Source organism: Ixodes scapularis, unplaced genomic scaffold (genome assembly GCF_016920785.2).
Source record: "Ixodes scapularis isolate PalLabHiFi unplaced genomic scaffold, ASM1692078v2 PGA_scaffold0__279_contigs__length_252992795, whole genome shotgun sequence".
NCBI classification, from domain to species: Eukaryota; Metazoa; Arthropoda; class Arachnida; order Ixodida; family Ixodidae; genus Ixodes; species Ixodes scapularis.
The window spans coordinates 24,013,531-24,157,709 of NW_024609835.1; the positions used below are offsets into that span (position 1 = coordinate 24,013,531).

Consider the following 144,179-nt stretch of genomic DNA (forward strand, 5'->3'; position numbering starts at 1 on the left):
TCATTGTGCTTCCGGCCGGACTTGTACACAACGGTCATGTCGAATTCCTGCAGTCGTAGCTAGGCTCCACCGGGCGAGGCGTCCGGAGGGGTCTTTCAGATTCGCGAGCCAGCAGAGCGAGTGGTGGTCCGTGACCACGCGAAAAGGACTTCCATACAGATATGGGCGAAACTTTGTTATTGCCCAGACGACAGCAAGGCACTCCTTTTCAGTTGTAGAGTAGTTCCTCTCCACCTTAGACAGCATCCGACTCGCGTATGCGATGACTCGCTCTGCCCCGTCCTGCCTTTGAACTAGCACCGCGCCAAGTCCGGTGTTACTGGCGTCCGTGTGGATCTCTGTATCAGCGAACTGGTCGAAATGGCCAAGAATCGGGGGCGTCTGGAGTCTTCGTTTCAGCTCATCGAATGACCGCTGGTGTTCGTCTGTCCATTCGAACTTTTCGGCGTCCTTCGTGAGGTGCGTCAGCGGTGCGGACAGCTTGGCGAAGTCCCGAACAAATCGTCTGTAGTAGGCACAAAGACCGAGGAATCTTCTCACGGCCTTCTTGTCAGACGGCGGCGTAAATGCAGCTACGGCGCGGGTCTTCTCGGGGTCCGGGAGAACACCTTTGTTGCTCACGACGTGGCCAAGGAACTTAAGTTCACCATAGGCGAATCGACACTTTGTCGGCTTGAGTGACAGGCCGGCGGTCTTGGTGGCTTGAAGCACGGCTCGAAGTCGTTTCAGGTGCTCGTCAAAATCTCGTGAAAATACCACGACGTCGTCGAGGTAGACGAGGCAGCTCTGCCCTTTCAGACCTGCCAGCACGGTGTCCATGACACGCTGGAAGGTGGCTGGCGCTGTACAAAGCCCGAACGGCATCACTTTGAATTCGTACAGTCCGTCGGGAGTGACGAAGGCAGTTTTCTCCCGGTCGCGTTCGTTGACCTCAATCTGTCAGTAGCCACTCTTCAGATCCATTGACGAAAAATATCGGGAGTGGCGCAGTCGGTCTAACGTATCGTCGATGCGGGGGAGCGGATAGACGTCCTTCTTAGTCACAGCGTTCAGTTGACGATAGTCCACGCAGAACCGCAGGGTTCCGTCCTTCTTCTTTACAAGGACGACTGGGGACGCCCATGGACTTCTTGAGGGTTGAATGATGTCGTCGTCGAGCATTTCTTGGACTTGATCCTGAATCACCTTCCTTTCCTTTAAGGAGACTCCATACGGCGACTGGTGGACAGGGAGCGCGTCGTCGTCGGTAATAACGCGATGTTTCGCCATTGGTGTTTGGCGAACTTTCGACGACGTGGCAAAACAGTCACTGTATTCGGCGAGGAGATCAACCAGTTGCCGGCGCTTAGGAGCTGGGAGCTCGGGGTTGATGTCGATAGGCGGCGGCGGCGTGCTGTTTTGTTGTGACGACAAGGTTTCTTCGGAGTCTCCGGTGACCACGGCTGGCGCTTGAAACTCCTCAATGTGGCCCACAGTGGTACCCTTCGTTAGGTGCTGCGGCTCCTCTCGGAAGTTTGTCACAAGAACAGTTGTACGTCCTTCTTGGAGATCCGTTACGCCTCGTGCGACGCCAATTCCTTTCTCAAGGAGCAGTTGGACGCTGCCTTCCAGAAGAGCTTCACGGTGCATGGCTGCGTCGGTTATGACGGTGACGAAAACACTCGACCGCGGCGGTAAGTTCACGTGGTCGGCGATAACTCGGATCGCGGTTGACGTCGTGTTGGTCTCCACCGGCGGTAAAACAGGCTTTCGCAGCGTCAGCTGGTTTGCCCCGAGGTCGATGACGGCGCCATACTCGCGGAGAAAGTCCATTCCGAGGATAACGACCCTCGAACAGTCTTGCAGAACGACGAACTTCACAGGGCACGTCTCACCATGGATCTCGACGCGAGCAGTGCATCTCCCGACTGGTGTGATGAGGTGCCCTCCGACGGTTCGTATTTGTGGTCCATCCCACGGCGTGGTGACTTTTCGAAGGCGGCGGGAGAGTCTCCCACTCAAGACCGAGTAGTCTGCTCCGGTGTCCACGAGTGCTGATGCGTCGTGGCCGTCAATGACGACGTTTAGGTTATTGGACACCGCTGCAGGGGCGTCGTTTCGGTCTCTGGTAGCGTTCGAGTGGGGGCCCTCCGACGTTCGTGGAGGATCTTGGCGTCGGTCGTCTTCGGCAACTCCACCTCCAGGGGTTGCCGCGCCTAGTTTCCCCGACGTGGAGCGAGGGGCGACAGGCTTTCACGTCGGGGTCGGTGCATCGGCGAAGCTGGACGTCGTGGCGAAGGCGACCGGAACTCTCGGCGGGACGCAGGCTCGGGGGACTGAGGTCGTCGCAGGTACTCGTCGATTTCCCGAGGCCGTTCACCATAATGGGGTCGCGGGTCGTTCGGGTGGAACCCGCGCAGCCCGAGTCGACGGTATGGGCATCGGCGGTAGGTGTGGTCTGTTTCCCCGCAGTGGAAGCACAGAGGGCGTCGGTCGGGCGTTCGCCACACATCGGTCTTCCGGGGTACACGGGGCTCTTGACTGGCGTACTGGAGCTGGTCGTCGCGGCGTCGGTCGTGCTGCGGCGCAGGAGAGTGACGTCGGGGCGGCGCAAGATAGGCTCGAGGAGGAGGCGGTGGCCGTCGGGCCACTGCGGCGTAAGTCAGCGTGGGCTCCTCGGTGGCTGCCACGGCGACGGGAGCCTCTGGTTGGGTGGCTCTCTGAACTTCTTCCCGCACAACCTCGGCGATGGAGAGCGTCGCTGGTCGGTTTGCAGCTGGCAGCAACCGGCGGATTTCCTCCCGGACGACCTCCCGGATGATTTTGCGGATGTCCGTACTAGGAGCGTTTTCGCCGCTAAGCAGAGCGGTTGCAGTGACGCTTGAATGCCGCTGGTAGTGGGAAGCGCGCGCTTGGAGGGCGCGCTCGATGTTTGTTGCCTCGGTGACGAAGGCGTCGACGGTTGCCGGCGGGTTGCGGACGAGGCCTCCGGAAATGTCGTCTCTCACCCCGCGCATGAGAATTCGTAGTTTCTTCTCTTCGGTAGCCCGAGGGTCGGCGCGGGCACTCAGGCGCAGAACGTCCTCTACGAAGCCGGTGACGCTCTCGTTGGGGTCCTGGGTTCTGGTTCGTAGTAGGTCCTCGGCTCTCTCTCGGCGGTGGTTGTTGTTGAACGTAGCCTTGAGATCGGTCTTGAAAATGTCCCACGACGTCAAAGAGGACTCATGATTCTCGTACCAGTGCTTGGCGGTACCCCCAAGCAAGCAAAAAATAGACGTTGTGCAGGCGCTGCTCGTCGGTCCAGCAATTGTGGCGGGCAACGCGTTCATAGTGGTCAATCCAGTCTTCGACGTCTTCGTATTGCTCGCCGTGGAATGGAGCAGCCGTCCGTGGTGCGACGGGCAGATAAACGACGGCTGGAGCGGCCGGGGTCTCCGACTGGTTGGCCATCGTCGTCCTCCTGGTTTGCCTGGTCCTGGGTTAGCAAAGGTCCTGATTCCGGGTCTAGGCCAAGGTTCCGGCGACTTAATCGGATCTCGGTCTGGTCTTCGTTGTGTTCTTGGGGGCTTGTGTTCGGACTTGCACTGCGGGAACTCGGAGGGGAGCGCTGCACGGGCATGCGGTTACCCCGCACCTCCACCAGAATGTCACGGGTGGTGACCAGAATAGCAATAAATATACAGGAAGAAATAAACGTTTAATGTGGCGAACTTGTGCCAAAACAAAATGGAATAGAAAATAATAACAAAGCGTCGCGAGCGTCGAAGTCGGCGAGACAGCAGAGTCGAGCGCTGGGGCGAAACTGACTCGACAAGGTCGCGAGCGGCGTCTTATCTAGAGTGAGTCACTATCTCGAAGATTCGGCGGAGAAGGTTCGAGCGTAGCCCGCTCCGGGCAAGAATGAACACGCACTTTCTAGAACAACATAAGCAGGGATAAACGATAGAAGTTATGTCCGGAGCAAGAATAAACGAGAAAGTTCTAAAAGTCCGTGACCCTGCGCGCGGCAATATGCTTGAGTCATGTCCGCAAATACTTCTGTCGACATGTGTGCAGAGAAACTCCGTGTCCTTTGCTCGATGTATGAGCGGACAAGGGTGTTCGCTTATGTATTTATTTCTTACCTTAAGTTACGATTCACCGGAACACCCGTGCCTCGAATGTAGGGTGCAAGACTACCTTTTGGACTGGTTGTCATGCATCGTACGAAGCACAGGCGTCTTCGCGACTCTCGACGTAAGCAGACGTAATTCCTTCCTAACGTGACGCAACGCGTTGTAGTGTGCCGCGTGAACCGGCCTTAAAGGGATGGTAAACCGAAATTTGGATTTCAAAAAAACAATGCAGGAGATGTAGGCAGGACTCTACAATCCCTACAGCACTACTAGTAAGGCGATGTCTCAAATGGGCGGCCGTATTTTTCGAAAATTAGGTCGTGATTGAACCAGGCCGACGAGGCGCGTGACGTCAAGATACCTTGTTTCCTCCCCTCTTCGCTTCGCTCCCTCAAGGCGGCGAGGCGGAGAAGACGCGAGGCCGTTCTATCTCCTTCTCGGAGAAACATGACGTCAATATTTCTGCCAAATGCGCCTCCTTTTCTTAAAAATACGGTCATCCGTTCGAGATATCGCTGTATGAGTGATATTTTGGTGTTTGTAGCATCCCGTTGCACGCTTTTGCCGCCGTGTTTTGGGGAATCCAGATTTCGGTTCAGCATCCCTTTTAAGCTTTCAGCGACTTCACATGTATGATACGCTTTTGTGCAGCCAAGACACGTTCGATGACGTGGGCGACCGGCTGTACCTGACGCCTCTGATCGAGTCGGGTGACCTGCAGGCGGCCAAGCTTTCGAGCCGCGTGGGTGACCTGGGTCCCGTGAATGACGTGCCCAGCTACTCGGGCTTCATCACCGTCGACAAGTACTCGGGCAGCAACCTCTTCTTCTGGTTTTTTCCAGCAATGGTGAACTTCAATGACGTTTTCACTGTGCCTTCGATCAATCTGAAAAGTCTTTAAAGGGGCGACGCAACAATATTCGCATGGAATGTTTTTCACTTTACACAAGTGGGGCCCAAGTATACTCGACCACGATGCCACCGACCAAAAAACTCCTTTGTTGCGGTGTAATCTCATGGACAAAAGTGAGCGTTTTCTTTCGATCTTTCTTCGCCAAATTTGCTGACGTTGCAGGGAGCTCACAGTAATACCCGTGCCACACGGGCAACTCGAATGCCATTTACAACGAATGACATTTGAGCAGACGACCAATCAGCGCGCAACACTCCTGGCGTGGCGCATTCAACGCGCGACAGATTGCGAGCTGATTCGCCGATCACACAAATGTCATTCGTTGCATGTAAATGGCATTCGAGTTGCCCGTGTGGCACGGGTATTATGCAGTATCCCACGATGACGATATCTGAATGAGGCTCATAGATTGAGCCCGAGCACTGCGTGAACACTCAATTTGGGCTCGTGATTATCAATAGAGAGTTTTATAATAGGGGGCGTACTCGAGAACCGAACTTGACGCGACCGCGACGGCGCCATTTCTCTCGCTGAGCCACTCCGGGAACTGCACCTCTGCACGTATCGGTTCAGGTCGAGTCGAGCAAGGGCTGGTGGCGCCCTCTCGCAGTGCCATGTCGCAGTAGCTATCCAAAGCAACTTCCATGCTTTGACTCCTCACTAAATGGCGGCGCTGTTATCGAATCCAGTGTGGTCTCGGTGGACGCGAGCGGTTTGGGTTTTAAGGGTGAGTTTCTCAACTGAGTGCTTTAGTAATGTTGCCTTTGACTTTGCACAGTGCGGACAGACTGACCTTCGTAAAGAGCCCACGAAGACGTTCACCACTTGTTACCGTGCTTTCAGGAGAACCCCGAGACGGCTCCCGTGATGCTGTGGTTGCAAGGCGGTCCGGGCGCCTCTTCTCTGTTCGGGCTCTTCGTCGAGCACGGCCCGTACCTAGTGAGCAGGCGAGGCAGGCCCAAACGGCGTCGAGTCACCTGGGCCCGCCGGTTTTCGATGCTCTACGTCGACAGCCCCGTGGGCACCGGCTTCAGTTTCACCGAACGGGACCAGGGCTACGCCCGAAGTCAGGAGGACGTTGCGCGAGACCTGTTCGAAGCCCTACAGCAGTTCTTTTTACTCTTCGTGGAGTACGCCGCGAACGACTTCTACATCGCCGGCGAGTCCTACGCCGGTTCGTGTTTGTTTTCGTTCTTAAGCATGAAATGCTTTTTAACGCTACCCCCAATCCAAAACTTTAACCCGCCCCTCCGTTCGTCTATCTGTCCGTGCATTTCCCGCCAAATCTAGCGAGGAAAGTGACGTCACGTGACCTACACATCTTGGGGAAATGGAAAGCATGTGACCGACCTATACGTCAAATTAGTTTCCCCGCTAAATTTAACGGGATAATTCACGTCTTATGGCCAATATATCAATTCAGTTTCCTAGCTAAATTTAGCGGTAAATTGACGTCATGTGACTTATACACCAATTTAGTTAGCCGCTAAATTTAGCGGGAAAATATGCGTCACGTGACAAACCAATTACGTCACCAATAGACCATATGCGAAATTGCTCGAGCGTCTGGCAACACTGGGTGAGCTGCCATCTTTGTTGCGGCGAGATTCCTCTGCTGTTTGTCAATTTTGTGTACGTTGTCGGTAATAATCGAGGTCTACTGCTCTCCGTCACCGATCCTCACCCACACCTGTGGGCAAAGGGTGAGTATTGTTTTACCGCCGGTCGATGGTAGATCTCGCCGCAACCAACATGGCGGACGTACACTTCAGCTCGAAATTTGGATTTGAATGCCGGCAAGGGAACGGGCGCGAGCGCCTAGTTTTTCAAAGCGCTTTCTCAGCGCGAGTGCTTGTGCGAGCGAAGGATTCTTCAGAACTACGCTTTCGCGCCCTGGCCTTTTCCACGCCGCAGCCAACTGGTGAGACGGAGCATGTTCTTTGGCACCTTACTAGATGGCACGGTGCATTTCGCATATCGTCTAATCTTCCTTATAATGCATTTTATGCATTATAGGACTTTAAAGGTAAAGATCGCTGCCGATTATGTTTCTTCTGTTGTTTTTTTTTTTTGTTTTTTTTTTCCTTGCTTGCTTGCCCAAGTTGCTTTGGATAGACGGGCACCTACAGTGTGTTTCTAAACGTTATTGAGGCTTAAATCAAAAACGTCTAGATAAACCAACGAACGGAGTGCACTGAAAATTTTCACAAAGGTGTCTTTGGGGGTGCATTTATTTTGCGCGAATTTCAAGAGAAAAAACTGTAAGCCTAAAAAAAGTTTTTTTTTGTTTCATATGCGCAGGGAGGAAAACGTTAAGAACAGTCTGGTTGACGGTGCTATTTAAAGTTCATACCACACATGCTCGAACCTGTTGGTTCTGCTTTCGGCTGTTTATCTTTAAAAAAAAATTTAAAAAATTTACATTTTTGTTTTATGCTGTGACATGCCGAGTAACAGCGTCAGTCAGGGAGTTTTTGCCGTTTTCCTCCGTGGGCATAAAAAAAAAAACAGAAATTTTTCAGGCTTCTTTTTTTTTTTTCTAAGACCTACACTTATGAAATTTGAGCATGAAAAATACGCTACCTAGAGACACATTTGTGAGAAGTTTGACTGTAGTTAGTTCTTTGGTTTATTTAGGCGGATTTTACTACACCCGAGTAGGGCTCGGAAACGGCCTAGCTGTATAGATGGCCTAGACTAGATTGATGCGAGGAATGATCCCCTCTGGAGAAAACAATCCCGTGCCTCTACATTTTTGCGCAAAGGACTCAGAAAGCCAATTAATCGTCGAGATCTACGAATTGGCCAATGACAAACCCGCGGAAAGGTGTTTTCATCGGGAAATTTTTTGGGTCTTCGATGTGAGCATGACGTCAACATGTGAAACGTCAAGGTCAGGGTCGGGAGGATGATATAACTTTTTTTTCCGATGAAAGCTGTTGTTGTTTATGTTTTTGTTTGTTTCGTGTACCAAATTCCCCGAAGTTCTTTTTTTTATATATATATCTCACTGATTGACCCTTTGAGTGCACTCTCAAAAACCTCGACGTGCGAGTATTTTCAGCCACTCACATATCACGCTTTCGAGTTGCACCCCCTACACGGCGAGCAAGTGTTTTATAGTGTGCGTCTTCGGCGCATCGAAACGCAAAGAGCGGCATGCAAATCACAGGGCAACAAAGAGAGCCCGTAGATAGGGCACGATGACGAAGCAGCCAAGCTCGCGCCACCATTGGTTGAGGTCGGGGAGGAAACAAACGCCCGCACTTTAAGAAATGCCTGCGCATCTACTTACCCGCAAAACACTCTAAGAGCCAATCTCTGTGCTCTGAGAAATCAGCTCAGCTCAGCGAATGATGAGGCGGAACATCCGTTTAGACCTAAAAATGAAGTTTGCGCAGTGACATTACGCATTGCAAAGCGTCGTGCTTGCATTGTGCAATTCCAGAGCGGTGACTTAAAGGGGCACTGACACCCCAAAGGTCGTATTTATTTTTATTGTCTAAAACGATGCAAGTTGCAGTCATAGACACGCAAAAAAAACCGCATCGCGAAAAAAAATTTTCCCGCGCGCGCGCGCGCCTTTTTATTTTTGGCGTTTGATTTTCCCGCCTCTCGCCTCTTTTGATCGGTGACGTCAAAAATCAGGAAATTTAGAAGCTTTGTAGGCGACATCTCTATAACATTTAATTACGGCAATCCTAAAACATGTTTTTTAACGCAATTGCGAACGCACTACGGCCCTTCTTTTTGAAATACCAAAAATCGGGAGTTCGTTGTGGTGCCGTCTCCTGGATTTGTATCCTCCAACGGAAAACAGGCGACACCGCTCAAAACCGGTCCGCCTCAACGCGGGCGCTCGCTCCTTTCCTCCTCGCTTTGGGTCGCCATGGCAACAGCCGGGAGTGGTGAAAGGAAGTCGACTCTCAGGTCTCCGCGATTTTTGACGTCAAGGCACCGGCGCCGATCGCGCGGGAACTTCGAATTCGGCATTTGGAAATTGTTTTTTTACTTCACGAATACTGAATTCCCAAATCTCAAATTTCGAGGGTAATGTCCCGGCATCGTTTTCAATCGTTTCGGATAATAAAAAAAAAATATGATTTTGATGTGTCAGTGCCCCTTTAATGTTGTGGTCTATTTAACCTTATCTAACCGTAATAAAGTCTGTCTTTTTTTTTCGTTACTTTAAAAACAGTGACTTCTAAAACCATCACGTTAACAATTCGACCTCCAGAATCACGTATATAGAGATTATTTACTCGAGTTATAGCCGCACTATCTATGAACTAGTCCCTTGCGTCTACTTTCCCGCAGAACACACACACAGCCAATCATCGCGTTGCGCATAAATAACATAGCGAATATCTAGATCGAGAACACGATTCCCCATACAAATACAATCTTCACAGATGGTATCTTCGCGCGAAGACGTTATCTCTGCCCTGTAAACCACTGGAATTATGCTGTCGATTGCGATGATTGGCAATCCGCGTGCTCCGCGGAAAAGCAAACCCTCAGCATTTTTTTATAAACAGTACGGCCATGACTCGAGTAAATACGGTATTTTGTGCACAGAGGCTGCAGAAAATCATTTTGAAGATACCGCTGACGACTGTCCTTTCCGGAGAGTTAAAAAATGAGTTTTCGGAATCTCCGCTCTCGCGCATCCTTAGCGCCTATCAAAGCTACGCACGCGTACTCTTGCTTTTTTTGAGAAGGTCAAAAGTAAACGTCACGACTGATTGTAGTGCGGGGGAATGTACCTGGCAAGCTTGCAATTGCACGCGCTACCCACACGAGCGACACGGGCTTGGCGGTCGAAATATCCTTTTAGTACGTAACAACTGGTCAGAGGTTTTTCGTGTTTTCTCGTGTTTAGTTTACATCGTTAAGGAAACCGAACGTGATATTCGGATTCCCTAAAAAATAATACTCTAAAATTCACTTCTAACTCGTTTTTTTTTTTTTTTTCGAGACCCTTTTTAACTTTCCTTTAAGCTGGAACGAAGTAGAACAAGTCCTGCCTACTCTAAAGTCGTACAATAGGTTCGATATCGGCCATGGCTGTTGATTTGCTCCCTCTCTCACACTTCTTATCGTATTCACGTTGCCTTGTTGGCGCGACCAATAGTCAGCGGTGTCCGGACACACAGTGTTGTGTTAGTTCTGTGGAGAGGAAACAACGCAAAGGCCCTTCCGCATTATGATCAGTCATGGGACGAATTGATCAATATGACTTATAAAATTAAAAGCGCTAACAAACGACAAAAAGGAAGGCGAACAGGACGAGCGCCTTGTCTTTGTTAGCGCTTTTAATTTTATAAGTCATGAACCAACTCGCCTGCTTCGCCACTTTTGATCAATATGCCATGTTGAAAAATACATCAATCGTGTTCACCTCAAAAACTATAGTAAAAATAGTCCAGCTTTGGCGGAACGTTACTAATTTCGCCCTTTCTGTGATGAATTAAGAAATATGTAGATGCATCTAATATTAGCGTTGTCATTTTATCAAGACATCTAATATTAGCGTTGTCATTTTATCGAGACATACACGTTTCAAACGCCATAAGCGTCGTTTCTTTCTTCGACAATCAAATCTTGTAAGAACTACTTTGCAGAGCGCATGATTATTACGCGAAACATGGGGGGATCGGTGGCCGAGTCATTCTTCTCCCGGCTGCGAAAGCGGACGGACGCAGAATCATGTGCTCTGCAGGAGCGGTGATAACGGCCCCCGTCGGCCGCGGTGAATCGATTATCTCCGGAGACGAAGATTACAGGATGATTTTGCCCGCACTGCCATCAGGGGAATCGATGAAGAACGCTGTCGTGCTGCACGGCGACATCGCTTGTCGCCCGTACCGCATAGAGGACTTCAGGCAACCACTGGACGAAGCAGGTGTCCTCGGGGAGGTGGCCAAGATAGGGTCATTTCAGATGTCCCACGTCTGGCTGCTAGACCTGAAGACCTACGCGGCCAAGCAGAAACTTCTGGCGGGGCGGATTGCAGTAAAGGGTCGGAAATGTGTCGTGGTCGACCCGTACAGACAGGAGATCCGTATTAAGCTGCACTGGGTGTCGTTCGGCGTCACGAACGACACCATCCAGCGGGCCTTCTACGACTACGGGGAGGTGAAGGAAGTGGCGTACGAGAAGTGGAAAGTGTCAGGATTCGACGGCGTCGAGTCAACAACCCGCACCGTGCGTCTCGTTTTGCGGGAGGGCGTCAGCCTCGAGCGTCTGCCGCACCAGCTTCGGCTGGGCGGCGGCATGGTGCTCGTGGTTGTGCCTGGACGGGCCCCTGTGTGCCTCAGGTGCCGTGGGACAGGCCACATCCGACGCGAATGCCGGGCCCCTTGGTGCAGCGAGTGCCGTGCCGTCGGCCACGAGCGGGCCGACTGCGTCCGCACATACGCTCGAGCTGCAGGACAAGGTGCGGGTGACGACAACACGGACCACCTCATGGATGAAGAGGAGGCAGAGAAAGTGGCAGCACCCATGGAACCGACGACCGAGCGGGTGAGGGATGGCGAGCCTGGCACCGTCCCTGAGGTGGTAAGCGCTTCGCCTCCTGCGGGGCCGGCGACGGAGGCCCCCCCTTCGCCACTGGCGGACGAGGTCCAGTCGACGACGTCTTCCAGAAACGACGAGGCGGGCAAGGCTCCGGCTCCTGGCGCAGACCCCACTGGGCCAGAGATGGACGTTGTGGAAGGCTCTGCAAAGCGCCCGTTTGTCGACGACACGGAGTCTTCTCAGGACCGACGGCTGCGCCAGCTGGAGCACAAGTGGAGGTTGGTGGAGGGCCGGAGAGGCAAGGACGGTCGGCTGCGGTCCTTGTCACCAAAGGGCCGGGTGAAACTGACTCAGTGAACTGCTGCGTTAATGTACCACCCTGTAAAACGACGACGAAGGTAAGCCCCGTACGCTCGGTCTGGTCCCGATAGCCCATGGTCTCTATTGAACGGCCTGTACGCCTGGCGACCCTCAACGTGCAGGGGCTCGCGGACCGCTGACGGCAGAGACAAGTATACCGCCTCGTCGTTGAACACGACCTCGACGTTGTAGCCTTACAGGAGACCAAAGTCGAGGGGGCGGATCAGACCGAGTGCATGGTGAGGCCTTTCAGGGCACGCTACGACGTGTGCGTTTGCCACGCTGTAGGGACGTCGGCAGGGTGCGTCTTGCTTGTGCGGCGGAGTTTAGGGGCAGTGGTCCAGGCAGTTACGACCTGTGATGCGCGGCGGTTGATTGTCTGCGATCTCTCTTTTTCGTGCCTAGAATGGCGCATAATTTGTGTTTATGCGCATAACAACGCTGAAGAGCGGAAAGTATTTTTCAAGTTTATTCGTTCTTATTTTGACACTGACCGTATGACAATATGCCTTGGTGATTTCAACTGTGTGTGTTCCGCGCGAGATAAGACCAGTGTAACGCCTTTCAGAGACGCGAGTACCAGCATTTTAAATGAAATTGTTAATGAGTATGGGTTGGAGGATGTTGGGGAAGTCTTGGGGGATGCTTTAAACTGTCGCTTTACTCATTTTCAAGGATTTAGTCATGCCTGCTTGGATAGGTTGTATATTTCCTTAGAGCTGATGCCTCTGAGCTCCAGCTACTGTGTAACGCCGGTTTCATTTAGTGATCATTGTCTGGTTTCTGTCATTCTTGGCAAAGCCAAGGGAAAGGGAAAGAAGTTTTCTTGGGAGCTGTGGAAGTTAAATAGTAAACTTTTGGACGATAAAACTTTTGTAAAGGCTGTCAAAGACAGCATCGAAAAGTTAATGAAACAAGATGAAAATATTTATGCTGCAAAATGGGATACTTTCAAACAAGAAGTTAAAATGATAGCCATGGAGCGAGGAAGCGCTATTCAGAATAGTGCAAGAAAACGGGAAGAACTTCTGCACAACACACTTAAGATTTTGATCGGTGAGGAAAGCCGTACGCCCGGCGTATTCAAAGATGATAGGGAGTTTTCGTAGATCGTTTTCGCCGTCCCGCAAGGCCCTCCGCAACCCGCTACGATAGCGGGAACTCCACAGTCAAGGCTATCGGCGCGCAGGCGCAGTAGCAACTTCTTCGTTGCGGAACGCTTAGCGGAGGGGGCAACGCGGTCTACGAAAACCCCCTATTATCTGCACCGTCAAAGCGCAGCTTGAAATCTTGGATAAAGAACGATATCATGGTGCACTAGTACGGGCGCGAGCAGGGCAAATGTTGCTGGGCGAAGCGCCAACAAAGAGAGCACTCGGGATGGAAAAGAAATATGCTTCCCGCAATGAGATAGCAGAAATTGAGAGTAGCGGAGTGGTGACGAGTGAACCCGCGGAAATAGAACGCGCCGTTTGTGATTTTTATAAAAACTTGTTTTCTTATCGTCCTGTAGACTTAGATAACTTCAAAAAAGAATTATTGTGCTTTTTACCGCGTTTAGATGACAATGTAGTGTCAAGGTTAGAAGAATCAATTACTGTGGGTGAGATTGAAAGGACAATAGCCGAATTAAATGCGGGGAAATCGGCTGGTCCAGATGGCCTCAGTGCGTCCTTCTACAAGATGTTTAAGCGTGAGATAAGCCCTTTGATAAGTCAGGTATTTAATGAAGCGCACGACCAAAAAATGCTGCCACCCTCTTTTTCTCGCTCTCACACGGTCCTTATCCCGAAAACTGACGATAGAATTAAATTGAGACAAGTATCGGCCTATCGCCCCATTTGTCTAACAAATGTCGATTACAAAATTTTAATGAAAATCCTCGCCAGGCGATTACAGTCAGTTATCCAGGATGTGGTTGGACCTCACCAGACGTCTGGAATAAAAGGGCGGTCAATGGACCTTTTCCAAATACCGACGGCACCAGGCGGTGGCTGCACGAACTAAAAATCAAGGAAGTGACCTACCTGCGCTACCATCGATAATGGGAGCTACGTTACCAGTTGCTTCGCTCTCTGAGCAGCGTCGCGTGCCCAACGCAACGAGGTAGGCCTAGCGCGACTTTAAAGAAGGAAATCCGTAGCGTCCACCCAAACGTCGTGTTTTTCTTTCCGTCCACTTTCTTTTTTTGTGTAACACAATTATATATATGCTGCAATTACGTGTTCTACTCGTCGATTTACAGCCTCATTCCGAATTTCCTCGATTTTTTCGTGCCGACTTCCACCGCTTGGCATCGGGCGCTCGCGCGTGCGCAGAACGCTTCTCGGAAAAGGTCCATTCTGTCAAATATACATGCCGCTAGGAGCGTGCTGGAATGCTGTGATTGTATGGCTCGTGTGGTCGCAATACTCCAGATCGACCTGGAAAAAGCTTTTGATCAGGTGTCGCACGAGCTTCTTTTTAATGTCCTGGAACATGTAAATGTAGGTTCTGTCATTCTTGAGGGCGTGCGTATGGCGTATAAAAAGTGCACTACTAATCTTATTGTAAACAAAGCTGTTGGTGAACGTATCCCAGTCCATCGTGCTGTGCGCCAGGGGAGCCCTTTGTCCCCCCTTTTCTGCATTTTCATTGAATCTTTGTAGGTATATTCTTAATAGCCAAAGCATTCATGGGTTTCAACTACTGTCGAGTGAAGTGCGCGTATTGTCATATGCTGACGACATTGCCATTTTTTGTGTAGATAGAGGCAGCATAAGCGAGTCAGTGAAAGCTATTAAACTTTTCTGCAAATATAGCGGTAGTTCGGTAAACTGGCAGAAATGTCTTGGCCTCTGGCACGGTGAATGGGACTCGGCGCCCAGTGTATTTGAAAACATGAAGTGGGTAATAACGCCTCCAAAATACCTAGGTGTACCTTTAGAAAATTATCGGGATAGTGAGCTTTACTGGAGAAGTCAGGCTGCAGAGCTGCGCGACAAAGCCGAGGGATGGAAGGGCAGGGACTTGTCAATGTTTGCACGAGCCACGGTGTGCAATTTGTTTTTTGTCAGCAAATTGTGGTATGTACTTCAAGTGTTACACTGCTCGCGCGTCAACGTACAGAAATTACATAGAGTTTTTGCCGTTTTCATTTGGGGATCGACCTGGGAGCGGACTAGCCGAACGAATCTTTTTCGGCGTGTCCGATCCGGGGGCTTGTCATTAGCGCACTTATTCCTGAGGCAAGTGGTAAACCGATTTATTTTTGTTCGTGATGTGAAGGATAGTTTCCTTCGTACTATGTGTCAGCTGCGCTTAGGCAAAGCTTTGCCACACTTCGTTGTTTCTTCTGCGTGTCCCCCCGCCGGAGGAATCCGTGGTTACTGGCGAGAGGTTGCTCAAGCAACAGTTTTTGAGCACTCGTTTTTCTATGGAGTATTTAAGTGAAGTGTCGCGGAAAAGATTGTATAGGGATCTTGTTGATGTTGCTCTCCCTGTTCCCTTATACCGATCACTGTATAGTGCGGGCCCAGGTCAAAACGTGCTTCAGCGCGTGAAGACAATGGCAGTGCCTCCGTGTGTGAAATCTTTTTTCTTTAAACTGCATACCGGAGTGCTGCCGGTTAAGACATGGTTGGAGGAGAAGGGTTTGTTTGTTGCATGGGGGGTAAATTGTTTTTTGTGCAAGAAACCGGAGACGGTAGAGCACGTGTTTCTAGATTGCTGGGACGGTGTTTTCTTTTGGGACATTCTCCAACGTACGTTGAAAAAGCATTTACCTTTGGACCCGCGTGGTATTCGGTACCTAGCCGTTGAAAACGACGATAACGTACCGTTCGATCTCGTTTTTCTTGTGGGGCTTCATAGCATTTGGAAGTCACGCATGGCCGTGCGCCATGCAGAAATTGACGCAAAACAGGTTCACGAGTACTTTTGCGAAATGATGCTGCAAATTGTAGAGGTGTGGAAGTCTCAAAGTTGTGTACCTGACTGGCTACCAGTGCTGGAAAGTGTGACGCATTTGAGTTCATTTTAACCTTGCCATAGTTGCCGCTGTAGGGCCAACATAGTTTTTATCATTTTACAGTGCTTTGTTCTGTTTTTGTCAAAAACCGGCAATAAAGAAAAAAAAAAAAAAAAAGATCGGTGGCCGAGTGGGCTGAAGCGCACACCCAGCTCGACGCGCGTGGAGCGAAAGCTCGCGCTGCAGAACCCAGGGATCCTGGGTTCGAGCCCCACCCCTGCCCGTTTCGATCTGGATGAGCATCGTACCGGCGTGCGGTCGTGTATCACTACTGCGTGGTGCACGTTAAAGACCCCAGGCTAGCGGTTGTACTGCACTGGCTAAATTGCTCATCTAAAGCGTGTGACTCGTCGCAACTTTAAATGGCAGACCAACTACACGCTGTATAAATATCCCCACAACCCCAATTATTACGCAAAACATTTTTTTTATGCATGGCCAAAAGTCAGCGAGCAAAGTAGGAAACTGTCGACGAATACAGGAGAAAGGATAGACGCTGGACTTCACAGCTCAATATTTTATCCAGAAAAGAAGAAGAAAGATTATGACACAAAACCGCATTTATCCTGTCTCCTGTATTGTTCTACAGTTTCCTCACGTTGCTCGCTGACTTTAACTATGTATAATACTTCCCAACTAGCCCAGTTCATTACCATTCTCCAGATCTTTTTTTTTCTTGGTGTGCCTACGAGTTAGCTGTAAAAGTCACTTATTTTCTACCTAGAATGACATAAATCAAATAAATTTGATTCAGATAAAATTAATCTGGTTGAAGCCAAATAAATTTTATTTATTTTTTACCGCGATTTTTTTCACTTAGGTCTTTACGATAGTTGAAAACACGAATAATAGAGCATTTTTAGTGACCTTTTTGTAGCGCGAAAGCGTTCGAACGTTTTTCTGTCCTTAACATTTTCTATTCGCATGCAGGAAAGTACGTGCCTACTCTGGCATATGCCATCGACACCGCTGTCCAGCCGCGGGTCAACATCAACCTCAAGGGAATCGCCATCGGCAACGGCTTTATCGATCCTGTTTCAATGCTGGATTACGGGGACTACCTGTACCAACTAGGCCTAGTCGACAGGAAACAAGCGGCCTACATTCGACAGGAGACCTCCACTGCCGTCGGTTTAATAAACGACGGTCGCTACCTGGAGGCCTTCTTCGTCGTCGACAATCTTATTGGTGGAGAGTTCACAACGTCAACGTACCTCGAAAACGTTACTGGCTTCAACTTCTACTTCAACTTCTTCTATTGTAACGGCCCCGCGGACCACAACTATTATAACGCGTTCGTTCAGACGCCTTCGGTTCGCAGTGCCATTCACGTCGGCGACCAGGCGTTTCACGAGCTCAGCAACGTTGTCTCAGACCATTTGCTCGAAGACGTGATGATGTCCGCAAAACCTTGGTTCCTGGCCATCGTGCAAAAGTACAAGGTTCTCGTTTATAGTGGACAGCTCGACATCATGATCGCGTATCCCTTAACGGTAAACTTCTTGTCTACCGTCGAGTGGCCGGAGACAAGCGCCTTCGCAGATGCCCCGCGACAAATCTGGAGGACCTCTGAGAGGGGAGACGTGGCCGGTTACGTGCGACAGGCGGGGAACTTCACCGAGGTCTTGGTGAGGAACGCTGGACACATTCTTCCGTACGATCAACCTGATGCGGCCATGGACATGATCTCCCGGTTCATAGACGGAACATCCTTTTGACGTTAGCTCGCGAACATTGGGAAGAGCACGGCGGTTCCTGTTCTCGTAGACCGAGTATCGGGTGACCGAAGGCATGATGAGTATACTTGATGCTTCTTGACTATGATTGAACGTGCTCGTGACGCACTACAACAGACAACTTTTTTTTCATTTTTACAATAAACGTTGCGCCCTTTCTTTCGTTCTCTCTCTGTCTCTTTCTTTTTCAAGCACAAACCGCAGAGACAAAAGAAAAGAAAAAAAAAACACATGAACTAGCTTCCTCTAACTGAAAGCAGCAAAAACATATTGCCTTAAACGTTGTGAAAGAGTTTCCCCAAAGCATTTGTGTGAAATAGATCTTTCGTAAAACAAAATTCGAAGTGGATACTGCAGACATCACTTGTTCTGTCATTCTGCCGAGGGCCAAATATAGCGCGAACAAGCTGTTGCAAAAGCTAAACTCTGTGGCACTGTAACGCTCAATAAAGGTTTGTATTTGTTGGCATGTTTGTTTTTCGAAGATATTTAAGGGAAAATTTTACCCCATGGACATTATGCCGCGTGCGTGGCGAAGTTGGCAACGCACGTGGCTTCCACGTGGTGGAAGGCGTTGATTTTCGAACCCCACTCGGCCCGAATCTGTCTTTCGTAATTATGTGCTCTTCTGGAAGGTTCCAGACCATCCTCGGCCGTAATCAAGTGTCCTGGTTCGGAACTTTCCTGAACGTAGCGTGTGCACAAAAGCAGCGCTGACACGCAGCTTCAGAAGAGTCACCCTTCAGACGCCGACGCAAGATGCTGGCACCTTTCTCTTTAATGTTGTAGGCACAAGTTCGCCCCATTAAATGTTTATTTTCAGTTTTACGTTCATCTGCTGCTTTAATTCAGGACAATAAAAGGAACAGACATGTTTTTATATATGTATGGGTGCAGAGCCTTAAAAACATTATAGGGGTAAAAAGGCGATGCAACAATTGTTGTACTTGATGCAAGTACCGCTTAAAACGAATCCCTAACGTTAATGACCTATGAAATACGCGTTCGTTTTTCACCACACGCAATAATCGAAAGTCGCAAAAATATTAAAAAAACAACTAGCAGTCGCCTTCTCAACTCGCAGCCAGAACAAAAGGCCGCGTGATCTGAAGCCGATTATATGCCACCAATTAATATTGAACATAACCACGCGCTGGGGCTGTTATGGTTCGGCTATTGTCGTCATTGCCGCGATTGGACACGGGCCACAACCCGAATGCTAGTCCAGATATCGATTATCGCGAGCCCGAATCAAGTGCTCACGCAATGCTCAGGTTCAATCTATGACCCGCATTCAAATTTCGTCAGTGGGCGGTACTGCGACAGCCCAGCTATGTCATCAAGTTCTGCGAAGGAGAGGTTGAACGAAAACGCTCGCTTTTGTCTCTGAAATTATACCGCAACAAAGAAGTTTCTTGGCCAGTGGCGTTGCGTGCAAGTATACCTGGTCCCACTGGTGTTAGTAAACTATACTGTGAAAAGAAATTCCAAGCGAATATAGTCGCAGGGCCCTTTAAGGCTCTGTTTACCGCTCGACGACCGCGTGCGGCACACAGACGCAGCACGGTACAGGGGAAAGAAAGCACACGCGATCAGCGTGTTAAATAACAAAGGAGAAGTTGCAGCGGCCTCCGTGAGGACTCTGGACACCGACTCGACAGAGGAGACGGCAATTGCTCTGGCTGCGACGACGGGCGAAGAACACATCACGATCATAAGAGACTCACAAGTCGCCTTTAGGAATTATCAACCGGGCCGAATATTGACATCAGCCCTCCTAACTTTAGAAAGAAACAAAGATCCCCCCGAAATATACATAGTCTGGTCCCCGGGACAGAAAAGCCCGGCGGGTAACCTAACGGCGCACGCCGCTGCCCGAGAACACACTCTCCGGGCTACCTCGCTGGGCTATACCGCGCTCTAGGGGATACAAACGAAGGCGTTCCAAGAAGATACGCGGACATCTTAGCGCATTTCGGACTAGGAAGGAGAATCTAACCTTGTTCACACTCCAAGGTATCCAGAAAAGACGTAGCCACACTTAGACAGCTAAAGACAAACATGCACTTTCCCGCACGGCAAATATTTCACGCTATGTATCCAACTAACTTCGAGTACAAATGTAAGAACTGTAAAGCGCCCAACACTCTCTACCTTATGGTATGGGAGAACAAGCACGACACTTCCACACACCCCATCCCCCACCAATCGTGGAGCAGTGGGAGGACCAGCTTACCAGCTCAAGCCCTGAAAGCCAGTCCCGATTGCTGAACAGAGCCAGACTGGCGGCGCGGGACCATGGCATTTTTGATTGAGGACGCCACCTAGCTGGGGACGACCTATACAAGCTTTCGTCTGCTCAGAATTCAATAAAGGTTATTTCTTCCTTCATTCGACGAGAATGGCGTCGCTGCCAGTTTGGGTAAGAGGTGGTTGGGGTTTAAGGGGTTTAGCAGTCTTCACATACGTGGGTGTATTCCGCATGCCTGAGCGAAGTCCCAAGTGGACGTGACGATCGTTTTAGCTTCCGTCGCTGGTGGGTAAATTCACTCGTGCAGTACAGAAATTCTTCCTCTGTGTTTCTGTCCTGCTGTAGTTTCTGGCAGTCCCATATTAGGTGTGGTATATTGGGTCTAGAACCGGTTATACACGTGCGGCAAGTCGTCCACGGGATCAAAGATGGAATAGAGACGCGACCAGCTTGTTGGTCTTGTTAACCGTGGTCTCCCATTCTTGGGGACGCATGCTCTCCACTTTTGAAGAATGCCCTCTGTTAGGGCTGCTTCGGTGCTGGCATTATGAATAAGAGCCTGGACACCCCTGGGCAGTCCTTTAAGTAAAGGGTGGTCGTTTGGGGGCGGGGGTATTATAGTTAGTTGCAAGTCTCTTTTTTGCAGCCATTACGTATACGCTTCTTGTGTTATGTAAAATAAAACAAACACGCTGATTCGGGAAGTAATTAGTGGAGACAACTACTGGGAGCAGTCAAAATAGTTTTCCCGTTTTGTTGTTGTTTCTGTTTTTAATAAAATTTTCATATGGTCCAACAACCCCCCCTCCCTCCCTCCTCTGTTTTCTGTGAACTTTTACATATAAAAATGTTTCCCCTCATTAATTCATAAGTAAAGCTTTTTTTCTTATTGTAACAATTGCACCGCCTGGCCGCTATCATCTTTGAAATGTTAAATAATCTCAGTGTCTACAATACTCACAAATTAGTTCCTATACCTGGAAATTACGATTGCACTAAAAGTAATGAGTTACAATTAAACATTTCTCTAGAAATGTAATGCAATTATTTTTCTCCCTCGGTGGTATTGATTGACATGTTTGTTTTGCAATGAACTCAAGTTGGACATGATTAAAATAGCGCAAACTTGACAAGGACAAAAAAGGCACACGTACTAGAGAACTGGCGCCAAAATATTTTGTAACACGACTTTTGATTGGGCTAGTTGGTTCGTATTAGACAGGATTCAAATAGCGCGAACTTGACCATGACAAAAAAGGCACACGTACGACAGGACTGGCGCTGAGTGCCTTTTTTTTCCTTGTCAAGTTTGTGTTATGTTAATCATCTCTAATACGAACCAACTATCCCAATCAAAAGTCGTGTTATAACGCCAGTTGCCTCGCTGTTTCAGTGTTCATTACATATGAATAACGTTGTCAGTGTTACGCATTGGTCATTTGTTGCACGTTTGTTTCGCAGGTCTTCTGATCGTATACGGTAGGGCGCCGAATCTGTACCATTCACGTTCGTTGTTTTAATATTCGCCACGATTAAATCGATGTTATTTATACCACGTGGCACTTCACTGAAAACTGATCCAATAAACGTACCAGGCACTTAATAACTCGAGTACCTCCCCGCCCCATAACTCGCAGGGCGCCAATCGTTGCGACCTAAGGTGACAGCGAATAACAAGCACAGCAAACAACTTCGAATTAAAAAAAATATAAAATAAACTCCACGCAATGCTGGGTCATGTGACATGGCACAAGAGGCATCGTGGTTGCATCGTGGTCAATTTCGTTCTATGCAAGCGTCGTATCGTTATTTATTTTTTTTTTTTTCTTAATCAGGTCGTTGGTTTTTTTACTCGCCAAGCTTCCTGCGTTGGTAGTATAGCGGTTGGCCCACCCTAGCACCCCCTAACAAAGGTCTGAAACACGCGGCCCGCGGGCCACATGAGGCCCGCGACTCGCCGGGATGCGGCCGCCAGGTATCAAGTAGCTGCGAACCCGGAATCCCGGAAAAAAGCTCACCGGAGAAAAGCTCACCGAAGATAAGCTCACCGGAGAAAAGCTCACCGCAAAACCGGTGGATGCGGAGACAAGCTCACCGGCCATTGAGCGTATGCGGAGAAAAGCTCACCTTTTTTTTTTCTTCTTCTTTTTATACGGAGGCAGTTGGATCATGCGTAACCTATATCAATTTATTGACATTAAAATTTGTCAGCTTTGTAAAAAAGAAAATATCATTTTTTGTAATGTTTGTTAAGCTTATTGGGTGTATTGCTCCGAAATTAATAATTTACGGGCGAGTGTTTTCTATGGCTTAACGTCTACGCAACGAAGCCTAACTGAAAACTTGATGCACTTGAAGAACAGGAAAGAGTTCGAAAACTTAATAATGTCTGCCTAAAACCTAAAAATCAAAACTGTAAATGCCGAAAGTCCGAAAGTGCATGCGCAACAACGCGGTGCATAAAATTGTCTTTGAAGCTTTTGTTCACCTTTGAAAACAGGATAAAACAGTCAGTAGGATATCGAGGCTTCTTTCTTCCACTGACATGCACGTTTTCCAGCCGTTCGCGCTGGTGTTTCCATACGTTGCCTATGTGCGATAGTGCCCTTCTACTGCGAACCACCCATGACCTTCAGAGCTGCACACTCTCAGCGTTGTTACTCGTGACCTATATAATAAGTAGTATTGTGTAATGTAGCGAATAGGGCGAGTTGGTAAACGTTATAGATTATGAAAACCGCTCAAACGACGACGACGGTGTGGAGACAACAAACACGACAGGACGAGGCTGTTCTCACAACTAAAGCTTTGTTAGTGAAATTAACAGAAAGAAAACAGCATAGCCGACACTAATTACATCAACAAACACCTATTTATCTATTAGGCGCTACACAATATTTTGAGCTGAAACGGTTCACACCCTGCTATTCATTATAGCTCGCAAAGAACAAACCTCTTTATCGGATTTATCTGACAGAGCTACGGAAGGGCACCGTCAGCTGTCAGTAAATTGTTGTCTTTTCTTACCAGTGTTCGATATTCTTATTTTATATTTGCGGCTTAAGTGATATACAGAATGGGTGATTACTAATTTCTGAGGAATTAGTAAATATGCCCAATCAACTTTAAGAATATTACAAAGAAAGAGGACATATTTTTAATGAAGTGACGAAAGCGAATTGTGTTAAATTGCCACGTTTGACGCAGAATCCGCTAAGTTAAAAAAAAATTCGGAGAGCTTTTCTCCGTATCCGCTCAAAGGCCGGTGAGCTCTTCTCCGCATCTGCCGGTTTTGCGGTGAGCTTTTCTCCGGTGAGCTTTTCTCCGGTGAGCTTATCTCCGGTGAGCTTTTCTCCGCCACCCACGAACCCGTTCCTATGTTGAAGCGCTAGCTGCCTCATAATCAATGGGGACTTTTGGCAAACCGTTACCATGTTCCGCGTACCGCACTACCGGAGCCTTTGAATCATGCTTTTAAGCTCGCCCCGTGGACACGGCATCACTCGGGCGCGCGCTTCAAAGGCTCCGGTATTGTAGTACGTAAAGCACGGTAACGGTTTGCTAAAAATCCCCGATGGCCTCATGTCATCGGTTCATTTACGCTCTGGAGTCTAAACGAAGCTCTGCTCTTAGAACGGGCTCACATAATTTTCTCTAGTCCGTTTCTTCTTTTTTGACAGTGCATTGTTTTGTTTTAATTTTTTCTTGCACGAACTATTACTCAGAAGGAGCAACTTCCGAAGACAAAGCTATGAACTCGGGTGTCTAGCAATCAAGAAATGCCATTAACACTCAAGAATTGCCTTAAAAGTAAACATTTGACAGAGATCTGTCTGGTTGGGAGTAATTAATATTAAAAAATTCGAACACCAACCAAGCCTTTCTGTAGGGACCCAACGTTTCAAGGTCAATTCGGCCTCTTCTTTAGGGGTGACTACGGCTATGGCCGTTGAGGAGCAGTGTCCTTTTCTTTTTCTTCTACGGCGTGTGTCTGGTCTTCTTCTTCTACGGCTTTTTTTCCTTTATCTCCCGGCTCTACGTCGGTTTTCCACATTTTGGGGGTGGGCTATCTGGCCCTTACACCCGAATAAGTTATAGACACCTGTCTAGAATAATCGAAGCCCCTGCACGATACATTTCGATGTCATGCACAGTGAGGTTGAGACCAGACACAAGTTGTAGATGGGAGCTCCGTCAGCGTTGGGCCGGGTGACGGGTCCCCTGTCCAGAGAATGTGTCGAAGGATAATCTGAGTTCGCTGCATGTGTTGTCGTCAATCCATAACCTGTGCCTGTTAATTTTTTTTTTTTTTTTTTTTTTTTGTGCTTAAGTACGTTGCGAACTAACTATCCGGTTATAACAAAGTCAATGGATACGGGAAATCACTTCGCTATATCTGCTATTTCCTTATAACTAGGGTTGTTCGTTTTCGGGTTTATACTTTTTTAAATTCGGGGAGTAAAAATCGGGTGCTATTTTTCAAGCTGATAATCGGGAAGAAATCGTTTTTTTTTTTTTTTTTTGTGGAAACATTACGAAATTCGATTTTTTTTCGGGTTAAATTTACAAATGTATTCAGTAATACAATCGTTTTTTGTTTTTTTTTTAGGCAAAATGTATTATGACATTTTTTTTTTTTTTTTTTTTTTTATTACTAACGTTAAAATTAGGGGTCTGTTTCAAGCTGGTAATCTGGGGAATATCAGTGTTTTCCAGCTCCGATTGCCGTCGGTCGCTTCAAAGGAAGAACCTCCCACAGAATCCTCCTTTCCCTCAGGTGTCAACAAAGACCCCGACCGTTTGAGAGACGGTCGTCTTCGATCAGATATTTAGCTAAAAAATAAACCTGTTAAACTTTCCCGATCACTTTACGCGACCGACTGGCTCGGACGTTGTTCGTCAGAAGGGTTGGACGTCAGCGAGATGGCCATGCTACTCGAGAGACCCTGCTGGGCGTCGACACCTCGGCTGTAGAAGGGGGATTGATAGTGCATTTCACAAGCTGTGTGCAGCAGGGCCGAAGCTACGTGGCGTGCCGAAGCGCTTCCACCTGCAGAGCAGGGGGACGGAAATGTCCCTCCGAAGCCCCAACGCCTATTGTCGCTTTACCTCAGCCGCCTTCCGTAGAATGTCACGGTGAGTTAGGCGCGCTCGTTGGGCGGTTGGGTGAGAGTCGTGTAACGTCCACAGTGCTGCACGCAGCTTGCGAAATTAACAACCATAGGCCACTGTTGTCCCGAGGTAGGGTAGCTAGCGTGTGCGCACCACAAACTCCGTGCGGCGTAAAAATAAAAGGGTTGGTTATGTGGCTTTGGAATTCGGGGAGAAATCGGGTTTAACCCGATTCTTCTGAAACATGTTCGGGGTGTAAAAATCGGGTAAAATCTGGTTTTACCCGAAAACGAACAACCCGTCGGTTAACGAAGTGCGAAGGGGAATGGGAAATCGTGATCGCTTCTCTCTAGCCGCTATTTCTTTATAACCGACTTCGTTATAACCGGTCTCGACAGTATACTCGTTGTAATATTAGGAAAAATGAAATTTTGCTCGTTATTCAAGCGCTGCGCAAAGTACTTTCTACAACATTTTGGTTGTCGAAGGAAGACACGATATGTTTTTGGCATTTCAAGCGCGTACGTCTTGACAAAACATAAAGCCCATCTAAGATGTGGGTGGCTACATATATCTTAATTCGACACATGAAGATGGGGAATTAGTAACGTTCCGTGATGTGGCCGAGCTTTTTCTCTTTTTTGTACTCAGTTTTTAAGGTGAACACGAGTATAGCCCAACTCACCATTCTGGCGCCGTCCGAGTGTGATGACGTTACGTAACTTTTTACAAGCTTTGATTCACGCAAAAAAAAAAAAAAGAAGAAAGAAAAGAACTTTACTTTTGTGCCTAGTTCACACGCCGCAATCGCGAGGTAGTTAATGCACGGGCAGTGCGTTTTGCTTTGCTCGAACTTCGCGCCAATCCCATTAGTTCATCGCCAACGTACATGTTCACACCACTCACTGCGGCCGCTCCGAGAACTTTCGTTTGCCCCGCCATTAAAAGTCACTCGGCATGCCGTTCTCAACAGAGCGGGACCCAGGATCGAGCGGCCGTGGCACACCACATGCTTCGCGAAAAAAACAAAAATACGGCCTATTTTTTTCGCGAAGCCATGGTTAAAAGTGCATAAGAGCAACCGTACAAATACCCCCCGCTTTATTGATAACAACTTATAACAACTTGCTGGAACAGCTGGACGATCCGGAATTCCGTGTCCGAGGTGTGATGCAAAGGCAGCTACGCGCGACACACTTTGAAAACTTTGGCGCGGCGTGGTTTCTTGATCTGTGTCCAAGCGTGTGAAGGCAAATAGAGGCAGCACTTCAGCGCGCCAGGGGAGCTTTGATCACGCCGCGAGATCGTCGAAAATTGTTTTCGACGAGTTTTATCTTTTTCATCATGCGACACTGCGCTTTCGTAAAAACTTCAGGTGTTTTTAACCAGTGGCGGATCGCAAAGCGGGGGGGGGGGGGGGGGGGGGGGGGGGGGGGGGGGGGGGGGGCGACGGGAGCGAAAGAATGGGAGAATAGTATCCATAAAAGTTTTCCGCCCCCCCAAAAACGGAGTTCTGTAACCGCCCCTTTGGCGCGCCAGGGGAGCTTTGATCACGCAGCGAGATCGTCCAAACTTGTTTTCGACGAGTTTTTTTCTATTTCCTGCGACACTGCGTTTTCGTAAAAACTTCCAGGTGTTTTTAACGGCAAGTCTCACCGCTTACAAAGGGTTTTAAGAAACTTCTTTGGGGGAATGATGACGAACGAGTAGAAAACGTGTATTCAGCAGACTACAGCCAGCCTCTGCAACGCTAGCGAAAACGCAATTTCGCCGCATGCAATATGACCGTCCGGTGGTACTCGCTGAGCGGGGAATCGCAGTGGTTATCTTATTCAAAGTTAAAAGTGATTTTCTTAAATTTTCACTGGTAAGAATGGTAAGCTGTACTAAAGAGCTGAATGGAGAGCGCTACCGAAAACCAGCCTTATCCTCCCATTGAAAGTGTAACTTATAACTTTTGAATGCGATAACAGTTAGTTCCGAAACTTTGTTCACTTTGATATCTGGTTCGGACTAGGGTTCGGACCGTTAGTGCTACATTTTTTTTTTTCATAGAGAAAGCGTTCGGCGATGTGTGCAGTTTATTTTATCGATGAAAAAAAAAAAAAAACGCTAAAATTTGGGGACAGGCTTTAAAATAACTTCTACATAATCACGGTGGATTAAAACTGCAAATATGGGAATTAATTTTAGGAATTTATTAAACTGGGCTAACGCAAGAAAATGTTAAACCGAAACTAAATTACATAAACTTGTGGTTGAGCGTCTAGCTGGTTCAGTTACATTGCTAGCGACATTATCGTCGTCGTTGCCGTCGTGACTCGTGACGCGGTGATTGCCGGCGAACTTCGGTCTATTCGGTCGCCCAGTCAGCGAAGTGCTTCAGGCTGCTATTAACATTTGTCTCTATTCAGTGTTTTATTCGTGTTTTACCTAAGGTGCGACCAGCCAGCGACAGCTATTCGTTTATCATCGTTATCGTGCTTGGTTAATCTGCAGTTTACTCTCATATACAACATCCGAGCGGCTGGAAGTCAAAACAGGTAAGCTGCTTTGCCAGTGTATCCACGCATACCTCAAATTTGATCGTTAATATACATCTTTTCTTTATAACCCACCTACACGGGTCTCGGATTTGTTTAATGTGGCACGTTTACGGCCAGCGCGCGATTTCGCCTGCACAACGCGTCCTGTGGTGGCCTCTTCTCTGTGGGGTTGGATGAGGGCGACGACGTGTCGATGGCTGTTCGGCCCTTGTCTCTACCAAATTCTACCTGCCGTACTAGTAAGTGCGTTCCGGCGGGGGCTCAGCGATGTTGCAGGCTATCAAGTACCGCAATGGCCACCTGGAGATCCTGGATCAGCTGCAGCTGCCGCATGTGTGCAGTTACCTCCCTGTCAAGGATACAGATGCTGGCTGGGAAGTCATCCGGTCCATGAAGGTCAGGAATCCTGTACTTTGCTTCATTGGAAGTTCACGCGGAGTGAAGCACTGGGACAGATACAAACATGAACGCACATACTAAAAGGGAAAAGTCACAGTGCATTCACTGCATTTGATTGGTTCGTTTGATGGTTTTCACCGACGTAATTTCGGCGACCATTTTGTTATAAACCGTCTTGCTTGTGCCAAAGGCGAGCATTCCAAGGGCTTACATGGACCCTCAAAGCCGTAGTGCACACAAGCTTATAAGTCTCACCACGCTGACGTCTCCTCTCGAAGTTGCAATGTAATCCTTCAAATCAATAATTATGTTGGAAAAAGCAAACAAGACGTCATGTGAAAACACTAAAAAGTACATATAAAAAGTACTTGAAATAAAGTACAAAGTAAATGAGAGGTTATGTACTTCAAGTAAAGTACAGGGTGATTCAAGGAGACGCCAGGCTCTTTAAATCAACCGCAAAATTCGGTTTCACCTATCGCGCTACGACTTCGTGCGGCGTTGCCCACAGATGGTGCATTTTTTTGTGAAATTTGCAAAGAGTGAACTTACCTGAGGAAAAAGTAAAGAAAGAAAAAGGCTTAGCTACTATGGAAACGCAGCAATACCACCGGTCCTCAAACAACACGGCACCATTTCGCACGGTAGACAAGTAATGGCGCAAGTGGTCGCGACGCCAACTGCCACCAACGAACGAGCATACGATGCCGAGAGCCGGCGTCTTTAGCAGACAAGGAACTGCAGTTCCTTGTTGTTACCGCGACTGTTTTTGTTTCTGCGACTGTCGCCGCCTGCGGAACGCGCACCGCTTTTGAGTCGAAAAGATTGTCTGCTAAAGACGCCGGCTCTCGGCGCCGTATGCTCGTTCGTTGCGCCATCTCTTGTCTCCCGTGCGAAACGGCGCCGTGTTGTTTGAAGACCGGTGGCAGCCTTTTTCTTTCTTTACTTTCTCCTCAGGTAAGTTCGCTCTTTGCAAATTTTACAAAACAAATGCACCATCCGTAAGAAGAACACGAGGTGCAATGTATTTGGAGTAATTTACTATAAATACAATGTACTTTCAAAGTAAAGTACAAGTACTTTTAGCACAATCTTTCATGGTGCCGTTTCATTCTTCTGTAGTGCTTTTTTTGTTTTGTTTTTTTTGTTTAACTGGTATACGTTGTCTCAGGTGAATATTTCCAGTAGTCCCTCCAACTTCTAAATCTGGCACCACTTGGGCTGGCTTGCACCCAAGGGTGTTCAACATATCAGGAGAGGGCATGACGTCAGCCCTGTATCTTCTGCAAGCAATACTTTCGTGGAGGAGTGTCCTCTCCTGTTTTTATCCTCCTCGCTTGCGCCCTCCTCACTTGCGCTGACTGGGCGACAAGTAGCGAGAGTTCGGAATGCTGAGGGAAAGCCGCCCCCACTACAAACATGCATCGTCTGCTTGCTTTTCTGGTGGGAGCGGAATATCCATCCCAGTATTTCTTCAGAGTTGAAACATCATTTTGTGATACAAATTTTACAAGACCAGATTTGGGAAACATACTGTACTTTCCAACACTGATTTTCAGACAGCTATTTCAGAAGAAGTGAAGGGTGTTCGTGCACAGCTTTGATGGGCACTCAAGGTATGCAAGAGCATTTCTGCCCATAGCTTTGACTGCATGGCCACAGAAAGTTGTCCAAGAGTGTAGTGTGGTAATTTTGGTTAAGCAATACTGCCATTAAGTGTGCCCATGTAACTAGGGTATAACAAACATTATAGGGGGTATTCACTGGACGCCATATTTGAGGTAACTGCGCATGCGCGGGAAAAGTTTCCCGTCAGCTCTCGGGCAACCGCAAAGGAAGAGGGGAAGAGGAAATTTTCTTATCACCGGCCTTCTCCTTTGTAGGTCCCAGGCTTCCCCAAACGTCGCTATTCTCCCTCTAGAAGATTATAGAAGGTTAACTTTCCACTCAAAACTCGTAAAAAAGCATCTTTCCCCTCTCTCTCTTCCTCAGTGGTAAGAAAGCAGCAGCGAGCTCAGCTATGACTGCCGGTGAATAGTCCCCATAGACGCTGTGATGCTCCAATTTTGGTGCTGCTTGATAGGCTGTCTCTGATCATAGCATGTGGTATAGCACCAGCCTCATATTTCTTGGCATCGAGGAGATAAAGTATCAGGAAATAAGGCCTTGCTGATTTTAAACCTTACAAAAGGGGCTAATATTTTCTAAGGTTATTAAACATGGGTAACTTTTGACATCAAGGCTTTTAGAGTAAAGGAAAGATCAATAATTCTTGTTAAATAAGACTGCAGATTAAAATGAATTGTCAGTAATCGGCCAGGCCTAAGTGGTTTGAGAAGTTGAGTTCTCCTTTCTCACTAGTTCTTCTCTTTATTATTTCAGTGGATACTGTAAGACTTCAATGAGAGCTTAAAAAGATACTGAACCAAACTTTCGTGCTCACAAAACAAAACTGAACGGATAGGCTGGATGCTGCAAAACCGAAAAACATCACTCATACAGCGATATCTCTAACAGATCACCATATTTTAGGAAAAAAAGTGTGTGATAGAACACGGCCAACGAGACAAGTCACATCCCGATTCTCATTCCCTCTCCTCTTGCTACGTCCCGTTGAGCTGGTGAGCCGAAGCGAGAAGGAGAGAAGCCAGGCCCCTTCCCCTCATTCTCAAATTCTCCAGGAGGACAATGACGTCATAGATCTCGCTTGATCGCACCTTTCTTTTTTAAGAGTACGGCCATCCGTTTGAGATATTGATGTATGCGTGATGTTATGGAGGGTTCATAGCGTCCCGTTCAATGCTTCTGCGGCCTTATTTTGCGAAATCCCAATTTCAGTTCAGTATCCCTTTAAGCAGTGCTTCCTGTTAAGATGTGCCTCCCCTACACTAACGTGCAAGTGGCAAAAGGCATCCGTAATAGACTACCTCTTTTGTGTTAAGTTGCACCAGCTTTTCTTATTCCCCTGCTGCATAGTGGTTTTCTTTTTGTACCGCCAACCTGTGTGGTACTCCGTCCGAGTGTGCATGTATGAGAGGGAGAACATGTTGCACCACCAATAGCCACATACAGTGTGTCATACAGTATTATGCAGCCTGCATGCGGTGCAGCATAAGCGTTGCTTTGTCATACCATTGGTGGTGCCCGCTCTCCTGCCCTGTAGACTGCTATATAAGCAATGCCAACAAACCTTCAAGTTTCGTTCACCTAGCCGGCTGTGTCGCTCTGACTATCTTATCAACCAAATGCCGTTGGATACATGGTGTCAGAAGTGACTCCCGCAGCCACAATCGTGACAGGCAGTCATGAAACCCCCGATGCCTCCTGACCTTCTGCTCCGGTCTGCAAACGTTACAACTGTGTGATTGTATCCTAGTCTTTTCCGAACGTTGTTACAGTACTCGTCTCTGACACGAGCGGAGGCAAACTCACGCTGAACGCTGACGCAGCCCTCATATTCAACATATGCTCAGACTATGTGCCCAAACAATGGCGGGCTCAGGTAAGTGATGCAAGAGCTACTAGAGGCGCACACTTTTGAAAAAGGTCTATTCCGTCCACAAATGTGCCCGTCCCGCATGTCGGCAGGTGAGGGGTGCCCCAGCCATTGCCATCGTGGGTGCCCTCAGCCTGGCCAGTGAGCTGCACGAGGACAAGGCTCCGTGGACCTCCAAGCAGGAACTGTCCAGCCACGTGGCTGAACGGCTGGCCCACCTGGAGACGTCGCGCCCGACAGCCGTCAACCTGGCCAACATGGCCAACGAGTTACGGGCACTCGCGGCTCGGCTCGAGAAGGACAATTCCGTCTCCCTGCAGGACATGAAGCACAGGTCAGAACAACATTCCCAGAGTCATAATGATCTACGCCCTGAGACTCGGAGAAATAAAATGAAGAAAAAGACGACGCAAAGCCTCGTCCCTTTTTTTGTTTCTCTGTTTCTTAGGATTTAGATTGTGATGGCTCCTGACCAGCTCGCCTGCATACTTTGCTTCTTGCAATTCCCAGAGTGCCTTAACCTCTTAACAGTATCTTGATTTTGGGGTATTTCTGAACTTCAACTGCTTAATTGTAGTCTTCAAAATCAATTTTGTTACCTTCAAGATCAAATATCTAGCAACAAACAGAATGGGACCAAACTCTTAAAATAATTGGTGCTGCCATGTGTTGTAGAGCCGCAAACTAAGTCACGAGTAAACCTGAACTGTCCAAGACGGCTGAGTGTGTGAACCAGGGAAAGCAGACGAGTTATACTTGTTCTAAATGGTTTGAGGACGGCTCTATGTTGACGGACTGGTCTCGTCCAAGACAACTAACGGATTAATAGTCCTTTTTCAAAAATCCCAAAATGCCGCACGTGATGTCTTGTGATGTCCCTTCTTGCCCCTATGTTGGGATGAAGAGAGCAAGAGGGTGGCACAGTTGTTTGCCCACTCGCCCTCACCTCCGAGGTCACCTCTGTCGTCTGATACAACCGGTCGTACCTTGAACTTCCAGCTTTCACCGCGGACATTCCTTCCTGCATGCTTTGAAACAGGTCTTTTGGACCGTTTTTTTTTTGTGGCTGTGCCGTGTTGAATTGTGTGTTGTTTACTGTCCACGAGCAAAATGTGAGCACGCACAGCACATGCTAGAGGGAGCTGCAGTGTGCCCCTTAGCACTCTCTCATCCTAGACCCTGGCATTCCGTGCCCAGCGTCGGTAGAACTAGTCACTGAGTAGGTTTCCAGAGTGCCAAAACTCCCAAGCCCTGCGCAGTGGCGCTCAAATTCATCCATATCTGTGCAGCCATTTTGGAGCCTCTCATAGTACGCTGAGCTGACGCTAACTTTACGTGTAGTGCGCCGTTGGCGTTGTCGAACAACCTTTCAGGTTAGTGTGTGGCACTGTGGATAGTTCCCATTAATCATTTAAGACATTATTTACTTTGCAGTCTAGCTGCACTCGTGTGATTATTACTTCGTTGTTCACATTAAAGACCCCATGTTAGCAGTCGTACCGCACTACCGTAATATCCCGAGTCATCGCCCATCCCCGAGCCATCGCCCACCCCATTTTTTGGGCCAATATCGATTTCCGAAAAAACACCGAGTCATCGCCCACCCCTTCAAATACCCCAGCGCGGACTCTGCGATCCGCGAACACTCATCCTACCCGAATGACGCGGTCGCGGACCTTACAGTTGGAGGACGTCCGTGACAAAGTAAAACGAAGAAGGGAAAGACACTTCTTTTTGTTTACGCATTTCCTCCGTGAGCGACCCCAAAGTGGTCGTGTATCCGTGCGAAAAGAAAACGATGGAGATAACAAAATAAGAGTTTGTTAACGTAACCGCGGAGTGTTAGGTCAAAGTCTGTCTCCGCCGAAGTAAGGTCACCGCGAACCCGCTCCTTCTTCCCGCCCGTCGCGACCGCGGTTGTGCAATATTTTAGGCAAAGCCAAAGCGTAAATAAAGCTTTGCTGGAACGTCCTACACAGACGTTTGCAGAGCGTCCCAACCGTGCCTTGATAGCCCGCCGTGCACGGACGCACGTATGTACGCACCAAACAAGTTGCGCAAGAGCTTGCAATTGACAAGGCGCCCGACTTGGCCCGACGCCAAAGTATTTGCCAACGCGACCGCCGGCTTTCCCGCTTTCCCAGCATTGCTCTTGATCGCTTCTTTGGTCCGCTCGCTTGCTCGTTGTGCCTGGTCGGTTTTTCTATTTTCTTGTAGACTTTTCTTTCTTTTTTTTTTACTAACTAGGAGAACATAATGGTGACATTCTTTCACGGAACAAACGTTCGCGCTATATGCAGATCGGCGGTGTTTCTAGCGCGTATGCAAGCAACGGACAAAATATTCTTTCGTGAGCATTTTTTCTATAAAACAATGAAACTAAATCGAGTTTTGAGTTTGATGTATCTCTTGTGCATCAGGGCTAGATACGCAGAGAAAAATAGGCGGTTTTTTCTTCTTTTTTTCAAGTGTTTGTGCTCACCCACCGAGACATGGCCCACCCCACTTTTTTAACGAATTTCAGGCGGTAGGGGGGTGGGCGATGACTCGGGATATTACGGTAGTCAAATATCTCATTTTGAGATTTTTCACTCTCGCTGTCTAAATGTCTAGACCGACCTATAATTCATTCGATGAGGGTGGTCTGTGCCTTGCTCCCGTTGCAGTGGCAAACTTTATTGCATAGAGCACAGCCGCCTATTTCCGTCATCACATTAAGCCGCTGGCATTTTTTTTCCGTCTTTCGAGCATTCAAAAGATTGTCGTAAAAACGCAGCAGCATTTCATCAATTTATTTACCACTGCATACTTCGCATCAACTGGAAAGCAACAGAATAGAATAAGACAGTCTGAAGCTCTTGTGATAGCTTGACAATTGGTGTGCTGACCAGATGAAGCTTGCTCCAAAGTTCCCAAATGATTCCCCCATGACAATTCTCAAAGCGGTTGGCAGTCGGCACAATCTCTGCAAATGATTAATGCAGACAAATTTAATCAACCATGAGTTATGAGAATGACTTGATATAAAATCAATGACTCTCTAAGCTGGAAACACCAGAGATGTTTGTGTCATCATTCATATATCTGAGCAACGAGATGCATCTTTTTCACTCGGGGCATCAAGTGACATACATATCTAAAATCGTGCTGTCAAGGCTTCATTAATGATTTTGTTTTTTTGTGCCTTAAGGCAGTGGTCGGCAACCTTTCGGCGCGGCGGGCCGAGTCGCCGTGAAGCTAAGGTGGAACGGGCCGAACGGCAAACAGCGGGGGAAAAAAGGGGGGGGGGTTTAAAAAAAAAAGAAAAAAAAAGAACATTTGCACGAAGTTACACTGACGTACATAAATCGAAAATGAAGTTTCTTTATTTCACGACAGACGACATGAGATACAACATTTACACGAAAACCTAGAGATTCTTTTCAGTGAAGTCCCGTTCACACACTTGCGACCGAGTACGACCGAGAGAGACCAGACCGGTTTTTAAGCCTCTTGCGACTTCTTAGGACCAGCTCCGCTGTAGCGCATCCGGTTCTAAGAAGTCGCAAAAGGCTTAAAAGCCGGTCTGGTCTCTCTTGGTCTTACTCGGTCGCAAGAGTGTGAACGGTGCTTTAGACTTCTGGTGAACTGCGCTCAACAAACTAAGGACATCCACATTCAAGCTACTAACTGCGAGTCGCAAAACATTGTGGAGGTTCTCGTCAGTCATTCGTGAAGGCAGGCAACGGGCAGCAAATTAGACAAATTTATATACTTTTTTCTTCTTTTTTAGCTGACCGCGCTGGGGAAGAGGAGGAGGAGGAGGAGGAGAAGGAAGGGGGGGCGGGGCGCTGGGGGTATAGGGGCCGCATGATACTGCCTCGCGGGCCGGATCCGGCCCGCGGGCCGCTGGTTGCCGACCACTGCCTTAAGGCATAAAAACAGCAATGTAACCAACAAAAATTTCTGATGACAACTGTCCAAGTGCCCGTTGATGCAAGAGTGTTTGCTTAAATTGCGTTATGAGTCACCCGGACATTCATGCTTTCAATACATAGAAAGCTACTATTTGTATTGGTTTTTACATGCCATGCAAAGTGAAGCAGTTTGAATAGAAAGCACTGCAATTGAATTCTTATTCAGAAGCAGCCGTTCTTCCAAACATCGTTCGTGCCAAACCAAGCTCGGTCAAAGCAACCTAATCGGCTGCGAGGCGACGAGCGATACGCGGAGATTAGTGAAGTACCCTCACCTCAGAAGGCTTGCTTCCTGCATTATTAGCCTTGGAATTCTTTTGTTTTATAATGACAAGCCAAGTATTCCTCCTCTTCGCAGTGGCTTTCTTGCCTGACGGGAAGCGGAATAGTGTTGCCGTTCTCTGACCTGCTTATGTGCCGAAGGCACAACAAGCAGGCATGTAGGAGCCGCGAAATATGAAACATTAGGATGTGATTCTCTAAAAATATGTGTGCCAGGGGTTCTGTGATTTGCTTCTGCACCAAAAGGCACAGCAAGCAGGCATGTAGGAGCTGCAAAATACGGAACAATAAGATGAGATTCCCTGAGAATATGTGTGTCACGGCACTAAGTGGCTGATAAGCGACCCGGAGTATTGCAGTAAAAGCTGGTTGGCCACAATGTGGTGGCCCATGGCGGCGATTCCAAACAGTGACGATGATCGTGATGGCACAAATCTCACGTGACTGCTGCCTTGCAATGACACCACAGAAAATCAAAACATACTCGGCGAGAGTAAGACCGTTGTCGGCAAAGCATTAAAGAATGGGAATGCGGTACTCTGACACAGTATTCACTGACACTGAGTAGAACTTCTGGCACATCACTGCTAAACTTAACATTTTGTGTCTCGTCTGGCACATAACGCACTGAATTTGCACGTCAAGCTATTTGTGTGATGTCACGTTACGTCAAAGTAGTTGGAGCATGTAATGTTCTAGCATGCAATATACTCCACATATATATCAATGTTGTTGAATTGGTTGGATCGGCGGTGCAAGGATTGGCGGTGCCTATAACTACAGTTGGTTCTCTTGTGTTCAGGTTTTGTTCAGGTTTAGTGCCGTTTCTTTTTGTTCGAGCTTACTTTGCACTATAACATAAAATACCGGTTCAGTTACTAGTTTTTTCATGTTGCAAACTGGACTGGACTAGGCGTGCTGTAGCTGGGACGCTACAAACCTATGGGTTCCGATGTTCGAGGTCTCACTTTATTTAACAGAGTCATTTTTCGTAAAAAGGCTCTTTGTAATAAACCACTGCTCGTCACAAAGAACAACTTCAATCAAACTCGGAAGCAGGTAAGAGGGAGTGTGAGCCAGTCTGTTCATCGTGTACAAAAAATGATGCCGAAACATAGTGCAAGCTCTCTACACTAAAATCACTCTTTCCTAAAAAAACAGTCTTTTTTACAGCCCCATCTTTACTAGGGTACCTCAAATGTCTTTTGTCAGTTTGAAGCGCCTTCTTAACCTCGCTTCACCGTGTTAATGTATTTGCTCCATCAGTCACTACAATAGAGACATTCAAATATATTGCGGAACTTCCAGCTTGCAGGCCAATATTTCGGATGCCTAGGAGTTTCTCCAGACACGAATGTTTGAGGACACTTTCCTGAGAGCTTGAATTCTTGGGAGATGCCGGGGCTATGTGCCTAAAACACATCTCTGACTGGTGCGTTCGTTTTCCCATTCCGCACGTGCATTGAAAGTGGTTCCGAAGTGGCAACAAACGATGTCGCAAGAGCCGGAGTGCTCTTGTTGTGTTGAAAGGGCCGGAGCTGGAAAGCGACCTGCAGCAGAAAAGGCGTCTGCCACATCCACCGCCGTTGCTGCGACACTGCCAGGATCGTGGCTGGCAACAATGTGATACTTCTACGACTTCATCGGGCGGAAATCGTGGGAACACTTTTTAGGACGAGGTTAAGACTCCAGGGGGAGACGTGTTCCGGGCACGATAGAACTGGGAAGTACGGTTGACTGTTTGCAGGTTGGCCAACGAAGCGGAGAAGATGCTGGCGGAAGACCTGTCCGCCAACAAGGCCATGGGACGCCACGGAGCAGAGCACCTGCTGGCTCACTGCAAGCCTCCCCGGGGAGCGACCGGCCTCGGGGTGCTCACCCACTGCAACACGGGAAGCCTGGCCACTGCCGGTCACGGCACTGCCCTGGGTAGGTGCCGGCTCTTGGCAACGTCGTAAACTCGGCAGCTTCTCGGACGTCTGTACCTCGCGTCGGCCTTGTTATTACCGCACGGTACATTTTTATTCGGGTGATACTAACTATGGTACGAATGCCCAACCCAAACATTTGCCCATTTGACTTTTCTGGCTTAAATATCCAGAGGGTGAAAATGCCATAACATCGTACGTCATCGAATTCATGCAGTGTTCGACGGGATCTCCTCCAGCTGCCACGCTCCGGCATAAAAGAGAATGTGCTGGGGTTCAAATGTAAATGCTTGGTCCGTGCCCCCAATGGGATTAAGGACTCTTCACTTTAGTACCACGATTTCAGCATGGCAATAATGCAGCAAATATGTGTTTCTGAAATAAAGAATGGCCATGAGCGAGTCCCTGAAATATTTTATTTATGGTTTCATACAGTGGCCTGTTGGGTTTAAATACAAATGAGCTACCCATAAAGGCGGTATGCATATTGTGTTTCCACCGCATAATTCTGGGTTTGTAATAGACATTACAGCGTTTATTTTATTTGTTTTTGGTTACAGCATGTTATTTTATTTCAAACTCTCTCCTTTTTTATGTGATGGTGGGCACGTCTTAAATTTCTTGTTTCTTCTATAAACTCTTGAAAATCTGGCATTCGGCGTTTGCGTTTGAACACTTCGTAGAGACCAGAGCTTTGCGTGTACCCACTATGTGGTAGAATGTCGAGCTCACTCACAATCGTAGGGTCGGGGGTTCAATTCCCGTGTGGGTGGGTGTGTTTAGAATTTCATTCTTCTCAACTTGCGGCCCTTTTGTACAGGTTGTCCTCTGAAATCATCTCGTAACAATTTCTGTGGCAATCTGTCCCACTTTTCTCACTGATCCCAGCCCTTTGAGGCATACTCCGGTGATTTTTTTTAGCTATCCCATCAAACTACACTTTCTAAATCCCTGCCTTAGCCCTTTCCGGCGTGCTTTTTGTATCGCAAAATTCAGAAGAGTTATTGTGCAATCGGCAAATGAAAATGATTGCCAAACCCAACGTTCAAATATACTTGCGCTATTCGGTGTCATGACATCAGTGGCAGGCAGTCAAAAAATTAAATACGCCAAGCATTTGTTTTGGCGCTGCCGAGGGTGCTGGGGTGAGCTTTCGAAGCTTTCATTGACACCATAAAACTACTTGTAATCAGTTGGGAACAAATCCTACACTCCAAAGAGTGAACCCCTTCCTGCTGCTGGTGTCACTTTTTTGTTGTTGCCAGTAAAGATTCTCAGTTTGGAAACCATGGTGATGACACAAATAGTTAATTCAATAATGTCTCAAAGAAAAATTATTTTTGCCAATAATTGGGATGCTATTTTGGCAATGTTTGTTGGTGTGTTTAGCAAATTTTCAGGCAAATCGGGGACCATGAACAAAACGCCAAAGCACCCTTTTAAACACATTCTGCGTTAAAAATATAAAGTGTAGAAAAAATAGGGTGATGCATGCGCAGATTGCAGTCAACACTATATTGGGCAGCAGTTTGCGCCACCTAGCCGACAGCGGTGGTGGAAGGCATGCTGCCTACTGTCGCTGTCGACTAGGTGGCACAAACTGCCAGCCAATAGAATGATCCGTGCAATCGGGCACACATGCTCATTGGCCCGCTCACCGCCACATGATGTAGCCACGTCGGCAAGCCACGACGGTTGCCGACGCACGTGTGATGCAAATAGCCACTTCTAAGGCTTGATTATGCGCCTACGGCGGTACCTCGAGCTCCCTTCTTCAGCATCTGGGCGGTCATCCGCTTGCAGGAGTCATGCGCAGCCTGCACGAGATGGGGCGCCTGGACCGAGGCTACTGCACGGAGACCCGTCCCTACAACCAGGGATCGCGGCTGACCGCCTTTGAGCTGGTGCACGACGGCATTCCGGCCACCCTGGTGTGCGACAGCATGGTGGCCGCCCTCATGGCCCGGGGAGAGGTCTCGGCCGTCGTGGTGGGCGCCGACCGCATTGTGGCCAACGGAGACACAGCCAACAAAGTTGGTCAGTGGCCGTCGACCCCGTCAGGGCGTCTCCTTCCGTCTTTGTTAGATGTGTACCAGTGAGACATCTTTTTACTGCGAATCAGATTGAATAATTTTGAGTATTCAATTCTTTACTGTGAATTAAATAGAATATTTTCGAATATGGAGATTTTACATTTATTGTGAATAATGAATCACAGTTAAAAAACGTTCAACCAATGTACTTGTTAAAATACAGTTTTATTGCATGAGAAACATTCCACATGCTTGACTCCAATAAAAAAAAGTCTGATAAGACGAGTCAGGCAGAATGTGATTTAACAGTGCAACCACACCAGTACTATTTTGTTAATTTACTTTTTTTTCAACACTGCCTTTAAAGGGGCCCTGCACCAACTTTTTGACTGGTTTTTAATTTGCACCGATCCTGAGCGCACTGAATGTAGTAACTTAATGAAACTTTTCTTTTAACAAAATTTTGCTTTATTTTAAAAGTTATAGGCAAATTAGAATTACTAAAACAAGCAAAAAATAACCTCCTTCATGACGTCGTAGGTCCTGGCTTGAGTGGCCGTGAACTAGAGGAGGAGTAGTGAGCTCATCGAGCGCTCACGGCTGCCGCACTGCGTGTCAACGGCTCGAGAGGGCGCCACTAAAGCACGTGCTGGATAGGCTGTATGAAGTGGGCGGCCAGGGCGGCTCGCATTGCATTTGCGGCACGATTAAAAACTAATTCGGCATAACACTTCATTGGCCAGAAACGACAGCAAACACGAGGTAAAGATCAGTTCAGAACGGGAGCCACTTCGCGCTGCCATACTGCCAAATGGCAAAATCGCCAGCCAAGCCCGCGCCGAAAGCCTTCAGAACGCTCGGAACTGGTCGGATCCTCGAGCCGGTATATGACTCCAGCGCCCCCGCGTACATCCGGGACCTTTCTACGCTCGCCGTTCATTGGCGCCTCATCCCACTAGCCCTTTCTAGTATGCGCCGTTTTTTCCGCTGCTTGGTGGCGGGTATGTTGACAGTTCATTTCTTGTTTCCTTACTTTATAAACTGCATTTGTTTCTTTTCTGATCTAAAATACTGAACAAAACTACTTTCATACATAATTAAAACAATTCGCGACACTTATATTTTGTATCATGACTAAAAGAAAGATTTTAGCAATTCTGACCCGTAGTAAGCCCAGGACCAAAGACGTCACATATTGTGCGCTTTCGGCAACGCGGGTCGCCCCCGTAGGTGGAGGAGGTATCCGCGTCGTCCGGTTACAATATGACGCACTAATATTTAGTTACTCTCTCCGTGCCCGCTGGCTTGCCCAAACCCCGAGAGACGTGGAAACCGCAAAAAAGGTAGACGCTTAAATATGATTGCGGGGCCCCTTTGAAGAAGTACTCCGGCAATTTTTTGAGCTACCTCAACTAACCATATTTTCTGACTCCCCGGCCTTTACCTGTTCCTGTGTGCTATTTAGTATCGCGAAATTCATAATAGTTCTTGGGAAATCTGCAAATGAAAATGATGCAAAAACCAACATTTAAATATAGCCACACTTTTCAATGCCGTGACGTCAGTGGAAGGCAGGCTTGCCAGTAGAGCAAGCAGCCTAAAAAATAGAATATGCAATTAATTTGTTTCGTGCTGGAGCGCGGTTACTGGAGCGAGCTTCCAAAGCATTCATTTGACACCATGAAACTGCTTTGAATCATTTGGGAACAAGTTCTACAGTTCAAAGACTGAACTCCTGCCTTCCACTGACGTCACTCTTTCGTTGTTGCCAGTAGAGACTTTCAGTTTGAAAAACTCGATGAGGACCAAAACTGTAAATTCGATGGCTTCGCGAATAAAATATATTGACCTAATATTTGGGATTCTATTTTAACGATGTTTGTTGGCGGGCTTGGCAAAATTTCAACAAAATCGGAGACCATAAAGAATTCGCTGGAGTACCCCTTTAAAGGAGGTTGAAATAAAATAATGGGCAAAATTTTGGAGCCCCCCGAACCAACTGAGATGCTTCACCACGTGAACCATTTATCGGAACATCCCCATGTAACGCAAGGAAGCTTGACATGCTTGCGTTGATGCTAATAGCTGATTCACATGACGAGCTGATCCGCGGACGGTTTGATCACGTGATGACATATTTGCGGTTCGTCCGTTTCCCAGGTGCATCCACACGTGGGAAACGACGAGCAGACGCCAGCGAGGACGAACCAAACCTGTTCGCCACCCCTCAGTGCCGCAAAACTCCAACATTACACCGTGACACCATTGTCCAAGAGAGAAATTGACGTTTGCTACCGCGATAAAGAATCGTACGCCGCTGTTGCATACAGATCGAGACAAAACACTGTGATAGGCTTCGCACGAAGCGCCACTAGCTTTACGAACCCAAGGCATGACAGTGACATAGGCATGGTCCTGCTCGAGAAGGGTTCGGCGTAGAAGCAACGATGTTCTAAACTCGCGGAGGGGCGTTTGGAGATGCTTTCACTCTATCTGCGCTTGTGCACAACACTCAAGTACCCCACAGCCACAAGAAAGGTCTTGCTCGATGAAAGCCTGATTGGACGAGCAAGAGTTATTGCGGCGTGCTAGACGACGTTTGACGGGAGCCTCTTGACACGGACCCGGAGGAGTACTGGAACCTGCGTTGCGTCAGCCGGACAAAGTTTCTGCAGTTTTTTTCATGCGTAAAACCAAGAATCGCGTGACAAAATGAACCAGCAAATGCACAAAACACAACGATGCGCCATTCTTGTTTTTTTAGTTGTCCAAAAACAAAACAAAAAAAACAAACAAGAAAACAGTGCACTGTAGCCTGACTGAACGCTTTTCATGTCAATCACCCGGCAAAACTCTGCAAGTGAAAAGGCGCTCGACTTAATCAGTCCACGTGTTTGCGGTCGTGGTGCAGATCGCAGGAATCGGTGATGTGCCGGTCCATAGTACATGGTCCGCGGACGAAAATCACGATTCGGTTCGTCATGTGAATCAGCTATAAGCAGATGCGCCTGTCCTGAGAGCACCGATGCAAGTGGCAAACTTTGATGGGAGAAATTAAGGAATTCTGTAGGAATTATTTGTAATCTTCTAATATTTGAAAAACTTGAATACTCTGAACAGAAAAAGGGTGCTGCAATTTAAATCTAGCAGCTAGCACTATTTGCAAATTATTCATAGCTTTGAATATGCATACACCCTTAATCTTTGTTCAAAAACGTAGCGGTGCTTAAGAGTCTCTACGGAACTCTCCTTAAGACATCATTTTATTATCCCTTGGCGATGAATACTAATCCGCTTAGTCTGTTTTGCTCTGGCCTGCCTGAGGAGTAGCAAGACAGAGAAAGAAGTTCACCCAGTAGCCTATTGGCACACAATTGATCCTGTGTGTGTGTCCTAGCAGGGACACAAAAAACACTCAGGACAATGACGTCTGGCATCTTCCATAAAACATATAGAGAGGGCATCTGAACAGTGTGTTTTTGTACTTTCTCAAGAAGCCTGTAAACAATGTCCAAACCATGGGTTTTCAAACAGAGTTCCAATATCCCCAAAACATTGTCATGGGTTCCCTGAGCCTCCAAATTTCCTTGACCGTCTCTGCCATTAAGTATGTGCTTCTTTTAGTTTAGGTCCTATTCTAGCAAATCTGAGCCAGCCATAGATATGTAACTGTAAGCCAAACGCTCCCTAATTTGTTTAATTTTTTCTTACAAGGTGCTTTTGCACTGGTTTATTTCATCTATAGCTGAGACTTGGAAGGGTTCCTCAGCTGCCACTCGAGGCATGTATGGGTCCCTCGAGACAGAAAAGTTTGAGGACATGCATTCTCATTTCTCTGTTTGCACCTAACAGGCACCTACCAAGTGGCAATCTGTGCCAAGCACCATGGCATTCCCTTCTACGTGGCCGCACCAACCACCACAGTGGACGCCCGCACAGCGTCGGGCAGGGAGATCACCATCGAAGAGCGGCCAGCCCACGAGATGACCTCGATCCAGGGAATTCACCTGGCACCTAAAGGTTAGTTCTTGAGGACACTGTTAAGAGGAAACCAAAAATGTAGCAAGGTAGCAAGTGTGTAGCTCTGTTCTAATCATTATTGAACTCCTTTGGTAACCAACAACCTTTTAAAACGTTAGAGTATGGTATCTTTGAAATATTTAAGGCCTTCCTTGCTGCTTGTGCATGAAATGTTCTTTTACAGCGGAGCTGTTAAGGGCTAGTTTCCCGAGTATTTGGACTCTGGACAGCTACCGCCATCTATGAGCGACGGCGGCAACCAGACAACCGACTTGCCAATCGTCTGGTTGCTACTGTCGTTCATAGATGGCGATAGCTGTCCAGTCTTTCCACTCTGACTTGCCGGCTTGCGGCCGGCCATTACTTCATTCCCATCAAAGTACTGCTTTGCTGGTCTCCCTTCTTCACCAAAATGGAAAGGCTGAAAGTAAATTTTTTTTTTTTTCGATTTTTTTTTTTTTTTAATTATTTTTTAGACAAGTCCATTAAAACCTTGCAATTGCGAGCCTCACGTGATCGTAACAATTATATGAATCATGCAAACATATTGAACGTGCAAAGAAAGAGATGCAGACATATCCCCCTTATGACCTACCTTTTTTTTTCTAATAAAGTGTGTTATGGTTGACTGATTTTTTGACAAACTTTCTGTGATGGCAAGTTTTCTTAGCTCAGTCAGGTACTTCAGTGTGCATGCACCGTTGGGGATTTTAAAGTTGGAAGGCCATCCTGTTCAGCTCATCAATAGACATAAGGGAGTTTTCAAATAGCGCACGCTAAAGCTTTGCGTACGCAAAGAATAGTGTCGTCGCCACTGCGCATGCTCCAAACGCAAACCAGGTTTTGCGCTTTGCGTGCGCAATTTTAGCGTGCGCTATTTCTCGGGAATAGCGTGCGAACGCAAAGAGTCTTTGCGCTTCTCCAAGGGGGATTCATGTTGAGAAGTTGGCTAAAGCCAAGATGAGCAGAGTTAAAAAAATGGCGGCTTCCAGAATTATGTCGGCGGCTGCTTTGGTGGCATCGTGAATGCGACGTCGGCGGCATCCTCACGACTGCGATTTTCAATACGGGATGACATTGTACTCGGTTTGGCATCGATCACAGGCAACTTAATGCTTGTGACATGCGAACTTCTCTCGGTGAAGGTACGATGTGCGAAGGTCAGTACACGAGACCTCTCTTGCCGAGGCGACGCAAGCGGACACGACCGGTCAACCGCTCGCGTCACATTCTCATGTTAAACAAATCTAAAATAATACTCTGGACTGAAAAGCTTGTTCTTTCTAAAGTTACAGCATTTTGTGTGTGAAATAAAAATTGACTGTATCTTGGTGGCGTCGCAAGCGCGAGATGGTTGGGCTTTTGCGTTGCGACAGAGAAACGCTATTCTAAAACTCTCTCGCATCGCGTGCGCTAACACAAGCACTAAATTTAGCGCTGGCGTGCGCTGAAATTGCGTACGTTATTCTAAAACTCCCTTTGATCTGCAAAGTTGGATTGAAGGTTGTGGTTACCTCTTCTTGATCTTCTGTACTGTGGAGACCGGTTATAACTAAGTCGGTTATGACGAAATAGTGGATATAGTAACATGATTTTCGATTCCCGTTGTCTTCGTTATAACCGGTCTCGACTGTATAGGCCTGTTCACACTCTAGCATTTGACTACGACTGATGGAGACGAGACCGGTTTTCGAGCCTCTTGTGACAGCTTATGACCGACTGCATTGCTGCGCAGCCGGTCGTCAGCCATCACAAGAGGCTCAAAAACCGGTCTTGTCTCCGTCAAATGCTAGTGTGTGAACGAGCTTTAACCATGCTAACTGAAGAAAAACTCGGAGTGAGGACACCCACATTTAAAACATGTGCAGCAGCTATATTGGGGTTTGTCGATAAAGCCGTCACATGCAGAATTGCGTTTTATGAGGAATGCGATGGACGTTAAGTTCAAACTCAAGCTTCCAGGGACGCCACGCAATGGCTTCCTTCTTTTGCACCATTCCTTTTTTTTGTTCTTGTTGTTTTTAAAGCTTTTTCAGCTTGCAAAGTTTTCTCAAAGCGTCTAAAATCCCATCCTTCCTTCACATCTTTCTTTTTTTTTTTACCTTTTTTTTTTTTATATTTCTGTTGTGTTGTCAAAGGAGCTTGCGATGCAGGTGTAAGGTAGCTAGTCAACTTCCTTGGTCTATGGCTTCCCGTGGCACGCTTCACTTTTCAAGGCTAAATAAAACATACCTTAAACAAAAATGCAAGTTTAGATAAAAAAAAAAAGAAGCAATTTAGACTTTTGTGTTTAGACAGCATGAAGTCTCCCTGCCTTTGAAGTTAGAAACACTCGTTTACCCTGTAGACGAAAAATGTAGCTAGATTCTATCCTGGGGCTTTAAACATGCACCACGCAGCAGTAATACACAAACTCATGCCGTTACGACGCTCATCCAGTTCAAAACAGGCAGGGGTGGGGATTGAATCCAGTGTCCCTGGGTTCTGCAGAGCTACCTTTCACATGCTTCAAGCTACGCTGTGCTAACACACTCAGCCGCAGCCTTTTAAAAACTAAGTCAGTCTAGGACCAATCAATCATTTTGCTTTATGGAGGGCAAAAGTGAGGTAACCCATCAGCCCCCCCCCCCCCCTCCCCACTGCCATTACACCCACTTCATTCCCCCTTTATCTCCCAAGCACTTCCAACATCACTGGCGGACTGCGTCAGATTTGAGTGTGCAGTTTCTCGTCTCGATCTGCGACTCAACCTCTTGATATCCCAATGAATTTCCAGGACATAAGATGTTTTGAATGTGAGCAGTGTCTTCAGGGAAGTATTCGTCCTCAAAATAATCTGATGGGCGAGTTGTTTGAACGTTACAAAGCGCGAAAGCGCTAAGGTAGAGAAAGAATACACGGAGGAGCAATGTTGGGTCAAGTACATTTAAAAAGTACTTGAAGTAAAGTACAAAGTAAGTGAGAGGTTATGTGCTTAGAGTAAAGTAGTGAGTGCACCGGGTGCAATGTACGTCGGGTAAAGTACTATAAATGCAATGTACTTTCAGTGTAAAATAACAAGTACTTTTTAGCACAACTTCTCATGATGGATAGAGCATGACCATACTCCATTCACCACTAAGCTCAGACTGCTATGGGAGCTATGCTCTCGCCGGACCAATCAGCCGCCTCCTTTTCATCACCTGACTCATTTCACCGCTCGAGGATGTGGGCAAGAGCGAACAGAATAAATCCTAATTGTTTTGATCGGTAAAAGATATCTCTTTCGAAGCTACCGTAAAACCGCGACACATGCCCCACCCCTGAGAGGTAACCCGCCCCCTATTTTTGGCTTGTCTTGATTTGCTATTTTTTTCAACGCCAAAAGATAGCCCACTCTTAGTAATCATAGTGTTCGGATGAATGATGACCTTGGCATAAATGCGTCTAGTTAGCTGTGGCGGGATATAAGCGAACATTGATGACTGAATGTTAGTCATCTTTGCTACATTGCTCCTCGCCACAATAACATGTTTGACAGAGACGGATAATCTAAAAATAGCATTTTTTAAACTTTACTCGATTGCACACTGAAAGTTAGCCCACTCCTTATTTTTACCTAATTTTCCCTTGATTTTAGGTGGGCTATCCCTCGGGATATTACGGTAGACAGATTCGCTGGTACCGCGAACAACGGTTCTGAAGTAGAGGTCCCACGCCCGTCGTCCGCCGCCATCGCTTAGTCCGCTTCGTTCAGCCGTCCAGCTCGCGACTCCCGCGATACCATGAGTCACGACTTGTGGTTTGGGCGCCATGGGACCCGGGGAGGCAGAGAGCCAGCCTTTGGGGGGAAAGTGCTTTATTCGGGTTCCAGGTCTTGCTTGAACCAGCTCCAGCCCAAAAACTCCCCGTCTCGTTGATTCTTCCTTCCGTCGTCACCTCGCCTTTTCTCGACGCAGCAATCAACGCACACCACGGGTAACAGAAAGATAACATTCACAAAGCCCGATAACCCGTCTGCGACGGCGTGTGCTGAATCCACTGCCTTATGCATATACATGACACGCCCCCCCCCTTTTTTTTTCTTTTCCAATTAAAAGAAAATCATAATTTGTGTATCCCTTTACAATCGTAGCATTTAGAACAAAAAAGCGAACTGTGCACACATTCCCGTCCATTCGGCGTGAATGATCGCAAGAAAAACTAACAAACCTACTTCTTGAGAACATCTAAGGTACATTAATCATAAACAAAACTCCACCCGACTACAGCCTTGACAACGCATCAGCAGGGATATTTCTCATCCCTTTTACGTACCATACATTCGGGTTAAATTTTTGCAACGCTAGCACCCAACGAGTCAGCCTCACACTATTTGGTGCTGCTGACGCCAAATACTGCAAGGGTTATGGTCGGTGCGAATTTTGACCTCCGCCCCAAATAGCCACGTTTCCAACTGACCCAAGGCCCACACAACAGGGTGGCCAGATGCGGCTGAGCGAACACGCAAATAGTCGTCCCCAACCAAGCCGCAAAAAAGCGGCGTGACCTTCGTGAAGAAGCCCAAAACAAGCGGCAGTTCAATAGATGTACACATTCTTGAAAATAGTTTATTAATAATAAAATGAGAAAGAGAACTTGCTCAAATACGAAAGCAAATTAAAGAAAAAACAACTAATTATGTTAATCATGCCAGTGCATGATCAACGCCTCAACTACACACAGTCATCGTCGGATGAGTCCGACTCATCTGGAAAATCCTCAGCCTCCACTTCTGCTGAACCATACATGTTTTTCGAGTTGAAAAGCTGCAACATCTTTGCGGTCAGTTGAAAGTCCTGGCAGTAGACTCATCGAAACTTGAGGCCATAACGTTCGTGCAGGATGCCGCTCAACATGGGATTCTTCATTCTGTTTCGGTAGCACAACTTCATGACGTTCATGTGTGAGAACACGCGCTCGACGTCGGCATTGCTGCGGCCAATGGCGCCTCCTCATTTGTCCCCTATACTTCCCAACGAATGACCAAACTCTACATTTACGGCCCTGCCGCGACTGCCGACTGGCTGGGCAAGGCGCCAAAACATTTGTGAATGGATAGTAATAGTTTTGTACTTTGTGACGGACGGTACTTAGCGCCACCTAACCGCGGCGCCCAACGGTCATGCTGTTTTTCGTGTTTTTGACGACAAACGCGCTGTCAGTGAGTACGACGAGCACTAAAATAACAATATTTGCTGGAAAAACGCGAATAAGCCCAAAAAACGCGACAAGCAACTTGAAAAATCTATTAGCGACTCGGTGAAAAAAAGAAGCCCGAATCCGCTTATAACAAGCGGAACTGGCCACCCTGCCACACAACCGCGTAAGCTTCACGTTCGATTACCGCCCACCAGTGTTGTGCCCGTTACCGAAAAAAAGTAACGAACTAGCGTTACTCGTTACTTTGGTAAAAAGTAACGCGTTATCGAGCTACGTTACTCTTTTACAAACGTAACGATATACCGTTACCGTTACTTTTCAAAAATAGTGAACGTTACTTTTACGTTACTTTTCTGTTCGAGTACATATGTTTGGCAGAGATGTATGATAAGCCTCCTTAACAAGCTTGGATAAAGATAAAGATTTACAGAGTGGTTTCATGTGTTTTGATGCGCGAAGCAGCTTAATTTTCGGTATGCAGATTAGGCATTGAAACTGTAAATTACCTGACTCTGTCTCCTTTAGTTGATACATTTCATTCAGACCTGCTGGCCATGGCGACGGACTTTCGTTATTCATGTACATCTCACGCGCAGAATGAGTCGGAGATGTTAGTCAATCGGCTTTTATAAACTATACAGCATGCGAATGAGGGCTGTTGGAACACAACCAGCCAACCAACACCCCTCATTTGTACGCCGGTTTTAGAAACAGTCCAGTTCATACTATTACCAGAGACTGATTTACTTCACTATCTGGAACAGGACACCGGTTATCAGCACACTGGCTATAATCACTTGCTGCCTCTTACCAGCAGTAGCTCTTAGTTTTTGAAAAAAAAAGAAAAAAAAGGGTTTCGTGTTTGTAAGTTTTCTTTCCAGGTTTAAAACTTCTTTTTTTTTCTTTTTTTATCATGATCTTAGGGAATTAAAGACTAATCAAGCGAAAGATTATTTTTTGTACAAGAGTGGGTCAGGAACTTTCAGGCAGCGAGGGGGAAAGCGAGGGTAAAAATATCTCACAAAGGATGTTTCCTTTTTTTTTTTTTTGAAACTAGAGAAATGAGCAAATCGCTTTGCCACTAGTTGTCCACTGTTGCAAACGGATGTCTCTCCACGGCTCCCCCCCCCCCCCCCCCCCCCTCTCACTCCCCCCCCCCCCCCCCCCCCCCCCCCGCTGTCCACGTCTGCTGCACAAAGCTGGTTCCGTGCAGCGATAAGCTGGTGTAGGATTTCACCAGTTTTGGTCAAAAGTAACGAGTAATGAGTAACGAAATTTGGCAGCCGATACCGTAAAAAAGTAACGGAAATACTTTACTCGTTAGTCATTCAGAATACTAACGGGTACGTTACTGCGTTAGCGAAAAATGTAACGCGTTACCAGTAACGTCGTTACTAGTAACGCGTTACCTCCAACACTGCCGCCCACCGAGTTTGGGGAGCAGTTAGTTTTTTTTACTGAGAAACGCCACTGGGTATTCTTTCCCATCATATGCACTTTGGGCGAGACATGCCCCTATCGCTCTATCCGATGCGTCGGTGGACAGAACAAAAGGCTGGCTGGTATCTGGGGCTCTCATGACCGGAACTTCCATCAGGAGGCGCTTTGCCTTTTGAAATGCTTGTTCCTCCTCGTCACTCCACGGTAACATGTTCGGAGTCCTGTCTCCAGTTCGCGCGGTCAATGGCAACACCACTTCAGCATAGTTTGCAATATAGTCTCTATAGTAGTTCATTAGTCCTAAAAAGCTCTTCAGTTCTTTTTTCATCTTGGGCCTCTCCATGGTTTGGATCGCCTTGACACGAACGGGGTCAGAAGCATGCCTCTCGGAGCCTATCTGGTGGCCGAGGTACATGACCATTTCCTGGGCAAACCTGTGTTTGGGCAGCTTTACCGTAAGCCCCACACAACTGAAGGTTTTGAGAACACTGTACATGCAAAAGGCGGTCTTCTCACTTAGACAAATATATTGCAATGTCATCGATATATGCGCCTGCATATTCTCTGTGTGGTTGCAACACTTCATTCATCACATGCTGAAAAGTTGCTGCTGAATTTTTTAACCCATAGGGCATAACTTTCCACTTCTTTTTGTTACCAACAGGTAACAAAAAGATAACAATCACAAAGCCCGATAACCCTTCGGTGACGGCACGCGTTGAATCTGCTGCCTCATGCATGTCGCATGCGTGACACCATGCCATGTTGAGAATTAGGCAGAGAATCCACAGAGTGTTTCAGGTTCTCTGTGCAACTTTTTTTTTCAATCAACGTATTTGCAGTTTCTTTTAAGCAACAGAAAATGGGTATCATTTTTTTTGTTCTATTTTTATGGTAAAATCGAGTGGGTGCCTTCGATGAACTACGACTTTGATTAAATTTGGTGGTTGTGTCTAAACCATAGAGAATGGCACGTGTCCACAGAGAAGAGAGTGAGCGCGACTCAAGCCGGCCAGTTCTCGATCGGTGGTCGTCGGGCAGAAAGAAAACGAATTTCGAGCCGCGAATTCTGTTCTGGGTAGCTGGGTTTTCATATGTCATGTACAAATAGATACCTTGGCGAGCATAGATACCTTGTCGCATTCCCTTTTTCAGTGATTTGATTGCTGCGCCAATTGCACCAAACTGCACCAAGGGGCTAACCCTGCTACATTCTGCTACATTTTGCCAAAATATGGGTAATCTGCGCCAAGCCTGTGCCAAAGGACCAGTTTCGGTCGCCTTTCAAAACCAAAACTAGACTGAGTACCGTAATTGGAACATGCGTGTGTTATCTGGCGCAAGCGACCGCCCGGTTATTGTATAGTTTTCCCGCCATCTTGCGTTTCGCGCTGTTGTCTCGTAAATGTCGTCTTGCGTCTTTTTTTTTAGAAATATTTTCATTGATAGAGGCGGGTGTGTGCAGACGCTCTGACGCCAGCGTGCCGGGTACCAGCCACGCCATCATGCTGTAAAACGAAACCACATTTTTGCTCGGCGGGAGTTACTTTTTGAGCTGAAGCACTCGCTCCTGAAAGCAGCGGCCGTGGGAAACTACATTTGGTCCCTGCCTTCCAGTCACCATGGTCGTGCGACGTTGGGTGTTGCCGTCCCCACGTCACTGCAGATATGGCACTTTCTAAAATTAAACTAAGTACCGCCGCATGCTCATCAACATTCCTGTTCTTGTTTAAATCATACGTTACTACAAGAAACCCTCTTTAATTGAAAGACTTCTGTGTCGAAGTATTGATTACCTAGGTTTCTCCCGGCTTTCTTTCGAGGGGGACCCTGATACGTGAATAATCTGCCGCGAAAGAAAGTTGGTGAAGAGAAGCGAGCTAAAGCAAAAAAAGCCAATGTCTGCACGCTGAACCCGCACAATGCGCTTGTTTGTCTCGAATTCAGTCGTTGCACAAAGCGCTCCAAGAACTTTTGACCCTGGCTCGCGATGTCTTGCACCGATGAGCTCAGGTCCTTTTTTTGTTTGTGTTTCTAGCTTGTACCTTGTTTACTGGCCTGGCATGCACGCGCCGCTGGACTGTTTTCTGTCGTATGCTCGACAGTTACATTTTCCATACAATTTTGGGAATCAGCTGGCGACGGAGCAGAGTGGCATGGTTTCGGTTTCGATCGAACAGCCGTTTTCTCTGCTCGTGCGACGAAGCACGTGGAACTGCGAGCCTGCCGAAGTTGCCCTCACGTGCATGCGAACACGATTGCTGAACAGAGGCACCAGCCAGAACGCTTGCAATCCATTGTTTTCCATTTCCTTACTTTTGACAAAATTCTGGGACGCCGGGAACCAGTAAAACGGTAGCAAGTGGTTTTTCGGAATTGCTCGGCGATGCCTACAGCACTGTACACTTGTGGGATGTCCGAGCATTAAAAACACAAGCAACGAATTCCGTTGCAACACAAAGTGCCCTTCGTTTGTAGAGGACTTAAAACAAATATTTTTATTTTTATAAGAATATCTGGCTTCAAAAGCCACTTTTACAGCACCGATACACTGTCTTGGCTGCTCCAAAAGCCACCTTTGCTGCTCCAATACGCTGTTTTGGTTGCTCCAATACACTGTTTTGGTTGCTCCAAAGGCCAAATCTGCTGCTCCAAAACACTGTTTTGGCTGCTCCGAAAGGTACTCCGAAATGGCTTTGGCCAATCACATCATCGAGGCACTTCCCAACACCGTCAAGAAGACAGGATGAGCGCTCGTCCTGTCTCTTCATTCTGGTCGTCTTCATTGCATGTGCTATTTTTGTTTTGTAATGTTCATACAAAAGTTAAGGAAAAAATATTAAGAAATGTATATCGAGCCCCTTGGAAGCGAAAAATGTGGTATTGCTTGAAGCAATAGAACGAGTAAGACCCGTGCATCTGCAAACTTGATGGGACAAACTTGGCAAATACCATGTGGTACCTAACGAGGTTGCTAAGGTAGCTCTTCGCGAAAAAGCGATCGGCTTTTTATTTCAGGTTTGTGAAATGTTGTGCTCACTGTCACAGTCTCGTTATTCCTTAGGCTGTTTCTGTCTATAACAATGACATTAGTAAGTAAGTAATATTTATTTTCAGCAATATTGTGCTGTGGGCACCAGACAAAAAGCTCTCATGATGTAGCTTGTCTGGGTCTGGTGCCCCTGCATTTACAGGGCATGGTAAAAACAACAACTATACTATACACTACACTTTGTCTAAATAAAACAAACACCTACATTCTTTTTCGTTAAACAGTGAATATCATTGTGGTTTATAATAAACTTGTTAAGTAATGTAGACAGGTTATGCGCAATAGATTGCATGCATAATTTGTACGAAAATTAGGCTCATTCCAGAACTCTTTGCATTTGACAAGGATGGAAAATTCATGTTTTTTCAGGTGGGATACAATAAACGAAAGAGGAATAAACTCATTGGTCAAAAATAAATAAGAACATAGCAAACGGTACTCGTATACACTTGCAATCCTCGTGACATTGAGTTCAAGAAATAATGGTCCTGTATGAGTTTCGTAAGGCACGCATGCAATAAAACGCAGAATTTTCTTTTGTAGGATGGTAAGTTTGTTAATATTTGATTTAGTTGTTGTGCCCCAAACCAAATGATGATAGTTAATTTGTGAGCTAAACAGAGCATGATAAATTTGCATTTTAATATTTACAAGCAACAAGGAGCGACAGTGACATTCTATTCCAACAACTTTTGACAGTATTTTAACTAAGTATTCAATGTGATTGTCCCATAGCATATGTTTTGAAAAAATGACACCTAGCTTTTTGTGCTGTTTAACTATTTCAATCTGGTCGGTGCCAATCTCTAGAGCATAATTACTAATAACGTGCTTATTTACAGATCTAAACAAAATTGCTTTAGACTTTACAGTGTTTATCTTAAGACCATTTGTTGTTGACCACGAAAGAAACTTTTCCAGAGCTAAGCTTCCCATGGGTATAACTTTGTGCATATTCGATGCAGATAGAAATATACTCGTGTCGTCTGCATACATTATAAAATGTGCTTGGTTGCAAATATTTACTAGGTCGTTTATATACATATTGAACAGCAGAGGGCCGGGTATGCTGGCTTGGGGCACACCAAACTTCAAGATTTGTAAAGAGGAAAGATGATAATTCACTGAGACGCATTGCTTACAATGTTCCAAATTTCAATGAATAAAAGTATCAAAGGTGTGCCACGTATGCCATAACAGGAAACTTTATCAAGGAGCATTGAATGGTTAAGACCATCGAACGCTTTAAAAATCAATAAATATTCCCAGTGTCAGCCGTTTGCATTCTATGTTGTGTAATATTATTTCTTTCTTTGATATCAAAGCGCTTTCCGTGGATTTTCCTTTGCAAAATCCGCACTGGGAGTCAGTTAACACTGATTTCTGGATAAAATATTTGTCTAAACGATATAATTTTTTCCAGCCCTTTGGAAAATATTGGAAGAATTGAGATGGGTCTGTGATTTGTAACAAAATTTTTGTCTCCACCTTTATGCAAAACTGAAACTTTCGCAAGTTTCATGTTATTCGGAAATTGGCCACTCGACATTGCTAAGTTACCATATTTTCCGGGCTATAGTCCGCGGACTATACATGTTTAAAAGTTGAAAATTCTGGCTGTGCGGACTATCTATGCGTGCAGACTATACAGGAATTATGTTTTTCAATATCGTTGATTACGACGAGACGGGACGGATTTTGTGAATAAAAGAGTATGTTATTGATAATTTATGTATATTATAGGCTTTTTTTGTGAGCTAAGAAAACATACATATGTCAAGGTGTGCCGCGTATGAGAAGAATTTCATGTCGACTAAGCACCAGGTGCGGACTATGCACTGGGTGCAGACTATACAGCGGGTGCGGACTAACTAAGCAAAAACTTTCATTTTTGACCCCAAATTTGCCTTTGCGGACTATATACCGGGTGCGGACTATAGTCTGGAAAATACGGTAAATATATATACCAAGAGTGGGGCCACCACATCGATTACAAATTTAACGGGCTTTATTTGTATATCGCCTATGTCATGGCTTTTACCGTTATTCAATCCCATAAATAAACGGATCACTTCCAATTCGTCTGTTGATTGTAGGAAAATGGTGTCTACTACACGGTGCAAGATAATTGAAGAAGCATGCTCATTGTGTGCGCCAGAAGGCAATTTAGTAAAATGTCTTTTAAAGAGCTCAGATAGTTGTATTCCGTACACGCTTTCACCAGAAAGTGAAGGTTCATCTATTGAATTCTTCTGCTTGCTGCGTTTAGGCACTTCGTTTATCGACTGCCAAACAATCGCAGGACGCTTCTTGTGAGCATCATGAAAAAGACAATTTTGATATTCTGTTTTTGACTTTTTAATGCAATGCGAGTTGATTGCGATACTTCTTGAAAATTGCATTGTCACCATCATCTTTTTGAACAGAGGTACGCCTGATATAAGCGATTCTTATAATTGTTAAAATAGGTGGTGTGACCCATGGTTTTGTTATTCGTTTTTTAGCAGTAGCCGTCTTATATGGAAACAATGCAATAAAAAAATCATCATGTGCTTTGTTCATGCATTGCTTTGAGAAGACCGAAGCCAGTCTGTTTGCATAACTGTGCTTCGAAAGGACTGCAGTTGGCAGTCAGTTATCGTTTGGACAGTTAAGGGTCTATCGACCCTTTTCAGTAAATCACGGGTCTGAAAAAAAAAAAAAAAGAAAAAAAAAAGGTAAATGATTGCTTATGTCATTGCTAATAGTACCAGCACTGCGAACTATAGTATTTAGATTGGTAATAAAAATGTGGATACAACTTGCCGTAGAACGGGTAATTCGGGGGGGGACAATCACATTGCAAAAGCCACTACTACTACCTAATTATTTTACTCAGTTGTGAGGAAAGAAAAGAGTTTTCTAAACTATTTACATTTAAGTCACTGCCCAGAACAAGTGAATAGTAGTTATTTGAGGATATGAAATCAAGATACCTCTCAAGAAAAGACAAAAATTTATTAAAGTTACCAGCTGGCGGACGATACATAACAGAAAGCAGCTGACGTCCGTGCTTCACAGTTACGATTTCATAGTCGTCTGTAATTTCGGTAAAGGCATTGAGTATTTCGCATCAAATATCCTGTCTAACATAAATACAAACAACTCCCCCTCATTTTCCGCTTCGATTCAAAAAGAAGTCAGTGTAACCCGGCACGATAAGAACATAGCCATCTGTTATGTACCATGTTTCGGAAAGCATCACTATCCCCACACTCTGCCAGAAAGTAGACATGCAGGCTTTCTTTCTAAATAATGCAGTTTTTATTACCCAGTCATAGGCAGCATTATTTTTAGAGAAATGTCAAAGTTGTCCTTGTCATCTCTTAATTTGGGATTTGATGCCGTCTCAATGCAACGTTTGGTATGCAGTCACATTGTTGTGCACTTACCGTAATGTCCCGAAAGATGGCCCGCTTAAAATTGAGAGCAGGTTTGGTAAGAATAAGCTATACACCAACTTATGTTTGCAAACAAACCAGAGCGCCCCTAGCAGACGCCACTCGCGCCGCGCAAGCGCGATGGAGTGTAGCCAAAAAGCTCGCCGTTGCCCATAACAAACTAGTATATTGAAATGCGACGTTGTTGGCGTCAATGTGAGGCCCTGTGCTCTTTTTCGTGTTGGTACTGTTGATTCTGCGTCTTCCTAGCATTGTTGGACTAGCTTAGTGGCCCGAGCTAAATCAACGAGGTTCGTTACAGCCGAAACTTCATGCAAATAATCTAGCATGCGGCGATTCATTTCGCATGAACTCCTCAGAATGGATGCTAAAGCCTGATTCTCATGTTGACATTCTGCTTGCTATTTTCAGTCGCTACGTCCCTCGGGTTGCAAAAGCGTGGATAGTAGCTGCGATGCTCGATGTCGATACTGAAAATCGCGAGCAGAATCAGTGGCAGATCCCACGAAAGAGGCGGGAGGGGGGGGGGGGGGGGGGGAATGACCCCCCCCCCCCTCTTCAGTATAATACTTTTTTTTTTTAGAAGTGAGAAAAAATAAGTTATTGGGAAAGTGTGCCTCATCAACCTTTGTCAGCGAGCTGGGGGCCTGGGAAAGCTCATGTCGGTGCCTTTTGGCATTCCACGGGCACCGCCCAAAAACGCCCACAGCTTGCGGTACCATCCTTCCCCCCCCCCTCTGCTTCAAGCAACCGTCTCCCCAAATGGAGTGTCAGGGTCTGCCTCTGAGCACAATCGTACCGAGTGAATCAGGCATAACCAAGTCTGTGATGGCCACTGCTAACAATGATCAACACCCCCTTGTATCTGTACTGTTTTGCAGTAAGCCCCCTTAACCCAAACAACCTTCAAACTTAAAAGTGTTTTGGGACCTGCACTTTTTATCCCAATGTTTGGTCTACCGGCCGCTGTCGTTTGAAGGAGCAGCTGACAGTTTGAATGAGTTTGAAAGAGCAGACGACAGTTTGGAGGATTGGACGGCCGTTTGAACGTGAAGACGTAAACATGGTCTGTGGGTGGTCCGGGCAAGTTGACGGTTTTCCTGATTTCATGTTGGAACAAAAGAAATACATTGACGAACCAAAAGTATTCGTGAATTCAACTCAAAGTGCTTCCCGCACAAACAATCGTGGTCCGACAGTGCCTGGTTTTTTTTCTGTGAAAATCAGTTTCTTTGCTGTCTATTCACACAACTCACCATGCATGCAATCGGAATGTTGGAGTAGGTTTACAGTCGCCGAACAATGTTTAAAACAATTTTTTTTTTACCATCACTCGTTCCATACAGTTATTGTAACGGCAACTACAATTCCAAACGTCGTTCAACTTTGTGCTTTTTTTCCCTAATTTCATATGCCCTGTTTGCCCACAAAACCGCTGCTGTGGATCGAGTCGCTGCCATTTTGCCTTTTGCTTGTAGCCTCAATACCAGATACCACCGTTCCACGTCCCAATCAGTAAAGAAGCTGGATTGAGACTATAGTTGGATATTTTGGTTATGCTATAGCCGCATGGCTGCCATTCATCCCCACAACAGCGGCCGTGATGCTGGCATGTGGACGAAATGGGGTTATTTCAAGAAGTGGGCTATCTTTTGGTGTTTTTGCCTGAGCAGGAAATGATGCTAAAGCTGGGGTGGGCTAAAGTCACCGGATCCTGCGAAAGTAGCGCCATTGCCTTCCCTGCCTGCTAACGAGACACAAACAGATACTAACATAAAGACGACCAAAACCTCGCAAGGCGATTCGCTAATCAGTCTTCGTCGGATTTCTTACAATGATATTGTTCTTCTTGGCTATTTCAAGACTAGAAAATTATTTTTTAATGCCTCCAAACCCTGACACCGCATGTGGTGGCGGTACGAAAATGTATGCTTGTTTCGCCGGTGTGTGGATGGCAGAATCTCAGTATACAAGAAACGTCTCTACATAGCTAATCATCACCAATGGACTCAGATTGGTTCACCACGAACAGAGAGGTCAAACAGAAATGGCTGATTGCATAAGCCAAAATGGCGACCATACGGGGAGCCTGGTGTTACTTTTCCAGGATCCAGTGACTTTAGGTTGGGCTACCTCTCAGGGCTTGGTCATCTCTTGGGATACTACGGTAATCTGAAAAAGACGTTTGCCTCGTGTGGAATTTTCGCCTTTAGCGGAGTCGTCCTTCAATGTGCTCACACTGGGACGTGGTGGTGGTTACCGTTCCTTCATCATATTTTACAGGCATCACGTGCTGGAACCCTGCTTTCGACGTGACCCCCGCCGAGCTTATCACAGGAGGCATCATCACGGAGAAAGGAGTGTTTCCTGCCAACCGCATCTTGGACAGCCTGTCTGCCTGATGGCAACAAACGTGCCTCTTCGATCCAGTCTTTGGTGGAACGACACGGAAAAAGTTTTGTTTTTGCACTAAGGAGTGTGTACATGGCCACTGCCACATGGGGAACCTCTAGTTACCGGGGAATTTCAGTGAGCCTGGAAAAGTCTGGGAACTTGGCTGAAATGGGGCCAAAGTCGACACAACCTGGGTGGTAGCTTTTGACATGCTCTCTGTGGTTGGAAAGGTGCCTTATGCCCAACTTTTACAGCAAAGAGTTGGTTTTTGTCGCAAACCTTGTCAGTTTTGTGAACAGTGTTACGAAATTTAGACCAGTCTTGTAAAGGTGCGCTAAGAGGTTTCTTACTTCAAGCCCCAAAGACTGTAAACATTCACAAAGCCACAATTTTAAAAAATAACTGGCACCACCCGGTGGAAAATGGGGTTCGGGGATTCCCAGGACGAAACGATGCATGTGTTAGGAAGGAGAGGTTATTAGAATGAAGGGAGGCAAAAAGCTAAGCTACAATAGGCACAAAAGGGGCTTTGGAGGCACCCAATCTAAGTTACTGCAGCTCAGTGGAGCCAGCAGGGAGTACTCGTGGTTCCTTGAGCATGTGCTCACATAATTTCTTACCATAACCTCCTGAAGTGGTGATTTTCTAAAATGGTCCTTTGTTGGCATAAGTGCCCTGCTTCGTTTGAGAGGCTGTGTTGAAAGTGAAACTTCAGTGGGAAGCAGTGCAGTGAAAGAAGCAAGAAGGAAAGTTAATGCTGCGAAGTGTTTGTTCTATGCCAAGATCCCTTCAGCCAATTGCAGCAGGCGTATATCCTAGGAAGCATGAGCAAGCAACATCCGTGTGACCTTGGAGATGTGCAAGGAGTACAGCGTGTTTCTATGAATACTTTCAAAAATCCCTACAAATAAGGTGGTTGACAAAAAGAAACAACCCTTTTCGGGAACAAACTAACAGCCACAATGGATGCCAGGGATTGCAAGAAAAAACAAATCACAAATTTGCATAAAAATTACTTAAAATTTACTAATTGACTAATCCAATTGGTGAAAATAATCATGGTTCTAATTAAAAACTTGTTGAGCACCATCGAAAACCCCTAAATCAGTCAATTTTCAGAGTTGAAGCATGTGGAAAGTGCAGCTGTGCGCCGAGCCTACCACTTCTGCAGCAGGCAGATGGCTGGCGATGCGAAAATGTGAATGATCACATTTTCACATCACCAGCCGAATGGTAACTTTGTGGACCCGTGCACGAGTGGTAACTTTGTGCACTCGTGCACGAGTGGTAACTTTGTTTACCCGTGTGCTTTCCACATGATTCTCCTCTTCCTAAAATTGACTGATTAGGGAGTCTTTGATGATGCTCAGAAATTTTATAATGGGAACGATATGTTTATTTTCACCAATTAAAAATTTAAGTGGTAAATTATAGGTAGTCATTTTGCTAAATAGCGTGTTTTTTGCATTCTCTAATGTTCGCTGTGGCTGACAGTTCGTTCCCGAAAACTGTTTCTTTTTTTCTGAAACACTCTATTTGTAGGGATTTGTGAAAGTATTCGCAGAAGCATCTGGTATATGATGGCTTCTTTTCTTGATTCTGATCTCATTTCTTGCTAGGCATCAGTTGGGCGCTTTTAGCACTACAAAGGTTTTAAAGGTGCTTTGTGACACCATACAAACATTTTTTTATGAGATCCCTAACATTTCTTTTACTTATTCAGCTTTTTAAAGCCAACTCTCCCCTTAAATCTACCACAATTTGGTTCCCGACAAATGATGCAAATGTTGATAGATGCATTACACATTTTATTTCGTCCTACAAGCAGTGTTACATGGTTGACAACAGCATATCATTGTCATTGCCCGACTTGCTTAGGGATCAACAGTTGTGCACGACAGCTTGGCTTAACATGATTAGTCAAGGAATGGCTGAAATTATCTGGGAAAATATTGAAAATTATGATGATTTAAATTTTAACAGTGCCAGGCATCCAACAAAATACTAGTCACTACACTGGGAATTTCAACTCCTTGTGTTTAGTTTCACCTTACAATGTACCGCAACAGACTATGCATCATGTTAGCCAGTGCAGCATGCGTTGCTTTGCCCGACCAAAAGGTGACGTGACATGTTCTGAGCAATGAATTTTTTATGATGACTCATTGCATACATTGCGGCACATTGCAAGGTAAATTATGAAAGTACCATTTGTTACTTGCAGTGACAGGCAGGCTGCTTCAGGTACCTCATTACTATTTGCTCTGCTTCTTTGTCTTTGGAGGTCATAAGGCAGGATTTTTTTCTAAGTCAAACTGTTGCTGAAACTCCTCTTCCTTTTTAGTTCTTGCGATTGATGAAACTAGTTCTCCGGGCCTTACAAACTCTTCAAACTTGAATATATGTATGTACCTGGATAACCGTTGAACGCCAATGATGATTGCAAAATAGGATGTTTAAAGCTTGACAACGTTTGTTGAGGGCCTTAAAGTTGTCATTCTCATTTTTGCTTGCTTTATTCTTTGTCTAATAGACTACATTTTAAACTTTCCCTTCAGTTTAAAACTATTCGAAACTCAACACCACCTTTTATAAACCTCTTGCACCTGACGTCACTTCCGGTTAGACTTGATATCGAAACCAACATTGTCGTCTGCTATTTGTGCCTTGGCACCATGTTGGAGGCATTCAGCGTCTTATTGAGGCAGCAGTAGTGCCGTAGAGTCATAGAGCCGTCTTTATATAACCACATTTCAGAATATTTTCTTGTCATAGTCAATCGCAAAGAGGTTCCTCACCCGACACGAAGTGCAGTCTACAAACCCTTAGTTGGGGTATGAATCTTTTCTTCGAGATCAGAGAGTTAGTATAATAATCTAGAGTGAAAGGTTCCATGCATTTGGTCGCTTCAAAAGGGCGGGCCATAGACACGGATATCAGCGGTCCCGGTTGCCGGTCCCAACCAGCCCATATCGCTGGCGACTCCTTAATATGCTTATAGAAGCATCAAAGCATCACTTGTAAGGTCTGTATCTTGTTATTTTTTCTTACTTTGCAGACAAACACCGAAATCACGTATTGACAAAAATGAAACAAAATTGACAAAATAAAACAAAATTGACAAGTGCTCGAGCAACTTCAACTTGTCGCTGCAAAACAAACAGGGCTAACCCATCGTCTGCTTTCTTTCTTTGCTCCTTTGTCGCTTTCTCATTCTTCCTCTTGGGACCGGAAATATTAGCTCCCAGGATTCGCCATGTTCTGCTCCCATCTTTACCTGCCTGTTCAAGATTGTGCTGGCATATCCGCCGGAGCCATTCGTGACGCTGGCAAACCAATTGCTCAAGCATCGCCTTGTCCTGGTTCCCAATGATTGCCGTAATTCTAGAAAAAACAATACTGCTGGCCATAGCTCCATTTTGTCGCCGACTTTTACAGCTGGAACAATTATTTACGGTGCAATTGACCATTTTAAAACTCGAGTAGCGGACAAACTACAGTGCAGACACGGCCCCAAAGCACACGGAACATAGCATAACAGTGACTGATGCCTCCAACATGGATTCTGACAGGTTTCGGGGAAATTTACGTACTGGTGGTAGCGTTGCATCATGGTCTCACGCAGGAACCCTATCAGTGTGGCACAACGAAAGCATTATTGCCCTTGTGTCTTTTTTGGTCGCTTCTAGTTCTTGTTCACCAAAGGTTGTAATTGTACAAATAAAATTAAAGTGCCTTTTTGTAAACTATATGACATGGTTTCCTGCTAATTACACTGCTCTGATGCACAAAGCTGTGCATCTAGGCAGTTTGTTTGTTTGTTTTTGTTTGTGTTTGTTTTTTCCTCAGTCTGTAACTTGCCTATTGAAAATACACCCTTCAGCCCTGATGTGCTATGGGACCCTCAGTGCTTCAAACCCCTTCAGCCCATCAAACCCCTTCATCCCATCAGATCGTTCAGCCTGTCGGACCCTTCAGCCCAAACCTTCTTGCCCATCAACCCTTTAAACACACAAATCACTCCAAATCTTCCTTCATTGACTGCCTCACCCAGGGAATTTGCCGAGAAAAGGCGTATACGCGACCTTTGAACATTTTATTAACTGAAATAGGCCACTCACGCCTGTTATTTTTAGATTTTTGGGATGCTTTCAGCACGTAAATCGCGTTACCACCGTAAACTGACGATCTCAGAAACCACTTAAGTGCACCTTTAATTAAGCAGGATGACTATGACGTCACTTTCGTAACTTGTGCTCGTGCACACCGGTGGCTGCTGGCTCGTGGAAAGATTGTGAGTTACTTATGGACGCAGCAATGTTTGGTTTGGCATCCCTTTAACAAGGCTAAGGGTACACATGAAGCGTTCTTGGGCTTTGACAAGGCATTTGGGATTATTTATTCCGGTCGTTCGTTACTCACAATAGGTGCCCGGCAAGGCTAAAGGAGAGGTGCATAGCACTCGCGCAGCTCGGTCCACCACCACAAATGACGTTCGTGGCCTGGACGGCACCGACAGGCCCCACAGACGTCAAGAGGCGGGTCTTCAACTCACTCTTGGCTTACGTGAGGACGGCCGGTCTGGCCGGCCTTCTGTAAGCCCTCTCTCCCTCCCCCCCTTGCACCCCCTCTCCCATTCCTGTATCCTTATACCCTTCCCCTTCACGACAAGGCATGAAACCGGTACCGTCGTACCCCTTCTAATTATGAATAAAACGTATCCAACAACAACAACTCACAATGGTCAATGATTACGGTTTGACCTTGCTTAACAAAAGAGCAAGAAAGCTAGGGATTTGTTTGTCTTGTCCTCTCAGGTTTTAAAATGTGTTGACTTCACTGTGATATACCCAATGTCTTGTAGTCTATAAGCCGTTCATAGGCTAAGCTGACAGTGCAGTGGAAGCTATATGTTCATTGGAACAGTCGCATGTCTATTTTTCGCCACGTAACCATGCTCTCTTTCAAACCGTCGCTCAGAGAAAGGGACGGGTCAGGTGATCAATGGAAGGTTCGTTATTGGGTCTAATGAGCTCATGGTCCCACCGCACTGTCAGCCGCGATGACGTGACGCCGTGAACCTGTCTTGCCTGGAGTTTGTGAGCCGTTGCCTTCCAGAGATGTCTTTACCCGTATGCTCTTCACCTTCGACTTTCCAGCCCGGCTTTGTACGTCTGTAGTTTTTTGTATGAGGAATTGCACTCAGACTGTTGTCGTTTATTTTCTTTGAAGTCCCTTTCATGCCTTTTCACCGTGCAACAAAGTTTTTCACTTTTTTTTTTAAACTCGTACAAACTTTTTTATTTGGGACAAAAGTAATTTTAAGAATGAGTAATTTCCTCGAAATTGCCAGCCTAGAAAAGTAATTCATTACGTTACTCATTACAACAAAGAGTAATTCAATTACTGTAATTTCACTACAGTAGTGTCATTAATGCCATCTCTGTCAGGGGAAGGGGTTTTGTCTTGCAACACTGGTTAGTCACTTGGCTTTCTGTTTATTTATCAATACTATTATTCCAATACATGGAATATAATAGGAGTGGCACAAGAATGAAGCACTATACAAGATGCTTGCAATGTAACCTCAAAAAGAGGAGGCAGAAGATTGGTGTAATTATCTATTGCCGGTGACAAGTTAAGAGTAAACTGGAAGCTCCTTTGGGCCTCTTTCCACCTTAGCAGAGCGAATGCTGCAGAGGATTTCTTCCAACGATTGCTCGCGAGGAGCTTCCACTTTTCAACCGTCACCGACAATAGGAAAAACTGTACTAAATACAGTTAAAACTACCACAGCTGGGGGACAGGTGGGAGGGAGAGAACTTGGGACACACTCCTGCGTGGTTCCTGCTCAAAGTCACAAATTCCCGGTCTCCCAGCGGGTGTGGAGTAGGAGTAATGCTGCCATGATTTGGCCAGAGGAAAATTGGCGTCTCCCTCTCCGAGAAAAGAAGGCGGGAAGTGTGTCTTTATTTTTATTTTTGCCCGATCCCCCAAAGGTCATCCTGGTTTAAACTCCTGTGTTCACTTTTTTTCACGGGCTGTAAAGTTTCTTCGGAGCTGAAAAGGCGACCTCTACATTTATTGTGCTGGCTATTTTCTTGAGGCAGTGAGATAAATTATGAATATACGGAACGACCTTCTTGTCCTGTCTTTGTGGTTTGACTTTTTTGTTGTTTAACTTTTTTGAGGAGCCGCTCAGCTACTGACGTCGATATGCAAGTGAAGTACCCTGCACACCTCGGCCTTGAGATTTACACGTCGAAGCTGGTATGAACCAAATGCTTGCATGATTTTGTAATTGAGTTCTTGAGAAATGCCCGCACAATGACCCTCTTAACGAGCTTTGAATGCACAGAGTTGAATGGCAGAAGTGTTTTTTTGTTCCTCTTGGCTCACACGAACAAACTTTGCAGCCTGTGCAAAAAAGTAAACACCTTAAAATAGAGCAGCAGTAGCTGCTTAAAGTGGTACTCCGCCGATTTTTGAGCTACCTCAACTAACTATATTTTCTGACTCCCAGGCCTTTACCCTTTCTGGAATGCTATTTAATATCGTGAAATTCATAATAGTTATTGCGAAATCGGCAAATGAAAATGATGCAAAAACAGACATTCAAACATACCCGCCCTTTTCAGGGCCGTGACGTCAGTGGAAGTTCAGCTTGCCAGTCGGGCGAGCAGTCTAAAAAATAGAATATGCCAATTATTTGTTCCGTGCTGGAGCGCGGGGACTGGAGCGAGCTTCCAAGGCATTCATTTGACTCCATGAAACCGCTTCAAATCAGTTGGGAACAAATTCTACAGTCCAAAGAGTGAACCCCTGCACTTCCAATGACGTCACTTTTTCATTGTTGCCAGTAGAGACTTTCAGTTTGAAAAACACGGCGAGGACCAAAATTGTAAATTCAATAACTTCGTGAAAAAAAAATTATTTTGACCTAATATTTGGGATACTATTTTGGTGATGTTGTTTGGCGAGTTTAGCAAAATTTCAAGCAAATCGGGGACCATGAAGAAATCGGCGGAGTACCCCTTTAAAAATCATAAAACCAAATATGTTCCTTGCATAGAAAGTGTGGTTTATTCCTTCACCCTTTCCTGTGGAAAGCAATACATAGGGCAAACAGGACGTTGTCTTAACGACCGTCTTCGCAAGTATAAAGGGCGATTCACACACTTAAATTGAGTCCGACCGAGGGCGAGGGTTGCTATGGCAACAGCAGCGTCGGCTCCAACAACACTGTGTAAAAACTGGTTTTGTTGTTGCCGACGCAGCTGTTGCCATAGCATCCCTCGAACTCTGTCGGACTCAAAGGAAGTGTCTGACACCACCCAAAACATGTTTTTTTTAGGCCAGGCGAGCCATTATGGTGTCAGAAGACTACTGAATCAATATTTTCCTACAGTGTTACGTATATTTTTAATAAAGTAAAAAAACTCAACTGCTTGAAACCGAAACTGGACTGGGGAGGAAGAAGAAACGAAGGAGGAGAAAGATACCGAAAGTGACGTGGCTGGGCTACTTTTTTTTTTCAATCAACATATTTGTAGCTTTTTAGAAGTCACAAAACTGGGTATTATATTTTTGTCCATTTCTAGTATTGAGTGTTTGCCTTCGATGACCCACGACCCAAGACTGATTATCTTTGGTGGTTGTGTCTAAACCACTGATCTCTATAACAATTGCTGGATCACGCTTCCCGCTCCCGCGAGTGAAGCCACCGGACGGCTATCTTGCATGTCGAAAGATCGCGTTTTTGGAGCGTTGCGGAGGCTGGCGGCAGCGTGCTGAAGACACGTTTTTTACTCATTCATCGTCATTCATTCGCCGAAAAGTTATTTAAAACCCTGTGCTAGCCGTGAGACTTGCCATTGAGAATAAGTGGAAATTTTTACGGAAGCGCAGTGCCGCAGGAAAAAGGCACAAATCGTCGAAAGCAAGTTTCGCCGGTCTCGCGGCGTGATCAAAGCTTCCTTGTCACGCCGAAGCGATGTGTCCCTCTGCCTTCGAACGCTCGGATACCGATCAAGAATCGGCGCCGCGGCAAGGTTTTGAAGGTGCGTCTCGCGTAGATGTCTTTGCGTCATATATCGGCCACGGAGGTCTGGATCGTGCAGCTGTTCCGGCCAGTTGCTATTAATAAAGGGAGAAACAACTTGTACGGTTGCTCTTATGCACTATGAACCATGGCTATGCTTCAAATCTACTCGAATGGATCACATGGCAACACAAATAGAGCAATGCTATGGAGCAAGGAGGGTTTTCGAAGGCAAAACTACAAGACGGCGAAAATTAATCTTTTTTGAGCGCGGCCCATATGGTGCTGTGCAATCTATTGACCAATAAGAATTAGGCGAGCCGCGCTCAAACGTCAAGTAAAATTAAGTAGGTTGATAATGAGCTATCACGGATGAATGATGAGGAGCTGTTGTGCACGGTATTCTGTAAACTGTCTCACGACGAAAAAAAGACGTACCTTCCCCTCTATTCCGTCGCCACTGGACGCTGGATGAAGCTCGTTTCTGGACCGCGAGTGCCGAAAGTTACAAATACAGTCGTCAGAGTAAAGTAAATTTCTGCTCCAGAGGCACATAAGGCTTCACGCACATTGCACTCGCAAAACACATCCGCATGGTGTGAATTCTTGATCGGTATCCAAGCGTGCGAAGGCACACGCAGCGTTTCGACGTGCTACGGAAGCTTTGATCACGCCGCGAGACCGGCGAGACTTGCTATCGACGAGTTGTGCCTTTTTCTGCGGCACTGCGCTTCCGTAAACACTTCCGCGTGTTCTCGACGACAAGTCTCACGCATTACACAGGGTTTTAAAGAACTACTTCGGCGAATGACGATGAACCAGTAGAAGACGTACTCAGCAATCGGCCGCTGCAGCCTCCGCAACGCTTCAAAAAAGCGATTTTTCGACTTGCAAAATGGCTGTCCTGTGGCTTTACTCGCGCTACAGCGTACTCGCGCTGCAGCGACCAAGCGGGGATGCGCGACCTAGGCTAAGTTCCAAATCTTACCCGAGTAACCTGCCTCCTACGTCAGCGGGTAATACCACGTGACATCGCGAGTAAACAATCCGCGACTCGATTTTGGAACGGCCGGGATAATTACCTGGATACTATGCGGATTGGCTTTTTCTTGGGCTACGACAAAAATAAAACACTTCAGCGATGGCAGAAAATAGCAGACGATCTTTTTGATCATCAAGAAAGCATCTAATAGACGATAATAATTATGACGACGCGGTGTTTTTTGAGGTGGATTCCCCAGCTCCTTTTACTCACCTTCTTTTTGAGCTGTACATCGAAATAAAAATTACTCACTCGTTACAGTTAGACATTAAAAAAAGTGTTTGATTAGTCTGCGCGATTGCCCTAAACGCATATATTCCACGCATTGTAATTTGCATCGATCATGTTTTGCAGAAATTGATTCCACACGGTGTAGTGGTGCAGCGCGAGGGTGCTTTCTCAAGAATGATATGAAACTTTGACGCGAATATGATTACGATAAAATCTCTGAAGCCTTCACTGCTTTACAAGCGTTATCCTCTCACTACACACACTCTAGAGAAAACAAAAATACTACCTTATCATTTACTGCGTTCAAACATTTTCAGCCTTGAACGTGAGAATACGACATTCCCTCCAACGCCGAGGACGAGAATGCGGAGAAGCTCCTGTTTACGCTTTTACTCTTATAATAACAAGTATACCTTCCCGGGGAAGGTGCACGGTCTGGATGTAATGCAGTCAATTCGTGCGTTGAAAACAGCAAATCGCAATAACCACACATGCTGCACCTCATTCTTTGTCATTTCGAACGTCCGCCACCAAAACCAACGTAGCGAGCGAGCTTTGACGGCTGTCGGCGCAGAAAGCAGACGACGAACAGATCACGTGACGTATTTACTCGATTTGATCCAATGTTACCCCCCGATCGAGGAGGGTGGCGTGAGTAATTACTCCGGAGTAAACAACCCGCTTCTGGAACGCGGGTTCTGACGTCACCGAGTAAGCTCGAGTAAGTTTCGGAACGCCACGGTACGAAACCTTCACTCCGGAGTCGGATCGAGTAAATTTTGGAACACAGCCCTAGCAATTGTCATAAAGATCAGTGCTCTAAACCAGAGCCGTATATATAGAGAGTTTGGTCAATGGGAGGTGCGGGCAGAGCCAGGGCGTGCGGTCAAGGAGGCGTGCGGTAGACTCGGAAAGAGGACTTAGCATGCTCTCTTGACCAACCAGAAGCCGAAAAGAATCCCCTAGCGGTGGTAGCGAGAAACACTTCTATGTTCGTAAATGGTTTTAATAAGCGCGTAAGAGTGAAGTGTAGTAACTCTTTGTGGTTGAAAATAGGGTGCACGTGTTGTTTTGATCATGATCACGCAGAAAGATGTAAGAAACGAATGCGCCACTCAACTCTGTTTTGCTCGGACATAGTGTGCCCGCTCGGACGGCAGATTCCCGGCCCTCGGCGCTTGGCGTACGGATTATGTCGACCGTTCCGCTAGTCGCACTCTTCCACCATCATTTTGGATGAGCCTGATTGAAACATCACGTGTACCGTATTTTCAGGTATCGAGAGTTACTCCAATGCAGTTATCAGGTTTGTTTCTCGCGGCCACCGCCAGGGTATTATTTCCGGGTTCAGGTTAGTCACATTCGAATTTCTGAAGACGCCCTGGAACACGCCCAGCCCGCTTTCGGCCAATGGCGCCTCCTCATTTGTCTCCTATACTTCCCAACGAATGGCCAAACTCTCTACATATACGGCTCTGCTCTAAACCATACAAAAAAGCACGTACGTGACAACGAGCTTGAGTAAACTTAGAGCGGTAAACCAGCGGTCAAAAGTGGCACCCCCCCGTCGCCGCCATCTTGCCTGTTTGCCACATTAGTGATCACGTGACGTTAAGATGGTTGCGCCCAGAGGTGGGAAAGATCAGATTGGCCAGATCGCGGTCAGCAGATGGGCACTCTAGGGCTGCGTTTGAATCTTACTCGAATGGCGCCGAGTTATTCTGGCGGATCAAGTCACGTGACAAGACAGATGCAGCAACGCTGGACGCGGGTAGGTTTCCGAACGCAGCGGGTACGATAACTTCACCCAGGAGTGAGATAGAAGCTGCGTTCGATTTACTTGCACCTCCTGCGCCGGTGCAGAGAAGTGTAGGGCAGTCTATTTCCGGTATATACACCGCCCACACTTTTCTGCACCGGTGCCGGAGGTGCAAGTAAATCGAACGCAGCTTCTATCTCACTCCTGGGTGAAGTTCTCGCACCCGTTGCGTTCGAAAACCTACCCGCGGCTAGCGTTGCTGCATCTGTCTTGTCACAGAACTTGATCCGCCGGAATAACTCGGCGCCATTCGAGAAAGATTCGAACGCAGCCCCAGAGTGCCCATCTGCTGACCGCGATCTGGCCAATCTGATCTGTCCCACCTCTGGGCGCAACCATCTTAACGTCACGTGATCACTAATGTGGCAAACAGGCAAGATGGCGGCAACCAGGGGGGTGCCATTTCCGCTGCAGGCAGTGGGTTCCGGTTTACCGCTCTAAGGTAAGACTCAAAGGGGCACTGACACCCCAAAGGTCGTATTTTTTTTATTGTCTAAAACGATGCAAGTTGCAGTCATAGAAACGCAAAAAAAAACCGCCTCGCGAAAAAAAATTTTCCCGCGCGCGCGCGCGCGCTATTTTATTTTTGGCGTTTGATTTTCCCGCCTCTCACCTCCTCGCTTCTTTTGATCGGTGACGTCAAAAATCAGGAAATTTAGAAGCTTTGTAGGCGACATCTCTATAACATTTAATAACGGCAATCCTAAAACATGTTTTTTAACGCAATTGTGAACGCACTACGGCCCTTCTTTTTGAAATGCCAAGAATCGGGAGTTCGTTGTGGTGCCGTCTCCTGGATTTGTATCTCCCCACGGAAAACAGGCGACACCGCTCAAAACCGGTCCACCGCAACGCCGGCGCTCGCTCCTTTCCTCCTTGCTTTGGGTCGCCATGGCAACAGCAGGGAGTCGTGAAAAAAAGTGGACTCTCAGGAGTCCGCAATATTTGACGTCAACGCACCGGTGTGGATCCCGCGGGAACTTCGAATTCGGCATTTGGAAATTGTTTTTTTTTACTTCACAAATACTGAATTCCCAAATTTCAGATTTTGAGGGTAATGTCCCGGCATCGTTTTCAATCGTTTCGGATAATGAAAAAAAAATGATTTTGATGTGTCAGTGCCCCTTCAAGCTCGTTGGTACGTGACCACGGAGAAGAGAGTGAACGCGACTCAATCCGGGTAGTTCTCGATCGGAGGTTCTCGGGCGGAAAGAAAACGAATTTCTAGCCGCAAATTCTGTTCTGGGTAGTTGGGCTCTGATATATAATGTACAAATAAAAACCTTGGCGAGCATAAATACCGTCAGTGTCCCTTGACATCGTCAACGCCAACTTGTCGTTTCCCCCCAAGAACCGTATTAAAAAAAAAAAAAAGTCCGGCTCCTTGCGCAGTGGACCTTTTCCGAGAAGCGTTCTGCGCACGCGCGAGCGCCCGATGCCAAGCGGCGGAAGTCGGAACGAAAAATCAAGGAAATTCGGAAGGAGGCTGTATATCAGCGAGTAGAACACGTAACTGCAGCATATATATAATTGTGTTACACAAAAAAAAAGAACGTCGACGGAAAGGAAAACACGACGTTTTGGTGGACGCCACGGATACTCCTCTTTAAAGCCGCGTTGGGCAGGCGCCGCTGCTCAGAGAGCGAAGAAACGGGTAGCGTAGCTCCCATTATCGATTGGTAGCGCAGGTAGGTCACTTCCTCGATTTTTAGTTCGTGCAGCCACCGCCTGGTGCCGTCGGTATGTGAAAAAGGTTCATTTTACTGATTTCCCAGATAATTAAGATATACATGTAGGAGAATTATAGATTAAATATAATTTATCTTGTTAAGACGTACACGTTTCAAACGCCAAAACCATCGCTCCTTCTTCTGACAACCAAATCTTGTAAGAACTACATCGCGCGGCGAACGAACAATGCCCAAAACTTCCCTTTTTCGGGAGGTGAAAACGAGGATAGCAATTCACTCTTAAAGGGATCGTCCGGTCAAATTTTGTATCCGAGAAAACAATTGAATATTATTGGTATTGCCTCAAGACGGATCGCACGTGCAATATCTGAATTGTATATGCCCCTCTGCACGAGTAATTGAATTTTTGCTACTCCAATCGCACCCTAGCGTAAACGCTGTTTTCGGCGGCAACATGGGAGCTCTGACGTCACACAACACAAAGCGAGCATTTCTGTCTCGTCGTTTACCTGCGAGTGAACGCCTCAGCGTGCTTCGATTTTGTTGTTGTGCTCGACTTGTTTCGTGGTTGGGTGAGAGTTTTGTTGCGCGGTTGGGTGCCACAACCACCGGGCAGTACATGCGAGCCGAGACATGACGTTCTACACTTTTCCGCGAGACGTGCAGTGACGAGCAAAATGGATCGTCGCCGTGCGTAGGGACTGGGTTCCCGTCAAGATGGAGATCTCGCTTATGCAGCAATCATCTCACAGACGAGAGGTACGAGCTGAGCTCTAAGCTGACAGAAGGCTCGTAAGCTGAGGTGTGATGCTGTGCCAACGGTATTAAACTACGTCCATCCACTCCTCGCCCAAATCGGATCAATCAATTTGTTTGTGCAGCGAAACCGAAACCAACGTCTAGACCACCTGGAAACGACACCAGGGCCGGTTTTCTCGAAGCGATGGTAAACCCATTTTGGTAAACCACGGTGCCTAGGAAGGAAAAAGTACCTAGGTACTGTAATAAACGGCTGGATATAGAACAACAATAATTATTTTTGATTGGGCAATAAGATGCGCCATCTATCGGTGAAACAAGCCAGTCATTTTGTTTGTCCTCTTTTTCCGCTGGTTGTTATCGATATAGTATGGTATTTTAAGTCAAAATATAGTAATGTTCTGCTTGAAGATCAATTTATTTGCTTCCGATGGTACGAAGAAATTTTAGATACTATGCCATAGTTTGTCGACGAATATTCGAAAATCTAAAAAACATTTCCTTCAATATGTGTCGCCATAAACAACGCATAATGTTCCCGTGTTCCTTCCAGTCTGGCAACGCCGGTGCTGTATATAGTCTCGATTTTGTTACTTGCAACGCACGTTTCTGCGATTCCTGCTGATCTCAACTGTTTGCCCTGTCTTCCATTTGCCCAACCAATCCACCGGTGACGAAAAGCTAAGCTTCTCGTCACCGTTGAATCGCTGACCACCGGGGATATGTAGAAACCTCGATGCTGTCGGCATACTGTCGGCGCACTGCGAAAAAAAAAAAAAAAACAGTACAATGTCCCAGCTGTTCACCAGGAACGAAGACTTTATCGTGGATAACCCCCTTTCTCCGCAAAGTAATCGCTGCTCACGAGTTGACATGCATATAGTGTAACAAATTAAACGTGTTAGAATAAATATACACCAACACTTGTTCGCAAAACATTTTTTTACTATCTATAAATACACTTGCAAGGCTTATGTACCGTCACATGTCTTGGATCCCGGACTGCTGAAGAGTGATGCGTTCGCGGAATGCTGCCGTCGGTTAGTTTAGTAGTCCCTCTGAACTACCGCTTTGCTTGACGTGCTAATAGGTTGATGGTGCGTCATTAATATAACAGCCGGATCGAAATGAATGTTCAGCAGTACAAAGCAGAATCATTAGCCCTCGTTGAGCGACGCCACGGCCATTTTTCTTCTAGGTACTGCTCCTCCCTCGGCGCCCCTGCTCTCCAAGTCACGTGACCTAGAATTCCCCCTTCTAGGGGCAATAGTTAACTTTAATAGCATCTTCGATCAACTCGCACCGGAATCGCCCTGAAACCAGCACAGTGCACAGCGCTCCTCGGTCGTGCAGCGCGATGTCGGTGCAACATCGAGGACAAACTGCGCCGCGCCGGTGCACCGCGGCGAGCTCCACCTTGCGTCACTTCACGTTTTGTTCGTTTTTTCTTGCGTAGGTCAGCGCACGATGCCCGTCTGCTGTCAATTTCTTTTATTTCTTTACTCGCGGATTTGACGGTCCCACAGAAATAAACATCGTGGACGTGATTGTCGATGGGTTCACGAAGCGGGTGACAATTCCACATGTATATGTTGGCCATCATTACTGGTTCAAGAAAACGAAACGCCAGATAATACGGATAATAGCCGTACCTCGCTGTCATCGAAACGCCTCGCGCCGCTTTCCACGAAGTTCGTGCTTTTCGGGCGCTCCTTGCCACCGCAGCAATCGCCAGTAATCGCGGCGATGGTGAGAAGCTCGTCGTCTCGCCGTCAGAAGACCCGAGGAAATCATCTAGTGCAGCTGCAAGGCGTGTTCGTTTTTGCAAGATCGCCATCTCGATAGTCTGCGCGTCTGCTACTCCCGCCATCTTCTCGATTCCCGCTCCCGGCCGCAATGCCTGATGGGACTGCACCCCGGCGCACCGCCGATTTTCTTGGTGCACGTTGGGGCAACGAAAAGCCGCACCGGGAGGGTGCGCTTCGTTGATCGAGGACGTACGGTGCGCACCGGTGCACTTGATCGAAGACGAAGGGGCGCACCTCAGTGCCCCGGTGCGCACCGGTGCGGATGATCGAGGATGCTATAAACCACGGTTCGCGTTCGAGAAAACGGGCCCAGAAGTTGTATTTAAAAAGCGTGCAGCCAAATTCTATTTGACCCACATGTGCAAATAGAGCGTGGCTAATATTCATTAGGCTCGTCCAAGTCAAGTGACGACGTGCATTTGAACGATTCGCCGGTTGCCTTTTTTCGACCCGCGGTCTTCGCCTCTGAGGGAAAGACCAGCAGCCTCACCACCGATCCAGTGGATCCGCCGATATGTGTATTGTGTACCCAGAGAGCTCTCTGGCCGCCGCCATTTTGCGAATCGAGCGACCCCTATCAGCCAGAAATTTCTGTCACCCGCCTGAGCTGTGGAAACCCGGTCAGCGTGACCTGCATTGTGCATTCGAAATTCGCCGGCTTTTCTTGGAAGTTTTTACTTTATTTGCGTGTTTAGGATGCTTACCCTTTGTGAGTTAGCTTCCACAGTGAGAACCAGGGAATACCAGGGCTCGTAGCTTACTCGGCCTTCGTAGGAAACGAACGAAGAGAGCGAACGTCAAGCAGCCCGCGAATCGGGCAGTTCGACGTTCTTGGAGGATTATTTCCGTTGAGATAATCCCCAAAAAGCCTTCCTGGCTATGTTCCGGGTCTACGCGAAAAATAGCTGATAGGGTCGGGTCCGGGGTGTGGACGTTCATTTGGTTTTAAGTTGTGCAAAAAAGCGACTCTCTTCTACATGTGCCCCAAAACACGCCGGATTCCGTCCGATCGTCGTGAAGTGACTATTGGCGACACTGAATATTAGATATGCTGTGCGATTTGATACCTTTCTCAAATCCTGTTCGGATAACGCGGCACCGTGGGGTACGTACAATAGATGTTGTTTTGTTCGATTGATGAGACACGTTGAACGGTTCATGTTGTTGGCAAGGAATATCCATGCAGTTCGGATATCCTGTGTGGTCAAATATTTTCGGCGGTTAAGACCTTTGTAGATTGACGCGGCTGAGTGTATGGTGCCGTAAAAAGATCAACAAAAAATGAAACAAACATTCCAGATGCATTTGTTCTGTTGCGAACGGACTCACCAAGACAGCTTTCATTTCTTTGTTTTTGTTCCCCCAAAAAGTAAAATGCAATCTTAAAAACCTTGAAACATTATATTCGCAAAAAAAAAAAAAAAAAAAAAAAAAAAAAAAGAGCGCGGCAATGAAGCCTTTACCAGCGTCCGGAAGTGCGCCTACGCAGGCTGCCAAAGCCCACTGACTAGAAAACCTACAGCTCAGCGCAGTCGGGCAACACTGACGTACCCTCTCAAAACCAGGGACGTGCGCCGTTAATCGCTTCGTTCGAGAGTATGGGCAGGAGATCGAACTCTAGGGGGCTCTCTGACCCGTTTGTTTCCCCCCCCCGCTCAGTGTTTACTCAACACAAGGCCTGTGCACATGCCGACAGGCCTTATGGGAATGCAGTTTAACGTAAAAAATACTAACAATCGACGAAGCGACGTTAAAGGGGGACCAGCAGAAATATTCTCCCGCCTGGCGGAAAGTCCTCCTTGCCCTCTTTCTTTCTTGTATTGTAGCACGGCGAGGCGAGGGGAAAGGTCCCCTCTTCCGCCGGCTTCTTCTGAGAGGATGAGCCGAGAAAATCCCCTTTCTGAGCGACGGGCGATGGGTACGGCAGCAGCGACCTCGTGACTTACGGGTATCTTCAGCTCCTATCGCGTAATCTGCCCTATTTTTTGGCTCTCGCCAAGCCTAGCCCCTCGGGTGTAGGGTGCCTACTCGGGTGTAGGTTTTACGGAGCTGCATGGCTGCGCCCTCGCCGTCACCGAATTTGAGCTGTCGAAGTTCTTTGGTTTAGCCCGTGGCAAAGTAAACGCATAGTTGGGAGCTGCGATGCATCCCCGCACCCATTGAAGGAACGTTTCGTAGATATTCTCGGTTGATCAAGAAGCTCAACACACATGCGCGAGATGTGGTGACTTGAATATGTAAGGATGACTTACATCTTCGCAAAACATTCCATCTTCAAAAAAAAAAAAAAAAAAGGCTTATCACGCTCCAACTTGCCTCAAATTGGGATCGATAGAAAAGAAAACGATGCACCAGGCGCGGGCATCTTGTAGAAGGTCTCTGTTTTCTAGTAGCGAGCACAAAGAGACCGATCTCACCAGCCAGTTTGACTACGCCAACGCTGCCGCAATGCATCGAGGGAACTTTAGTCTTTCTGCACGTGCGGCAACCTCGCTGGAGCTCCGCGCGTGAGGAGCACGAGACAGCACGAGCCCTCTCCTGCTCTGCATTTTGCCTCCAGTGAACTAAAGTTATGGCGGCGTCACGCGTGCGCCGAACACTTGGTGAGATCGGTCTAACTTTAGCAGACTATGTTTTCAGGCACGCTATATTTTGCGGGAGCTCACGCTGCCACTTCGATGCATTCTCTGAAGCGCGCGCCTGAAGTGGCAGCGGGCCTTTGAAAACGATTTACTAAAATGCCCTGTTGTGTGCCTAACTCGCAGAACATGATGGCCAGCAAAATGTATAAAATTCATATTTACACATTCCCAACAACCACATGAGGTGAGAAGGCATCAAGGGTGGATGCAATATTAGAAAGTTTGAGTGGGTCGCTTTGAGCCACTTCGATAATCATACGGTCCTACCCCACAACGAAATGTAAGCTAGACTCGCTATTTACATTCTTAATCGAGTACGGTTATGGAGCGGAAAAGACAATACTAAACCCCTTTTTGGCAAGTCTAGCCTGTCGTGTTATCGTTCAACGTTGCTTGTATTGGTAACATAGCACGGGCCGCCACTTCGAAGTATTCGTGATGTCTCAAAGAAACTAAAGCAAAAGCAGGCACTTTTTTTTTAACGTGACACAGAATTGTATTTAACTTGTGAAAAACTTTTAGATACCCTAGGCAATAGGCGTAGACTGCGGGGGGGCATCGGGGCTCGTGCCCCCCTGGCGAGATCTAAGGGGGGGGGGGGGGGAAGCAAACCCCCCCCCCCCCCCCGGTTTGGGCCATGATCCTGACCGACATGCTGTTTACGCGCCATGTAACGAGCTTCTAGTAGTGACATGTAAACAAAATAACGCCCACGTTTCCTTTATTGACAAAATACATGGGAAATGGAATCCCAGCGTGCTTACGTTAGCTTCGATCTCCAATTCTGGCGAGAAGCTAACGCGCAGCACTTCACCCCCCCCCCCCTCCCCCCCCCCCCCCCCCCCCCTCTACCGGTAAAATGGAGTCTACGACGCTGCTCTACGCCACGCAGTTAGCACGAACAAACTATCGCCGGTGTTTCCCACTTTTTTTTTCTTGTTAGAAGTAAATGATGTTTAGGAAACCGTTAATGCGAGTATCCCACCTAAACTGTAGATTTTAGTGCGAGCCAATACATTGCTGGGGAAAATAGCAAAAAGCGCCGATGTCGTGTTGGCGCTAACAGTGTCGCGTAATGTACGCATACCGCTGCACAATCAAAGCTAACGGAGTTAATCAGTAAATTTAGTGGCCCCCCAAAAACTGGCGTTATTTTGTTTTGTTTTTATGGTTGAAAAGTTGTTATTTTTATACAAGCAATTCCGTAAAGAGTGCTTCCATTGGGCACCAACTTACGAGGCATCAATTTGTTCTTATACACTAAATTCTGCATGGCTCTTGCATTCGCCCTCAATATTGCGTTCGTGCCAGCTGTTTCACGCACATTAAGAAGACCAGTTGATTGCTCGAACATTTAAACAAGGCCTTTCTTACGCCAAATAGACATTTTGCGAGTATGCTCTATTACTGGTGGTTCATAAAATAATCTACGTTGTTTATTTGGAGGAAAGGAAGTGATGGTGGGGGAGGGGGAATTGAAAACAAAAGACGACTCTAGGGAACCTCGAACTTTATAAATATTTCTCACAACCTATAATCCTGAGTTAATTAAATCACTTTTGCTTTGTGTGTTTCAGAACTTGTTAAAAGTCGCGCTAAAGGCCAAGATGAGCGAGAAGTTAGATGCCCCTGTTCATTTGAGCAAGAAGCGTATATATGCGAGATAAAACTGAATAAGCATACCAGTGTGACCGTAGCAATCTCCGACCAAGCCTGAACCTCACTTTTTCTGAAACCGCGGAGATGACTGCTTTTGACGAGTTGATAAAGCAAGCCAAAGCCGTTAATAAGTAGGACTCGTTGTCAGCTGTGATAATCAAGGCGCTGCGACGATGTCTTGAAACCTTTAATCTATTAAAACAAATTCTGTAATAAATCCATCGCCATATTATGCTTGCGCTGATCTTGTAGCGGTATGCGTGCTTTACGTAGCACTGTTAGCCCGAACGCGACATCGGCGCTTTTTACTATTTCTGCCAGCAACATGTATTGTCTAGCACTGAGCTCTGCCACTTAGGTGGGATAGTTGCATAACAGTTTTCTAAACATCATTCATTTCTAAAAAATCAAAATGAGAAAGACCGGCGACAGTTTGTCCGTGCTAACTGTGTGGCAGTATTCCTAGAATGTGTTTGCAATGACAAATTACAAACGCGTTTCATGTAAAAAAATCGGCTACATTTGATTTATTTTTAATGCTTTAAAAATACTTTAAAGGGGCAGCACGTGCTATAGCACCGATTTAAGCAGCGTTGAACTATAACACGACACGCTTCGATAGCCGCACTCGATAAAGAATGCTCACAGAAAGGTTATAGCTTATATATTGCTGTAGGGTTCGGTTATCCAAGAGCTAAAGACGATCCTCTAGAACTTTTTAGTATCGACACACACCTATGCTGCCTTCTCACCTCATGTGGTTGTTGGGATGCGCAAATATAAATGTCATCTACATTCGTTGGCCATCAAATAGTGTGAGCTACGCACACAATAATTTGTGCTCGCTGCTAGAAAACAGACCTCCTACAAGATGCCCGCGCCTGGTACATCGTTTTCTTTTCCATTGATCCCAATTTGAGGCAGGTTTGAGGTGATAAGCCGTTTGTTTTGAAAATGGAATATTTTGTGAAGATGTAAGTCATCCTTACATATTCAGGTCACCACATCTCGCGCATGTGTTTAGAGCTCCTTGATCAACCGAGAATATCTATGAAACGTTCCTTCAATGCGTGCGTGGATGTATCGCAGCTCCCAAGTATGCGTTTACTTTGCCACGTGCTAAACCAAAGAACTTCGACAGCTCAAATTCGGTGACTGCGAGGGCGCAGCCTTCCAGCTCCGTAAAACCTACCCCCGAGCGGCTAGGCTTGGCGAGAGCCAAGAAATAGGGCAGATTACGCGATAGGAGCTGAAGATACCCGTAAGTCACGAGGTCGCTGCTGCCGCACCCATCGCCCGTCGCTCAGAAAGGGGATTTCCTCGGCTTATCCTCTCAGAAGAAGCCGGCGCAAAAGGGGACCCTTCCCCTCGCCTCGCCGTGCTACAATACTAGAAAGAAAGAGGGCGAGGAGGACTTTCCGCCAGGCGGAAGAATATTTCTGCTGGTCCCCCTTTAAGTGCCGGATCTATCCTCAGAGAATGCGAGCTTGACCCACTTCGGCTTTTGTGCTGAGCTGGGACCGTGCACGCGGCATTGTTCATGCAGGCCGTAGTGGAAACAAAAGAGCCCCTCCTCCCCCTCACCGGAGAACACGAACTCCAGCCGAACGCTGACGCCGCGTTCGGTTATGTCGGCCGAGTGCTGGGGTCATTGTATTTGTAGTCCCCATCCGTGTAGTTGTAAAGTTAACCGCTTGGGGCGTCACGGTCTGTCCTCCTCCCCAATACCTAGCTGCCGCTTCAGAGGCGAAATCTGCATCCTTTGCTTTGCAAGCGCGCCTAATTCGATCGGTGGCCGTCGCAGTTGTGTTTGCGCGAAACGGCATACGTTTGCTCGAAGCTTATGGCTGTTTTCGAGTAATATCCTGCTAAAAGGCGTGACTTTTTTTGCACACGCTTGGGAACTGCAATAGAAGAACCTTATTTCAGTAGGATGCAGCCTAGGACAGTGGTTCTCAACCATTGACGTTTCGCGGACCCCTTGTGGATCGGCGGAGATGATGGAGGACCCGGTTCCTGGTGAGAGGAGAGGAAAGGAATATATTAATGATTTAATAAATGGATATAACTAAAGGCTAGTGTGAAATAGGCCTCTCTTATTGACGTTCACACGAAAAAACTCGCCCGAAAATTAAAACATTCCTCCTCGACCGGGGAAAAAAAAAAAAAGACTTTTATTGCCGGGTTTGATTGATCAGGCAGGGCTTTGCGGACCCCTAGATGGCCTTCACGGACCTCCATTTGAGAAGCACTGGCTTAGGAGACTATATAATTCGAAACAAAATACAAGACATTCATCGACCAACGCTTGTTATCCCGACCGTCCGACAAACCCGAATAAATACGTTCTCCCATCCAGCTCAAAACGATGAAGTAGATTGAATCATACAAAAACATGTCAAACTTATAAAATCCGAATGGATACCTTTAAACAGTCTTTCTTTGTAAAAACTATTGAGGCTTGGAATTCCTTGTCCAATAATGTTGTAAATTTGGAAACCGTGTCTTCTTTTGAAGATTCCATTGTAAAGCTGTTAAATAATGAGAGCTTAAAGTGATGTCCTTTAAGTGTGCAATTTGTAATAATTATGAGGGTTAATTTGTTCAATTTGCCTATTTGTTTAGAGGGCCAAGGTTGTGCATTGTTGTCATTGCTTGTTCGAACAGCAGTGTCTGCTGCATCGACAATTTCTTATGCTTGCGTTTTTTTATGTGTCATCACAACGATGGATACTCTCCCTATAATAGCCCTCAAGAGAGGGCTGACAGTATTTTCAAATAAATAAATAAATAAATAAACTTATCAAAGCTGTGTGTTGGGCTAGTTGGTATTGGTCTTGGGTTGCCAAAGGCATGGTAGCGCTTTTTTGGACGAGGACAAAAGAAAGAAAGACAAGACAGACACGAGCGCTGACTGCAACTATTTAATCAACATGGAGATGAGGCATATATACACGCTTCGATCCTATCAATCAACCAACCCTAGGCCTAGCCGTCACCTGCATGAACTGCACTTCCTTATCGAAAAGGTCGATAGATGCAACGCTGACACACCCCAGCCCTGCCCTTTTTATTTCGTCTGCTTCAATAATCTCCCTAACAGTTCTATTTTTATGTTTAGCAAGTACGGAAGTACGTGGCACATTTGAGTGTCCAGGAGCAGTCTGAACGTCTGTTGGCGGCTGGCTACCCGGAGGCTGTACTGGTGTCGGTAGCCGAGGTGATCCTTAAGAGGCTTCGAGCTAAGGGCAACACCCGTCCAGAAGAGGCCAGGAGTAAACAAAGGATTGCAGTCGTGCCTTATATGCACAAGACGGCGCATAACCTAAAGAAAATAGCAAGCCGCATAAACACTAAGGTGGTCTTTTCTGCGCCAGAGAAGCTAGCCAGGCTTAGTCATTTGACGAACCCTTTCCGGAAAGCCTCGCTGGGTTGTGGGATTAAGCACAGAAATCCGTTTGTCGTTTGTGTTGAGGGTGTGGTATATCAGATTCCCTTAACATGCGGTAAGAAGTATGTTGGTCAGACTGGGAGATGCCTGAACGATAGGCTCCGAGAACATTGTCTGAACGTAAAAAACTATCGGGATGGCCATCTTTCAGTGCACTGCCATGACTGCGGATGCAAACCTTTGTTTGACTCATGTTCCGTACTTGCTAAACATAAAAATAGAACTGTTAGGGAGATTATTGAAGCAGACGAAATAAAAAGGGCAGGGCTGGGGTGTGTCAGCGTTGCATCTATCGACCTTTTCGATAAGGAAGTGCAGTTCATGCAGGTGGCGGCTAGGCCTGGGGTTGGTTGATTGATAGGATCGAAGCGTGTATATATGCCTCATCTCCATGTTGATTAAATAGTTGCAGTCAGCGCTCGTGTCTGTCTTGTCTTTCTTTCTTTTGTCCTCGTCCAAAAAAGCGCTACCATGCCTTTGGCAACCCAAAATAAATAAACCTTTGCGTTTTGTGACGTCACGCAGCAGCTACGGATGTCAGCCATTGACACTGACGAAATTCGGGGGGCAGTTTCGTACATACGCTCATGAAAAGTTTAGTTAATAACGGGAGATCATATATCAAAATAAAAATGTTGTTTGTCTACATGAAGGCTCCCTCGACGTAACGAGCGCAAAATCTTAAGTACTTCCGGTTTCGACCGGACAATCCCTTTAAGTGATTTCATTTAAAATCGAACACGGGTGAAACGGCAATAAACGCCACTCCGGCAGCCGTGATTCCGCGATCTTCGCTCATCGCTCTGGACGGCGGCCGAACGGACGAGCTGGCGTACTCTGCGGCACAGGCAGTTCACGCGACTCTCTCGCGCGACCCGGTTGTCTCTGCCGGACAACGAGCCACGGGTATTCGCTTCTTGCGCACCCGAAATTTTCATGCGGCGGGAGCCCGTGGACGTTTCTTCAGCTGCGGCCGCAGTTCTACGGAAATTTATGCAGCATAATAAACTAATGCAGCGACCTTTTTTTTTTTTTTTTTTTTTTTTAATGGAGGTACTTTTACGTACCAGGTTTCTCTGACCCCTTCCCCCTCCATCGTCAGCTTCCGCCACCCCTCCACCTCCCAAACATTTGCAATATTAAAGGGACACTCAAGCGGTTTTTGGAGAAGCTACTTTTTGGTGCGATGGTGTTAAGGAAGTGTCAGTGAATGAGTATCTTCAGTTTTAAAAGACAGAAACGCCTATTAATCACGCAGGAATAAAATACGTGCGGACTCTTTTCTGTACTTCCGAGGACCAATAAAATTATCGTATGTTTGAAAATTTTGGCGGTCTTTTTAAAGTTTCGCTAAAAAAACAATTTTCAGTTCATTTAAATATGTTGTGCATGATAATTTCACAAGACGTAAAATATTTCTAGTTTAGAATACGCGATAGCGCAATTATCGTTTCACAAACAAGGGACTACGTTTTCTATTTGCCTTCCTCCGCGGGGGTGAATTTCCCGTTCCCCAGGGATGCGCGGAAGCGCACGTATCTCCGCGCGTTGCAGGCCGGTCGTGCCGGTCGCGGGCCGGCCGGCTCCTTCTATCCGCAAACGTGGCGTCGGTGGTCATCGTCGGAATGGACGGCCTGGTGAAAGCTCATCGTTCCGCGTAAAAGCGCTATCCTTGACTGTGAATTTTCGTCGTGTTTCGCTATGATAACCCAGCACGTATTAGAAGGGAGGATCCACCTACTCGTGCGGCGATGTCGTGGCGGCACTCTCAAGATAGCAGAAACGCCCGTGCCGTTGTGTTTGTTTACTTCGACTACAGTGGTGCTTTCTAAGCATTTGTGTCCTCGAACATCGCCCGGATTTCTGATTTGGCGCATTTCATGCGTGTGCTCAAGTTCAAGGTATTACTGGCGCGTACCGTATAAAGGACACGAATTTTCACGCGTTTTCATCACCGGAGAAAAGTGATTAGTGTTAGCAATCCTGAACGCTCGCAACGTCTATCTGATCACGAAATTATATTTCTACGTTGCTATATCGCTGCTAAGATTACATTGTCTTTTATAATCGTAGAAAAGGCGTGTGGCGATATTTGTACTATTGCAATGTCGTGTATTAGAGTCGTGATCGTCCAAGACGGCGCTGCATCTTTTTATTTTATTTTTTTCATTCGCTGTACCCTACAAGCCTATAAAAAAAAATAATAAAGCTTTAGACTAGAAAACTGTCTGTCTATATTCTGTTACGGCATTGAGTAGCAGTGCGTCCCCTTTTTTAGAGGGGCCGCTGACACAGCTGACGGCGGCGTACAGAAGCGGTCGCCGTGATGACGACCCGCTGCGCTTGTTGTAGTGGTTACAGGTGTGTGTACGCGCGGCGCAGTGCGGTCGTTCCGGTCGCTCCGGTTGCAACGGACGCAGTCGTAGGTACGCGCTCGTTGCACATGTCTGAACCACCCTTCCCCCCGTTCTCCCGAGGCGAAAGTCAACGTGGCGACATCTTTTGACATCACGTACCAGAGGTAACGCTGCGATGTCAAACGTTGGTTAGGTTACGACTTGCCCCAACCGCAAATCGAAGAACGCCCGAAAAGGTCTGCGTTTCGTAGTCCTCGGAACCCGAACATGACTCCGAAGCGCTGCTATCGTCCACATCGCACGTCGGAGTGGCGTCATAGGAAATCATCCCCAGGTCGGCTGTCCGCCGAAGAACTTCAACCTCTAACGGCGTCAGGTCCTCGAGCGTCATGGAGAATAGAAGGGTAGGAGAGGGCATGACGTCGGCCGCGTAGCCTCCGCAAGCCATGCTCCCTTGACGCCTCGCCTCTTTCTCATTTTCCTCCTTACTCTCCTCACTCACTATGCCAACGTGACCACATCACGTGACCGTAGCTAGCCTTCGTCTTACTATAGGCTACTAGAATACACCACGGTGTAGCCTTCGATCTGATAAAACCTACCGGACGGAGCGCGCGCAAGCCTGCAAGGGGTGCTTCCACAATCAACCATCCATCTCACACGTGACATGTCACGCGCACCAATCACCAGAGAGATCTGCGGTCACGCTGGGCACAAAATCGTTTAAACTTTTTATGACTAGGCTTCACCAATATTGCAACGTGCCCCCTCCTAGTACTTCTAACCTCCTTGTCGAGCGTAGAGAACTCCGCCATGATCGAAGCTCGAATGACAAAGAGGTTCGGCCGATACGGCTACCTCGGGATCACTGCGCGACGGAACGTCGTCCAACGCCATTGGCCCGAGATCCTTTTGATAAGCGTGCGACGACCAATGAGAGTGGTTTCGTTTTCGGATGGAATCACCGTATGACTATACTTTTTGGTTTTTAAGGATACTTAAGGCGTCTAAATTCAGCTGTCATTATCAAAACACGAACTCAAAAACCACTTGACTGCCCCTTTAATGCCCTTAGCTTTTTGAACCTAGGTCTTGCAGTAAAGCCAACTTTCGAAACTGCCATTTTGTCGATTCGGGTCCATGGATGTGTAGTCTGGTCACTTCTACGGAAAACACAACAAAAAAAGGGGGAACGGATTATGCCAAACAATAGGTGACATCATTGAAAACAAAAGCAAAAAAAAAAAAAAAACAAAAAAAACTAAAGAATAAAAAATTGGCTTTTTTATTCTTTTTAAATAAGGAAAGCTCAAAATAGGGTTAACCTAATTTGTGATAAAAATATAAATGACTTTGCCAAAAATAAATTAAACTAAAGGGTTACCAGTCGATAGCCCATTTAGAGGACTGCAGGTGCACAATATTTAGTAAGCGATATGTGTGATGAATCTTATGATACAAGGATTCAAATACGTTGCCAAAATGTCAAAGGTTCGATGTTCAGCTGTTTTATTTTTATTTCTTGCATGAATAATGCTAAAAGAGTTTACCTTAAACTAAAAATGTAGGCTGTGCATTCTACATTTCTATAAGACATATATTGTGCGTTTTTCTTTTTACTTATTTATGACACCCGACAGAACTGGGTACAAAAACCAAGCAGCCTAAATGCAGCATTTCACCTTGCTCCATTAAAAAAAAAATTGGCAGAAGGAAATAAATTTAATAAAAAATGTTGAAGAACATTTTTGCTCATTACGGATGAGGGGGCTACTATATATACCGGGTGTTTTTGCGAAGGCTCAATAATCCTAAAAATTAGGGCGTTTGAAAAAAAGCAAAAAAAAAAAAAAAAAGAAACTGTCTTCGGGAACAAACTATACCAGCCGCGGCGGACGTCAGGAATGGCCAACACCATACTAATTAACCAGCAAATTAATTAAAATTTGTTAAATAACTTTTTAATTAGGAGAATTCGACATATGGTTCCAATTAGAAAATTGCTGAGCGTTTTCGAAAACCACTAAATCAGTCATTTTCAGAAAGACTTTGAGCGCGTGAAAAGAGTAGTAGCGCACTAAAGGCCGGTTCACACATACAGCGGAGCGCTAAGTTAGCGCTACGTGAGCGCTCCAAGGAGCGCTCATGTGGCGCTTCCTAGCCCGTGACGTAGCGCTGTGTTAGCGCTTAAGAAGCGCTCTATTAGCGCTACAGGAGCGCTTCATTGTTAGCGCTCTCACGCTCCTTGTGCCGTGCTTGCTGCTGCGGAACAGCGCGTGCACGGCGATTCCTTCGTTGTTTTTCTTTTGGCATTGAAAGAAGAGGAAGTAAGACAGCCGCTTTCCAAGCAAAGGGTCGGGCAGGCGATCCAGAGTCATGGACTCTGAGCGACTAATTGGTTGGGTACGACCTCATCGCTTTCTATTCGATATGCGTGACCCTGGTTTCAAAGACACGCAGTTAAAAATAATCGCCTTCGAAAGAGCCCTGTGTCTCGGTCCCTCAGCCTGGGAAAAAGGTTCGCCGGGTACCCGTCGGTAGGGTACGCGCTTTGCTTAGGGTGGAGACATCTCGCCACTTTTGTTCCCACTTTTACATTTATTTTTTGTTCATTAGCGCGTGAAAGAGCGTGTCCCTGCACGCGTTTGTGGCGCTGACTGTGCTATGGCGACATTTTGTTTTCGTCGATTTCTTTGTATTTTCCCCGTGAGCGCGTGCTGTCGGCATCGGGTACTACAAAGGGTGGCATCACTCTAAACAGAAGGTCACTGAGGCACCCTACCCGTCGGTATCTCGATGGCGAAAGATTTCGCGCAACCAGAAGTTTCTTCTGGGCGTTAAGCCGTCCACACACATTTGCACTAATCGCGTATCTAAGAGCATTTGTCGCATTTCTATTTCAGCATCCCACATGTCCGCCATGGTGTTGCTGATGCACACTTAACCACAGGAACCGGAACCGCAGTGCACGCGCTAATCCGCAGCACCGCGGTACAAGAAGCGCTACTGAAGCGCTAACACGGCTAGAGTGCCTTCATGCACACGCGCGCTTTTGCTTGAGTGGTGACATCTCAGCCATTTTTCCGCCCAATCTTTTTCTTTATGCATTTCGAAGTGCGCGCATACCAGTGTCACTCAGCTCGAGCGCGTAGCTTTGGCTAATGCATAGACGCCATTTTACCGCCCAAGTCACGCACCGAGTGCGCGAGAGCGTCACGCGCTGGCAGATTCAGGACAACAATGGATGTCTTCACCCTGAGACAGACAAACATGTAGGCACCCTAAACACGGCGTTACTGGAGCGCTAACAAAGCGCTACTGGAGCGCTAACAAAGCGCTGCTGGAGCGCTAACAAGGCGCCACAGAAGCGCTAATCGCGCGCTATGTTAGAACTAAGTCACGCGCCAGGAAGCGCCACATGAGCGCTCCTTGGAGCGCTCACGTAGCGCTAACTTATACCCCTGTTACACGGGCACACTTAACCGCGGTTAACTCAGCTTGAACTGCGGTTACGTGGCAGCACAGATGCCGCACTATACCCTCGGACAGCTATTTCAAAAGAAGTGAAGAGAGCGCGTGAACTGCTTTGATGGGTGCTCAAGATGCTCAAGCGCACGTTCGCCCATAGCTTTGACTGCATAGCCGCGGAATGTTGTCCGCAAGTATTGTGCGCTAATTGTAATTTAGCGTAACTGCAGTTAGGTGTGCCCGTGTAACAAGGGTATTAGTGTTCTGCTGTATGTGTGAACAGGCCTTAAAGTTACCACTCGTGGAGCAGGTACAAGGCTGGGGCTAGATAAGAGGCTGAAAAATCGCGCGGGCACCTTACAGCAACCGCTAGCCTTGTACCTGCTCCACGAAAAAAAGGCTTGATTGCAGGTTTTGTTAAGCAATAGTATATATTTTTTTTTTGGGGGCGGGGGGGAGCTTTGCGTTACATAAGAGTAGAAGACGGCGAAGTGTGACCAAGTGTTGTTAGTGAGGGCTGAGCGAGTGTTTTTTTTGGGTGTGTTTGTGTTCTTAGAGTGATAGTCTTTTGGGAACGCTATTTCGTCGAACGTCATACTGGCGTTATTCCAGACTGTCTGGTGATATCTAAAAATATTTTTAGGGGATAAAAATATTTTGCTTATTTGTTATTGAAACAAGGTGGCGCAAGCTACCGCTTATTATAGAAGGTACAATCGTTACTATTTCTCCATCCATTCATTCAACCATTTTCGAGTAACTGTCCAGAGATGGCGCCACGGATTCCAGGCTCGTCCGCTCTTCATCCCTTGGTCGCCTTGGTTTCATGCACTGTGGGACCTGGGCACTGTGGGACCTGGGCAAACACTGACGTTTTTTTCTCGCTGGTTTCCTGCAATGTTGGTTTCTTGCTACGCTACCCACGTGTCCGCGCTGCAGCAGGTAACGTGAGCAGTGCACGCACGCGCAGTGCAGAGAGACCGAGGTCTTAGGCACGCTTCGGGGGTTTACTTCTGATTTGGGGTGACATTTCTTGTCTCGTAGCGCCCACATAAATTTTTACAGCGGAGCTGTTAAGGGCTAGGTTCCCCAGGATCGTGTCCGTCCGCACAGAAATGTTGACACAACTCTGGTTGCCGCCGTCGCTCATAGATGGCGGTAGCTGTCCAGAGTGTTCTGTTTGCCGGTTGTCTGTTTGTTGCAGTCACTCATAGATCGTGGCAACCTTTCCAGCCTTTCAAATCTGGCTTGCCGACTTTTGAACAGCCATTAGTTTAGTCCAACCATAGTACAGCGTCGCTGGTCTTCCTTCTTCACCAGAGTGGAAAGGCTGAAAGTTTTTTAATCAGTATTTGTGGGGTGATGACATTTTTTGCAGTATGCCGACAGCACGCGCTCTGGAGAAAAATACAAAGGGATAGACGGTTACAAAATGCGGCCGTCGCACTGTCAACGCCAAGACCTCGGGCCGGGAGACACGCTTGTTCGCGCTTAGGAACAAAGAAGAAACAAAAGCGCCAGGAAAAAAAAAAATGTTTGGATGTCGTCACTAAAGCAAAGCACAATGCAGCTTTCCAACTACATTGTGCCTCAAAAACTGAAAATTTAGAAAGTTAGTCAACACCTTTAAGGTAAGTACTAATTAGCCTTTTTTGTTGCCCCTGCAGGGGTTTCCCCATGAATGAAAATTAGTGTCTGAATTTCCAGGGGTCTTCGAGGAGAGGGGAAGGGGAGGGGGGGGGGGTAATACTGAAAGCGACGTCAGAAAAGATCAATCATGGTATCAATACTGTAATACCGCAAAGATAGTCAACAACGAATATACATTCGACTGAAAATGAATCTGCCAGCACAGAAACATCTCCACTACTTCGAAGAACTGTCAGCGAAAGTAGCTTTGTCTTTGCGATGTGAATTCATATCAAAACAAGCTATCTCACGGCATAAAAAAGGGGGCGATTAATATTATTTTTTATGGTCGCACCCTGTCTTCCGACAAAAGGGAACAACCGTGCACCACCGCACCGGTACACATACGCACATGCGAACAAACGTTGCGAAACACACGCTCCTATGCAGCTGATCACAACACACCAACACAATAATTAAACGCGCACCAGGAATTTCCAACCACGTATGTTGTTGGGACCGAGGAGTTTTCCAGGAATTTGAGTACGGCAGGGAGCGAGTTGCCGATCGTATGGACTTTTCTCGTCATATAAGTGTGGCAATGACCTCATTTTGAGCCTGCATTCGTATCCGACCGTCCTGAAGCCGCTCTAGATCTGTTCGTCGAACCTTGGATCCCGAAAGTGCTTTGGATAATCGTCACTACCGAGTTGCATTAGGTCAGTACTATCTAGTGAGCGTTCGGCTTCACAGCTGGAGCGGGCGAGTTGCCGATCGTGTGGACTTTTCCTGTAATAAAAGTGTGGCAATGACCTCATTAAGAGCCCGCATTCGCATCTGACCGGCCTGAAGCCACTCTAGATATGTTCATGAATGAAGAAAGAATAAAACAATTAAAACAGGGGCAACACAACCACATCTTTCAACTAGCAACAGACGAGTAAACTTTCAACAGCGAGCAGCCCAGGAGGAGTAAGGGAGAGAAGGAAAGATAAGAAACGCGAAGTGCAAGTTGGGGTGGTGAGGTTATCTCGGACTTTAAAACTTCAACCTCAGTTTTCGTCAGCAGGAGGGAAGGGTTTGACACGTTGTTTTTTGCTGTGGTCATGGCGAATGATTCTGATTTCCCTGCCGAATCTACTGTCATGCCCCCCAAGGATTTTTGTGTCATCAAAGAGGGGATGACAACGCAAACACGAACGGGCATGTATGACTATGGGATGATAAGAATCTGGAGAGGCCTTAGAAACTTCGTCGTGATGTTCGCGGAGTCTGTGATTGGTGCATCCGCCGGTCTGTCCTATGTATTGATGGCCGCAGCTCAAGGGTGGAGTATGCTTTCTTCTCTTTGCATGGAATGAATTTCTTTTCGTGTTTAAAAGTGCAGCCAATCGGAATCCGGTTGTTGTTCACTTGTTGACAGAGCTGTTTAAGACGCATGCGGCACGAGAAGACAACGTTCGTGGCGAACTTTGAGGCAATGGATTTTATCCGGTGGGCTTTGATGACACAAAAATCCTGGGGGGGGGGGGGGGGGGGGGGCATGACAGTAGATTCGGCAGGGAAATCATAGAATCATTCGCCATGACCACAGCAAAAAACAACGTGTCAAACCCTTCCCTCCTGCTGACGAAAACTGAGGTTGAATTTTTAAAATCTGAGATAACCCCACCACCCTGACTTGCACTTCGCGTTTCTTATCTTTCCTTCTCTCCCCTACTCCTCCTGGGTATAGACCGTTTTATCGTGGATAGCGCCATTTTGAGAGCGAGAGAGAAAAGGGGAAAGGGCTACCGGCGCTTTCCCCCTTTCTGGTTGTGTAGAAAGAGTGAAAGTCCCGGATGAGAGGCTTGGCCGGTGTTGGGTGTCGGCTGTGCCCCAACTTCGTTCGCGCTTTCTTTCCTGTTTTAGACTCACAAACTTAAATAGAGCCACGGGCTTCAATGGCAACAGTCCCCGGTCATCGGGACACCATTGCTCGGTCATAGGGTGCACGAATAACGACAGAAAGCGTCGAATACCGCCCAAGGACCTCGTAGCTTGCATATAATTCGGCAAGGCACGTGCGGCTGCAATGTTTTGAAGCTCCACCGCTTTCCGCGTGACTGGAAATGATGAACCATTCATAAATTTTTGCTTGGAATAGGCCCATTTCAACGCAGCCGTTTTTAGTAATGAACAAGCGATACACGAAACGGGAACCTCAATTAACTTTTGTAAACACCCGGAGCTGCTACATATCGTTTTGCTGCGCTGCTTTTATCTTGCGTGTCCGTGTTCTCATATTTTATTGTGGATGAACGACGAAGACGTTCCAGATGTGCTTATATCGAACCGCAGAAAGCGTCAAAGCAGCCACGAATTATTTTACTATTTTATGCAATATTTTGAGTACTAACCTCCAATTTCTATCACTGACACGTTCGCTGCCGCTGTTCCCCCCGTTGCCGCACTGGCGGATGCCATGACTCGAACAAAGAAACGTACACACTGGGCTCGAAGACGCAGATCGCAACACACGAGTCGTACCCTAGATCGACTATCCAGCGCTTCAAAGCGCCCAATCAACGGAAACAACCCAAACAACCCACCAGCGGCACTCCAAGGAGCGCTTTTGTCGGCTCTCTGGTATCGCACAGGGGATCGCTATTCAGGAAAACCGATAGAACTACCTTTTCAACAATTTCTAGCCTCACCCGGCGGCGGAAATAAGCCTTCAACTAAGTGTTGTAATTGATGAAATCGAGTCAGTCACCACTACAAATTATCAATATTAAGATAAATTCAGTTACAAGATTTTACAAGCTAAAACAGCAATTATCACGAGAAAACTGGCACGCACCTTGCGAGCGTACCCCATGTTCATCGGCGGTACAGCGTTCGGTGCGCGCTCCATTCACTAGCTGTTCCGAGCACAGTCGAGAAGATGGTGTTGAGGAAATGTCTTTTCGGTTTACGAACGCAATCCACTGCCGCCAAGACCGGGGTCATGTGGAAAGCGATGGAGCTTAAAGACATTGCAGCCGCTCTCGCCTTGCCGGATTCATTGCAAGCTACACAGGTCCTCGGACAGTATTCGACGCTTTCTGTCGTTATTCGTGCACCCTATGACCGAGCAATGGTGTCCCGATGACCGGGGAACTGTTGCCATCGAAGCCCGTAGCTGTAATTAAGTGTGCGAGTTTAAAACAGAAAAGAAGGTGCGAACGAAGTTGGGGCGCTGCAGACACCCAACACCGGTCAAGCCTCTCATCCGGGACTTTCACTCTTTCTACACAATCAGAAAGGGGGAAAGCGCCGGTAGCCCTTTCCCCTTTTCTCTCTCGCCCTCTTTCAGTAAAACGGTCTATAGACGGCTGCCCGCCGTTGAAAGTTTACCCGTCTGTTGCTATACTTCGTCTCACCCTACGATGGACTAAACGCAGAAGCTACGGACTGCCAGATCCAATCACGAGCCACTTACAAGTTGCGTGGTATTTCGCTTCGATGCGCGTATCGGCACCCGCGTCTCGAATCACTAATGGGGAGGGGCGTAGGGCAGTTTGGATTGAATAGCACTGAGTGACTCAACAATTTTACATTGCAAAGAAAGTAATGTCATGCAGGCTGTTTGCAGTATCGAAGCTATAAAAATGATGCAGTGCTTTTGGACTCGGAGGATCATTCGTCCACCCCTAACCAATGCTAAGCGTGTCATATTTTAGCTTGCAACGTGATTGGATCTTGCGGCCCGTGGCTTTGGCTTTTAGTCCATCGTAGGATGAGACGAAGTATAGTTGAAAGATGTGGTTGTGTTGTCCCTGTTTTAATTGTTTTATTCTTTCTTCATCCATGACTTAAACCAACACACTCTTCCAAGCATAGATATGTTCGTCCAACCGTGCATCCCGAAAGTACTTTGGATAATCGTCCCTACCAAGTTGCATTAGGTCAGTGTCTCGTGAGTGTTCGGCTTCACAGGAATTGCAAGTCGTTTTTAATCAGCATATAGAACCGCGATATTGCAATTTTATTCTCCACGATTTCAAATGATTGACTACTCTTTAATACGTGTCATTGGCGAGCTTTTGGGGGCGTTTGGCCTACGGGCGCTAAAAACAATTTGGTGGACAAGAAAGCAAGATACACTATTTTTATGGTGTACTAAATACTATTTTCTTTCGAATCGGGGAAGTGTTGATGTGGTTGACGCTAAGCTAGCACTTTTAAGCTGCCTGCAGTACTAGTAATGATAAAAATCGCTACGCATTTCTCTGCATGCTGTAAAAATTAGCGACACCGCGGGCCTTTCGCTACGGTGCTATGCGGTGCCGTTACTTTTCCGAGCGTATAATTTTCGTTATTTTATTTGATGAAACCGTTTTTAGAAATGAAAACTCCGTTTTTCGTTTAGTTTCGTTACTCCGTAATTTTATCAGAGTGTCTATATCTTTTCTGTTATTCGTTCATACTAAAAAAATCCAGGTTTAATTACTATTCACGCTGCTTTCAGACTCCTGGGCCAGCGTCCTGGTGCAGACTTGGAAACTAGCTAGCGCTCCGTTTCAGCACCTAGTTCTCGAGTCAAGCAATTGCCGATTATTTCAGTAAAAGCAAATGAGGCAAAAATAATTGAAATCACACCCAGAGAACAATGCATAATAAGCGAATGCGAGATCGCAAAATCTCCATGAAAATGCACAAGCACAGATGATGTTCAAAAGAACAAAATCAAAGTCACAATCTTATTTATTTTACAAAACTGCCAGCCCAGTAAAAGGCTACGGCAGGAGCATTAACTACAAGTAGAACAGATGCTGAGTACATAACTAGAGGGATCACAGAAGAAAAAAAATAAGATATATGAGATGGAGACACACCATACACAATCAAAATGCTTTCTTAACACTTCACGAATGTGCGGGTAGGTTTACTGACAGGTACAGTCACTTTTACATATCATAAGATACTTCTAAAGCCCTTACACCTTCTAATTCTGTAACTGGTATGGTACACCTGTAGACGATAAATTGTACAAACCACATGGAATTAAACATCGAGCTACTTGATGAGAAGGGTCTGCAGGTATCCGTCTTGAGATGCATACTTAAGATAAGGATGCACGAGTGTGTTATATGCTGCAAGTTTGGCTCACCTTGTATGCTAAAGAATCCATCAGCTTGTGTATTATGTCTGACACAAAGTTGAAGTCCTGTAGATGCCAATGAAGTGTGCATTCTACAGGCAAAAGCTACCCCAATCCCCCAGTACCACATTGAAACCATGGGAAACACAAGAAAGATGAATATTAAAAACTCTCTCGAGGACCCCTTTACTCCATACAGTCCCCTTTATAGTGGATTTTTCGAGACACTTAAGTTGATCTGGAACGAGAAAGCACTTAAGTCCAAATTGTAAATTGTTCTCTTCACGTTGCAACTGGTACTCCTGTCATTGCGCCAATATCAGTTTTATCTGCATTAAATTGCTTTGTAGCTCTTTGTTATTCGTCAGTACATCAGAAAAACTGGCAGTCTGATGATACAGCCTGATGCCAAGTGTAAACAGTGTGCCTGAAAAAGAAAAAAAAAGATTATTATTTAGTCTTGTCAAGTGGCTAGCAGTGAGACAATAAGATCAAATGTAAGTAACAGTGTGTAACTGTCTGCACTCTGCCAGGAAATAAACAGCAGTCGAAAATGAAAACTCATCATCTGTTGCTGCAGCAATCTGTCCAGGACAAGCTGGAGAAGCAAGGGCCCTTAGGGCGCTGCTTAGACCTTGTTCAGGCAGCCACGGGATGGTACGCACTTCTAGAATGAATAAATGAACAGAGACAACAGTCGTAGGGTGTACCTCGGTCGACTTGGAAACACTATCATTGTGCTAAATTCACCAGCAGCTGAAGGGGACTGCCGGCTGGGAAAGTCAGGTTCTGTACAGCACCGCTTGGAACTTCCTGGGGGGCCTCTGGAGGACACACTCGCCTAGAATCGACAAATACGGCACTAGTGATAGGTGAGCCTCAGTTGACCTGGAAAGAGTATCGGACTGCCAAACTCACCATCAGCTGCGGTCACTGCGGCAGATTGCCCCGAGGGAAAAGCTCCGCTTGAACCTTGCTGGGGGCACTCCGGAGGACACACTCCTAGAATGGACAGAGATGGCACTAGTGGTAAGTGTGCCTCGGTCGACCAAGAAATAGTATCGGGGGCATTGCCTTGTGGTGGGGTGCCTCGGGGACTTTAGGGAGCCGACCAAAACAAATAAATGGAACTGCATTTTGTAAGGGAGGCATTTAAAACTTTCAGTTTGTGCATCGAATTTATATTGTAAAACAGATAACGTGTCTTACTGAAAAGAAATGGTTTGTGAGATGTTTTACATACCACCTGCATTTCCAGTTCCCTTGCAGTGGTGGTTTACTCTCTAGGTTGAAGGTAACGAAAAAAGACATTTTTGGGAGAGCATTTTCTCTCAATTTTCTGCTCTCCTTTGTTCTGCATGATTAGTGTTTTGAATTGGTGGATACTGAAAAAGTCCTGTAATAGAATGAAAAGATCGTATTTTAGTCGAGAGCAGATCATGTAACGCCACCTCAAACGCCCGTTTCTGCAGATCCTAGGTTAGCCTGCCAAATACCTGCACGTAAAGTTTGCACTGTCAAAGCTGCTCGTGCGAGTGTGGGGTTGATCTCGAATGTTTTATTAGCTTGTGTTTTGGTTTCAATAAGACTGCGAGCGAAGGAGACCCTATTGACACTACAAGAGCGAACTCACTTTGAGCGGGCTAAGCACACACGCTTGTCCAGTAAGAGCGTCATCAGAGAAAACATACTCCAGAGCCACATATGCTCTGACATACTCGTGCTTGTCGCACGTGCACTGGCTGCGTTCGCACTTTTATTGAGACGAATTATAGATACATCCACATGCTCGGGTCCGCAGCCGCGGCAGCGTTGCAAGCTATGTGCGCTAAACCATGTATGGTACGCGAGCACGTACGCAACACTTGACGAGAGCGCGTACTCCGCATGCACCCATAATTGGGAGCGACACCGATACCAGAACTCCTCGCGGATACTTTCACTAAAGTTCCGCTGGTACCGACAGTGGGACCGCCCCCCGAGAATTGGGACAAGTTCCGTCATCCCACGGCATCTCTTATGCAACAACCGGACACCGACTTTACTCTGCACGAGCTGCAGTACGTCCTTGATTCCATTCCCAGACAGCGCGCGTCACCAGGACCGGATGGAGTCACCAAACGCATCGGGGACACTCCAGTGAAACTGGCGAAAACGGCCACATATCTTGGCGTCACGTTGAACTCGAGTCTATCCTGGGGCCCAGCAATGAGGGAAGTGCTTCAAAAGATGCGAACCCATACAAACATCCTCCGGATGCTCGACGGAACTACTTGGGGAACCTCATCTCACTTGATGCTGCAACTGTATAGGGGGCTCATCCTGGCCCGCCCATTGTACGCCCTACCTCTCGCCACACTCAGTGCCACCCAGCTCAAAAACCTTGAACAAACGCAACGCGTGGCACTCAGGATTTGCCTCGGAGTTCCCCGCACAGCCTCGTCTCGGCATACGCTCACTGAATCCAGGATTAACTCTGTAGAGAACATCATGCAAAAACGGGCGCTGGATCATCTGACTCGAATGAGCAACTGCGACTTGACCATCCGGCTCCTAATGAGGATCGCCGAGCGCGCTGAATCAGGAGCGCACCTCTGCATTCTTGGTGACATAGCTGGCACACCAGGACCACTCGCTCCACTCCCAGAGCTGCACAAAGATCCCCACTCCCTGCGGATCAGCCTTCATATCCCTGGACTGCGGTCCAAGAAGAAAGTAGCAGTGGTCGTAGCAAGGCAGCTCACGGAAGATCACTTAGTTATCCAGCACGATGGGTGGACCCGAGTGTACACCGACGGATCAGTGGACCCCTCCGGAGGCACAGCAACAGCAGTGGCTTTCTTCGAGGCAGCAGCTGTGGGTACCAGTGAGCGCTTGGATCACCAGGCATCCTCCACCACGGCAGAGCTAGCAGCCATACGGCTCGCCCTCTGGGGTATTCGGACAGGCTGCACACAGGCTTTACGCTGGGTCATCCTGAGCGACTCAAGATCAGTTTTCGAGCTGCTATCTAGGCTCGAACGGGCAACGCCCCTGGCCCGTTCAATCGCGCAGGATGCGGTCGAGCTTCAGCAAGAAGGCAACGACATTGCCTTCCAATGGCTCCCGAGCCACTGTGGCATTAGAGGCAATGAAGTCGTTGATTTCCTAGCGGTGCGGGCTTACAAGGACTCCGAGTGCCCGCTTTCAACCGTTCCCCCCCTTCTCAGACGCCAAGCTCCTTGTGAGAAGAGCCATCGCCCTACAGCACCCGGACCCCGTAGTGGTGGCGGGTGCCTTCCCAGCTCGGGTACTGCGCGGCTTCGACCGCCAAACTGCCGCACTAATGCACAGATTACGGACCGGAAGCGCCTTCACCCCGGCGTGGATAAGTCGCTTCAGACTCAATGTTGACCCCATATGCCAGACCTGCGAGGAAACGGCCGACGCCGAACATCTCCTCCTGCACTGCAGTGATCACGAAGAGGAGCGCACCAACCTATGTGATATTTTTTTTCGCCTAGGGCTACCTAGTACCCACTTGGAAGAACTTCTGCGTCCAAGAGCCTCACGAGCTACTCGGCACTCAAGAGTGTAGTCAGCTTCCTGAGGAGCGCGGAACTCCTCGAGATCCTCTAAGACTTCCAGGAGATCTAGGTTTCTTGCGGCTCCTGGGGCTCCTCGAGATCTTACATCCAGAGGTTTTCGGGAGTTCCAGGAGTCGCGATTCTGTACCGAAAGCCGTAGGAAAGTCAACACTCTGAAGAAATCCTCTTCTCCCTCTCTCCTCCTCTATCTCTTTTTTCTCTTAATTCTCTTTCCCATCAACAGTGACAAGTGCGCCCAGAGCGTAACTAACAACGACGTCGATTTGCTAATAAACATCGCTTAAACAACAATCTAAGCCGCAGGTGACCGCGGAGAAGAAAGCGAGCGCGACTCAAACCGGCCAGTTCTCGATTGACATTTTTCGGGTGGATAAGAAACGAATTTTGAGCCGCAAATATTGTTTCGCGTAGCTGGGCTAACAGATGTCACGTGCAAATAAAAACCTTGGCGAGCATAAATACCCTGTATTAAAATGCTCGCCAGGACAAAAGCGAGCGTTTTCAATCAATCTCTCCTTCGCAAAACTTGATGACGTAGCTGGGCGGTCGCAGTACCGCCCAGGGTCGATATTTGAATGCGGCTCATAGCTTGAACCCGAGCATTCCGTGGGCACTTGATTTGGGCTCGTGATAATAGCTCGAGAAGGCATTCGGGTAGTGGCTCGTGTCCAATCGCTGCATTGACGACAATAGCCGAACCATAACAATGTCTGGAACTCGGCGCGTGTGCTGTAACTTGTTAACCCCAGCGCGTTGCTATGATCAACATTGCGGCATATAATCGGCTCCAGATCGCGTGGCCGCTTGTTCTGGCTGCGAGTAGAGGGGGTGAACCTGCTCGTTTTTTAATTTTTTTTTTCTGCGACCTGGATTGCGTGTGAAAAACAAACGGGCGATTCACAGGTCATTAACGTGAAGGATCCGTTCTAAGCGGTATTTGCACAAAGTACAAAAATCGTTGCATCGACGCTTTAAGATTTAGCGAGCTGACTTCCGCCTATATTTAGCAAAACTAAACAATTATCAATAAGTAATAAGGAGAAATAACAAATTAAAATAAATATACACGTCTGTGCGAGGCACATTCGGTGTCTCCCGACATCATTCATGGGGTTAAGATAATTTTTAATAAACGTTTAGGGCGGAGGTACTACTGTTTAAGTATTTTTCTAACTCAACAGTTAAATCTAAGCGCAAAAAAAGTTCCCGTGGCGGTCGACGTGGCGACAAATGCCGACAGATATAAGTACACATATTGAATAGGGAAGCGGTGTGACACCTTTTAAGCAGCAGGCTTCGCCACATGCAGTGTCGACGAGGAAAACATGAGCCTTTCTGGTAAACACACACACACACACACACGCACACGCACACGCACGCGCACACGCACGCGCACGCGCACGCACACGCACACGCACACGCGCACACACGCGCACACACGCGCACACACGCGCGCACACGCACACACGCACACACGCACACACGCACACACACAAAGAAACCAATCGATATTCTGCGCAGCGTATTTAAAAGGACGTTTATTGCACTTTTGGGTCGGAGCGCGCGCCGAGGCAACCGTTTAAGCGTAAAATTGCGGCGCCCTTTGTAAAATAGCAGTGCGACAAACAATCCATTTGTTTGAGTAGGGACAGCGACGGGCAAATGTGGGCACCTCGTTCAATTAAACCTTTCTAAATGCGGCCTTGTCAAGTCTGTATCTGTTTGTCGTCTGCCTAGGCTTTTCCACCGTTCCTTTTACTTCACATTACTTTTGTTTCGGTGGGTTCCGCCCAGCTGTTTGCTCTCCATCTTTGTTTAGTCCGCGCGCACGAGGTCAGGACTCTTTATACGTCCTATTCGTATTTACACGTGTACCCGCCTTCTAGAACTTTATTTACTTAATTATACCCAGTAAAAAATAAAGAGAAAACAACAAAAAATATTTTTGTGTGTGTTCGTAGTTGTTTTGTTTCCTGCGTCCGTGACCCCCTAGTGGATCACCCACACTCTTCTTTAACCCCTTTTGCGCGACCGTAAAGTTCCACAACACACCATATTATCCGGTTTATAAGTTGCACCTTTGTATGAGTCACATCCTCCTATAAACAGACGTTTTCAGACACCTATCCACGGACAAAAAGAAAGATGTTCGTAGAATAAGTCGCACTTTTGTAAAAAAATGCTCTGAAGTTTATGTACTGTAAACGCTGCTAAACTATATTTATAAGCACGGATTTCTGTATTGGGATCGCTATTCGTGACTCCAGCGAACTATGGGGGGCGCGCTAATCAGGCAAAATGGCGGACGAAAAAAGGCTGTTTTCGTCGCTCTGCGCACGGACCACCATAAACTTCTTGCACTGCAGCGTAGAATCGGTGTTACGTATGAAAGCAAAATCGATTTTGCGACGGTACAAACCTTCTTCTAGTCAGTACGGAAAAATGACACGGCGGAAGTGTAAAAATAATTACTGGGAACGATGTTTCTTTCTTTGCTGCCTACGAGAATCAAGCAGCGACAGCAGGCGACAGAGTCGAAAGGACCTCTTCTCCTGAGCTTCTCGGTGTTGCCGCTATGCGGCGTCGATTTCGCTGGAGTCGCCAATATTTGCGCAAGCGGGAGCCAATTTAAATACTCTCGCCGACGAATCGAAGGTGGAAGAGAACCCCCGTTGCAAATTTTCGCAGTTAAGGTCCATACTTATAAGGAAAGGAAAACGCAGATAAGTCCTACCGTTGCATAAAACACACTAACGTAGGTTTTTTGGAAAAAAAAACTCGCATTTTTACATCAGAGAATACAATAAGCCATTTAGAGAGAACGGGGATTAGTTAGGCGAATTCTCCATGCTAGAAGATTTGCATTGTTATTACGACTGCAACTTGTGATTTATCCTGAAACTAAAAATTGTAGAAGATGGCATTTGGTTCGCCGCACATTGAAGACATTAGAGATGCTTACCTTCACATGAGGGGAGAAACGCGTACACTCGAGCGACGGCCAACCGGCAATGATAGTGTCCTGTCGGGTTTGTTTGTTTGTTTTATTTCGGACACAGGGTCACAAGGAGAAAGGACAAAAGGCATATAAGCTCTGCCTGACGAGGCCCAGTCCCCTCAGTACACTGCATCAGCAGTCAATGGAAAGAAACAAATATAAAACATCGGGGAAAAAAACAAAAACAACAAAAAAAAAAAAACAGCGGCAGGTTTAGAAGTGTAAGGGAATAAAACTCCCCCACTTCAAACAACAGCAAACAAAATATTTTAATGCGCCTAGGTCAGACACCTATGTCACCATAGCCTCCTCAGTATACACGAACTCATCTCTGTTACGTCACGGCGCGGTGGTGGCGCGTCGGACGCACTTCCGGTCCGGGGCTGTGGGCGGAAGTGCCCATGTGAGACGTGTATTCCTGCGTTGTTTCGAAAGGAACCAGACAAAAACCTGCCTTCACGTCAAAATGCAAAAGATGTAAATGCAAATGTACCAAAAGAGTCGAGAAGAGTTTGAAGGTCAGTTTCCATGCGCTCAGTTCGTCCGAGAACGTGGGTATGTGCCGTGAAAAGGGAAAACCAGACGCCGTCGGACCACGATTGCTTTGGCGGGAAGCATTTTGGGTTGAATTCACGGATACTTCTGGCCATCAGATTTAATTGTTTTGTTCCAAAATGAACGCCGGAAAACCGTCAAGTTGTACGGACCTCCTGCGGACTACCTTCAGTGCGTCTTCAAGTTCAAACGGTCGCCTGATCGTTCGAACTGTCGTCTGCTCTTTCAAACGTTTCTGCTTGTCGTCTGCTCTTTTAGAGGACACCGGCCTAAAGACCAAACGTTACGTGGGCCCGGTACTTGCGATAAGAAGTAAGTGCAGGCCTCAACAGACATAAGTTTGAAGGCTGGTAAGCAGGCTCGACGTAAACAGTATAGGTACAAGAAGATGTTGATCAATGTTACCAGTGGCCATCACCGGCTTGTTATGCCTGATTGACTTGGTTAGATTCTGCTTGCGATTTTCAGTATCGACGTCGACCATCTCGGCTACGGTTCACGCTTTTGCAGTCCGAGCGACGTCGCCACTGAAAATTGCGAGCGAAATCTCATCATGTGAATCAGGCTTTAGCGTACATTCTGCGACGTCCACGCGGAATGAATATCAGCATGTCGGATTATTCACGCGAAGTTTGGCGGTGTAACGAGCCTCGTTAATTTCGCTGACGCCGCTCAAGTAATCATACATCGTTAGGAGGTCGTAGAATCAACAATTCCAACGCGAAGAAGAGCGCGGGGACTCACACCGAGACAGACAACATCGCATTTCAATGGTTTGTTTATGGGCGACGGCGAGCTTCTTGCCCACACCCCCATTGCGCATGCGCGGCGCCGGTGGCCTCCGGTAGGGGCGCTCCGGGCGCTCCGGTTTGTTTGTAAACATGAGTTGGTGTATAGAGGAGGCTATGATGTCACAAAACTACTCCCCCCCCCCCCCCCTTTCCCCCCGAAAAAGGAAAGAAAATGAAATGGTGATTTATTTGCGTCGTGGCACATGTTTGACTTAGGAGCGATTCTGAAACATATGCTTCTATTTCCAGACGTCGACTCTGAAATAGAGGCATGTTTAGTAATCACTCAAATAAGCCTCGTGAGTTTTCGCTGTGTCTGTTTCCTTCTCGTCTTTGTCCCTCGCTTATTTTGCGCTGTTTCGCGTTCAACATGCACCAAACTAGCCCAACTACACGCCTTGCTACCTTTCTAAGGTGCGTTAAATATTTTGGAGTAATTTCCCTTAGCAGCAATACATAGCTTAAAGGCGTGATGAAATAAATTTTATGCTTAAAGAAATGATTCTAGATTGAAATTTTACTAACGGCATATCGCTTAATGAATTCACAAAAATAACTTGCACACGAGGGTAGAGAGATGAAATTAGGTATGAAATTTTGAAGTTATAGCGAACTATATCCTACCTTATTTTCTTCGAAAACTGTCCGCCTATTCATTGTGATTCGTCCGCGGCATCCAAGCACATAAACCGATCCCTGCTTACGTATTGGACACGAGTACGGCGTCACTCGGACGTAAGCGCTCGTCAAAAATCAATTCATCGACGAGTATTTGGATTCGCGTTCGTAGCCAATAAGTGCCGTGACGGCACTTATCATCACTTGCTAGTGACGAGTTTCATGGTTTGCTTAAAAAGCAGGGTGGAAGCTTGGAGTCATCGCATTCCGAAGTCAACACCGTCAAAGTTGACAATCTGATATTTTTCTTATTGACGTCGATGAAAGACAAGATATTCAAAATGGCCAGTCAAGGAAGGTCGACCACGTCGGCAAGAAAACTGGCAGGGCTGTGACTGTAGCTCAACATTTACCGATGATTGAATCAAGAGCAAAGAACACGGACGGCTCAGGCCCGCTGACCCTCAGGTGGGTGTGAGAACTTCCGGCTCCGCTTAAATACTACGTCATGACCGCGTGATTTCTTATTTCGCTTTTGATTTGAGGTTCTAAGCTAATGAAAAAGTTTAAAAAATGAAAGACGTTTACGAATCTCTATAATGTGAAACCAGAGCACAGCTCTTGAGGAGGAGGGGAGGGTACGGAGGGAGAGTAGGCTACTCCTCCTCCTTTGCACCCTCCCCTCCCTCTCCTCCTCCTCTCCAGCCCCCTCCTCTTCCTCTTCCCTTCTCTTCCTCCCCTCCTCCTGCTCCTTTCCCCCTCCTCTCCTCCTGCCCTGAATTTGTTCATGGGTGACGTGACACGAAGTCGTGACGTCACTTTCCCCGCTAAATTTAGCGAGGAAACTTAACTTGGTAAAGTTAGCTGGAAAATTTTCCCGCTAAATTTTGTAGGGAAATTTTCCCGCTAAATTGAGCAGGAAACTAGGGAGTTTTAGTAGACCGTGTTTCCCCCTCCGCTAACCCTCCGCTACGAAGAAACCGCCACTGCGCCTGCGCGCCGATGGCCTTGGCTGTAGAGTTTCTGGTAGCGGAGGGGCTTAGTGGAGGGGGAAACACGGTCTACTAAAACTCGCTATTTTTTCCGCAAAATTTAGCCGAGAAATTCCCCCGTTAAATCTAGAGGAAAAAGTTTCCCACTAAATTTAGCGTGGAACGTCCCATAATGCAATTGCGCGCGCGGTCACGCCGACGGCGACGCCGCTCCACTCGAAAACGGGCGCCTAAGAGCTGCGCTCTAAGATCATTTCATTGTTCCTTTCACAATCACTCTCAAACGTCACCGAGTGTGTCGCAATCTTGGTGGAAAAGCAATATATGGACTTTGTTCAAGCAGCTCTGCGAATGAATGGGGCGATTGGTACCACGTCTCAATTCATTCATTCATTCATTGTACCCTTAAGGGCCCTTCTTCAAGGGCATTACATAAGGGGGGGGGGTCATACATGAAAAAATACAAAAACAAAGCACCAGGTGTTGCAGCTAACAATGCTGCACTTGCATAAGATGTGAAAAAATACAGTGATTGATTCTTAATAAAAACTTGAAATTATAGCATCACGAAACAAGGTGGGGTCATCAATGGTCACTATATCAGGTAGCAGGTCGTTCCAGTCTATGATGGTCTGTGGGAAGAAAGATTGGTTAAAATAATTAGTGCGACCAGTGATCCGCGACACATGGCGTGAGTGGTTTAGCCGTGATGATGATCTGCTAGGAGGAAGAAGCAGTGAGGAACGTAGTATTGGGTGAAAATGGTAAACCTTATGAAACTAAACTTAAGCGTGTTATTTTACGTCGTACGTTGAGAGTTTGGATATCGAGCTGACGTTTGAGAGATGAAACACTAGTCGTTGGGAAATAGTCGTTTAGGATAAATCTAACAGCATGATTTTGGATGGACTCAAGATGGCTGATGAGGTAGGCTTGGTGTGGGCTCCAAATGGCTGATGCGTATTCCAATTTCGGTCGCACATATGTTTCGTAGGCCAATTTTCATAAGTGAAAGGGCGCTTCTTTCAAATTTCGTTTGATGTACCCCAGAGTCCGGGAAGCTTCTGCCACAATAGTTTCGATGTGGTTATTCCAGATTCGATCACTTGTCAGCGTTACACCGAGGTATTTATAATAAGATGTAGAGTCAATAAGGTCGGAGCCAATAAAATATGAAAAGTTGCTTGTTGTTTTTTTCCCGAGTAAGGCGAACCAGCTTGCATTTTGACATATTCAATGACATAAGCCATTTGGAGCACCAAGCATAAATTAAACTTAAATCACTTTGAAGCTGAAAATGGTTATTGTGAGAATTAATTTTGCGATACAGAACACAGTCATCCGCGAAGAAACGGATGCTAGACGTGATTGAGTTAGGTAAATCGTTAATAAATATTAGAAACAGTAAAGGTCCAAGCACGGATCCCTGAGGAACCCCAGAAGTGATGCGACTGCAGTGTGATTTATGGTTGTTAGCAAGTGATTTATGGTTGTTAGCAACAGTGAACTAAGTACGAGTTCACTGTTGCGATCTCGGTGACAGAAAAGATTAACGTTTTTTTGTGTGTATTGAGATTGAATGATTATTGGGCTTCATGCCATCGCCCTCCTCAATGACTAAACTGTTTTTTTGCATTCCATGTGCGTCGTGGGGCAACCTGCGTGCAAGATATTTGGAGAGTCATAAAAAAGAAACAAGAAAAGGCAGGTGTCGCCGCAGTGTCACACTGCTTTTTCAACCAGACAAGCTGCAGTAAGGAAGAGTAATTTCGATGACGCCTTTTAAACAGAATTATTTTGATCTCCCCGGTTACACCCGCAACTACCCAGGGTAAAATAGTTGTTTTTGTATTGATTTGAATGTAACGGAGGGTCGCTCGGTCTTGATGTGGCATCCTTCATCACAAATATAGAGTGGAAATGCAACCAGTGCAACAAAGATATTGATTCTGCCTTTTTTAATGTGTTTACGAAATAGTGGCACGCCGCTACCTACGCAGCGAAACGTGTTCAACAGGTATTTTTTGCGCAAGCCTGGCTCAAAGGATTCTCGTGCCAACATTACCTTCCGAAGTGTCATTTCCGAGTATTCATTCGACCTCTGATGAAAAACGTCAGCAGAAGCCCTCGAGCACTCCGCCGACCAACAAGTGCGGTGTTTCTTTACATGAAACGTGCGGCGCTGTGTTACGTCAGTATACCGACGGATGTATACATATTCCTCTAAGGACGCCGATAGACTGCTCGTACATGGTACTAGAGACGCGGTGTCCGACGCATACACGATGACAGAAGCGTCTGCGGGCACGCCCCAGGCATATTCGATACATGTTTGCTTCTCCATACATACGCATGGTTCGAACTTGTCTGCAGACAGTTTTTGTACTATCAATTAGGGAGGGCCGTCGCATACAAGGAAGAAACACGCCACAAGGACCGTCTACAGACTGTACCCTGTATGATCTATTGGCGGTCGCACCGCCAATAGATCCTACGAAAGACAGTCTGCAGACACGATTGGAGGCGTGTCTCTTCCTTGTACGACGCTGTCCTGTCATATTAGAGAGTTTTAGGGAACCGTTGTTGCACATCCGATAAGGTACGGTGGGCCCTCCTGTACGAACTGCGCATGCGCTCCCACAGAAGACACGCATCGTATCGTACCGTATCGGACGTGGAAACACGGTTCCCTAAAACTTTTTATTGGACATACGGAACACCGTCCGAAGGCATGCTCGAAGCATGTGCATTCATAAAGCAAACCCAGCTTCGAAAGTGCTTAAGACGTGTCCGCAAACAATTATCTGCAAGCGAACAACGTTTTTTTGTATGATGTACGGGCGGTGTGATCGTGGCTTTGCGGATAGGGCCGTCCGCTGTCCTCGAAATCCTCCGGAGATACTTCGAGGGCGATTTTGCGTCTCGCGACCGGAGTGTCCTTGGAGGGGACCTGCAATGTCGGCCCACGTGGCCATCCTCGTCTCTTCCTCTCTCTAGACCTGCCGCGACGAGTGCTTCGCTTAATCAGATTAGGCAATTAAGCGCCTTAGAGATTTCCGGACGTCCACTGCTGTGGGATCCTCCAAACTCGATTTCATTTCAATTAGTCGCCGATGCAAATCCCCCGTAAGACATCACTTAGCTGCCACCGGGAGTTTGTCGGTGCCTCAAAAAAGGGAAAAGGCATTACTCGACGTAAAAACAAAATAAAATAAAATAAAAATTAAAATAAAAAATAGCACTACATTAACGAGAAATGAGTGTTCCGCTTTCAGATGGAACAGCTTAGCAATTTGCCAAAGTCTAGGTCCTCTTGCTTGGCCTTTCCGAAGAGTGAGGGGCCTAGAGAATGAAGCACACACTCGTGATTCGCAACATCGAAAGTCTTCGCCGAGACGTAAAACAAGCTCTCTCCTTTTACTTCCAGAACGTGGCTTTTGAGATGAGTGCGGTTCCTTTGAAAATTAAGAGCGGCGAATCGAAATACAAACTTAAGTTCACTTTAATCCTGAGTGCTGACAAAATACCCTGAGTTGATGAAAGAGGTGGGGTTTGCGTAAAGCATACAAGCGAACTTCTTTTGAGGGGAGACGATTGATGAAGTCGTTTCACTTTAGGTTGCTAGAGGTGTGGCTGAGAATCGGCGATGTAGGCGAATCGGTTCTTGAGTGATAAATTGTACGCATAGTATAAAAGACCAGGGGCAATTATAGGGGAGTATATACGCGACAAGCGGTATCGACTCATTACATAAAAAACAGTCAAGCATGAAAGCACCGCGTGTCAATAAATTCAACGTTTTTTTTAGCTTAACATATATATTGATGTTTTAGTTACCTGATGCCTCATTTTTCTATGCATAAGCTTCTAACAATTCCCTCGATATTACATGTTTTCCCATATCTGATTATTTAAAGTTTGGACGAGAATGGTGATCCCCACAATGGCGAAGATGGATGTTCTCCGGCCCTTAATCGCAACGACAAACTCATGCTTCCGCTTTGTTTCCCTGATGTGCGTCCCGGCTTGTCCGATGTATGCTGTCCCATAAGTCAGTGAAGGTTTGCAAATCATGCCACAGGTATTGGTATATTTCGCAATACATGGGTGGTCATCCTCAGTCTTCTCGTTGATTTGAATAATTATTCGAACGCATAGTAGCGTCAACTTGCCGGGCGCCGAGAACACGAGGGGTACATAAAATTGATCAGACATTTTGTTTTAAGCTGTGGGAAACCCTCTGTGTGAAGTGTAATATTTGCTACGTTCTCCTGCTCACTCGTGCCGCCAATGTTAATCGCAGCCTGGGTTAGAAATGCTCTGAGCATCTGTTGTGCTCCACACGTGGTTAGAATGCGGCGATTTATGTTACCCTATATAAGAAGTGAGCGCACGCAGTTTTCGTGTCCGATCAGTAAGCAGCGTTCAGCCGTAACATTCCCGGAAACAATCGGACCTGGTGGAATCACGGTACAGTCAAAAAGAATTCTGAAAGCGAGAAAGAAAATAATATATACTTATTGTTAACATTTTGTAGTTGAAATCAGGTTTCTTGCGCTTTACCACAATCCGCTAGTTTTTGCATGACCCCCGACGCGATTTGCAATTATTACAATTCCGCCCAGAGATCGGTTCACGCTGAGACTGCAGCCAATGCCACAACCACGAGAGAACCAGCTCGCTGCTTTGAAACGTTCTTCCGCAGACCGAGCACTCGCGTTAGGAATACACTTCTCAAAGCCTGGGGTGGGGGGAGGGGTGCTATGTTGCGCTTTTTGCACTCCCAGGAGACTTGGAAGAGGGAAGTGACGTCAACAACGCAGCAAATGCAGATTGGGTGTTGATTTTGTTTTCTACCTGTCAACATCCAATCTGCGTTTGCTCTATAGTCGTTGACGTCACTTCCTTCTCCCTTGTCTCCTGGGAGTCCAAAAAGCGCAACATAGCACCCCTGGAGCGCAGGCTACCCAGCGCTTGTAGCTTTGGCTGCGGTGAACGGAATATGCACGTTTTCACTGTTTATAAACATCACAGTCCACACGTGCTAAATCTCAGCCCAGTCAGCGCTCGCTCGCAATTGTGGGGAGTCAGGAAGTGCGCCTGCATAACACACAAACACAGCAATGAACGCGCCTTTATACGTTTTTTATAGAAAGGTGTATAGGAGGCATCTAGAGAGACACTAAATGAGCTGCGCTTAGGGTATCGGCATGTTAGCCGACATTGCTGTGGGTGCGCCATTTTGGTGTTTGTGCAGAGCAGACGCAACTGCCGATCGTCATGATTCAAAAGTGCGAGTCCTTCAGCATTAGATTCGCTGTTAGGAAGCTCATATAATATTGCTTTTCTCCATCGCGAGCTGTTTCAACACTTGCTGAGGACGGAAAAACGTTTTCTGTGATTTGAGATAAACCATCAGATAACTGGCAAGCATTACTTTAAGTCACAATATGACTAAGTTTTGTTACTGTGAAGCGTAGCTTATTTAGTGGCACTAGAGGCATTCTTGCTCGGGTACAATCTACCCTTTTTGGATATCGTCGGTTTGGTTGTTTGTGCATAGGAGCGCGCACATCATGAGCACTGGCTCAAGCTTCCATCCTGAAAGCCTGTCATGGCCGCTCGTCAATTCATGTAATGTGAACTTATGTCTTCGTACCTGAACCTCTGGAACCATGATTTAGAAAAAGGTGTGTTCCGTCGATTACACAGATATACCATCTTAGAGATGGTTCTTCGCGCGTATACCTAAGGTGGAGTACGTGCTGGCTCGCGCTCTTTTTGACGAGTGACAACAAGACAACGATGCAAATATTTTGTTTCCTTAGCGTTTCTTGAGTTTAAAGGCAGCTTTGTTGACAAAAGCAAAAGACATATAAAAAAATGTCTGCAATGCATAGCTTTTCGTCCCTCAAAATCGCAAAACAGGTAGATCGCACGCACGCACGCACGCACGCACGCACGCACGCACGCACGCACGCACGCACGCACGCACGCACGCACGCACGCACGCACAGACACACACGCGAACGCGCATGCACACTATTCGTTTGCTAGTTGTTACTTATTTGTCCCAGCATGGGACAAATAACCACGTAGTGTATGGGCTTGTCAGGCTATACGATACGTCAGTGGTTCTCAAATGGGGGTCCGCGGACCCTTTAAGGTCCGCGAAGGCATTCTAGGGGTCCGCGAAACCCTGTTTTACTAAACAAACCCGGCAATAAAAGTTGTCTTTTTGTTGATTGAGAAGAAACGTTTTAATTTTCGGGCGCGTTTTCTCATGTGAATGTCAATGAAAGCAGTCTACTTCACATTAGCTCTTAGTTATATTGATTTATTACGTTATTATTTTAATTAGTCTATATATTTACCTTCCTCCCACCACAAGCGGGGGCCTCCATGATCTTCGCCGATCTACAAGGGGTCCGCGAAACATCAATGGTTGAGAACCACTGCACTACGTCGTATAGGCTGACAAGTGTTCAATGTAATATCAGGTGTCCGGGTTTTTCTTTTAACAGTAACGAAAAATTAGGTTCTAATTAGCTTCGCGTCATTCACTTTTTGTTTAGCCAAAAAGAACATAAGGTGTTTATTAGGATTTCGGTGAGCGCCATCAAAAACCGGTAAGCCAGTAAAAATTAAAAAAAAAAAAAAGCCTTGGAGCATCTGGGAAGCGACGTCAATTAATTTTGGATGCGCTTTCGGAACCCAGAAAAAACTAAGCACGAGCTCCGAATTATTCCCGAATTGATCGATATATTGACTAATTACGGTAAACATCAAATTTATAATTGTATTATCAAAATAAAAACTTAAATCGACTAAACGCTACGTGCCTCAATAAATAGGCCTCTTTGGAGCGACCAACTGTACTTTTTTAATATTTGTGCAATTCGTAGTTTTTTACGCAAATCTTTCGGCCCTCGTTCGGCGAAATAGGAGTATGAAAAGCCCAGGCCAACATGGGGCGTCTGTGTGTTGTGTTCTTGTTGCAGATACCCACCGTCCGCTCGTCGACGGGGGTTGGCCGCTGGAACGCCAACTGCGCATTGATGCGTACCGTGCTCTGTGAATTTTCTCCGAAAACCCATTAATACCTCTTCACTGAACTCTGCGATTGCACCGGAAGGTCAGCCAACCTTATTCGAACTCCCGAGCGGCATAATCTTGAACTGACAAGACCTGCATTTAAGGCAAAAAGTCCACTTTTTCCGCCCACACTGCACTCGGCTCGCTGGACCTCACGTTAGGCCCCGCATTCGGGTCGACTCCGCACCGAGTGCGGCTGCTGCCCGCTCCGTCAGGGACCCAAACCAATCTATAAAATCCAAACCACGGCAATTCATCAGCGCGAACCCCTCAACTTGCAAACTGTCAGCCCGGTGCCACGGCAGGCCCATACCACAACAATCATCGTAAAATTCTCCGACAACTTCAACCTGGCCACTTGGATTCACAAATGTCCGGAGCCGACGAAATGCTGCGGGGCTGAACCCCATCAAGAAAAAGGCACGATCACCAAGGAACGCGCCATCCAAAACTTTCTTGCCATCGACGCATACAGACGCTCCACCGAGGCTAAGCTCCTGGCTCTAAAGCGGTACGCATTCGAGGTGCACTGGACGAGATTTGAATGTGCAAAACCAATGACCCTGCCAACGGACGCGGAGTCATTCATGGAATACCCGCGTCGGTGCCGGAAGAAGAAATTTGGAAGAACCTCGAAACAGAACTCAAGCTCCTTCACCTCCGACGCATCAGCATATCCAACACAATACTGGTGATGGTTGAAGAACCGCGGCTCCCTCGCTATGCCTTCATAAACCGCGTTGCCATAAGACTCTACCCATACCAGGCGCGCAGCATCTTCTGCACGCTCTGCTATACGATCGGAGACCGTGCTGACATCTGCCCCAACAAAACGCAATTCACTACGTGCCTCGCCTGCGGAAAAAAATTCCCCGCGGGCAGTGCCCTGCTACATCCCATGAATGTGAGCCACATCGCCTCTATTGCGAAAAAGACCATCCGCCCACTTCCCTCAGTTGCCCGGCCCGACCGCAGGCGGACGAGGCAGCCAGACAGAAATGACACCGCCTCCAGCCACTTGACCCAACAACCTTGCAGGCATGGCCGAAATTGTCTACCTACAACCGCTCGACTCTCTCCAACGCCTGAGAAGGGGCAGGAGCAAGAGCCGAACGCAAGACACCACATCGCCAGAGCTGCCGTCAAGACATCCAAAACCGCAGCACCAGCCTAAAGCGCTACGCCCGAAATTACCATGTTCAGATCAAAAGCTCTACCAGCTCACCCTCCAAGGTTAGCGAGACAGCCTTTCCTAAACCCATCCTCCCGTCCCCCGGTCTCCCCTTCCCTTCACCACCTACCATCACAATTCGTCACATCTAAACGATTCCGTACTACAAACCCGCGGCACTCGCAGCACCGCCCACCACACCCTACCCTTTCCACCACAATAGAGGAGAAGCTAGACGCCCTAGCGACCAAAGTAGACAAGCTAGTAGACGCAATGTCGGCACTTCAAGCCACCACACAACAGGTGCAACGTGTTAACTAACGATGCGACACACTGATATAAAATATTATTGAGAACAACCAACGTCTGGCTAACCGCCTCGAGCAAGAAGTCACTCTACTGAAGCTAGAACAGGACATAGGTGCCCTACATGTACCCCGCGAACGAGCAGGCCGACGCGCTCAGGCGAAAGCGTACTGCAATACAGACATAATGGCTGATGACATAGACCAAAATGTCTAATAGCCCACCTCCACCAGCCACCACACTCGATTGCCTCCCAAACAGACCACAAGCCGCGTACGTCATATGACAATGGAATTGAAAAGACATTCGTCAGAAAAAGGGGCTCCTGACGCCATACATACAGGTGGCTGACCACAAATAAAACATCATTCTCCTTCAGGCAACATTTCGATCAATCACCTTCCCTCGATACGAAGCATTCACACCATTTCGCATCATGCACAAAGACAAACGATCACCTCCGGGCGTTTTTATCTACATCATGACCGCCACCTACGTATACAAACACATAGCGGCTACACAAATTGACACCTACCACCTCAACACATTCATTAAATCGAGGTTCAATGCCGGTTAGGGCACGACACAAGGGGCATCATCATCATAAACGCCTACTGGTTACCTAAAGGCCCTAACCCCACTCTAGGATGCCTAGCTAAACTCACACCCCGCACCCATAGCGGGCGACTTCAACAGCGACAGCACACTCTGGGGAAGCAATCACACCACCCCGAACGGCCGCAAGCTCATGCAGGCTATAAGCGACCTCCAATACACTTTCCTTAATGACACCACCCCCCCACTCGTACAGGAAACAGGGTGAAGCACGATACCTCCCCCGACATCACATGGTACAACAGACCAGTTTCTGTAACGTGGGAAAACCGCCAGGAAACTTTGTGAAGGGATCACAACATCTTACGGACCACCCTCACCTACCCACAGACTTGCCGAAAGCGCTCCCAGGGAGGGCAGCGAACTAAGATGACCAAATTCATTCGTCTCTTACTCGAATTATCGATTCTACATCAACTGCTATTGATGTTTTCATTACAAATATAAACACTGTTGTTGCCAGCGCAGGTACGATAAGTAGTGACCTAAGCGATCATTTACCTATATTTTTATGTTTTAAAACTGAACAATTATCCAGCGGCGCTAGTAAACATTTTACTTTTCAACCTGTGACAGACCGCCAACTGCGGTGTTTTCGAAGCACAGTCATGGAAACTAACTGGAGCCCTGTATTCTTGAGAAAGTGCGTGAACAGCGCGTATGATGAGTTCATAAGTACATTCACGTCAATTTACGTCGCATCTTTTCCGTACAGGACTGTCACGATTAAAAAGCGAATAAGAAAACCATGGGTTACCCCTTTTATTTTATCAATGATACGGAAAAACAATCGATTGTATCAGACCTACCTCTCGTCAAGAGATAACGATGATAATACTGCGTTCAAGAAATATCGCAATCAACTTACATCTACACTAAAAAAGGCAAAGTCAGATTATCACAAACGTCTCTTTCATGCCGCTCACAAAAAGAGCCCCGCCATTGTATGGCAGTCCATAAACACAGTACTTCAACGTAACCATAAAAAACAATCAATAGATACGCTTTCGATATCGGGTGAAAATGTATCGGGAATACCGCTCTCCGATTATTTTAATCGCCATTTTACAAACTTACCTACCCGCGCTCACAATGCGTGTGCTTCCTCGTCTATCTCGAGTCGAGTAGACGAATCTGTTTTCCTGGCGCCTACTGACGAGTCAGAAGTGTTTAATGTATTTATGAGGCTCAATAGTAGCAGAAGTCACGACATTGATGACATAGAAATAAAGCCGTCAAATTTGTGATTGATATAATTGCCCCAATGTTAGTATATATATTTAACTTGGCCTTGTCAACTGGCAAGTTCCCAGATAACATGAAACTCGCGAAAGTTTCCGTTCTGCATAAGGGAGGTGATAACAATGTAATTACAAATTATAGGCCAATATCTGTTTTACCCATACTTTCCAAAGGGCCAGAAAAAATTATTTTGCGTCGTTTAGATAACGTTTTTGATAAACATTCAGTGCTGACTGACTTCCAGTTTGGCTTCCGCAAGGGAAAGTCTACGGAATGCGCCTTGTTAACGCAGAAGGAACTAATATTAAAAAATATAGAGCAATGACAGATGACACTGGGACTTTTTATTGACTTTGGCAAAGCTTTCGACTCTCTTAACCATGCAACGCTTCTTGATAAACTTTCCTGTTATGGTGTACGGGGCACGTCTTTGGCACTCATTCAGTCATATATACAACATCGCAAACAGTGTGTCTCAATAAATCGTTATACCTCATCTTTGCAACTATTAAAGTCTGGTGTTCCGCAGGGTTGCATACTTGGCCCACTTCTGTTCAATGTGTACATGAATGACATCGTCAACATTTGTCAACACTCACGTTTTATAATGTATGCAGACGATTCTAGTATTTTTATTTCTGCGACGAATAATGACGAACTGATTATTAAAGGTAATGTTATCTTAGAAAAGTTTCCCTTATGGTCAGAAGAAAACAATGGCCTCGAAATAAATACTACCAAAACAAAAGCGATTGTTTTTAGACCTGCAAATAAACATATTGATGCTAGTTATGCTCTTAAAATTGGAAACAAGGAAATTGAAATAGTAAGTCATCATAAAACGCTATAGGCATAATTTTTTAGAGTTTATGCAATGGGATCATCATATAGAATTTCTAACTCACAAACTGGCAAAGGTAGCTGGCATCATCGGTCTGTCACTCTCTTTTGCCAAAAAAAAGTTAAGATTCAAATTTATCATGCTCTGTTCGGCTCACAAATCAACTACTGCCATTTAGTTTGGGGCACAACGACCAAAAGTATTGTCAACAAACTAATAACTCTTCAGAAAAAAATTTATTCGTTGCATTGCTAATGTTCCGTACGACACACAAGCTGAACCATTATATTTGAGCTACAATATCGCGCAATTTTCTTGTATTTATGACTATCGTTTTGCTATTTTCTTACGCCTTTTCAACTTTGGAGTTAATTGCTTTTTTGTCACACCTAGCAAACCTGACTGAGCGTGAAACAGTCTTCGATGTTTGTCGTAGAGAATTCTGGAAGGTTCCCCATTTCCGTACAAGTTATGCACTGCAGTCTCTTGCTCATAATCTACCTACATTGCTTAACAACATTGTAATGAACCGCATCCGATATTCATTGTATAACTAAGAAAACATTGCGTACTTTTTTGTGTTGTTAAATTAAGAAAAAAATTGTTCTCTAGTGTTGGTGATTTTAAAATTTTATAGGAACGTTTTAAATTGTCTGATTTGAATATTGTAAGAATTATTTAGGATTGTTTAATTATGATTGTGTTCCCTGTACATGCAAAGGCACCGGACCCAGTCAAGCTAGCTTTTGTTAGCGTTTTGTCCGTTGTCCTCGGCATAATGTTGCTGAAGTAAAGTTTAAAGTTCAAGTTCAAAGTTCAAATGGGATAAAATCCGAGTGCAACTTGGAAACCTCCCTACCTCTTCCTCATACCAAGAGTAAATGGACAATCTCCACTCCACACATTAGCAGCATCAGCAGCTCCCAAGAACATCCGCTCTCGGACTCATACCTCCCCTCTTTGTAGGACAAGTGCCACCGGATGATACAACGCTGAAAAAACAAAAGACTAACCGCCCCCTCAAGAAAGCCATACAGGCTATCACAGAGGAGGCGCACAAGTACGCACAAGCACTCACTGCCGAGAATTCGCTCAACACATATGATCAGTTTAACAGACAGCTACACACACCTTAAGTATGGTAGATCCTTCGCTCCCTCCTTGGAAAAGCTAAACCTAGACGCACACTAACCGAACTTCTCATGCATCTACAAGCTGACCTGGAGACCCTCGCACAAAACATATATACTTTTATCCACACAAACCGAACCCCACTGCACTGCCCAAAAACCCTCCCAAACCACCGAAATAAGTTCTTTTCTTAGTTTGAACGATCTACAAACTGCTCTACACAACTTAAAAAGGAACACTACCCCAGCCATGGATAAAATCACCTACACCACTCTACGTAATTTACCTAAACACTTCTTTGAAGCCCTACTGGACCAAACTAATCAAGCATTGGAAATGGGTATTCTTCCTCAAAAATAGAAAACGGCCCTTACCGTACCCACTCGTAAAACCGGAAAACCTACAAACCAGGTCAATAACCTCCGCCCTATCTCGTTCACCTCTTGTGTAGGAAAAGTTATGGAGAAAATGCAACCAGTGGCGCTCAGTTATGGAGAATCGGCTCCGGTGGCGCTTAGAAGCCACAGACTCTTTGGCATACACATGGCTGGCTTTAGATCACACGTTAACAAAAGACACCATGTTTTGTATTTTCGAATATGAGTACCAACATTTCTAGCACAACGCAACTACGAACCATAGCCAGCGTTGACATATGCAAGGCTTTCGACAACGTAACGCACCACGCCATTCTAAAAAAACCTGTTGGACACGACACCCAGCTAAAGAATGTATAACTACATTAGAGCCTTTCTAACAGACCGAACAGTACAAATACAAGTCAACGACTTCAAATCCCCCAGCCATATCCTACCGCCGGAGTTCCACAGGAAGATATACTCTCCCCTACGCTTTTCAATCTAGCCTTAAAGGACCTCCCATTTAAACTTCACGCAATACCTTATCTTCAACACAACATCTACGCCGATGACATCACCATCTGTTGTTGCACCGGTTCCCCAGCAGATCAAGAAACAATGGTGCAGGTTAGACTAGACACAATCCACACCCACATCACACAACTCGGTCTTACTTGCTTCCCCACAAATACAGAATGCATCGTCGTCTAACTATACGGGACGCAGGGCAGAAGACTACAGAGCTCTCATTCAATTGAATATAGACGGCTGCACCATCCCTTGCCGCCGTACCACTCGCGGTGCTAGGCTTCCCACTCCAACAGGATGTCAAGGCGGACAAGCGGACAGTACTTATCCCAAAACAAATCAACCAAATACACCACATGCTCACTAGAGCTTTCAATTGGCACGTGGCCTCAAGGAACACGAGATGCGTAAAACGGTCAAAGCCCTGGTGCACATTCGCGTCATTTACAACCTCCCTTACACCACCCTCACAACCACTGAAATCCGCAAACACGAAACTGCACCACGCAAGCGCACCCGCCTCACACTGGGAGTCCCACGGTTTGCGCCCAACCGCCTACTAGCCCAAACCGGAAACTACAACACTCTGGACAAACGTATTACCATGCATCGCCCTGCGCAATGTCAACGCCTGAGCAGATCAAGACAGGACCGACAGATACTAGACCACCATCACTGCGATACCTTCAAGGTCTACTACGCCACCTACTGTCCACCCATTTTCATCAGAAGGGAATGATTTCATTAACTTATGTTCCGAGTTCAATTTTTCTCAACTAGTTGATCAGCCTACACGAATTACTTCTACCTCCGCAAATATTTTAGATCTTGTGTTGACAACATGTCCAGACTTAGTATCATCTATTTTGTACCTGCCTGGTTTGAGCGACCACTGCTTGCTACATATTGATTTAAATATACCTTTACAAGCTACTTCCAATACTATTAAAACAATACGGGATTATAGTAAAGCAAACTTCAATGCTATTAACTGTGAATTGGCATTGTTTTTAGACACTTTTCTAAGTGGTTTTTTCAGGCGTTCTGTTAACGAAAATTGGAATATATTCAAACTAAAAGTAAATGAGCTCCTTGAGTCGCACATCCCACTCAAAAGAATTTACTCGAACTCAAATGCACCATGGTTCACTAGAACAATCGGGAGACTTGGAAACAAGAAAAAGCGTTTTTTCCGCGCCGCTAAGCGCAAACCCACAGCTGACCGATGGGACGCATACCATGCCTCTGCTGATTTGTACAGGGCAGCTGTGTGTAGTGCGAAAAGCACTTACTTTAATTCTACATTACCGTCTATGCTAATTAATAACCCCCGTCAATTCTGGAACACCACGAAAGAGAAAAGTAGTACAGTTGTAGAGCTCAGAGCCGATGATGGTAGCCCTATTTCTTGTGAAGAGTGTGCCAATGAACTCAATGCTATTTTTATCAGCTGTTTTTCTGACCTCCCTATAAATAATGATCAAACATACATGTCCTATGACTACCTCCCAATGTACCCCATATCAATTAGTCCTGAAGGCATTGTGAACATAATCGATTCCCTTAAACTATCCTCATCATGTGGTATAGACTGTATAAACTCCAAGTTTTTGAAGAATACTAGAATGTACTCCTCCATTCTTCTTGCGAGCATATTTTCCCAGTCTTTAGAGCAAGGTATTTTGCCAGACGACTGGAGGGTAGCCAAGGTGGTCCCAGTTCACAAAGGAGGTGATAAATTCAACCCTCGAAACTTTCGCCCGATTTCATTGACCAGTGTCCCAAGCAAAATTTTAGAGCATATCATTTATTCTAACATAGTCAATTTTCTAGAATCAAATAAGTTTTTTTGCCCCTTCCAGCACGGCTTTCGAAAGACATTCTCATGCGAAACACAACTTGTATCATTCACGCACGACCTTCATTCTATCGTTGACGTTTGCTCCAAAGTAGATTGCGTATTTCTAGACTTCTCTAAGGCCTTTGATAAAGTGCCTCATACCTTGCTCTTGTCCAAGCTTAGTAAACTAAATATTGATCAGGCGGTTCTCACGTGGATACAATCATTTCTAACAAATCGTAAACAATTTGTCAGCGTAAATAACAGAAGCTCTGCTATGGTATCAGTAACATCAGGTGTTCCTCAAGGTTCTGTGCTCGGTCCGTTATTATTCCTTATATACATTAACGATCTACCCTCTCATGTATCCTCAAAAATGTCTTTATTTGCTGATGATTGCGTTATTTATCGAGAAATTACTAATGATTCTGACTCTAACATACTACAAAACGATATTAACTCTGTTACAAACTGGTGCGACTCATGGTCTATGGTACTAAATTCCAGCAAATGTAAGGTTATGAGAGTGTCCCGTTGTACTTCATCTCAGCCCCATTATACGCTAAATAACCATCCCCTTGAATTAGTTACGGTCTATAAGTATTTAGGAGTTCATATTACATCTGATTTATCATGGAGGACTCATATTAACTACATCATTAACAACGCTAATCGCATGCTAGGTTTTCTTAAAAGGAATTTTTTTTAGCACCCCAGTCTTTGAAGCTAATTCTTTATAAAACCCTCGTACGATCAAAGCTTGAATATGCATGTTCTGTTTGGGACCCTGGTCAGTCTGTACTAATTGATCTGATTGAAGCCGTCCAAAATCGTTCAGTTAGATTTATATTTTCAAATTACCATCGGACTGCCAGCGTAAGCACTATGAAATCTAATCTTTCTCTCCCTGAATTATCAACCCGTAGAAAAGTAGCCCGTCTCAGTTTGTTTCATAAAATTTATTTCACTAATGACACGCTGCGTAATAATTTAATTATACCTCCTCTTTACGTTTCACCTAGACTTGACCATCAACACAAAGTTGGCATCCCATATGCTCGCACCAACGTCTTTCACCATGCCTTCATACCGTCTACATCCTTTGACTGGAACCACCTGGCTGCACCCGTAGTCTCCATCATAGATCATGTTCTTTTTAAAAAAGCCTTGGAACGCATTTTTTTCTGATCTTCACTGATTGTATTTTCCTGTGTATCTGTGTCTGTGTTTTTTTTTTAACTCATGCAACCACTTCCCCCTCTGTAATGCTCATGCCCTGAGGGTAAAATAAATAAATAAATAAATAAATAAATAAACTCCTCCCTCCCCCCTCCCCCCGCTTCTCCCTCCCCATCCCCATTCCTCCAACTCCCCCGCCATTGAACTCACTGCCGCGCCTACGAGTACTCCCTCTGCCGCGAAACATGTCATCGGGTGCCCTCTCCTCCCAAAGGAAAGACCGCATCCAATTTCTCACCAGGCAAGGGGAACCTCCGAATACAGTCGTATATTACATTGACGCCAGCCATCACTTTGACCGATGCCGCACGGCAGCTATTAGTCACAACTACTCTCATACACACTCTACATGAAGCGGTATACCCTCTTCCACGGCGGCCAAAGCGCTGGCCATTGCAGAGACCATTGCAAAGGCCATTGCAGAGGCCTCCCCATACGGCACCGCATTCAGATCCTCATCCGCAAATATAGTCAAACAGCCTGTCGGCAGTTTCGGGACAACACTCTCCCTCCCTTCATACACTCCCTCGTTCAACAGCACGTAACCACTCACCCGCCCCCCCCCCCCCCCCCCCCCCCCCCAAACACGTCACCATTCAATGGATTCCAGCCACCATGGCATGAGTAAATTCATGGGCGCGCACGCTCTCTTGCGCTGAAGGAAATCCGGGGCCTCCCATCCTCTGTCCTGTGTCCTATCATCCTATGACCCACGTGAGCACTGCAAGCAACTACACAAATCCCGAACAGTTATTCTTAAAAAACTGCGCACGGCCACCTCCACTCTTACCCTTGCCGCTCCCAACTTCACACGCGAAGAGGTCGCCGTAATAACCGCCCAATAAACTGAGCTTGAACCAAATCTGATCTCCGTGCTTCTAAAACTCTCCAGTGTCCATCTAAGAAAGCGGTGGAAAACAGAGTGCGTTGCTCTTCTGAAAATTAAATCAAACTCCCTACAGAAAAAAAAAATAATAAAAAAATATATATAACGATAGAGAAGTTCGTATGAAACTCGAGAAGAAAAAAAAAATAAACAAGCTCCCACATCGAAGTCCGGTGCTTCTGAACACGCACTCGAGAAGAAAAGAGAAGTCGCTATCGCCGAGAGCGCGACACCGCAGCTTTTAATCCTGTCGCAGTCCGTTGTGCAGGGAGGCGATATTTTACCTGCAGCCTGAGCCTAGGCGTCTTTCCTCTGCACCCACTACATCCCGTTCACCTCTAAGTCGACAGTGCGGTAAAAGCTACATGCTCGTTGAACCAGTCAGGTACCTACCTTTCAGCACGTGATCACAATGCTCTTGCGCTTACACCAACCCCCAGCGAGCAGTACCAGGTGGTGAAAAGGAGGCGGTTGATTGGTCCGTTGGGTGCGTAGCTCCCAGTGTACTGTCAGTTTAGGGACTGCGCGGTGGACGTGTTCACGGCGGCGGCACAAATAATGGCGGCAACAGGAAGAGACTGTCGCTTTAGTTTTGGGGCTTCTGGTGTACGGTTTCGTGTCGTGCGTTTTCAGCCACCTTTGGAACACGCTCGGCACGACGGAAGAGTTAAAAAAGTCCACGGTTTGAGAGCCTCATGGATGAAGAAAGAACAAAACAATTAAAACAGGGACAACACAACCACATCTTTCATAGATGTGGAGCCTGGGGATGAGATTCGGCCTCATTTTTAGTTGTGATATGTTTGGAAAGCGACTCGAAGGATTTATTACGGCGCAATAAAGTCTCCCTTAGCTCGTAATTTAATTTTTGCTTATTTGATTATCAGACGCTACAGGTATTTAAGCGGTCGGAAAAATTGGGGGGTGGGCACACGTCACGTTTCAATTGTCTCAAGGGGATTGTAAATACATAAAAAAAAAAAAAACTAATAACAAAAAAACAAACAGAAGACATTTGCCTTACGTTAATTATTTGATCAAACCAAGAAGCTGAAATTCCTATTTGGAGTAGGACCAACACGCGGAGGAAGGTTCTGAAGTTGCTTTCTGTTATTATTTTCGATGACCCTTCAAGAAACGGACCACCTCGTTAATAAAGATATAAACTGGCGAGTATGTACTGACTCTTACATTAACATTATAGATTTGTTTTGAGTACAACAGCTTCGACAGTATACTGATCAACGGGTAAAATGCTTTGAGAGCTTCGTCTGGGTTTCGCGCGACACGCCAGAGACACGAGTTGAAGAGACCGATCTCATCAGCTAGTTTGAGTACGTCAACGCTGCCGCCATGCACCGTGGGAGCTGTAGTCTTTCTGCACGCGCGACAACCCTGCTGGAGATCTGCGCGCGCAGACCACGAGGCAGCATGAGCTGTCGCCAACGTTACTAGGACCACTCAGTTGGGAATCTGCCGTAGAGACTGCTCTGAAAAAGTGGCCCCAATCTGTCCACCAGAACCGAGCTGGTGGCAAACACAACGCCGCCATTTCTCCCGCAGTGGCCACTCGAGGAACTGCACATTACTTCTATTTTGGCTTTAATCGGCCATTTTGGCGCCGAAACAGATACAGCAAAAGAGGTTACGGGGTGCCACCACCGTCTCCCCAGCGGACGCGCCGCGCATTAGTACCGAAGTTAAAATGCACCTAGGTCGGGACGCGCTACCTGAAAGGACCGCTGAGGCATGGTTGTATAAAAACAATATTGATTGTTCCGCAAAACCTTGCAAACTAAAGATTATAAAAACATCACGCGCCCTTTATTTTGTACTAAACTCCAAAAAAATACATAAAAAAGGAGTCTTTTCCGTTTGTTTTTACGCAAAAACATGCTTTCTAAACGCTCAAGGTGACCACAGTACAAACAAATGATAAAGAGTGGCGCTGTTGTCGTATTTAGCTCGGTCTCGGTGGACGCCAGCGGCCCGGCTTTCGACGGCGAGTTTCCCAACTGAGTGTTCTAGTAACGTTGGCTGTCGCGTGAACTGGCGTGTGCCTCCTACGAACTACAGTTATGGCGGCGTCACGCATGCGTGGAACGCTTGGTGAGAGTCTCGATCGTCAGCGCTTTCAGGCGGGCTTTCACGTGGAATCTTCTTAACTTGCTTGACTTCTAGGCCTTTCTGAAATATAGGTGCAACGTGTAACCACATCTTGACTTCTTGCATTATTAGATTAAATGAAGCGAACCTCACCTTGTAGGTAGGGTTTCCTGTTTGCGGAATTTTAGTGCCCTTAAAATTCAAAGTTTTTTTTTGTTCTTATCATACAAAAGTTTTTGCAGCTTATTTTTTTTGTTAAATTTCTAATTTTTGGAAATTCAAAGTTTAATTTTGCTGTGTTTCCAATTCTCAAAAAGTCCCCCCATAGAAAAACAAATATCCGGACATAAAAGTTTATTAACCTTATAAGAACTCGCTTTTATTAAATGATAATTCTCTAGTCGAATTCGGCGTTGTTTGCCCTGACATTGACATAATTAACTGCCCTAAGGTAAACTTAAAAATAGTGTTACTTTAATTGACGTCGATACTTTAATATCAGTAGACTGGACATAATCGCCGGGCAGTTTGTTTCCGTCCCATCTCATTCCACCCCTCCGCCAGCGGTGGAGTGCTGACGTGATTTCAGCTGTCCCCCTCCCTTTCCAATAAAATGTACGAGTTATCAGCTTTCAGCCAGAAAACCGAACCCCTTCTCCTTTTAAGGAGCGCTTGTGGCCTGAAAGTTCAACGAGACTGAATACCCAAAAGATCACGTGAAAGACGAAAAGTCATATCGAGTCTGTATGTCCAACGAGCCTGAATATTCAGCGAGACGAGAGGTCTAATCGAGACGGGATATCCAACGTGTCAGAATGTCCAACGAGAGAAAAGGTCCAATAAAGACGGAATGTCCAACGAGACGGAAGGTCTAAGCTAGCCGTGTCCAACCAACCTGTATATCAAACGATCGAGACGGGAGGTCCAGTCAGGCCCGAATGTCCAGAATGCCTGAATATCCAACGAGTTTGAATGTTCGACACTGAACATTTGTCTGGATTGAAGTTTCGACTGGTTAAATGAGGTAAACGAATTTATTTTTGCGAGAAGAATTTTGTGATTACTAGTGGTATGCAATGCAGCTCGGGTGAATTTCGCAATATTTTTGATGCGCTATCGGTAAAAATTGGGTACTAAGTCTGAGATAAAAAAAAACAAATAAACTAACAACCAAACGGCGTTTTGTGTACATGTGTCATGAACATTAAAACGTTTACAAGCTATAACGAGTCTCAATGATCGGCTAATTATTTTTTAAGCATTTGATTATTCGGTGATTTGATTTCCGGCGTTTTGAGTTTTCACTTTTTATGAGTTTACGGAGTTTTGAAGAGAGTTTTTTTCAATAATTCAGAACGCCGCGTGCGAAGTCTTGTACATCTCCGCGTCACTGCAGTATCTACCAGGTGACACTAACGAGACCGAGAGGGTACCCGGTGTCACTCGCCTGCCCTTAAACGCTCGCTGTCGTCTCCAAGGTTGCCTGTATCGTCTGCTAGAACCGGTTGCATTTTGTGTTCCCGGCATTCCTTTTGGCGCCGCGGACGGCGCTGCACGCTTCGCAAAATATTTATTTCAGCATTCCGGTAATTCGGAATTCCGAGGTTCGGCATTTTTAATGACTCCCCACAAAAGCGAAATCCAGTTGAATTATTCATGGGCCTATGGTGTTTAAACTTTAACTCGTACAAAATGTGTGTCATTTAAAATTTTGGTTTATCACTTTGTTTTTACATTACCTACATACCACGCTCGGTTTCAATTCGTATGTTTTATTTCATTATGACGGTATTATGAATCCGGTTGGTGATGTTCCGAAATGTTATTGATCATAAAGATCCCGTAAAGGCACGAGCTTCTACTCTTTACAAAATCACATTTTACACGTGCTATATTATAGCCCAGTCAGCGCGCGCTGCAACTGCGGCCAGCTACAAGATGCTAGTGCGAAACGCTGCAGGGGTTTTCGCTGCAATGGTTTCCGCTGCAACGTTTTTTCGTTGCAGAACACCACCATTGATGGTATTCCTTCCACGTTTTCGCACTGGAGGCTTCGCACCATGTACTGGGCAACTTGAAGATCACATGGTTGTTTGTGACCATGGTGTTTGTGACTAACATGATGAACTATGAGTCTCTTTATGCAGAACGTATAGTTATCGGTAGCTCCCGGCATGTGCCTATTTTTTGGTGTCAATAATGCTTACTTTTCTATATTTAATTTTACTGATTTGAAATGTTGCCAGGTGGCACGTAGATCACGAAATTTCTTTCAAAACACTATGGGTTGTATTCCTTGCATTCCTTTCGCTACTATAGTCGGTGACAAGTTAAGGGCAAGGTGGAAGCTTTTCCACCCCTTCCCATTTTATGGCAGAGCGAACGCTGGAGAGAAGGCGACCTCCTCTCCAGCGCTCGCTCTGCTAAAGTGGATAGAGGTGGGAGGAGCTTCCACTTTACTCTTGACCAGTAACCAACATTACCCTCCTTCCCAAACAGGGACACACCAGGGTGTCCTACTACGAAGACAACGAAGGTAGGTGGTGGTCCACCGCTTGCCTTGGCCTCACCCGATTCCGGCTCACTTTGGTACGTGTTTCTTCACAATGACGGCAACATGAGTATACCACCGCACGCGGGCCCAAGGAGGCTAGGCCCATTTACCTGGACTATCGATGGTATGGCGGCGCGGTTTGAACCCCCGTTATGCGGAATCCAATCTTCCGCCACCGCAAACTCAGGAAAGACCCTGGATTAATCGTAGAAAGAGACTGCGACAAAGCGGGGATGGGAGATTCCACGCAGAAGAACCCGACGAAGGAAGTATGGAGCTGAGTGACCATGCCATCGACGAATTGTACAACGACCATGTCAACGCAGTCTATGAGACTCACTGGGAACGGGATGCGGGACGACGACCGAGGCCCCCAAAGGGAACCCCCCTCCAAAGATTAGACTTACAGAAGCACGTAATCACTATTCAGCCAAAGGGACAATATAACCATCCCAACAAATTCCCTTCAACGGCAAATTGAAGAAGTCGAAAGCACTCCCCTGATGGAAAACCGCTTTGTTTTTGACCAGAAAGCAAGAACCAACACTATTAAAATAACTGTATACGAGGAGAAGTACACTCAAGACATTCTTTAGATTCGCGAGCTTCAGTTGCGAACCGGCAAGGTGGAAGTCAAAGTGTACCGAACCACTACTGTGACCATGCCATGAGGCGTGGTACGTGATATCGATCCTGAAGACACCACCGAGGACCTGCTTGCAGATACCCACGCAGTCTATCATAAAATCACTCAAACGTGGACACTCGGAAGGCAAGGGACGTATACTCACATCCAAAGGCGAAGGAATCTCCCAAAAATTCGATTTTGCGGTCGTTTACTCAACGTCTACGTATCGAGACTTACGACTGTCATATGCCTTAAATGTCGTACCTTGGAACATAAGGCAGCTATCTGGGCACAGTCTCAACTTTGCCGATAGTATGGAAAGCTGCTAAGAGAGGGCCATGAATGCCAGACGACTTTCTGCCTCAACTGTTATTCCGAAGGCTCTACAGTGCATGACGCGAACTGCCCAGCTAAGATACTTATTGACATCAAATCGCTGCGCCGGACTCGGGCGCCGTTACATCTCTAAGGCGACCAAAGAAACTCATGCACATCTACCTTCGAGAACTCCCCCAAATTCACCGCGCTACGTGACAATCAGTCAAGCGCAGACTATCCGGAAATACCTGGACGTCAGAGTCGCTGTAGCCGGTTGGCGCACCCACGAAGACGCCCACTTTTCTTCATGGCGCCAAAAGTAAACCGATACAAACAGCAACGACATTCTAGAATACCTCCGGACTCAACAGCATGGCAGAACAGATAAAGGCACTCAAACATATCAAACTGCAAGACGACGCAAAACTCATCACTAGACGAAAAGAAATGACTCGACTTGAGCTAGTAGTAGCAAAGCAACACAACTCGGTGCAGCCAGCGCCTCCTTCTCTAACCTGCTTATTAACGACAAGCAGATTCAACAGCGTCTGCCACCAGCACCACAAACTAACCCACCGAACGCACAGCAGCAGCAAGTCCACCAGATGGAAAAACCTTCGTCATCACAGCATCAGCACTCACTGCAACAGCAGGAAAAATCTAACAAGAAAGCACGACGAAATATCGCCCACCGCAGAGATTTTGAATGTGGTTCAAAAGTTGGTACAAATACAAGCGCAAAAGAAAGCAAGCACAGGCTCTGGCTCAAGGCTATATGTAAGCGCAGACGCAAACACATGTACAAGCTCAACGAGTTCAATATTTCACAACACATCTACAAAAGTCAGAGGAAGGCCTTCCACCAGGCGCTGCAGAAACTCACCGAGAAACTGTACACCCTCTCGACGGCTTTTACATGGACAGTAAGCTCAACACTACGGTACAAACTACTATTTGGCTGTGGAACTGCCGCGGCCTAAAACGCAAAAAAGGACTTCCCACACAAGTTCAGAAAGCTACGGTCAAGCCAGACATCCTACTTTTCAAAAGGCGAATGGATCAATAACCCTTCCGGGCAATAAATACTAGACTCAACCCAGCATCACAATATATCTCAGTTCACTCCCAACTCACTTCAGATTGCTAGAGAGATGCCCCTGTTTCTCTAAGATGAGTTTTTTTCAATGCTGACGTCAGTAAAAGTACGGGCTGACTGCTGCAGTTTACTGTATGCACCCTCTATATGATCCCCGAATGTGCTGTGCATATGCTCCTACATCCTAACGTATTGCCACAAAACTGTATTTAGAGTAAGTCCACAGTGAGGGGGGATCGGTGGCGAGTGGCCTAGCGCACACTAAGCGCACACCAGCTCGGAGCACGTGGAGCGAAAGCTCGCGCTGCAGAACCCAGGGATCCTGGGTTCGAGCCCCACCCCTGCCCGTTTCGATCTGGATGAGCATCGTACCGGCGTACGGTCGTGTATCACTACTGTGTGGTGCACATTAAAGACCCCAGGCTAGCGGTTGTACCGCAATGGCTAAATTTCTCATCTACAGCTGGGAGACTCGTCGCCCCTGTGAGGCAGACCAAGTTCTAGGCTGCATAAACATACACACAACCCAATTATTATTCCACAGTGAAAAAGGTAAATGGCTAAGCTGCATGCATAATATCCAGACTTACAAGTAACGGATTACTTGTAATCTATTACTTTTTTAAGTAATTTTGTAGTTGCCACGTCATTTTTTTCGCAAGTAATTTGTAATGTAATTTCGTTAGACATATTGGTAACGGATTACTTCAATTACTCGTTATTTGTTAAAAATATGAGCATTATAGAGTAACTAGAGCAATACGAGCAGAACATTCAGCAACATAAAACGAGGAAGTTCAAAAAAAAAACAAAAAACAGCAGGAAGGGCAGAATAGCCGAAAAGAAAACACGATTTTTTTTTTTATGACCGGTCGCTGTGACCACTAGAAAAACCGGTAAGGCCTGTAGACATATACGAAAGACAAAGATCAAGTAAGACAACGCCGAGTAGGCTCTTCTTCACCTTCCATCCTATTTTTCTACTTCTTTCGGGCAGAAGAAAGCTCTTCGTGTTTATTTGTTTCTGTCTTTTACACCGTTTCATCCTTTCCAACTTCTTCGACGTCTCCCGCCACCTGCACAGACATCAAACGCGGGTCCGTACCCCCTCGATTCGCTGGCTCACAACTCGCGTACAGACGATGTCGCCTCGCGCGAGGGTTTTGAATTCTCTTTGTGTTTGTTGCACGCTACTGTATTCTAGCACACTCTTGAGGCACGGCTCAAAATCGCCCGGCACGAGGAGAACATCGTATTCGAGGTTACAAATGATACTTCTTTTGATTTAATTCTCTGGGCATGGTGGTGGAGTCCACTGCTCACTTTACAGTCAACTGTCAACATAAAGAAGGGGAGAGGGAGGGTACGCCATTTAAGGAGGGCTGACAGAGAGAGAGAGAGAGAACGCGTAAAAGTGGTGTGGTCCTCTATTGTTTTGTGAGACCGATAGCCACCGGTTTTTTCGCTCTCTACGCCCTCCCCCCCCTTTGGCCTGCACGAATACTGGTATAAAAGTGAGAACCACGAAGAACGATCGATAACCTGTAACCGCCACTTTTTCTCTGACTGGTCGAGTTTTCGGTCAGGGAATGTCGGTCGTCTCCATGGACATCTCTTATTGAGATATTCAAAAGTCAGGGCATTAAGGAGAACGGAAACCTAAAATTTAGCGCATATTTTACTTTACAAAAATCAGATATTGTCATTAGCAAGAAAAACAAACTCTAATCTACGCAAACGCATCAAGGTAAGCTGTGACACCGGCATTCTGCATTGGCTGCACATTGTAACGGTAGAACCAAGTTTTTCTTTTCTTGTGAATAACAGGCGAAACAACCCGAGTCAAAAGAGAGCTTTCGTAGATTACTTCTTTAGCTCTGAATCTCGTAGCGGAGGTAGACACTGCTACTGTGCATGTGCACCGCTAGCTTTGTCTGCACAGTTCCAGGGATTATTTCCGGAGGCCGTAAGCTAGCGGAATGGCGAATGTGGTTGCAGCTTTCGGTACCTTGTCAGCTTACAGGTGAACGAAGTGTACCTACACTCTTTCTCTTAAACATAATATTTTAGTTTTACAAAGACTACCGTTATACGGGCATATGAGAAATGAAAAGTATTGTTGCAAAACATTTTTGAGAAATATCAAAATTGTTTCTATTGTTTTCTGGATAAGTGTACGGAAAAAGTAATGTGAAAGTAAATTGTAACGTATCGAGTAAAGTAATCCGTTACTTTTCAGCGAAAGGAATTTCTAACGGTAATCCACTACATTTGAGGCTCGGTAATTTGTAGTTGTAATCCACAACGTTTTTCAAGTAACGAGCACAAGCCTGATAATATTGCATGATTGTACATAAATAAATTTTGGGGCTTTACATGCGAAATGGACATAGGGCACCTGACATTCCCTAGAGTAAGACTGAGGGTTAATTCTGGCCACCTGGATATCTCTTGATATGCAACCTAATAATCAGCTACATTGCACCTCCTCCTCAATAAGCATCCATTATATCCCGGACACTCCGACCGGAAAAAAAATGTTTAAATAAAGATGTCTCGTTAAAAAAACTGTCTATGATCAAAAACAATTCACAAGATTGAAAAACAAAATCCCTTAGCCAGACGCATCCCTCTGTACCAGTATCAATCTCAGTGACCTTCTAAGATGACCACCTCTCAACCTTTCTAATGTTAGTGGTGCCAAACGAGGGTGAGGCTGCGTAGCCACTAGTAACAAGAGAGACTCTGTTCATGACACTGCAGCTCACTGAAACAATGTGCTGAATCTTGGGCAGACCGCTGGGCAGACCAGCGGAATGCATCGCCACGAAAACTAAGTTTTCAATTTTCGTAGGCGCCCATCTGCCCGCAAAACGAACGAGACGGCCGATCCTGGATTCAAGCGACGATATCAAGAGATAGCTGCACGTCGACGGCCACCGCATCGATACCCAGTTATCAGCGGATGATTGCTCGGGCCTGCTGGCAGACAGCGCATCGGGACAGCCTATCGTGGGAATCTCTGGGCTATAAAAGCGGCAGTCGCTGAACAACTCTTCGCAGACCAGCGGAATGCATCGCCACGAAAACTAAGTTTTCAATTTTTGTAGGTAAGATTTCATATTCACTCGCTTACTATTTGTAAGTGCGCGGGTGTGCATTTCGCTGGTCTGCTTTTTGCTTTTTGCTTCTTGTTTGGCGTTTTCACGAAAATGGCTGAAAAAGGTGACTGTCTTTCTTGCCTGAAAAAAATTGGACATGATGCTGCATGTATTAAGTGTTCGGAGTGCACAAATTATTACCACATGGGCAAGTGTTCTGGAATGACAAAAAATGTAATGAAGTCAATGAACGACGTAGAAATTTCCGAATGGCAATGCAACACCTGCAGGTTGCATTCCCAACGACAGTCTGCGACTCCCGAGGTATCTCAAGGGGCGTCAGAGCTGACCCCAAATGAGGAAAAACTTGAAAGGTTACTCAAACAAAATGAATCTATCAGTGCAAAGTTGACCTCCGTCCTTAATAGGATGTCTTGCATTGAGAGGTCTCTCGAGGCGCAGACTGCGAGGTCCGACGCGATGATGCTCAAAATAGAAAATCAGAGTAAAACAATAGCAGGAATCGAGGCAGCCATGAATGATCTGACAGCAAGGTATGAGGAATTGAACGTTCATTTGGATAACCAAGACAAAACAATAAATGAACTACAGCGGAAAATCGGCGAACTAGAGGAAATGATTTCACAAAGGGATGAAGAGGTTGGTGAACTAAGAAAGGCTATCGACAATGCAGAGCTGTACTCTAGACGGCAGAATATTGAAATCCATGGTATAGTCCAACGACCGAATGAAGATGTTATGAGCGTAATCAACACACTGGCAACGAAGCTGGACCTAGCACCAGTGACTTCGAACGACATCGAGGCTGCCCACAGGCTAAAAGCTAAAGAAGGAAGAATCACACCTATATTGGTGAGATTCACCGAGAGGCGTACACGGGACTTGTGGGTGAGAAAAAGAACTACTCTTAGAAATTAGAACATTTTTATAAATGAAAACTTGACTAGAGCGCTGAAAAGTTTGTTGTGGTCCACCAAGGCACGTGCGAAGGAAAAAGGATACATGTATACTTGGATGAAGAACGGAAAGATATTCGTAAGGCAGAAGGAGGGAGCGGCGGTGATTCAGATTGAGAGCGAACGAGACTTTATCAAAATTAGGTAATCATGGAATCGCTTTTTGAATCGTTCCCTGAGTGGGACGAATATACGAAAAGTTCCAGAGCGGAAAGAAGTAACGCTGACACTAAACTAAGCTTAATTCATGTAAATGTTAGGAGTATTTACAGACATTGGGATCAGTTAATGTTAATTTTATCTACGCGACTACCAAGTTTGGATGTGCTTATTTTGAGTGAGGTCAGTGCTGATGAGGCAGGTTGCGCTACATTTTCCTTGCCGGGCTTTAATTTTTTCTGCTTGTGCCGAGAACAAAGGAAAGGTGGCGGAGTTATGATGTACATAAATGACAAATGCTTATCAGAAAAAATAGATGTTTCATTTATACAAGCAGAAGTGTGTGCTGCTATTGTTCACAAAATGAATTTTTCTTATGTTGTGTGTGCTGTATACAGGCCACCCAGTTCAAATATACCTATATTCTGTGATGAATTGGAACAATTCCCTCAAAAATTTAATAACAACAAATACCTAGTTCTGGCAGGAGACTTCAATATTGATGTTCTGAATGAGAATAAACAGGGAGTACCGCGTTATCTTGATAGCCTCGCTTTATTTGGTCTAGAAAATGTCATTCAAAATTATACGAGGGAGGAATATTATGGTAATAAAATTACAAAATCATGTATTGACCACATAGTTATAAGAATTAGTAATTTGAAAACACTGTCTGGAGTCATTAAGCAAAAGGTAGCTGACCATTGCATTACTGTACTTTCAATATTGGGCGAAATTACTGCTGAAAATGTAGATTTAGAAAATGGGTACAAAGTTATACTAGATGCTAAAAAAATCGATAATTTAATACAATCGTTCGATTGGAATTCTTTATGCGAGTTCGATCATATTGTAGCCTATGGCAAACTAGTGGACACGTTTCAAGATATTTATTCTAAAAGTGCTAGAAAAATAAAGTTGAAGAAACGAAAACCTGAGAATGTTTGGATAAACGAGGAAATATTAGAATTGTGTGATCAAAAGGAAAGGCTTTGGAGCAGATGTAAGCAAAATCCCGAAAACACAGAACTAAGAAATGAATTTCGTGCATTGCGCAATAAAGTGACAGCAAAAATACGTTTAGAAAAAGGGAAACATTACTTAGATCAATTCACCTCTTCGAGAAGAAATATAAAAAAGACATGGAACCTAGTAAACCAATTAACTGGCAGAAAGTCTAAAAATAGCGTGGATGATACAATTAAAAAAAACTTTCCTGGATTAGATTCTTATTTAACGTTATCGGAATCATTTAATAAGTGTTTTGTTGACTCCGTAAGAAGCATAAAAAATAACATTTCACTGAATGGTCCCAATCCCGTCACTTCACAGGTCAGATGCTCTAGTTCGGCGTACTTACCTCAGATGACGGAGAGCGAACTTTTGAGGATTATAAATGCTATGCCAATAACTAAAACACCAGGATTTGATAATATTAGAGTACGAGATATTCGGTATAATTTTGATAAATTAAAACACGTTTTAATGAAAATAATTAATGACACCTTTCATACCGGAAGAATTCCTAAGGGCTTGAAGATATCTATTATACGTCCACTGTATAAAAAGGGTAAAAAACAGGAATTGGAGAGCTACAGGCCCATTTCCATTCTGCCTGCATTAGCTCGTATAATCGAGAAGTGGGTACAACTAAGAATGACCAATTTTTGTGATAAATTTAATTTATTTTCGAGTACGCAATATGGTTTTCGACTACAAAAAAGTACTATTACACTTTTAGAAGATTTTTCTGACTGTGTTAATCAAGCACTAGACAATAACAAGATTGCCCTGGCACTTTTTATAGATCTATCGAAGGCTTTTGATACCATTGATCATTCTCTGTTGCTTGAAAAGCTTTACAGATTGGGCTTCAGGGGACAGTTTTATAACTTTTTTCAGAATTACTTTAACGACAGACAACAAATGGTTAAAATTATGAATAATTTAAGTAGTACAGTTAAAGTCGAATGTGGTGCACCACAAGGTAGCACTCTGGGACCAATTTTATTTAACGTTTACATAAATGATTTGGGTATTCTACCTCTACGATCTAAGCTATTTCAGTATGCTGACGATACGGTGCTAGTTTTACTTTATGAAAACTATGATGATGCTGTTTTAGTCTTCCAAAGAGATATAAATGAACTAATAGGTTGGTTTAACTCAAATGCCATTTCCGTTAATTTTGCCAAAACTAAGTTACTGTGTTTCCGAAATTCTCATAAACGTATTGATATGTCACCTAGAATTTTACTTCATTCGACACCGTGTAATAATTGTACTTGTAAACCTTTGCCATACGATAATTGTGTAAAATATTTAGGATTATACGTCGACGAACATTTATCATGGAATCAACATGTGGAATTTGTGACTAAAAGACTACGTGCCGTTTCAGCATATCTGTACAGAATAAGAAGCTTGTGCAGCGTAAAGATAAGACTACTGGTGTACAGGTCGTTAGCTGAATCAATTCTACGATATGGAATCACTTTATATGGTCACTGTTCTCCATACAAGACAAATGCAATAAACAGAATTTTAAAACATATGGTTAAAAACATCACATACGGAACTACATACGGAACATTAGATATGGAAGATAAAGCAAAGAAGCTCCAAATTTTATTCTTTAAAAATTTTCATAGATACGTTACGTTTATAAATTATTTCTATGATGCAACGTTCAAGGTTCCAGTGGAAAAGCCTAGGGACCTAAGGCGCAAAGAAAGGTTTATAATCCCCAGAATTTACACGCGATACGGAAAAAGATGCAGAGCTCACTTTATTCCCACCTTATTTAATGACCTCACTCAGCCTTTAATGAAAATAAATTCGATAAAAGTACTAAAAAAAGAAATAAAAACTGGTGCCTCTCATTACCTCCATAAACACTACTTTACTACCATCACTGTATACTTGCCTCTTGATGATTTCGATAGTTGTGTTCATTTTGTTTTGTGCCGAATTGCGGCTTTGTTTTGTATTAATGTTGGTATCAATGGCCACATTGCACTCGTTCGATTTTTTTTTATCATGATGTATTAATATGTATTTCGCTGGATTGTCTGGTCCTACGCAAAAGCAGAATACTGCTTTTGTAGGCCAGCATTATTTGTATGTATTTGTAAAGGGAATAAAACACATTATTATTATTATTATTATTATTCACACAGACATTGTTTGGCAGCCTTACTGTTGTGCAGTCCGTTCTGTTCAACTTCGGATTCTGCTCGCTGGGGAACACACGTCCAGAGATGCAAACTCTGTCATGCTCTCCAAAAGGGCCAGGGATTTTATCAGGTACTTGCCTCTCGACCAACACATACAAAGGCCCTTCCACGGGTCTTGGTTTGCCGAGAAGGGCTACAGGCTCTTTGTTCGGCGCACCACACAGGAGGAAGTCCTGAACGTGAGGGCTTACGAGTGCCTTGCATGCGTTTACTTTCTGAGTAATTATAACACGCGTCATCATCTAATGAGGCGCACCCTTCGCTGAAGTGACGAGGTTTTTAAGCTTTCCCATGCCTGCCTAAAACCGAAGCATGAATGCGCCGAAACGGGTTTTTGCAGCATGACATTCTTTGCAAGATGTCGCAGCTGATGCTAACGGGAAGCCATTTTTTTCTCAGATTAAAGAAACTGGACGGCTACAACAAACTGCACAGTCAGTCTGTGCTGTCAGCAATATCAGAGGTGGACACCTCGTATTGAATAAGTAGAAGAATACCTCGCGCTAGCAGGCTGAAGATGGTTAAGTAGCAACCAGGCAATGTGCCTTCCGTGCACACTACGATGAAGTTGAGCAGCCGTTGCTGCCATTCGGTGACCTTCCAAAACTTCCTTAAACGAACAGATCTAAACAGACGTGCCATGCACTGGGGGGACTTGATGTGACAGAGCCGCTCGCCTATCTCTTTCAGGAGTTGTGGCAATCCAATGTAGTACATTGCACCGACATTGGATTGTCACGACTCCAGAAACTGACGTGTCACACCAAGCAGCACACAGTACATGTAGCCTGGTGTGAAGCTCCACAAAATGTCGAAGCCAGCCGAGTTGATCAAAGCTGAGGGCCTCTTTACGCCCTAGACATGCGTGCCCGTCTCGAACGCCTCGGCCATGTTGCGCTCCACTCCTTCTTTGGTCCTATAAGGCATACTGGCGGAGCCAATAGGGTGCTGGACTCTCCCTGTAGAGCGAATATCAGGACAGAAAGATTAATTGATACTATAATCCGCAAATATAAGCATATTAATTTTCATGCTTAACATCCTTAGATCTTAAAAGAGTATGTACGCCCTGATTCCCAAATTCGCGCGTGATAACTATGTAACCTTAAAATATAGGAAGCCTTTTTTATTTCATAGCTCCATCAAATTTGTGATATGAAAGAAAATTGGGCCCCAAGCTGGTAAACAATTAGACATCATATGTTGTTCTTTTATTCCACAGATGCAGCATGCCCTTCAGTTGCAGTAAAAATCTTCTGCAATAGCATTGAGCACGAATGAAAAAACAGCAGAATAGTGACAGGCAAGAGGCAATTTGGATAGTAGGGTCAGTGTATTGTATGGATAATCAGTTGCACACATTGTCTGATTAATTATGCTGCATTGCTCTATGGACCAGTCGATATAATAATAGATGTTAAACCGTATAAATAAATTGTCGTATACCTTCGACGGTCTTGCCTGGGTGCAGGCACCAGCTGCACCCAAAGTAGCCGTTGTATTGAACCAAGTTCTGCATCAGGGCCCTGGCTTGAGAATCGGTTGAGCAGCAGACGCAGTATACCTGGAACAGAAGCAGGTCAAACTGTGAAATATTCCTACATTTTAAAGTGACTAAAGAAAACAAAGCGTTGTGTAGGAATCGGCCTCCGTACACTTAGATAATGCTTCTCTGTTTAGTAAGCAATTTCATTTTATATATTAATATAAATGAAAACATTTGTGTTTGTGGCGCTTCCAGAAATATATTATGTCCAAATATGATTAACGGAAGGTATAACAAAAATATTCCAGAGGAATTGTCCTCTAGTAGACCGAAATTGTCATTGAGGAGAAATCAGACTGGAAGAGGGCTTGGATCCTCTATCATATTATTAGGCATATCTGTATTTTAGAGTGAAAAACAATGTAAGCTAACCTTTGAAGTAGTCGAAAGAAAAACAACTGATCTTGTTGCTATCGCTACTAAAAAACTACTAATTGAGCTGCAATTTGTTATAAAAAAAAAGAATGCATGGCAAGCGCTCGTGTTTGCATGTGTAACTTGTGCGAGTCAATACCCGAAGGAACGGCTTGGAAGGGGAAGGGGGAGAGAGGGGTATACCCGTAAACAAAAGATTGTGGGAGAGGGGAATCCAAACACGAGAGATCCTGGGAGGGGGTGGGTACCTGGACATGAAAGATCCTGGGGGGAGGTGCGGCGAGGTTTCTGAATGTCCTGAGAGAACACGAAATATCAGAGGAGAAGGGGGGGAGGGGGTCTCGGGGACATTCGCCGAATGCAAATGTCCTGGGAGAGGGATACCCGGACACGAAAAATTGTGCGGGGGGGGGGGGGGGGGGGCATGAGGCTTCAGTCACTCAGCCAGTCAGTTCATGCTCAGCGTTTACTTTCAACAAATACTAGCCTTTAAATGTTGCACATAAAAAATAATATTACCTTCCAGATAGCCTCCCTATCACAGGTGCGCTCCACGTCAGTCTTGGTGAGCAGGTTCATTTGTTTTGCGAAGGCCCGCAGCACCAAAGTCATGTCTGTATGGCTCTGACCGTACCAGAGCATGGAGATAGTCAAAGTCTTCCAGCGAAGGTCCGGAGGCAACTCATCAATAGTCATTTGCCCTGGCCAAATCGAGAACTTAGATAAAATAAATTGTGGACTACCGTCCGAGCTCACCGTCATCGTCATCGTCACGTTCAGGCTGAGCTGGCTCGTTTTTTTCTGTAGAAAGCTCCATCCGTAATGTCACCCATGGCAGCTGGGTTACAACGATCTCATGTCTTCTGCAGGGAGAACTTCAGCGATCTGCCAGCTTCTTCGGATGCAAGCACTGAAGTGAGCAACTGCTCCAAGGAAAGGCTGACAAAAAAAGAAAAGATTGCCTTCTCTCGTCAGCTTCTTTCCAGTGTACTTCTGACCACACTGCGCACATGTCACCTCAACTTGGTTCTTCTCCTTGAGGTCTCCTGCAGATTCCCCCTGAAGAAGCATGCAGTGTAGACAGTAAAAGTGGAAGGTTTAACACTCCAGCGAAATTCCCGCAAATTTTTCAAACAAGAACTTTGTATCGGGAAGGTCATCCCTCTTTTGATTGAAGCCAACGAACTTCATCAGTTTTTCTACTAGCGTCCACGACATTCCAGACGTGACGGCGAAGTCCATTACGAACGTGACTAGGTGTTGCGCTGAAAATTCGGAGGCAGGAGGAGCTCCGCGGCTGACAGAACCTTCACAGTTTTGATCATCTGCAGAACCTTCGCGATCTTGCTCATCTGCCACCTGTGAGACAGACTACTCGCATTCGTCTTCCTCGTCTAAATCACTGGTGCTCTTCGAAGAGGTTCCGGGGTCGGACGGTTTATTGTCCGCAGAAACATCGCATCTCTCGGCACAAAGTGACCGGTGCTCCGTCGACCTCAGAAGGCCGTCTCTGTAGAAGAACGGCTTCAAGTAGAGCTTGCGCCGCTTTGGCGTCTCGGACATGCCGGCGGTATAAGGCGTCGCCACACGCCACTCGGTAATTTCGAGTCAACAGTTCTCAAAGGAACACAAATAAACTCCATGTTACCTCAGAACTCACTGCCAGGTCTCGCAAGGCCGGAGGCTGCATCTTTGGATTTGGATTTTGTATAAAACATAAAAAAAATATTACGGAAGCAATAAGATTGTCAAAATATATCTTAGTTTAATAAGGGCTTATTTAGTTGATTTATTATATTCAATTTCTTATTCCATCAACTTTGATGCTTTGGAGGAGCCCCACGTGGTACATAGAGACACTCTGAAGCTCTATGGGAAGCTAGGAGGAAAAAAAATAGTTTAGCACCTGCAACCCTGAGTACCTGAGCACCGCTCCTTCGTGAACAGTTGAGCTCGCTTCTTGCTTCAACTTTTTAGCGAACTCACTGCGCGTTTTCTTTGTTTTAATGTTGCGTTACGGTCGTTTTCTGTATTAGTTCTTTTGACCTCCTAAATATTGTGTTCAGTGGTTCTTGCACTTATTTCTTACCATAGTCATTTTACGTTTTTTCTTAGATAAGGATTGATGACTGTCATGTACGCGCTGGTTCGGTTTGTTAATGACCTGGAGAAGTGCAGCCATGTAACACATCAATGAGATACGAAACTTCAGCCCAGTTCATAAAACGGACTTCTACAACAAGGCCCACTACCCGGTCTTGTGGACAGAAAACATTGACAATAGGAACACGAGTTTACACTGCGCAAAGTCTTATGCTTGGCTGTAAGCACTCGTTATAGGCCGCGATTAGGCCTCTTTGTTGCTTGGACTTCCCTGATAAATTTTCAAAATATCAATTTCGTAAATACCGAATAAGTGCGTGAATGCCTCAAGAGGGTCCCAGTGCCAAGATGAACGGCCGCAGAGGTGAGCTGTGAGGACAAGACGTTTACCCAAAAAAGAAACAAGGTAATATCTCCAACCTCCTTTCACTTTCCGATTTGACTTATGCAGTGGGGAACATTTCCTTGTGCTCAAGCTTCCTGTGGGTTTGCGATTCAATATAGGTCGGAGCGTAATGTCCGTATTGGGAGGGTCTTTCGGCGAGTCGGTTCCATGCCCGACTCGATGTACCTTTTTAAATACGGTAGCGTTTCTGAGCGAAATTTCTGTATATGCTTGCTTTGCGCACTTTTGTGCTATACTACTGCTTCACTGACTGATTTTGCCCTTATCTATTACAGGGTTATTAACGCTTTTTTGCACTTAAAATGGAACTTACTAGTGTCTAAACATCTCGATTCTCGTTTCCTGTAACATAAACGCTAGCCACATTTATCTACTACTCAATTTGGCCAGAGGCATTCAGGCAAATTGCGGCGCGAGCACCACCTGATGTCTCTGCCTCCACCCCCTTCCCCAAACAAATGTCACTGGCCCATGCTTGGGACTGGCGTGAGCCAAAGCAGCCCAATTGATAGTTCCAAATAACGTTTTCAGAAGTTACTAGTTTAATAGTTTTAGGTAGTGGGTGCAGTACACTCGACGAGCTCCTTTCACATTGCAAAACTCTAAAACGTGTGATTTTGGGGAAACATTTATACTATACTTCGTTCCACGATAACTTGGCGAACTGTGGAGGCTGTGGCCCCCGCGACCGAATTAGGGCCTCAGAGCAAAGCACATGACAATACTCCATGGGCGAGGTTACGGAGGCCTCGTTACCGCCACAGCAACAGCGCCTTCCGTGACAAGAACGTAGTTAGGCCTCGTTTCCTTTTAATGCCAATTGAACTCGTGCGATTGCTTCTTTATCGACACGACAGAACACAAAGACGAAGACGTGTTACTTTTCAACGATACTTATTTCGGATCTACTAGCTCTTTTCTAAGAACAACCAGGTTTTTGAACATTGTTTGAACGATTGCAGCGCTGTAATCGACCGCTTCCGCTCAAAACTTAGCCCTGGCATGAGCACCCGCCACAGATTCGCAAGTAAGTTGAGCGTATGGTTATATCGTAAACTGTTCCCGAAGATCTGGCTACTCTAGCGGACGGCATTGTTGCGGCGGTGGACGTTCACCCAAAGTTGGTTGGTTTCGTAGCAGACGACAGCCGGTTCCTCCGGGCCTCACATTTGGCTCAGTGACACATACTCCCATGACTTTGTGCCACGTGCCTTGCTCCGACGCTCCTATTGGGTCGCGGGAGCCGTAGCCTCCACAGTTTGTATTATAGGCTATAATTGATGTCATTCTGGCCAACACAAGGCATTTAGCCAGGATTTCGTTTCGGGGGGGGGGGGGGGGGGGGGGCACTTCCGCGTGACATGCCTGGTCTGCACCTATTCTATGCAATTGAAACGTGTGATCAACCCTACCTATTAGGCTCATTAAATGAATGAAAATTATTTAAACTGCGGAAGAGCTCCAGAGTTGGAGTCAAGTTTCAATGGTGGACCTTGGCAGTCTGGGTGTGTACAGATATTCAGTTTAAGCATAGGGGTTGCTTAGTTTGTAGATTTGCAACTATTAGATTTGATTAGTAAGATTTGTTGCATTGTTTACAAAAGCTTACAAGCACGGGGCAGAGGAAATTTCTTTATCCCGGAAACCCTAACGACCGATTACGCTGCTTGAGGTTCTACAGATGTGACAGGAAATAACTCTCACGTAAAAATTTATTTCAGACTGGCGTTGATGGCTTTGGAGAGCTGCCTGACCTACATGCAGCCTCAAAATATTCCGAGCCAATAAGCTGACCTAGATGCTTTCCCGTACCAGCTGCTGCTTCTACTACACTGGTGCAAAGCGGCGAAGCGCTGCCGTAAGGCGCAATCTGCAAGTTTGCAAAGTAGTCGGGCGCCTGCAAAAGAGTCAGCCCTCTCATTTAAAGTCACGCCCACCTACATTGTGTTTAAATTAACTAATCTTGTACGTCGATGGGGGTCACTTGTAAGCTTTTCAAGAAATTTAATGCTGATCTGCTTTGTGATGGGAATGCCAAGGTTGGGAAACAACCACTTTAAATAGCTGACATTGTTGAAGCTGTTTCTTTCAATATAGCACCAGAGACTGATAGGTTAACTGAACCTTGTCGAGCTATGGAACTCTGCCAAGCTTCTACAGCAAAGGGAGCACCCACAACAGAACTTAAGTTACTTGAACGTATGGGCCTTCGTGGATGTGACATTGGTTATTTTTTGTATTTATAGCACACCCAGGGCTATTTCGACGTGATTCCCAGGACAAGACGTCAATGAAATGTGAGTTCACATGCATGCAGCCTTTTACATACAAAACAAACCGACCTAAATGCACAGCATATATATACAGCCAACCAAGGAGTCATTCCATACATTCCTCGGTCGAGCAGTGCAATGGCAGTTGAGTTGGCTGTGTGCGTATCTAGCTTGTTTATATGAGACCCCATCCTGCATTTACACTCTGCATCACCCTCAGGGCTGGCTGCACAGGTGCCTCACGCCAGGGTCCTGCGGCAGGAGAGTTACCTTTTGATATTTTAGGAAGATTGCCTTGCTATGAAATTTTAATAACCTGACATGAGCTCATGTGTTGCTGCTTGCATATGCATGACTTCAGGAACAGCTGCTAATCACGTTAACTGAACAACACAAATGTTTGACAGATTTATAATTTCAGCATCACCTGTTTCATGTCTGGAGGAATTCGCCTATATGCCTGATGGTTCAGTAAGTACCTTTCTAGTTTTGTAAGGTCTACATCTAGAAAGGCTTGCGACACATAAGAAAACGGGTAAAATATATGGCATATTTGTCAAGTATTAGATGTCGAGTTGAAAGATAACCTAGTCTCATATTTCGTTCAAGTAGCAAAACGTAATTGGTTATAGATTACTTATTTCTTTGGTCAGTGAATATTTAATGTTCCTTAGAATGCAATCAATCAATTTCCAGTGTTAATATATGAGCCTTTTTGTTTGTTCGTTAGCCGTAATGAATCGGTCTAGGACTCTATACTTATTTTTTCTGCAAGTTATACCACAACTGAAACTCAGTGTACAAAAATAGTTTGGTTTAAGCTCATTGCAGTCCTTTTATCAGGAAACACGAGAAAGCACACTGGGCTACACATAATGGGCACACTATAATTAATTTCATTTTCACAAGAACGTAATATTTTCAATTTGGTAAAGATTGATCTTGCGGATAAGTTTCGGCCGATGGCGAAATTTTGTGCTTGCAAAATTTTCGCAAGGCAGGTACCTTGCAAAATATGGAGCCCCCGTAAATAGAGTCACAAGCTCAATATTTTTCGAGCCCACACCCTTGAGTAGGCTCGCAAAATCTCCATGCTTGGAATTTGCGAAATTCCCAAACAGAAGGATCATGCTGAATTCATTATTGCATGAATGTGCTGCATATGTTGCTGTCTGCAGTAGTCCCGGTTACAGCATATGTTTGGATGTAACATACTGATTTGTAAAGTTCAGCTTGTTTTCCCATCTCTACCATAATCACTCAACCTCGTATCTGCATGCTGCAAACCCTTTTTACAAGACTTAAATCTTTGTCACTATCAAGGTCTGTTACAATGAGCTTAGACTGTATGTGTTGCTGTCTGCAGCAGTAACTTTATACAGCAAATAACAATTTGCATCATCTTTTGCTGTTGCCTTCTTGCAGTTGGGTACTTTGAATCCTTTCTGCAGACAAGGAGAGCACGTGTCACTGCACTTTCAGAATAATCTTTGATTATTGGGAATTTTGCAAGTGGTCAGGCGTTATATGTTTTCTTGTGCAATTACTACTTTTCCACTTCTTATTGCTCAGATATCCAAATAATAAAATACCTGTGACATAAATCATGCTGTACTGTTCGCAC

General features: G+C 46.0%; 1 protein-coding gene and 1 pseudogene across 2 annotated transcripts; one reads left to right on the top strand and one right to left on the bottom strand.

The window, feature by feature from the left end:
- Positions 1-4,812: 4,812 nt before the first annotated feature.
- Positions 4,813-62,910, top strand: LOC8044070 (methylthioribose-1-phosphate isomerase). Of its 2 annotated transcripts, none has more exons than XM_042290508.1 (8): positions 4,813-4,898; positions 5,851-6,181; positions 27,806-27,936; positions 31,528-31,769; positions 37,421-37,602; positions 39,405-39,638; positions 43,487-43,654; positions 59,051-62,910. In XM_042290508.1, exons 2-8 carry the CDS (start codon positions 5,875-5,877, stop codon positions 59,167-59,169), a joined length of 1,383 nt encoding a protein of 460 aa, XP_042146442.1. In that variant the 5' UTR covers positions 4,813-4,898; positions 5,851-5,874; the 3' UTR covers positions 59,170-62,910. The 2 variants fall into 2 exon arrangements, with proteins under 2 accessions (XP_042146442.1, XP_042146424.1); XM_042290490.1 differs by lacking the exon at positions 4,813-4,898 and adding an exon at positions 5,587-5,734.
- Positions 62,911-126,759: 63,849 nt separating this feature from the next.
- Positions 126,760-136,569, bottom strand: LOC115327124 (annotated as a pseudogene).
- Between the last annotated feature and the right edge of the window lie 7,610 nt (positions 136,570-144,179).

Bases quoted from the DNA above. Each gene is read 5' to 3' on its own strand.
- LOC8044070 (XM_042290490.1), top strand. From the start codon at position 5,672: ATGGCGGCGCTGTTATCGAATCCAGTGTGGTCTCGGTGGACGCGAGCG. The intron at 5,735-5,850 runs GTGAGTTTCTCA...CCGTGCTTTCAG, and splicing joins GAGCGGTTTGGGTTTTAAGG to GAGAACCCCGAGACGGCTCC. The intron at 6,182-27,805 runs GTTCGTGTTTGT...GCGGGGGCTCAG, and splicing joins CGCCGGCGAGTCCTACGCCG to CGATGTTGCAGGCTATCAAG.